Here is a 144,179-nt window from a genome sequence, read left to right as displayed (position 1 = left end):
ATTTCTGTGACATAACCAAACTGTCACTTAATACCTTCTAAATATAAATCCAGTCTTAAATGCAATATACATCCTTCGAATACATTTCAATATAAAAAACAAGAATTATGATCATACATGTATATATTCATCTGTTTTGATGGAAACTTATTGTATAACGAACCGTAGAACTATAATATTAAAATCCTGGTGGTTCCTGGACTTAAAAGAACGAAAAATGATCACATGACATTACATATGGTACAGAAAAAAAATCCTCACGGATCACGATAAATACCGCTTAATCCCGGCGTTTTTAATTACAGAAAATTTTATATCATTGTCTAAAAGAAAAGGCGATATAAAATATGTATTCAAATTTAAAAATAGTTCATATCATTTCCACTTAATATATTAATCACAACAATTCAAATGTATTGAGTATCTCTACGATAGATATTCAAAAATGATAAATAATGTATAAATAGGGATATATCAATGTACCACCAAGAGTGACAAACTCATAGTTTGAACACAGACATTTTACAGCCCATATTGTACTTTCAATTTTTCTAATAATCGGTATTATCGGTTTTTGACACATTAACTAAAGATTCTGAAGGATAGATTCGATATACTCGTTATATCTTTTAAATGGTTTAAGATAACGAATTTGCTTCGGCGGCAATCGTTGAATAAATCTTTCCTCTAAATAATGACATAATTTTAGAAAATGTAAGTTTATTATTTCACTCACCCTTTGAACCGTTTATAATACCACCCTTAATTCCTATTGGTCAATAGTAAAAGTCTAATTTTAGTCAAAATTTAGGGTCATTTTCGTTGATATATTGCGCAAAATGCGCAAAACGGAAAAAAAATAATCGTTGTTGCTTCGGCGATGTTTCAAACGACTCAACTTTGTAAAAGTGAAATAAATATTTTTATTATTTCGCTTACGCTTCATGCCTTTTATACAATCACTATTTCTTTTAAAATTGAGGCTCGGACCGGCTCGGAAATTTCCGAAGTTTCCCAAATGCAATATGAAACATGACATGCGTTCTATAATTTAAAACCCAAAAGTTCATTCATTGTATACTGAAGTATGCAAACTATGTCCTATCCTATTTATTTTATGTGCGCACTACGTGTGGGAAGCATATAGACGTATGTGCCTTAAATGTCACGCAACCCAAACCATGACTTATTTCATTTTGCAAAGTTTCATTGAGTATTATTTTTATTTTTTCATCCAGCCAAAATCTTTCTAAAGCAAATTTATGTAGTTTTCATCAAATTTGAGACATACATGGTCTTATTATATTTTAATTACAAGACATTTAGCGGAGATTCCATTATGTTTTTAAAAATTTGATGATATTTGTTCACTAATGGAGAAGAATTCTGTATTCATTTATAAATACGAAATACTAAAGAAACTGAGCTTTTGCGATAGAATAAAGTCCTAAAACTGTATGGAAAATTTTACTAAAATGACAAAGTATCAAACTTCCGCGTATCCTAGTAAGATTGCAGTACAAAGGAAAACTAACGAAACTATTAACTATTCCTTCTATGAAATGAATCTCCAGAAGGTCGAAAATAAACACTTAATCAGTTATTACTCACATGCCGGTTCATAACGAGTAATGGATTCTGTGAAAACTGAAATCCACGAGAAGACCTTTTGGAAGCATAGACCATAACCGAGCAAATAATAGCAGACTCAGTTTGAGCGAGTCTGTTCATAAGAGGTGCACTCCTTACGCTCCCTAGCCCCGACGTAAGAAGAATCTTCGTGTTGCTCCTGCACTACGTTCGCCTCTCGAATAAGCAATCTTTTATTCCTCGGTATGTCTGGAAAATTTCTTATATGTATTTCGACTCATACAAAGAAACGAATTCGGGCTGTGCATCTCATATAATGCACCATTTTATAATTCTTAGAAGATTCTTAAAAGACATTTTGTGTTACCTATGCATTTACCTTTCACTTATTAATCTGCATATGTTGGTTCCTTCCCGAACCCTTTCTTCACCCGCTCGACACTTTGGAACGCAGATGCAGTCTGAAAGAGATTATATTCGTAATCGTCATATATCTACTTAGAAGTGATTTTTATTAGGTGTTTTTTTTTAAATTTCAAATTAGTCCGACTGGGTTTTAAGTTTGGCTGATTCCGTTTTAAGTAGGTCGGATTTGTTTCAAGTTAGGCAAACTGAGTTTTAAGTTAGGGAGTCTGGTTTAAATAAAGGCCTGTCTTGTTTGGAAATTAAGCCGACTGGTTACAAGTTAAGCTGACTGGGTTTAAAGTTAGACCAACTGGGTTTCAGGTTAAAGCTAACTGTTTTTTAATTTGACCGACATGGTTTTAAGTTTGGTCGACATGTTTCTAAATTAGCCCGATTTAGTTAAAAGTAAGGCCGACTTGGTTTTAAGTTAGGACAAATGAGTTTTGAGTTTGACCGATAGACCGACGAAACATTTTGTCAATTACGAATGAACACGCCATACTTTTAAAAAGTATTTCGGGGGAGAATGGCAATGGTACCTCGAGTAAGTAGGATGACCAAAATGGGATTCCAAGCATATACAACGAAGTGAACGCCGCAGCTGTCTTATGTCGGGACATTTGATGTTATCATGTCATAGCGTGATGTTAACTTGTCAAAACAGTGTCTTATTATATTTAAAAGCTATGTTATTACGTCAAGATATGGTGTTAACTTGTCAAAACAGTGTCTTATTATGTTAAAACGCTATGTTATCTTGTTAAAGTGTCGTGTGATTTTGTCTACTGAGCTTGCTATTATGTTAAATTGCTATGTTATCTTGTCAAACTGTGGTGTTAACTTGTCAAAACAGTGTCTTATTATGTTAAAACGCTATGTTATCTTGTTAAAGTGTCGTGTGATTTTGTCTACTGAGCTTGCTATTATGTTAAATTGCTATGTTATCTTGTCAAACTGTGGTGTTAACTTGTCAAAACAGTGTCTTGTTATGTTAAAACGCTATGTTATCTTGTTATAGTGTCGTGTTATCTTGTCTATTGAGCGTGCTGTTATGTTTAAAAGCTATGTTATTATGTTAAAGTGTGGTGTTAACTTGTCGAAACAGTGTTTTATTATGTCAAAAACCTATGTTAATATGTCAAAGTGTGGTGTTAACTTGTCGAAACAGTGTCTTATTATGTCAAAAAGGTATGTTATTATGTCAAAGTGTGGTGTTAACTTGTCGAAACAGTGTCTTATTATGTTAAATAGCTATGTTATCTTGTCAAAGTGTGGTGTTAACTTGTCGAAACAGTGCCTTATTATGTCAAAAAGCTATGTTATGATGTCGAAGTGCGGTGTTAACTTGTCGAAACAGTGTCTTATTATGTCAAAACGCTATGTTATTAATATGTTGAAGTGTGGTGTTAACTTGTCGAAACAGTGTCTTATTATGTTAAAAAGCTATGTTATCATGTCAAAGTATGATCTTGTTTGCAGAGTGTATTACTACTACTACTAGTATGTTACAAAGCCATGATATCTTGTTAAAGTATCGTGTGATTTTGTCTACCGAGCGTGCTTTTATGTAAAAAAGCTATGCTTTCTTGTCAAAGTGTTTTGTTAACTTATCAAAACAGTGTCTTATTATGTTAAAATGTTATGTTATCATGTCAAAGTGCGATGTTATCATGTCAAAATGTAGTGTTAACTTGTCGAAATGGTGTCTTATTATGTTAAGTGCTATGTTATTATGTCAAAGTACCATGTGATCTTGTCTACAGAGCGTGTTATTATGTTAAAACGTTACGTTATCATGTCAAAGTACCGTGTAATCTTGTCTACCGAGCGTGCTATTATGTTAAAAAGCTATGTTATCTTGTCCAAGTGTGGTGTTAACTTGTCAAAACAGTGTTTTATTATGTTAATACGTTATATTATTATGTCAAAGTGTGATGTTAACTTGTCCAGATAGTGTCTTATAATGTTAACTAGACATGTTATCTTGTGTTGTGTTAACTTGTAAAAACAGTGTCTTATTATGTTAAATGCTATGTTATTATGTCAAAATACCATGTGATCTTGTCTGATCAGCGTGCTATTATGTTAAAAAGCTATGTTATCTTGTCAAAGTGTTGTGTTAACTTGTCAAGACTGTGTCTTATTATGTTAATATGCTATGTTATCATGTCGAAGAGTGATGTTAACTTGTCCAAATAGTATCTTATCATGTTAACTAGTCATGTTATCTTGTCAAAGTGTTGTGTTAACTTGTCAAAACTGTGTCTTATTATGTTAATAAGCTATGTTATCATGTCAAAGAGTGATGTTAACTTGTCCAAATAGTATCTTATTATGTTAACTAGTCATGTTATTATGTCAAAATATGGTGTTAACTTGTCAAAACAGTGTCGTATTATGTCACAAAGCTATGTTATCTTCTTAAAGTATCATTTAATCTTGTCTAGCTTTTTTAACATAATAATACGCTCTATAGACAAGATGGCACTGTACTTGGACATATTAACATAGCTGTTTGACATAATAAGACACTATTTGGACAAGTTAACACCACACTTTGACATAATAACATAGCTTTTTGACATAATAAGACACTGTTTCGACAAGTTAACACCACACTTTGACATATTAACATAGCTTTTTGACATAATAAGACACTGTTTTGACAAGTTAACACAATACTTTGACATGATTACATAGTTTTTTAACATAATAAGACACTGTTTTGACAAGTTAAGACCACACTTTGACATGATATCATGAAATGTCCCGACATAGACAGCTGCGGCGTTCCATAACGAAGGGTAATACATTTGAAGTCAATGACATCCGATATGGCACCGAAGAGGAAGAATTTCTCAGGCCTTACATATTCTGTTTGCTTATGTCTATTATTGTACTCTCATGAATGAAAACGAAATAATCTCTTGAAATCGATGAATACGAAATAAGCGAAAGATATAACAGACATACGCAGACACAAGTCTTAGAGAAAACATAATTTTGAGTTCAAACACCACGAACACTATGCTTAAAAAGCGTTCAAAGTCTATAATGGCTATTTCCGTTGTTCTGACACCCACGCACAAACAAAAGTACAGTTAGTTCCCTAACAAGCCCCTGTTTAAACCTACGTTATACAAAATGCACTTTTATTTATACAGCAATTGTTTCATTCAATACCTACATATTTGTCTATTCGGTAAACCTGTTTTGACACTTAATATGTTGTGTAAAATAAATTATGTTATTTGTGTAAAATAACAAACTTAATGCTTACAACTCTGAACGTAATTAATACTAAACAATGTTTTTCCTAATGGTACACAAAGTGTTTACGTACTTGGCATCAACTCCTCTGTTGAACTGCATTTTATCTTTAGATGGTACTTTGCGTCCACACAGAACCCAATGTGAAAAAGATGACACCATGGGTATTGCAGTAATTTTTCTGCGAATTGCATCTCCATAAAGCTGGTATTTGATTTGTGGAATTCCTAACGACAGTTATGGATTCATCTTTCACACAGGGAGTAAAGGCGTTTCTTTTGTTTTCCTGGAAGTAGCCAACTGGACATTCTATTCTATACACATCAGCATACTCGGATACGGCTGAATCAAGAACCGCTATATTTCTGTATCCTAGAAATATAAAACAAATGTATCATAAACTGTGTCATTGTGAAAATAATAAACTTTAGGCACTTATTTGATTTAGTTATTTACTATAAAAAGGAACTTCGATAACAGCGTACTGAACCTAGTATTACGAGAAGATGGGGCCTGGAAAGACCTCCCGATGCATATTTCGCCTCACAAGTTACTTTACAGTAAGATTAAGCTATAAATAAAGTTCCTAAGATATAAAAAATAAATATTCCAAAAACTTGCAAACGGTTTCTATGTTATGTAATGAAAACTTACGTTTACTCTAAGGGTAAGTTTGTCCACACAAATGTATTGAATTTCCATTGGGGATATTTAAACAAAAATAGTTTTCTAATGAGCACACATCACTATAGCATCCTTCATAATAAGTCTCGTGCATATTCTCGTTGCTATGACATTTTTTCAACTCTCTATACGAACACTCCTGTGGCTGTTTCAGCACTTTAAATGTACGTTTTTCACTTATTACCAGATTATTTGGTAATTCTGATTTCATGTACACTTGTCGTTGTTCTACATTTTCTAAACCAGCAACATGGACTGGTAAAAATTATCAATGTCATACACATGAACCATCCCGAAATATGTATAAAAATCACAACGACCCGATCGGATTCCATCTGAAAAGATTTAACTTAAATATTAGTCAATGTATATCGGCAACCAGTTAAAACATGTATCAAATTATGTTGGAAAATCTATCTGAGTCAGACTTAATTTAAGTTTCACCAGTATACTTTTACAATTCACGTATAAACGAAATATAAAAATCATTAAAATATGTTTTATCATTCATTATATTATCTAATTATAACTGATTATCCTTTAAAATATTAAAATACGACGCCACGGATTGAAAATAATACAATCCAAGGAGGGGTTTGGCTTAAAGAAATGCGGTGTGAACCGGTTTGTCAGCAATGTTGGAAAACTACAAGGCACACCCTGCAACTATAAATAGACATCATAATAAATATATGTGTAATAACATACGTTAAACTAAACAAGGACAAGACTGTGATAAAAACAAAAGGAGAAGAACGGCTAACTTTTAATGCAGTCCTGTTGTATATGAAATAATCTAATCTTAAACTAAAACTCTCTTATATGTATGTGTATTTGTACATTGAACAAAAACGTAGTATTAGATAAACAACTATAAAAGATGTTTAAGTGTCCATGTGGTATCTTTACATTTCAGTTTAATCACCGATTCGCAAACATGACTGATTGTACCAAAAGTATAAAATAATTATTAACATTGTTGATGAAGTTAATTGTTCTTTTGATCAAAGATAGAACACACAGATAACACGGCGATGTTATGTTTGATAACACTGATTAACAGAACCTCTTTTTATTATCTTAGTTGATAATAGAAACTGTTGAAACGATTACAATGGTAAAAAAACAAAAATATCATTATTTTTTTTAAACTATTATCAAGATTTATACTTACCATACATTCGCTATATTTAAATCACAACGATTCATTTAAAGGAGTGTCACATTTATTTACGCCTTAAATATATCATTGTTGACGTGTTAAATACTTCAAATAGGAAATGGGCACACCTAAAAGGATATCAGATAAAAAAGTGACACTTTATAAATATATTGTTCTGTTACTTAGTAAGCGCAGATTTTGATTAAAATTTATATCATGCTTTATTTCCTGACTAGCCTATAATTCATTACCATGATTACAAATCAATAATGTAAATAATTGTTTACATAATTATTAAGAAGGACGTATGCTAGAATTTGGGGCGAAAATTTTCCAAATTACAGAATTTCCTCAAACTTTGGATATTTAAGGACAATCATCTAAGAAACAAAAATATGCAATAAAAATCATACGTCACCGATATCAAAAAAAGAGTTATCTGTCCTTGAAAACGGCATTTCCCCCAAAAATGACGTTTTCAAGGGCAGATAACTCCTTTTCAATACACCAGGTGCCCCTCCGTGCATTATTTCATCACGAGCGGACACCTGGGTAGAACCACCGACCTGCCGTAAGCCAGCTGGATGGCTTCCTCACATGAAGAATTAAACGCCCCGAATAAGGCTAGAACCCACATCGATGAGGGGCAAGTGATTTGAAGTCAGCGACCTTAACCACTCGGCCACGGAGGCCCCATTAAACTAATTAAGAAATATATATGCAATAATTATACATTTGTATCGCTATTTAGGTTCGGACACCGAGAACGGAATATTCAGTGCCGGGTCAATACTTCCGGACAATATATAACTGTATGTGTATAATTCAAACAATAAGGTAACTTGAAGGCTAGTAAAATTGTCCGACTAGATGAATCTCAAATAGTTCTTACATTTATGTAATCTTATTTAAAGGTGGCGTGTCTTCATCATTTCATACAAATTTTGCAATTCTGTTCGCTAAAATCTTCAAAGGTTGGCGTGTTTATTTTTTATTTAAAAAGTATCTAAACTTACACATTTTGGAATGGTCTCTTGAATCTCTAAACAGGTAATACAAATCTAACAGCCATTATCCCTAAAAGGTTTAAGGTATATAACCCCAAAACATAATCTATTCTCCACATATACGAAGTCTTGATAAAAGTATGCGCTTAATAAACATTAATAATAGCTACCGTAACGGAGGAACTGTAAAAATATATATTTAATGGGATATAAAAAATATGGTAATGCCTATATTAAACAATGAGTACCATTTCGCTTTGGGAACTTTAAAACTCTCTACAACAAGGCAGTCTGAAAGACAGCTAAATCCCCCGCCACTGTTATGGATAGTGAAAGGGTAAACCTTTGATTTTAGCTGTGACCTTGACCTTGAACTGACATGGCTGACTAATAAATTCTGCACAACGTCTTGATGAGGTGATCATTTGACTCAAGTTTCATGAAAATCCTTTAAGGGGTTTAGGAGATACAGAGCTGAGACCTTTGACCTTTAGTTGTGATTTTGACCTTGAGTTGACATGGCTGACTCATGAGTTCTTGATGAGGTGATCATTTGACCCAAGTTTGATGAAAATCCTTCAAGTGGTTTAGGAGATACAGAGTGGACACAAAATGGAAGGCTCAAACCTTCGACCCTTAGTTGTGACCTTGACCTTGAGCTGGCATGGTTGACTCATAATTTCTGCACATCGTTTTGATGAGGTAATCATTTTACCCAAGTTTTGTAAAATTCCTTCAAGGGGTTTAGGAGATATTACGCGGACACGAAATGGAAGGCTCAAGCCTTTGACCTTCAGTTGTGACCTTGACCTTGAGCCGACATGGCTGACTCATACGTTCTGCACATCGCCTTGATGAGGTGATCGTTTGACCCAAGTTTGATGAAAATCCTTTAAGGGGTTTAGGAGATATAAAGCGGACACAAAATGGAAGGCTCAAACATGTGGCCTTGAGTTGTGACTTTGACCTTGAGCCGACAAGGCTGACCCTTGGGTTCTGCACATTGTCTTGATGAGGTGATCATTTGACCCAAGTTTCATGAAAATCCTTCAAGGAGTTTAGAAGATATAGAGCGGACACAAAATGGAAGGCTCAAAACCTTTGACCCTAAGTTGTGACCTTGACCTTGAGCCGGCATGCCTGACTCATGGGTTCTGCACATCGCCTTGATGAGTTGATCATTTGACCAAAGTTTTTTTAAAATTCCTTCAAGGGGTTTATGAGATATAGAGCGGACACAAAATGGCAGGCTCAAACCTTTGACCTTGAGTTGTGATCTTGACCTTGAACCGACAAGGCTGACTCATGGGTTCTGCACATCGTCTTGATGAGGTGATCATTTGACTTAAGTTTCATGAAAATCCTTCAAGGGGTTTAGGAGATATGGACCGGACACGATTTTGTTACGGACGGAAGGACGCATGGACACATGGACGCAGACCATTCCTATAATCCCTCCGCCACGGCGGGGGATTAATTAACCATATTTCTACATGTAGAACTTAAAATGTAGAGTGGCTATTGAATGAAAGGCTAAAATGATCAAACAGAAATAACTGTTAATGCCACTAACACTTCTGATACTGGCAACAAATCATCACTAATTTACAATGTGCTAATCACTTGTATTAACTTTATCATTAATTCTTTTCTTTTTGTAATTTTCTGTATAATAGTTTATTACAAATAGAAAGGATTTCGTAGTTAAAACGATCAAAACCTTATTCAATTAGTGCAATTAACACATATTTATAGAAGTTGACGATGGTATTAAAGGAAGAGATAAAAATAATTAGAAGTTATTATCTACCTTAATCGCCGATACATTTCCGACTCACTTCATTTCACTTCATTCCAATACCGTCCCGTTTAATATGATCGCTATCTTGAAGTGTTAAATTACAAGTAAGTTGGGTTTTTTGTGCATTGTTAGACACTTAAGGTAGTTTGTCGACCTTCTTGTCTTTCTATATAATGTATGTCAGTTAGGTTCTTTTAATTGCCAACAGGATCACCCGACATTTTTGGTTATTAATAGATAAGTCTTTTGCGTTTGATTTAACACTTAAATTGAAAGAGTGGGCTTAAATAATTTCCCGCCCACCCTTGTCCCAATTCTGTTTCTTGGTTCTTTTGCGGTTTTCTGTGTATTTCAGGTACCTGCCGATCAGCGATCTCCGAATCCTCGTCGCAACTTCCGTCCACTGAAGAATTACAATGGGTGGCCGTTAAGTACCTCCACCAGTACAAGAATCTTTGTATAGTGATATATATAGTGATGAAACAGTTAACTTTGTCATTTCGGGTATCTGTTACCAGTGCCCATTCAACAAAAGCTGCTAGTTACCGGAAGGAAACTAAAATATCGCGTCTCTGTTACCAGGGCCAAATGAGTTGTTGAGTGCAGTGTTTTTCGGTTGTTGAATATCATAAGGAAGTTGCGGCCAGACTCCGCCAAAACAAATATAATAATATGTGTTTCATAAATAAGATTATATATATGTATAAAGCAGATTTGTCAAGTTCTTTATTTTTAGTACACATTTGTTATCATAGCTTCTGGCCTCTGTAATGATGATTTTTTCCTTTCGATTTGCAAAATTTTACAATATTGTTTTCAATGTTTGATCTGGCCTATAATGATGGCATCAGATGTATTAATACAAACGAAAAAAAAGAAGTTTTACTAGTAAAAGTTATCAGCAAAGAAATCAAAGTCAAAATCAAAGAGCAATTTATGTCGGGCATGACCATTACGCGGAAAATTCCTTTCTTTTTCAGAAAGATCAAAAGCACCAGAAAGAAAGTTCTGTTTATTGTTTGTTAATAGTCTTATTTTCATTTCATTTTAGATACTGATTTATTATATTGTATGCATTGTTAATTGCCACATTTGTTTCATATGACGGGGATCGAGGGGCATAGAGGTATAGGCCTTTTATATCTACCGAAATTCCGGATACTGCCTAGTAAAGTTAATTTAAGCTAAATTTTAAATCCACTGTATTGTATTACTTTTATTGGTATGTATATAAATAAGTTTTATACTGCTAATTCTGTATAAGCATTTGATAAGGATTGTGTTGCATTTGACAAGGGTTGTTGCATTCAATGTATCGTGTTGTAAATATATCTTTGTTTTTATGTATTAAGTTTGTAATTCACCTTGAAACACTTTAAAGTCACAAGGTTCTGTCATTTTAAAGTAGGCATAGCTATGTCCACTCCTCTTTTTGTAATCCACACCAAACTTATTACAACAAAACTTATTGTACAGAACGTAAGTCTAGTACAAAAATCCGTAAAATGATTTGACGAGCTGCATATAGAGGTTCAACCCCCCTTCCCCCACCCCCCGGTAAATGGTACCATCATATACTGTATAAGAAAGAGAAACTATACACTACGCTACCCATTGAGCCACACCAACAAGTGCGTTTAATAAACAAGCCTTGGAAATATAAATGTTGATATGTAAAACCTTTTACAAAATTTTAAGAACTGTCACCTGTTGTTTTCGCATGATAAACAGTTATCAAACAAGAGCTGTCACTAATGGTGACAAATGCCCCCGCAGCGCCTTGACCTTTGACCTGGTGACCTTGACCTTTGACCCGATGACCTTAAAGTCAATAGGAGTCGTGTACTCATTAAGTACTATCAGCATGTGAAGTTTGAAGGTCCTGGGTGCAGTGGTTCGCGAGTAAAGTACCTTCATGCAAAAAGTTAATGTTGTGACGAAAGAACGAACGAACTAATGAACGAACGGACGGACAGTTGAAAACTAATAGCCTCCCTTCGGGGGCATACAATTTAAAACAATGCCGCGAAATCTCTGAAATTCAGTGTCTTAAGATTGTTTTTGAATGTGTCAAGTGACTTACTTTCGCATAGTTCTAACGGCAGTTCATTCCAAAGTTTTAGACCAACAGTACAAAAACTTCTATCATTGAATGTTTTACACTTGTTGTATGGAACAACATAACGACATTCACAATTTTCAGACGATCTCAAACCTTGTCTACTAGAAATATACTCTGTAAGGTGCTCTGCCATTGTGGCAGTTATACATGAAAGAAAGAATTTTGAGCTCAATTCTTGCTTTCACCGGCAACCAATGTAAGTGATACAATGCTTGTTTAGAACTGTCAAATTTCCTCTTGTTAAGGACAAGTTTTGCGCAATACGTTGCATCTTACGCACCTCGCAGTTAGCTACACTATACAGTATGGCATTGCAATAATCCAGATATGATATAATTAGAGACAAAACTAAAATTTCAGTGGCTGCTTTTGTTAAGTATTTTCGGATGTTCTAAATTCGTAGGTAATTCAATATGGTTGTACGACATTTGCGATTTACAGTTCAAGGTTTCGCCAAGAAATGCACCGAGATATCTAAGTGTGCTTTCACGTTTGACATCATCACCATCCATGTTAATGGAATTTGTAAAACATTCGTTCATTTGAGGCTGCTACCAAACTTAATAAATTCAGTTTTTGAAGTGTTAATTTTCAGTTTGTTTTTATTCACCCAGTCATTGATTATAACTGCGCACCTTTTTAGGTCTCCGATTGCTTGTAATTCTACGGAAACAGGTGTAGGACGAAAGCTTTATTTGCTATATGATCATCAGCAAAATCGTAGACTGATATGGATTTTGAAATTATCTCCCCTTCCATTGAGAATAAGAAAAACACTTATTAGATAACAATTATAAATTTAATGCCATAATTCAATGATCACACGTTGTATAAGGAAATATAATAGAACAAAACTTATGATCAGCACTGATATTCTTATGAATATCCACTTAACCGCCAAATCTTATTTCCGGACACATTATGAAAAACATACATAATCAACATAATTTTGCATAAACAATATTTCTCAGCACATAACTTACTCAACAAATTATTAATACAGCACTTACTAATTAAACAAATTGCAAAAAGACATTACAATGTAAGTTATGAATTATTCAACTTCACATCAGGATAAAAACGTAAATTTTAAAAACAAAACTGCAAATTTGACGGTGGGTGGGTGGGAAACATTTAATTGAAAAAACGTGTGATCGTGTCAAATTCACTTACAACAGTGACAAATACTATAAAAAACAAACAGAGGCCGGGTCTCAACAAAACAACTTTATTGTACCAATCAGTATACGCCAATGAAAAAGGATTTTACAAAGAATGAAAAATACCCAAATGTTCCGAATTACCCACAATATCAGTAAGGCAAATTTATGTTCGATAATTAAATATTTTAATTTATGAAAGTAAACCAATTATCTCCCCTTCCATTGAGAATAAGAAAAACACTTATAAGATAATAATAATAAATTCAATGCCATAATTCAATGATCACACGTTGTATAAGGAAATATAATAGAACAAAACTTATGATCAGCATTGATATTCTTATGAATATCCACTTAACCGCCAAATTACAGCCAAATAAAGCAAAAAGACAAGCAAATGAAAATGAAGCATAAATAAGCTATAAAAGGCGAATGCCTAAAACGAAGCAGAATGAGGACAACATGCAAAAAACATTAATTAAAAATGAAATATGAAACAAGCATTCGGAAGGCAACATAAAAGGCAAACAATTAAATGTCTTTCTAAACAAAGAATATGTGACTTGACTACTCAATGCAGCAAAGGATATGACATTTTCACTATGCCGCTATTATATTGTTCATAAATAAAACCACTAAGTAGCATAAAAGCTAAACGTCAAATGTTTTTAGACACATGTCTCTGCACTGAATCAAATCATGCAGCATGAAGCATATAATAAGTATAAATCAATCAAAAATTAAATAATGGCGATGCAAAACTAGGTAACTAACATTCGCCTACCTTGCCTTATCTGACAAAATGAATCGAGAATAATGTACGGTGTATGAATGACTGAAATGACAAAAATGATAAAGATGATTACAGCTATTTTCAGAACATAGTGCTATTCAATATACAGAACTATGACTAGAAGTCATTAACATGACAAAGTGGAAATGACTCTATGAAAGAAATGACCCAATCTAGCTAAACCGTCCAAATTTAGATGCAAGCCCCCGTCTAATCTGGCAAAAAATGGTGTTTGATTTCCCAACAATGTAAAAAAGGTCTAAAAGACTTAATAAATTTGAAATTCTAATCTTTGGCTAATTTTGTGTCCAACATTTAATTACATTCCTTGATATTTTTCTCCGTGAGCTTAATATCTACTGGTCTCGGAAGGATTGAAGAGACAATAATGTGAATTTCCTGTGAGATTTTACGAATTTTAGCCAAAAGATTGGTGTAATCAGCTAACATGTCACTAACTGAGCAATTACGAGCTATATTGTTAGTCCCAACATGTAAAATAATGCAGTTGAAGCCCTTTAATGATAAAAACCCTTTCTCTAACAAATAATGAATTTTGCCGCCAATTGTTGCTCCAGGAAAGGATTTGACTGTGACACCCTGTTGGTGGAATACGTTTGATGATTGAATCACCAACAATTACCACTTTGCGACAGTCCGGAAGAAACATAATAAATAATGTAATGAACTAATGTACGCTAAAAACTACAATTTAAACACGTTTAAACATACAACTTACTATCATTAAAACGATAAATTTAGTTTTGTGGATGAGACACCGCTTTTCAATAGTACTATAATTATGTAACAATACACAGTTAACATAATCAATGTTCTTGTATTCTGCACCTGCACCAACTTGCTATCCACAAGTAAATTTCAACTTCCTCACATGACTTAGAGGTGACATACCAAAGAATACTGACTCAATGTGTTTCGTCAAATTGTCATGGAAAACATATATCTATTTAATAATTGCACTCACAACCCAGGGAGCGTAAGTCTGTGCCTCTCTAAAAGACTAAAACTGAAGAAATATGTAAAATTATATACATACAATTCAAAATTTCTATTGAATAAATGTCAACGTTCACTACAATATCACTTATAAATTGTGATCACCATGAAATAATTTCCAGTCATTCATTGTTTCTGAACATCACGAGATCAATCACTCATTGTTTATGTTAATTCTGGATTAAATTAAAACACACCTTAACACATAATTATGTTTAACTGTCGTAATATCAAATTCTGTCTCCATTATAATCCACTTGTTCTAAACTGACGATTCATGTATGTATGGTATTAATACAAGACTGAAATGCTAATATGAGGTTCTATGACACGAAATCAGTTACTAAAGTTCCTGTCCAGAAGGTCTGCTCGTCCAGCTGTAAACAGGTAATCTTCTCTTTTTCAGATAGAATATACTGACTCATGACATATTCACTCGTATTTTTACTGCTTTATAATGTTAAAATTAACAAGTTATTTATTTATTTTAAAGACCTGATATTTAATTTAAATGCAATGAGATTCTATTATGATATCAAATACAAAGTTACTCCTATTGTTGCTGCCTTACCTTATATTGACAAGTTATAATTAAATAGACCTTGATACTGAATTACATCCAAATGTGAAGCTTTATGACATGGAATCAGTGACAAAGGTACCTGTCCAGAAGGTCTGATCATCCCGCTGTAAACAGATAATCTTCTCCTTTTAAGATAGAAGATTCTGATCCATGACATAATAACTCACATCTGTTACAGATTTTCGTGCTCATAACCCTCACTCTGTATTTTATCAGAAATGTATTTTGATATTCGTAACTTATCTGTGAGTGAAAAATAAAGATATTTCTTATAAGCATCTGATTTCCAGTTGCCTAGTAATTGAATGATGTCGGCTTGAAGATTCTGCTGAAAGGTTAAAGTAGCCATACCTCTCCTAAAAGAGTGTGTTGAAAAATGAGAAGGGTCCAGACCTATCATTTCAATAACTGAACGAAGTTTCTTTAAGTATGTATTATAAAAAACTGGATTACCAGAATTCAAAATAAATAACGGGCATGACATTGATCTAGGAATATATCCAATCGTTTTATGATAAGCTTTCACTGGATATAAAGGAGAACCATTTATACATGTCAAAGGTACCACAAGCAATCTTTCACCTTTTTGAATTGTTTTTGTCCACCTCATAGTAATTAAAAGACCAGTGGATCAGTGGAGGTAACTCTAACATCCTTACTTAATAAGAATTTAGGATTAAGTAATTCCTTTTTGGTAGTAGGAACTAAATTTGATTTTCTTGCCAATAGAATAAAGGCAAACAAAAATAGATACCAAAACGTGTTATCATCCGGTGAAGATAAATCAAGTACTCTATATCTTTTTAATAATAGATTTGTAGTCATTGGATGTGCTTTTCTAACCATATGAAGTCTTGTTTTAGACATGCCTTTTAAAGAAAGATTTAATAAAAATTATTGACGTGTTCAATTTTTGCACCCAAGAGTAAAGGCATGATTTTAACTCCACTAATATAGTTTTTAATACTAGATTCTACATATTTAAATGACCTACTAAAAATTGTGCATAAAACTGCAAAGTCTCTGTATCTGCTGGTAATGCACAGAATTTAAAATAAGTGTAAAATAATAAAAATAACTCCCATTGAGTATTTAAATTTCTCCTGGATCCTTCTGCATAAGCCATTCTGTTAGATTTTGTAAGATCATCTTTTAAAGTCCTAATTTGTGACTCTGTAAGAAAACAAACAAATTACCAATTATTTTCGAACTCAAAATCATTATCAACAACAGTACATTCTGAAATATTTTCATCCTTTACTAACGCAAAAAATTGTTTTTGATAACTGTCATTCTTATGCCACCTGAAAAGACAATCAGCTATGTGGTTTTCACTTGTAAGGATATGTTGGGCACGTATCTCAAATTCATTAATTGCAGCTATAAAACATACTTCTCTGAGACTGGACTGTAAAAAGGAATATCTTGCTTTACCAGTATTCAGTGCAATGCAAACAGACAAATTGTCACATAACATAATAATACGACGGTGTTTGAAATTTCTTCCCCATAAATGCAAACATGCCACTAAAGATAATATTTCTAATGCCCCTATATGTATTTTTTTTTATCTAGAATATAAACAGGAAACTGTACATGGAAGTAATTACCTTCCCAGTATCCACCACAACTCTCTAAGCATGAATCTGAGGAAAATATTTGATCTGGTTCAGACCATTCGCCCAATGACATTAATGAAACCCCATTGTACAAAGGGAGAAACTCATTCCACCACAGCAAATCCTTTTTAATTTCAGAAGGAATGTGAGATTGCTGTAAGGCGTCTCTCTCATATAACTCCCTTAACCAGTTTAACTCTAATGAAATTTAATTTCACTAATAAGTGTTGTACCTCTTTCAAAGATGCTGTTTTCTTATTTAACCAAATTGTAATCAATTCCTTAATTTCCTCTAACCTTTCAGGTGTAATTTCCATTGTCATTTTAACAGTGTTAGACAGAACTCCTAAAAATGGCATAATTTGACAGGGGGGACAACTTTTACTCACGGACTCTTGTAATCCAGCTCTTGACAAAACTTGACCTAATGTAAGATATGCAAACTGTGCATTTGCTATTTTTTCAGCTCCTGCTAAATCATCTAAATAATTTAAAACAGATATATCTAAACATAAAAGAATAAATGCTATAGCATTAGTGACCCTCTGACATATCTGAACTGCACTTCTTAGTCCCATTGACAGCACCACATCACAAAATATGTTTTTTTCCAAATGTAAGCCACCAGATTATAATTTGAAGGACAAATATTTATTTGTCTGTAAGCTCTTGATAAATCTATTTTTTAAATAAACAAACAATATTGACCTTTAGCAAGAATGAGTTGAACAAAATCATCAACTTTAGGAAATATTAATGAAACATTCTCACCTAAATACAAATCTTTCTCTATAAAACTGTTTACAGCACATTGTGTAGCACTGCTAAGATCTAAAATAACTCTTCTATCATTTATTTCTTTCTTTGGTACAGTATTCAAGGGTGAAATTAACAAATTAATGCTAAAAGGATTGGTTTTAAATGGTCCAATAATTGCATTTTCATTCATTTCTTTCACTAAGTACTTGTCAATATGTGAAGAAAATTCTTCAGCACCCTTATAATTTTTATATTGCCATAGAGGTTTGGGCAAAGGTAAGTTATTTTCAACTGCTGGAAACTAATGGGAAAACCAATTTCTATGAAATCACATACCAACATGTCTTTGTAATCAAAATTATTTAACATAAGTCTTAAATAATTAGTTTCTATTTTATCATTAACTCTGAAACGGCAACCATTGTAATTATATTTGCCTGATTGCTTGACTAACACATGCATTACTACTTTATCTCCTACTTCCCTGAAATTCAATTTATTATTGACCATCATACAAATGTTACATTTAATTGAATGATTACTGAAAACCTTTTTGTTCAAATTAACTGATTGATCTGAAATACTTGAACTAGAATTTAATTCTTCATTTTCTGACTTTCTTGTTGTATAACAAAAGCTTGGTAGAAGAAACAATCTTCAATTTTATTCTCATAAACAATATCTGGGTTCGAATCCCAACGTCATGCAGTCATATAAACACAGGCGGAAGAACTTTCTGGATGTTGCAATTTTTTGTGATCTGTCTGCCAACAAGTGGCACAAATGTGTTGTGCAAATCTCATTTGACCTTTCACAACCACAATATGACCTGTCTTATGGGCACATTTATTTTTCTGATAAGGAGAACAAAACCAAACATGACTTTCATCTTTATTTTCATCTCCTTTTGTATTATATCCATATGGTCCCTTACCTTTAACCTTTGAATTCTTAGATATACTAACTTTATTTAGAATGGCAATTTCAAGATAGTGAAAGTCATCTGACCAGTTTTTCTCCCCTAGCTCTGTTTCTCTTAACACTACTGCATAATATGATTTGAGATAGAAAAATTATAAGCAGAACTTAGATACATGAATCTTTTTTAATAGATTTAGCCTATCTTTTTGTTCTTTGGACTTAATCTGCCTATCCGAAATGATATCTAATTCTCCAGCAACAAATAAATTTAAATTTAATTCTTGAAGTTTGATATTCTGACTTACAAACTCATATCTAAGTTGGGAGTGAGGGTATTTTTGAGCATGTTTAACTTTGTCTGAACTTCCAGCCTTTATTCTAGATTTTTTCTTTGACTTTGATTTTTTTGACTTTTTAGCATTTTTCCTTGACTTTTTCTTGGAACTATCATCATGATCTGTCTCTTCACTACTGTTACTTCTACTTACATCCTCCACTACTGAACTACTAGACGTATCTGTAAACGAACTTGAACTGTCCGAACTAGATACATCTAGATCTGGATCCGAAAGACCCGATTGTGACATTTGTTTGTTTACTTTCTTTTTCAATTTTTTATCATTTCTTAATGAGTTAATCGTAAATTTATCATCAGCTTTTGACGATTTACTAGCCAAAGTTACTTTTGGAGTCGGAAGACTGTAACTGGGAAACGTATCAGAATGAATCTGCCTACCTTTCAAATATTTGATTTCTGCCTGTTTTTGCTTCAGTTCTTTTTTAAGGTCTTCTTTCTGTTTTAGTTTGGTGAGCCGTTTTTTTTCTCCACTTCTGCTTCTCGTAATTGTTGTTTAATTGTTTTCATTTCCTCGTCATCACTCTCACTATCGTTTAGACAGCACCTGTCTTCACCTGATGCCCCGTCAGGGGTAGTAATCGCAACTTCGTCTACCGTACTTTCCGCACCGTTCGCTATCATGCCAGCTCATTCAGACGAAATTGTCTCTTTACACTCTTCTTCAGTTTTCAAGTCTTGTTCTATGCCCTCATGCATTTTCCTATAATCCTTTCTCTCCTTTCGCTTCTGTTCCCTCTCGGCCATTTTAACAGAAAACATTACTGACCTGTCCATAAATCTAAATCTACACAAATATCATGGAATTACAACGTTCTACCACTTCCAAAAATATCAAGAAAACAAGGTTTGTAAACTTTCACAAATCTCCTTCTAACAGAAATAAAAGTCTCCAATTTCCTAGCCTGACTTGCCAGCAGGCAAATTTTATCTATAATTAACTCAAAATTCTATACATTTTGTGTAAATGTTCTTTCAATTATATAACAAAAACTGAAAAGTTGTCCGGGTCCTGTTATTTCCCGCTCAAACTACTACAAAAAATTTAATTGAAAAAACGTGTGATCGTGTCAAATTCACTTACGACAGTGACAAATACTATAAAAAAACAAACAGAGGCCGGGCCTCAACAAAACAACTTTATTGGACCAATCAGTATAAATATAACAAACCTCTGACCCCACTGAAAAAGGATTTTACAAAGAAGGAAAAATACCCAAATGTTCCGAATTACCCACAATATCAGTAAGGCATATTTTACTAAAATAAACCAATGACATTAAAAAGATTTCCAGCATAAGTGAGATACAGCCACGGACCAAGGCAACTGCCCTGGGACATAATGCATTCAAGATGGCAGTCTGATGAATATACATTGTTGATATTAATCTTACAAGTATGAGGCCTTAAATAGGAGTCTACCCATTGAAGAGCTGTGTCACACACGCCATATTGTGCTTTTAGGACATCTAGAAAAACGTCGTGGTTGACAGTGTTAAATGCCGCACTTAAGTCAGTCGGAATAAGAGCCGTGACTTCCTTTCACTACATACCACTTAGAAGATCATTGACCAACTGAAGGAGAGCGATGTCATAGGAATGGAATTTCCTGTATGCAGACTGATTCTTAGGCAAAAGACTGTTTTGATTTACATGTTTGTTTAATCTGTAAAAAACAACTTTCTCAACAAGTTTTGATAGAAATGATAAATTACTCACAGGATGATAATTGGAAAGCCCTAGTTCAAGACCGTTGTTTTTACAAGCGAAGGTCTAACAACTGCTTGCTTGTATTTTACAGGGAAAACACCTTGTTGTAATGTTTGTTTGTTTGATTTGTTTGATTTGGGTTTAACGCCGTTTTTTAACAGTATTTCAGTCATGTAACGGCGGGCAGTTAACCTAACCAGTGTTCCTGGATTCTGTACCAGTACAAACCTGTTCTCCGCAAGTAACTGCCAACTTCCCCACATGAATCAGAGGTGGAGGACTAATGATATCAGGCACAATGTCGTTTATCAAATAGTCACGGAGAACATACGCCCCGCCCGAGTATCGAACCCGCGACCCCGACATCCGTAGACCAACGCTTTTACCCATTGAGCTAAGCGGGCGGGCTATTGTTGTAATGAGAGATTCACCAATTTAGTTATACTAGACGGAAGTTCATTTACATGTGATTTCAGAATACGTGTTGGTAAAATACCTAACTCTGAAGATTTCACTTCAGCTTGATTTAATTCAGTAAATATGTTTAAATTTTGTATATCTTTTACTTGGGGTTCAAAGTTTTGGTATTCACTTAGGGACTGACGTATTTTTGAGATTTTTGTCATGAAAAGTCAACAAATATTTCGGCGAATAGATTATTAGTCTCTCCTTGAGGCAGAGGGTTTTCAGATTTGGTACCAGTTAGCTAAGATACCAATCCATACAGAGTCTTAGCGTTCTCTGTCTTTTCACCGAGTGTGTTTCTCTTTTGACGTTTGATTTCAAGATTTATCTATAACGGAATTTTAGCGACTTCAATTCTGCGAAGTTTAATGTTATAGACTGTATTACAGAAACATCCAGTGCAGCAATTCATAATAATTCTGTAAGGAGTCTCATCCTAATAAAGCCTTTGACAATTGACCCTGGTGCCGAATGATAAAATAAGTAGTCTACGAATTTTTCTTTGGGGCTTGTGGGCATTGTTTGTGGCTACAGGCTACATCATATGCGTTCACATTACATCGAGATATTTTTATGTATAGGTTTTCAGGGGAATGCCGAGACAAATCCTTTCGGACACTGCGCAGAGAATATACGAAATTCAGGCAAATTCAGTTCATTTGATGAAAGCTTCATACGGAATTTGTCTAACGTGTTCTCTTAAAAAATAGATAGTGAAAACATGCATGAGATGGCAATAAATATAATCATCCGAAAATCGTTTTTTCAATATTAAGGCCGCCGCAGGGAAATAGTGCAGCCGCTTTAAATTGGCCGGGCTGTGACTGCTCAATATCTGTCTGATATTTTCAAAGCAAGCAGCAACCTTACAGGCATGTTTGAGTGCTCTGCGAAGCTCTCAATGGTCTACAGTCTCCACTTTCTTTTGGGCACCATGTTCAAGAACAATCGTGCGTTTTGCTCAACAAAATCGTAACGGGAGCGGTGGTCTAGTGGGTAAGGTTTAGGTCGCTCAAGCCAGAGGTCGTGGGCAGGAGTCTCACTTGGCTAACGACCATGACTTCTAATGTGACAACAGTACTGTTTCTTTTCCGGAAGCGGACTCGAGAGTGGTTTCAATAAGCTTGAAGCTTTCATCACAATCGAGCTGAAACAAATTAGTATGAACTAAACTAACAAAATCGTACAGGCTGCGAAGCCCGTGAATCTGTACTAAAATCACACTACCGCCTTTTGTCTCCACAAGAAGACTGCATGGAAAGAGGGATACGGGCAGTCTAATTACGGGCTCAGCAGACCAATTGCAGGTCAGTTGCAAACTAGGCGAAATAAGCATACCTGTAGATTGTGTTTGTTCATTATTTGTTGGTTATTTTGAACTGTAAATAAAATCAAATATTTCAGAAACTTGATGGGTCAGAGCAATTATTTAGCTAATAAGTTTCATAATGGTCATGCATTTAATCGTTATATTCGTGGGTTTATGTAAACTGAATTGGCACACTAGCGACTTTACATGTTTAGTTTTCATATCATATATTTTGCTCTTCTTTGAAATTATCAGCACATTTATGATATATATCTGTTGTGTTTATTACAAACGACCCCTTTGTATGACATTTATATACCTGACTTTCGGTAAAACATTTTGGCTGTTGCCTGATAAAAAGTTAAATTTTTCTCTCAGTCCATGCTCAATTATGTATTTTCAATTAGGAAATGTGTGATGGATCCCGGTCACAGCTGAAATCACAACAACCTCAGTTGAGATAACAAAATTGATTCTCACCTAAAACAAATAAAACAGGATAAATTTGATGTTTATCAAGGATAAAATGGAAATTGTTTTCGATATGTGACTTTTCTTTGCTTTAATAATAGCTTATTTTTACTGACCTAGTTTTTCGATATCATGTATGATGTTTCTATTCTATGGTGATCCGGTATGTTCTATCACAATACTGACAAACAGGATCTTTTATAATTCTTGGTGATACATGTGAGTTCTTGAACCTTGCATGTTACTTTGAATAAGAACTTGTCTGAGGACAGGATAAGAATGAAAAACATTCCTTTATTTCTAAAAAAAAAAAAAAAAAAAAAAAAAAAAAAAATACAAGTTTTGAAGATTAAACATTTAAATATATATGTTTAGCACTGTGAATTTAAAAAATCATATTCTTTGGACATATTAAGTACGGTGTACTTTTCAATGGAAATTCAAATATAATAATTGAATTTACATTACTCTTAAATAAGGTTTGAAGTCAAAACCTTGATGTGAGCTTTGGCGTAACGACTACATTAATACTCCCGAATATGACGACTCAAGTGTATGAACATAATTTGTGATTGAAATATGACGGACGGGCAGACGTCCGCTAATACGTCCGTTACACCAAAACTTGCGTACAAAAAGACGTAGGAATAAGAAAATAATGATTACTCATTGCTTTCAAATAGTTAACATGCTGTCGGTTCCTTTTAATGTCTAGCGATCGATTTAATGAATTTGTACACTCACTCTTACATAAAAGGTAAACTTTTCACTACATGTACACCAGATTTTTCGATTAGCATATCAATACACCATCTATGTATCTGCTAAACCATAAATGTTGTATTTGATTTCAAGTTAATATTAAGTCAATGTCGGCTTAACTGTAAGTTATTTATAAATATTATTTCGTCCATTATCATTTTGCAAAGAAAGCGGAAAATGCGTTCATATATGTCAAAAAGTAAGCCGAAAAGAGAGTTGGTGTTAGTAAGATCATTACCCAACTTCCCGCTTGAACACGTAAAATTTCACACTGTTCAAACAAATTGACTAAATTCAGTCACATTGGAACTGCAATTAACATCTACAATCCATCCTCTGGTCTACCTAAAGATGTTTAGTCAAGTCGTAGTTTGCTTTCGTGGGGTTCAGTAGAGCACTGCCACAGTTATACCTATGACTGTCAAGCACCATTTATATGGCTTGCTACAGGCTAAGTTTTGCAAGAAGCCGACCGATATAAACTGAGTTCTCGGCAGGCAAAAGCATCAGTTCTAAGAGCGTTATCGAAGCGTGGATATCAAACGCTGATCATCATCTGAAGTGTGACTATTGGTCCTTGAGAGTGGAAAAGGAAACGGATACTTCCACTTATATGTTTCTGAGAGTAACGACTTACTGCACACCTTTTATGTCCCTAGAATACTTTAAAAATCTACTGAAACTGAAACTGAATATTTCGATTAAGCGCCTATTTTTATACAATGATATATATCAATGGCGTTGTACATAATAATAATAATAATAGTTTTTATGACAATATTAATAATGACAGTAATAATAATAACACCCTTGTTCTTACAGAAAGTCATGACCGCACCCCTCCCCTTGAGGTAATTTTACCCTTATTGCAAATATGAGTGCTTAAAGCATCTGGTACACCGAGACGAGCTGAATATAGATGTTCAACACCCCCCCCCCCTCCCCCCCGTTAATAGTGCTATCATATTCTATTTAAATAAGAAATACTATACATTTCCCTACCCTAAAAGCCTTACCAACATGTAGGTTTATAAAACAAACCTTGGTGGAAATAAAAATGCTGAATATAATGTAAAAACTTTTACAGAAATTTAAAAGCTATCACCTGCTACTTTCGCATTATAAACAGTTATCAAACAAAAATTAAAACAATGCTACGAAATCTCTGAAATACAATGTCTTAAGATTCTTTTATAATGTGTCAAGTGATTTACTTTTACGTAGTTCTAACGTCAGATCAGCTACGATAAATTTAGTCGATAGCAAGCTCTTGAAAATAATCGAACCAGATCTAGTCGTGCGACTATGCAAGACCATCTTCTACGAATGCTTGCGACTTCAAGCCATCTCGGGTTCTAATTTGTTGTTATGTTGTCTTATCTCTCTGCGTGACTGGGTCTTTTCACACTTACTTATTACGGTACAGTTGAAATATCTTTCGGCGTGAAAAGAAACGAGCATGTAAAATGTTGTCGTCTACCTATCTACCAGGTTTCATTTACGCATTGTATATTACTCCTAATGGTTTAGTCAAACAGCATCTAATCGTTGAATCTGAATTCGTCTAACATGAAAATTAAACAGAATATAAAACATATATTTACCGGATAAGGGTCCACATTTTAAGACTGAGTGCCTTTAAAACCTCATTTATCTTAAAATTTATGCATTTGCAATTAAATTTCAACGTTTCAAATGAATAGGTTTAACGAATTTTTCTTATATGGTTCAGCCTTATTTCTTCATAATTTGCATTCTTTTCTGAAGGGGATCGGGGCAACTTCTGCGGGTTATTCTAAGTACCCAGTAAAAACAGGACAGTTCTGTTCACCATGACATGTACAAGATGTTGTTCCTTTAACAAATATTTCTGTGGTTCCACGGTATATACTGCTAAACCTAAAAGAAGTCACAGGACTGAATGATGGACAAAGGGACGAGAAAAATGTTACCCCTCTTCATATGAGATGGACATGCAAATTTTACATATTATTAGTTCGGGTACCACTTTATTGCAACAGATTTTGTGATATGAATATGTTATAAACCTGTAAATTCTTTTCATGTTATCACATTTAGTAAAAAATTGTAAATGTAATAATACAGCAGTTTATTTTCAACAAAAATTGTTATATAGCTGTGAAGGAATTAAATGATACTCTTCTCTGACAAATTCTGAATTTTTAATCATATTTTTTTTTCATCTAAATATCATCGCAAGACTTTCACCCTGTAAAGTACAACTAACGTTACAAATAAAATAAAAAAGGTTTGAAAATGTAAAATGTATTGCAGTAAAACTATGTAGCATAATGCGTTTAATTTGCAAAACAAACGAAATACAATTAAATATAGCAAGAAGTAAACGTAAACAGGAAGTTGATAAACCGAAAACAATTATAAACATTTGTGAATATATAATATATTAGATGCATTATATATTTTGTTTTTCACATATGACAAACAGTTTCGTTTTCGTCATGCATGGTTGCTCGAATGAAACAATGATTTGTAACACAAAGCTTTGCAAACAGGTTTAGTGAAAACAAAACAAAACAAATGAATAGAATACATACAAAAACAAATGTTCTTTCAGCATCATTAAATTAGTGTTTTTTGATTAGTGATAGTTGACTGCACCATCAACTGCCAGTTGTCCATAAACTATATCTGTCGTTGGCATACCTTTCATTTGAGCTGAAATTAGTAAATGCAAAATGTTTTTACAAAATTCATAGAAATGTTATAGTCATTATCTTATATTTAAAAGAAAATTGAAATAGAACTATATTTATACACAGGGAAGGATATTGCCAGTATTTTTCATTATGTCTTCTGTGATCCTAAATTTTCAGGATGGATATGATAGACTGAATATATACAATAATGACGGCGTATTTTTGTGCTAAATAGGAACATAAGCGTAGTGTACATCACTCAGGTCGGATATCCACAAACATATATAAACAGGCGAATTTTACACTGAAACATGTAAGTGGAAGGTTCGCTGTTTTCAATATGCCTCTGTTAGGAGTAATTGCATTGTTAAGTCTGTTTTTAAACTATGAGATCACTAAAACTTTCGAAGAGCAAACAACAACCTGTACAAATTAAACATGTCTTAGCCAAACCCTGCATTAAGAAGACATTGGCCTTAAGTAGTCACTCAACTTACTTCCCTATTTCCCTATTTGGCTTTCTGTTCTAATTTAAGCTTGTCTTAACACAAATTTTCCCTAAGCGGGTTGATGGTGTTGCAGCTTTGGCTTGTTTATCGACACAGTTTTGGCAGAGGGTAAAATTCAAGAACAAAGTTCAATCAAAAAACTTTGTTCACTTTAATGTGAAGTGTTGTTTTGCTTTCAATTTTGATGATACAGTTTGCTTGTAAAATGTATTGATTTGACGTTATTTTATAGAAATTATCCATAATAGATATTGCTATGGAAAAGCAGGGAGGCAGCTCTTTTCATTGAAGAATGTGTTTGAACTAACTGGAATGAAAATAGTTTTCAACTTCAAACAATATTTCTACGCAAAATACAAATTATTAAAAAACAGTCGGAAAACCAGCTTGCTAGTCAATAATGCAAAACTATTTGCCTTCGTCTTTGATTGCTGACCCACCAATTGCTCAGTAAGTGTTTAAAGTATACCTTTTTTTATCTGTGCTCTAGACTTCAAGCAGTAACATAATACTGCTACTAACATTGCGACAAGGGTTATTGAACCTATTATGATGCCAATTATCATGCCAACTCGTAAACTGAAATAGAAACATGATACTAAAATTCAATACCATCAAATTTCAGTATCATAACCGGAAGAAAATAACTTCAATTTTTCATTATAAAGAAAGTATTTGTATTAGGGTAATTCTGCACGTCCTGATGAAAACAAATCTACCATGTAGAAATCTAAAAATATATTAAAAATAACTTAGACAACTCGGCTCAATAATGTATAGTGTCACGTGCTGAATGTTGTACCGGACTTGATTGAAACTTTGGACGTAAAACACGATTACATTGTGAGAACCTTCAGAAGTATAACAATTTTGTAACTTTTTTTCACAGAAAGAAATTGTTCTTCAGTCATTATGTAGATTTTAATACATTTTTTCATGACCGTGATGAAACATACATATATGGTCTATAATAAGGTGAAATACAATGTACAGGTAAAGAGCTTGGTATTGAAATACATGTTTACGATAAAAGAGATCAACGCTCAAGAAGCTGATTTGAAGACGTAATTTGGAATAATATAACGTGTCAAAAATTTAAAGATCATATTATATTCTCTCGAAAGACAGGATAGTCGCTGTAAAAATCTTCACTCGCAAGTTGCCTTTTATCAATGAAATGATCTTCCCTCCGTACATTGGACCCAGGCTTTTTTCTATTTTATCCGGATATTAATTTTACGCCATTTCCAAACATCATCAAACCTACATATCTACCGTAATTAAGATATTTCACCTTGTGCATATCAGATGTTTTCGCGAGTAATGTAGCCATGAATAACGCTGTACTGATCTGGTGATCGTGTGTTTAAAGAAATACCTATCATGATAATGAACACATGTTAAGGCTGCATGCCATTTTCCATGGCTACTTTCCAATTGATAATTTTACCTGTTGTATTATATTATCTACTTGTTCAGCGTTAACAAGGATGGTGCTGTGTACACGTTACTGTTGTTCGTGTCAACAAACATGTAAGGTTTGAAAATAATAACAATATTTTTTGACGATTAACAATGTTTGATACTGTGACAGGAAAGGCCGTACCGGCGACAGTAACCATCAGAACAAATCAACACCCTTTACAATATTTACAAATTTATTTACATCAGATGATTATTAACAATGCATAGATGATATGAAAAAAAAAAACTGATTATAAGAAAACAAAAAAAAAATCAAAGTTCAGTATCTCCGGATACAAAAGATCTTACAGTTCCATTCTAAAGTGACGTGTCACAGTTCTTTAATTTAATTGCGAACTTTAAGTAGCACAAACAATATCAAAACGTATCTTGAAATAAAGTCCCTTTAAACCGTGAATACGTTGATTCCGTATTGGCTCCCTATGGTGGTAGGTGATTGCATCCCTGAGCTGACTTCAGAGGATAACAAAAATCATCGTCTTTGCGGTTTACGGCACAACCATGGGACGTAAGCTCTGCGCTGGGAATATCACATCCAGGCGAGTGAAGACAAGTGAACCTCGGGCATTGTACTTCCGGGTTATGACATCACCAGGAAAATCGTCTGGCGGAAGAAGCTAAAATATATAACATATGGTAAGCACCATAGCAAAACAAATAAGTCAGGGCATATAACTGCTCCTTTGGGTACACCATACCTCCGTAGGCTCCCATAAATAATACGTGCTACTTATACAAAACATATGTGCTACTAAGTTCAGACGTCACATGATTAAAATGCGTCACTAATTACTTCCATTATTACAAAAATTACTTACTTAAAAGACTAAAGTTAAAGTATGAAAAAGATATGAAAAGTATATGATGAAACATTACAGATACGGACATATGATAAACTGCAGCTATTATTTACAACTACAAATTAACAAAATTCAATATAAATCAAACGTTATATCATAGTATCATAGTTGGCATCCATATAATATCTAATGCCATACAACAAAACGGACATTGTATGTATATGCTATAGACTGGCACAATATTTCAAATTACAATAATATATTACATACATGGTACTAGACTTGCCATATAGATTTAGACATTACAGTGCAATACAATATCGGCGTTCCATAACAACGAAATGTTTGACATATGTTTTGAAACGGTGCTTTACAATTATCATGTTACAAATTTCAGTACAAGTCTTACATTTTATATAAACGAAACATTTTAGATTCCTCTTTCCAAATAATTTACAAAAGTCTGAAAAATTTAATAAATTATCCTGACATACCGAAACTAGCTAAAATCACATGCGTAAAAGTAAATGTTACAGAATTCTGTAGAATGCACAAAAATTTACCAAATAAAAATCGTAATGCAAAAATCATACAAAAATCTAACAAATAAATTTCTTACCTCGATCGAGCATAAATTTCTAGCAAGAGAATAATTCAGACATAGATTCGTCTATAATGTCGGAAGGTGGTGTGCGCAAGGCATATCTAGTCCAGTCTATTTAAAGGGTAATGTCCCGCCAAATACTAAATTTCATGGGATTCACGGCCTATGCGTAAACTCTTGACTATTTATATTTCCACGGGATTCACGATATAGCCGGGGAATCTAACTACTTTGGCGCGGATTGAAATTGACAATTTGAGGCCCATTATAGTGGTTTTGGGGATACAAAAATAAATTACTGAAGTTTATAAAATATCAACTTTCTTGTTACTGAACCGAATTTAATGAAATTTACATGGAAATTTAAGTTATGAAATACAGAAAAACATGAGAGGTATTTTATGCGTGAAATCTGACATTTACCTCAATAACTCAAAAATTTACAAAAAGATGATGCAATACCTGCATTTACATTACAGATAAAATAAGGCCCGTATGTCCATTTGTGACAGATACACAGAATGAAATGCAGCGTTCCATATATAATATCTATAAAACAGAACAATTTCAGTGGAAACGGTGCCTCTTGGTTACTACAAATGTATTGAACCCTATATGTTTGTTAGTATAATTGGAATAAACTGACAGTGAAGATTAACCATATCTGATTCCCTATATATGCATAATATATAGAAGAGGTTTGTTTGTTTCAATATAGGAAAATGTAAGATATTTTGTTCAGAAGTGAAAGATAATTTTGTATAGCGAAAATACAACATTTCCTTTTATTTCAAGTTTTGACTAGTTTGGCCCATTGTATAGTTTTTTACAAGTAAAAATATATTTGATATTTTCCCTGTGAAATAAATGATATTCTAACATGTCAATAATTTACTAATAAACGTAACAAATACATGACTGTTACATAATTCGCCGATCCAAAGTTTGGTTCTACATTAATTTGTATTCATCAAACATGTGTTAAGCGGGCTGATAAATCAAAAATCAAAAAAAGAAAAAAAAATATAGGATTTATTTCAGATGTAGAGATAGACCCTAAAATTTTCAATGATAGTTATACATTAAAGAAAGTCTGGAAAAATTTTTCCAAGTCCTTGACATAACGAAAAATGATTTCACAAATGTGAAGTTTATAATAGGTTTGTTAATATCAATAACAGACTTTTTAATTTTTAGTTTAAAGTTGTGATCCACAAAGAATGACAACTCTTGCCTTGAGCTTGTACTTATAAGCAGAGAAATCTTTTAATTTACTTCCTTTGCAATTACACAACTGAGTGGAAAACGAAAACTGTTTTAGACACAATATTAAACTTTTTTACACAGCACAAACATTTAGGATTAAATCATTTGTGTTTGATTTACCCTTCAGAACATGGTTCCTATGATTCTGTCAACTTACATAAAATTATGGTAAAAAAATAACTTTTAACAAGCCAATAATAAAATGAAATGCCAGTAAGTGATTAATAGTGCAGATAATACAGTTTTGCTAATATCAAAATGTCACATTAGAAGCACTTTTGTTATACAGAACACCTGGTAGGATTAGTAAAGGTGCAATTATATTGAACTCTATTTCCTATGCCTATCAGATGTCACTTACAGGTAAGCCAATTAAGAAATGAACGAGATATAAGAAAAAATACATAATACAGAATAACGTTCTCTGTTATCTAAGTAATACTATTTGTAAATTGATATTGACGGTCTTGCTATTTTATGCAAGGCAATCGAAGAAAATGAGGGTCAGAGAGTCGTATCAGTGTCAAACTAGAAAACGAATAATAGTAAAACAGCAATTTTTGAACATTTACAAAAGATGATAGGTCAGGGTAGATTTCTCGGTACACAACACCACAAACACAGCCTCAGAGCATCGGCCCACTACGAATCGAAGCTGTAACTGAAAAAATTACAGATGGGTTGCTTCTAAAATCCAACAAGTACATTTTGATTTTATGTAAAGTATAACGAATGGAGAGTGAGGGGAAGGGTGTAGAAAAAGGGGAATTGGTTGAAGGGGAAAATGAAACAAGGATGAATTTTCAAAAGCGTATGCAACTTTCCATAATCGCAGTTATCCTACAACGTTAACCACAGCAACGCAGTTAGAATTGGAGATTAACACAACCTCAGAGCATCGGCCCACCACAACGAATCGAAGCTGTAACTGAAAAATATTTACAGATGGGTTGCTTCTAAAATCCAACAAGTACATTTTGATTTCATGTAAAATATAAAGAATGGAGAGTGAGGGGAAGGGTGTAAAAAAATGGGAATGGGTTGAAGGGGAAAATGAAACAAGGATGACTTTTCAAAAGCGAATGCAACTTTCTATAATCGCAGTTATCCTACAACGTTTACCACAGCAACGCAGTTAGAATTGGAGATTAAATATTGACCAATGTCTTGATAAGTAGAACTGTAATGCAAATAAGGTAAAATAAACTTTTAAAAAAGTCTTAAAAACATAATTCAAAAATCATATCAGACATATGTTTTGCATTCCGTCTTAAATGCTACATTTAAACAACTAAATATGATTGTTAAATTGCTTTAAAATTTTCTAGTTTAAAATTCTAGGTATTATCTCTGCAAAATAACGTCTTCTCTCAATCTATCATAAAGACGAATGCGTTTAGATGCAAAATATATTACTAGACAGGGCCGTAGCTGGAAGATTTAGACCGTTACGCCAGATATGAGTGCATAGCTACGAACCAGGTAGAGATGTTGCGAGTTTGGGTGTAGGTGAGGAAGGTTTTTTTTAATCTCTTAGTGCACTGGATTTTGGGGCTTCCCCTAGTAAACGTTCAAAATCTTCGACATAACATGTGTTTACATACTTATTATATTTTGTTAGTTACATTTTACCAAATTTTTACAAAGATAATCATTTACATTCATACATTATCACGCCGCACATGCTTAGTGGTAGGATTGTCTAAAATTGCAACTGGATTGCCCAAGATGTTTTGATGAATACAACAATATGTCATGAAGACTCCAATGTATCTTCAACCTGTATATTGTGCGTTTAAATAGTTTGTTCGCTCTGACAAGTTACTTGACCCGTACAAGTGTTCATTGATAATTTTATCAAAGACCTTAAAATGTTCAATATAGATTTCGCCGATTCTTCCTAGACTAACTTTGATACAACGATAAATAACAAAGTGAATTTTCGTTCAGTGTTTAATTTAATGCATGACTACTTAATCAGCCAAAACTATTTTTTGAAAAATGTAAATACCCACACGTTGCAAATATTTCCAATTTATTTTCTCACGCGGAACGAAACTTTTTCCTGTTGTAATTTACGAAAACAAAATTGCCGCCAAAGGCAAATTAACACTGCGTAAATTGCTAAATGGTATTTCGGTGAGCAGATTTGGATAAAGGTAGATATTCTTAATGTTTATCCTCAAAGTATCTCCAGTATCACGCGAAGAATGTTATATTTAGCGCAACATTTTTTAAATCGAGACATCGGCCGATTGTTTAGTTCTCCTGCTGCTCTTCTGATTTACCAACAAAACTAATGTCATTAGAAACTTTAACATCAGAGTGGGACATTTGTTTTGTTTTTATGCAAACAAATTCTTCGACATCGAGCTTGAAATACATAGTCTTACACTGGTATTTTTCGTAGAAGAAAAGTGCTAGGTCATTGCTGTAGGAACTTGCATGCACATTACATTGCTAGGTATAATGAGGCACCGACACAAATTTAGGTCATAAGGGGATTTTCTAGCTTTGATGTCAGAGGAAGAGCGCAGGTGCCCTGGGTATTTTATTTCATTGCTGGTGGCCATCTAGGTAGAAAAACCGACCTTAAGTAAGCCAGCTGGATGGCTTCTTCATATAATATGCACAATATCATTTTAGCTCTCCTAAGCAATGATCAGGTGAGTTCATGTGATCGCTCGGTGTCCAGCGTCCGTCATGTTTCTTGATAATATCTAGGTCGATTTCAAATATGGGACATTTTTCGTCGACAACTAGGTCACTGGGTCAAATCAAAGAAAAACCTTGTGTATACGATAGAGCCTGTAGTTTTCAATTGAGCTTCAAGAAATTAGGTCAGAATGATTGTCTTGATACTATTTAGGTCGAGTTTGAATACGGTATAATTTTGGGTCAAAGCCTAGGTCACCAGGTGAAATCAAAGAAAAGCATTTTGTATGTATTATTCAACTGATCTTCGTACAATCTAGTTCGAATGATTGCCTTAATAAAATCTAGGTAGAGTTAGGATATTGGTCATTTAGGTAAAAATCTAAGGCATTATGTCAAATAAAAGAAAAACATTGTGTATGCCATACGTGCATTTTTCAATAGATCTTCATAAAACTCAGTCAGAATGATTGGCTTTATAAAGTAGGTCGCTATGTCAAATCAAAGAAAAAACCTTGTGTATACAATAGAGGCTGCATTTTTCAATAGATCTTTATAAATATTATTTATGCAATTAGTAAGAATAATTTCCTAGATGAAATCGACAGCAATGTATATTGAGTTGGAAAATAGGTCATCTGGAGCCAAACACTGGGTCACTAGGTCAAATCAAAAATAAACATTGTGTATGCGATAGACGAGATCTTTATAGGATTTAGTCAGAATGTTTGTAGGTTGAGTTCGAATATAAGTTCTCTGGAGTCTAAAAGTTGGTCACTAGGTCAAGTCTAGGAAAAACTTGTGTAAGCGATAAAGGCTGTATTTTTCAATTGATCTTCATACAATTTGGTTTGATTGCCTTGATGAAATCTAAGTCAAGTCTGATTATGGGACATCTGGGGTTAAAAAGAGACCACATTTTTTGTCAAATCCTAATGAAAATTGGCCAGAACATTTGTTTCCATTAAATTACTAGGTGAAATATGTTTACACTGTTACGGTTTGTTTCTCAGGTAAGTGACCTAGGGCTATCTTGGACCTCCTGTTTGACTGTGTCGCAGCTTGGTGTTTGTGGCTGAATGATTCTCCTGAAGTGGAGCTCTAAATCTAAAACATCTAATTAGTATAAATGTATATTTATCACTGGCTTTATGTTTTGTATAAATGATATATATTTATACTTTGTTTGCAATAAACATACATTCTACCTGATTATAAACCGTTTGCTTAGTAGTGTTAATTGTATTTTTTTGTCATAGGATGTATGTGCCGCCAGAACGGGAATCGAACCCAGGGCCTAGAAATAATGTTCCAATGCTCGTCCGTCTACATATTTCCTCCCAATTTTCGTATTCAAGTACTATGCCTTGACATTTACAATGTACATATCAAACATATTAGCCATACTTTTCAAATGTAAATTTTATATCTAAGTGTATCTTTGATATATGGTTTGAGCTCGTATCCGATTGTATCTTTGCATGTTTGAAACCCGCATAAGGTGTCTATTTTCAAAAAAAATAAGCCATCAAGCTAGCTTTGTGAACAATTCATGATTTGTTTTCTAGGTACTATTTCATTGCTAATGTAAGGTCCGAAGGTGACATTCGGAATCCTCCTCCTAACAATAAACACTGTTTAAATCTGGATAGTTATTTTAAGACACAAGATCACCAACTTCAAAAATACTACTTGAATGTTTACATTTAATTGATCATCCTATGCTAAACCTTTTCTGAATGGCATTAATTTAGTTCATTGTCAGAATGTTGATTTTAAGTTTGCAACTTGCACAATTTCTTCTATAGAAATCTTTAACGATGGGATGCCCACTATACACGTGCGTAATCAAGACAATACGATGCGGTTGTGAAACCATTGCAAGTACAGTTAAAAATATAAATATTTGAAATAATCAATATAGTATTACTGACACTAGTTGTTATGTCCGTACGCACTGATCACTTTTGCGCTATAAGTTACAACAGATTTGAATTCGAAAATGAAAATTGATGATCGATAGATCTACAAACTGCAAATATGATAACAGTAAGACCAGCTTTTACCTTCGCTTCATGTTCGCAAGCAGTATATGGTTTAGAAAGAGCAAAAATTTAAATAGATATATCTATCGAGCCCTTCCCTGGCTGCCTAGTGTGTTCCTTTTTCTGTTCGTTTTATCCTCGTTGTCATTTTTTCTACTAGTGCGGCCTCCCATTTTTTACAGGCCAATTTCTGTGTCTCTTTCAGAAATGGTGAAATATATTTACCCTAAAGAGTTACAACTTAACAAGGCTAATACTTCAGATTTAGAAGCGTCATTTCTGGATCTAAATTTAAAAATTGTGTATAATAATCTAGAAACGAAAATATATGATAAAAGGGACGATTTTAATTTTGGAATTGTCAACTTTCCCCATCTTGATGGAGATGTCCCTCGAGCAACATCATGCGGTGTCTATATTTCACAGCTTATTCGTTTTGCAAGAGCTCTTCATATTACCAAGAAATTGTTACAACAGGGTTACCGTTATCATAAGCTACGGAAAGCTTTTAGTAAATTTTACTATAGATCGTCTGAACTATTAGAAAAATACAATACGCCCCTTAAAACACTTTTAAAACTTTGACTTACACACCCGGAATACTATAAATTCGGAAACATGCCCCTATTTTCAACAGGTTGTTTGTGTTGTTTTTTCTGTCTTGTATTGTGTGTTGCGTATGTTTTCTTGTTTGTTGTAAGCGTTTTTCCTCCGCCCTACTCCCCCTTTTGCCCTCTCCTTTCCCTTGCATTTACGCTACTTTTTGCATCCCATCCACTTTACTTTTTAGTAAGTTTTCGTGGCTCCTCTTTATTTTGGCAGCCGAATCCCAAGACAGTACTTGATTGTTTTTTTCCTACTTGTGTGGGTGCGTTTGTAAGCTTGTGAGTCTATAACGGTGCCCTACTGTTTTCTTATATGTTGCTTGTTCGTTTTTCTATGTAATTCAGTTGATCGTCGTTGCTTGTTTGTCTTTGGTACATGAGTGTCTGCGCTATTGTGGTTTACGTTTAAGTGCGACTGTTTTTAAAGAACATGGCATTCCCTTGTATATTTGTCCTTGTTCAACTTTCCCATTCGGATTCCTCCCCCACCCCGACCCCATTTCGCCCCTTACCATTTCCTTCCCCTTTATCAATATTTAGCTTATATTAGTATGTACTTGTTGGATGTTTGAAGCAACCCGTCTGAAATATTTTTCCATTTCAGCTTCTTTTTGTTGTGGGTCTACTATGTAAATGCGTGGCTATAGGGCTGTGTTTTTGGTGCTCTGTGCTTCCGAGAAATCTACCCTTACCTATTATATTTTGATTTGTTTGCTGTGCTCATGCTTCCAGGAAATTTGCACTTACCTTGTATGTTTTTCTATATTCACGAGTATTGAAAAACATTTATCAGTCTAATCATGTCAAAACGAAATTCTAATCTCATACAAATGATGAACTTTAAATAGGTATATCTTTTAGGCTTTATATCTTTATTCCATGTGTTAGCATTTTACGCTGAAATTGAATTAATCGTGTATGCCAATGTACTTCCCTTAAAAATTATTTCTAAGTGATATAGAAGTGTTCTTACCTACAAACAATACAGTCAAACACAACTCGCTCGAGTGAAATTACCATAGCTCGGAACTCGATCACTCGAGCATACCACTTGGTCCCTGTGTATAAATTTACTCTTTGCTGCTTCTAGAAAACTCGAGCAGTTGAAATTGTTCCAACCTTCGGTGGTCAAAATGTATTTGTTAATAAAACTTTTCACACACCGTAGGAATTGCGTGGTCTATTCCACGACAACCCTAAATGTTTGTTTGTCAGTATCTTTAATCTGATGATGAGATGAATTATTCATAAGAAGTTGAAAAAAGTTCTTTTGATCAAATACCGATCAAATACTGATGACATAAAACTTCTTGTCTGTGGGATCGAGAAGAATGTTATGAGATCTTATTATTTTAATAAGAAGGTGCTTGCATGCAAATAAAGGAAATAATATCCTTTTCATAAAATTGAGACAATAATTTTGATATGCACTTGTTGATAAAAATACAAAAAGTCCTTGTTGTCCTTCACATGTGCCATTTACAAAATTCGCATTGAAACTTCTATCATAGATAACGATTGTAATATGGTCTTCTTTTTTTCTGAAAATGTCACAAGTATTTTATTTTTTCGTATTATTGTTAACTCTGCAAATGGTCGTCGGTAAAACAATTTTCTTCTTATATTGGTCAATGTTCGGGTCGTTCGAAACAATTGATAGCTCCAGCATTTTGCTCATGCCCTGGCGACCTCGAGCGAGCGGTGTTTTACTATAATTACAGATGTATCAGTTCAATTCCAAGACAAATTCACAATATCAAGGGCTTCTATCTACAGTCTAGATGATACCCATCGAATGTTTGCCTGTTTTGTGTGGTTTTGTTTTCCTGTGCGTTATCATGTTTAACGGTATAACATATTATAGTTACAATTTTTACGGACACTGATTTGTTGCTTAAAACCGTCTCTCTTTCATTTTCTGTATTTAATAAAATAACCTGGTTTTGTGGAATAATTTTAGTACCGGTTATGCCTCACAAAGCCGATACTTGTTCAAAGATAGTAGTGCAAATACATGCTACCGCCCATGCCCACTAGCACCGCGTTGAGCAGAACTGAACATTTACGCATGCTAAAAGTAAAAAGAGGAACAATTCAGAGTATCCGTCAATGTGATCATACAGCGGTGCACATGGAAACTTAAATGATACAGTTGCGTGTCACAAAAAGCGGCTTGTGGTTCCCAGTTCAAAAATGGGTTTGCGCTGAATGAGAAAACAATAGGCAAAACTAAACAAACTTAGAAACTGCCAAAAGACAAACAGCAGACATCATATCCAATGGGTGATTATACAATAAACAAAACTTTGAAAGCTGGAGTTTCGGAGCCACCAAGGCCGAAGTAATCGTGTTGAGAAACGTCATTAACGTCTTGCTGAATGAGCTGATAACATCAAAATGTAACAGTACTAATTGAATGTACGGGGAGATATTGGTAGCCACGATGAAGCTGCAGGTCAGATTTTGTTATTGAAACGCAGCTTTTGGTTGGTTGAAGAAAAGTGTTGGGAGGACCGTAGGAGTCTGACACGTAAGCTGATTAGATAAAGAGGTTATGTTTACAATCACAGAATCCGTGTCAAAATCAAGCAATGCATTGTTGACTGAATGCTTCACTCTTATTTCTCTCTTTGAAATAGCATTTTGCCTCTAGATGCTATTCAACTAAGGGGGTTGTTTGTCTGGAAAAAAATGTAAGAAAATTGATCGGATAGGCCTATATAGAATTGTTATATTTATGTGTCTTAAATGCTGTCTTACTGAAAAAAAAATGATGTCGTCGGAGGTCCAATATTCGTCCCTGCCCTTGCATTCATTCCCATTTTGTTTTAACTCCCGTCTCGCGAGATTTTGATGATGCGCGCACATAAAATTGTTGATTTCATTAAAACTAAACATTTTTCACTAATTCCAAATAGTATGTTATAAAAATGTCCCTGGAAACAAAGAAATAATTGATTTCAGACATTTTTTTTCCAAGTGGAAACCTGAAATAGATAATATACTTTTTTTAATTTCAGCCTTGACGGTCAAAAATAGTGAACAAAATATTGTATTCAATTTTTTTCTATAAGTTTTAAGTAAAAACATGTTAAAATCATGAATGTCCCAATGTTTTTCACGAGGAGCATGTTTTAAGCTAGAGAAATTCTCAAACTGTCTATTTTTACATAAAAATTTTATGAAGTTCCTAACTGGTGGTTATTTTTAAATGCGATTTTTGGCTCATAATAAGCAGTTCAATTAAATGAAAAATAAAACAACAATTAGAATGAAAAAATTCGGTAGATTCAATGTAAAATGAAATAGTTTTTAGTGTAATGTACTCATAGCAAACATAATTATAACTTAAGTTTGTCCTGGGCATCCAGGTCTCAGAAAAATAAAATTACTTGTAAATCACAAAATTCTCTCATTTTCCTACGGGGTACAGCAATTTGCGATGCGTTGAGTTTGTTTTAACTACTAACTTTTTTTTATTTTACAAACAGAACTAAAACATCTAAACCTCGGGTCTCGAGAGCGATTAATCAAAGTTGTAAGAGCTTATTTTGCATAGAGCATTAAAAGTTAGTTTTAACTTAATTTTAATAATACACGATGAACATCACGCCTGACAAAATTGCAGAGGCTTGTTTAACCTCTTTTTTCGAGTAAAAAATACACACCCCATTTAAAAACTGCTATCAGTTTTTTATTAAGTTTTAAAATCTTTATGTAAAGATGATGCTTAATAATGTGCCGAAAAACCGCAATAAAATAAACAACCGGGTTACGGAACAACATACGGAGTTAACTTATTTATTGAACGCCCCTCGTAAAAATTAGGATTATGCAACCCTTTTTCCCCTTTTAAAGGTTTTTTTTTTTTTTTCATTTTCTAGAAACTATGGATCAAAATACTTCGATACTGTATTTCTATTTGCATAACGGGGACCTATTATTGGCGAATATTGGATCGCTTGTTCTTGTTTTTGGGCTGTTGTTACAGCGTTTGTTATTATATGTTGCCTTTAGAAGTCTCATGGACAGCCGGACAGGTTTCAACCTGCAAGTGTAACAGCAACAAGTAAGCATTTCCCTTTTATTTTTTTTTCTAGGGAATAATAAACAATTCAACTTAACATGTAGTCTTAAATGGAAGAGCACAGATCTGTGGATCGCTGAGTTGTGAGTTCGATCCCCGTGCGGGCGCATGTTCTTTGAACTATTTGATAAAGCCAATTGTGTCTCTGATTCATGTTGGCAGTAACTTGCGACTTGTTGTGAATAGAGAATTTAAAGTAAAATGTAATGCTGTTGAAAAAAGGCGTTACATGTAAAGAGGCCCCAAAATAGCTTTATTCTTTTTTAAATTTTTACCTATATTAATTCTGTAAAAAATCGGCTTGTATTTCACAATTAAATATGAACAGACAAAAATTGCGTATTGTACCTTTTAAATTCCGTATTGTACCTTCCGTATTGTATGCTGCCGGCTATTTTCCATTAATATGCATGACCTGACACATTTCTATAAAAGGCGCACATAAAAACTTCACAAGTTCCTTTTAAAATTCGATAAACTTTGAAGATTTCGTTCAAGAACAAAACAAGAATCAAAATGGAAAAAGGTATATAAAAAAGGGTTATTATAACAGTAGCTAGATCTGGGACTTTATTCGGCTCCGTGGATTTTGCAAGGTCGGATCACACTCCAAACGCTTTGCCGGCCTCGTGGATCCGATCTGGCAAATCCATCGAGCCGAATACAGCATCCCATCAAGTACTGTTAATAACCCATTTATTTCCATGATGGTAAATTAACATGCTTCCCATGAAGAACATGAAAATGAAAAATACTAGTTACAAACTGACAGTACAAATATAAACCCAGTCAAGTGTTTAATGTTTAAACAGGATTGATATAATGTAGCCAAATGTACATAAATCAATGTATTTAAGTAAAGTATCATTAACATTTTGTTTCTACGTGTAAGGAAGCTATTCCCTCTATATTCCTAAAACTATGCTGAAAAGATTTGACTGAAAAGTTGCAGATGAAGTTTTGAAAACACATTTATTCAGGAAGGGCGTAAAAAGTGTTTTTTTCCCGGGTAACCCGACCTATCCTAAATTTTTGGCCCGACCCTAAATGTTTTTATGGCCTTGGAGAATATTTTTTCAACATTTTACAAAATGTTGCAAAACTGCACTTTTTATGCTTTAAATATGGCCAGTGATGTTAGAAATCAACTTATTGATGCTCTAAAGCAACCCCCTTATTTGTATTCATTTTTGGGCACAAAAATAAATTCTGAAAAGTATTTCCTTTAAAAAAAGAAAATGCAAAAAAAAAAAATCCGACCTACTACCCTAATTTTTCTTAGCATGTTACCCGGAAAAAAGGCCTTACCTGTATTGTTTTGATTTTAGAATGATTTTTAAGAAGTTTTTGTGGGTGAAAAAGTAGGTCACTAGATCGTGTGGGTTTTTAAAACCCAAAACAAATTAAAGCTTGATATATAAATTTTCATCATGCGCATGCATGCATGTTTTTTAAACAAATGTTGAAAACAAGCGGAGAAATGTGGATTAATTTTTACGGTTACTTTGTATTATGGTGTTTTTGCATATTATATTTGATGACGAATACGAACATATTTTTTGTTTTACCAAATACTTATACCCGTATTTCTATACATCCTTAAAGTAATTATCATTCTTACCCAGAAACAACAGATTAGAGAAAAATGCAGCTGAGGATAGTTATATCACTTTTTTATATTATTTCATGCCAATTTTTTTATAGGTATCTTTCATACACATATACACGTTCAAAATAACATAGAGTACGCAGCCAAAAATGCAAACGACAAATTCACCCCAAAGAAAAGATAATTTTTCTGTTAACAAAACACTAATGTACCAAAATATAGATTTAAAAAGAAACATATCAGTCATATAACCATTTAAAGGGTTTAAGAGATCCAAGGAAAAAGACATTTTCTACGCAGTTACATCAAAGAAATTTGTACAGGTCAGTTTGCGAAATGTTTAACAAAAATTTCGGAAATGGCCAGCGCGACAGCTTCCCTAATCTTAAAAGGGAATTTAAATTTAAAACAGAATTATGAACACGACACAAATTGCTGATCCAGGAACACGACACGAAATTACTGATCCTGATAAAACATTGAAGGTAGATATCATGTTTCAGTTCATGGCATGTAGACAGTACCATCACAAGCTTTGGACCAAACTGGATTCATCAATGTTGGTGCATACCCCCTGCAAATACAGACAGCAAATCTGGTGCCTGGAGCGCGGAAATAGCAAGAGCCTCCGCCGGATTACACCACCACAAACAATATCTAAAACTATTGATACATACGTCGAAACAGTAATGGCATGCTTATGTTAATGTTATTTGCTTTATTACCTTCCGTACTTTGAAGATTGCGTATTGCACTAAAAAGGCGTATCAAAACATAAATCATACCGGACTGAGGCTCGAAGAAATGAAATATCAGTATTATTAAATGAGTCATTGTGTACTGAAATACTACGGTGTCTCATACAACTACTTTTTAAAGTCTTAATCTGTCATTGATTATGTTATATAATTATATAGTGAGTGGGGAGTGAGTGGAGTTGGTTTACTGCGAACTCTACCCAAAATGGTCATATATCGCCGTTATAATTATGTAGTTGTGCATGTGTGTATTGCATTCTACAATACATTTGTATCTCGCTTGAAATACAGCAGTATTTTGTTATTTGGCGAATCTTGCTTAATTGCATATACCACTGAGAGTTACCTAAAGAGAAGATACAGTTTGTGTAATTCTGTAAGTAGATTAAATAAATGTCTTTATTTGTTCAAAACCATTCTTGTATTATGTATCCAGGTAGCTTTTTACTACGAAAGGATTTGCCTTGGCCTAAATTGTTCACGAAATAAAATCATTTATGTAGCAGATGTAATTCATTTGGCTTGTATTATAGCTTAAAATATTAAAATTTATTCTGCTTTCTTTCAGAACCTTAGAACTGTCAACATAAAGTACGTTCAACATGTTCTAGAACGGAGATAATTGTAATCAATGTGATGCCTTGATCCAAACAGGTATCAACAATGACTGTATACACCGACAAAAGCGCGAAGTATAATAAAAGAGCCGTGCAATGAGAAAACAAATATAGTTGATCAGGATCAACATCAGGATCCATGCTGTTCGCTAACAGTTCTCTAATTGCAACAGGCTTTGAAAGCGAACAGCATGGATCCTGCCAGACTGCGTGGATGCGCAAGCTCGTTTGGATCCATGCTGGTCGCAAACCCACTATGTTGGTTTTCTCGTGGTGCGGCTCAACGATGTTTATTTTGGAGCGGTTTGACACGTGAATGGAAGTTCCTATATAAAATTGTATTCAAACTTGAAAGACATTTATTTGGGAAAATATGAGAATGTATACTTAACATTATAAAAAAATATTTCCCCTTTTATATTTAGAACTCCTCGAAAAAACCCATATTTTTGTTTACATCATAAGTAATAATCATTATTTTATGATTAAAAGGCAATTTTTTTAAGAAAGAAAAAACAACCCATTATTGAATAGTGCGATATCCAGAAATGGTATTCCCCCCTGTATTTGTTAACATAAAAGTACGCAGTAAACTTTATTTTTATTGTATTTCATGCAACGCTTATACATCGTCTTAAACACTAAATTTACACCTTTATATTGACGAGATCCTCGTCATTATCCAATACATTGCTTACGGGTATAATTATCTAAAAATAGAAAAACAGTATACGGGTCGTCTGACAGTGTGGTACAAAGAAAACAAAATGGAGGACAACATATTATTTATCATGCCTTGGTTTTATTAGTTTTTTACAGGTAAAAAAATTTAACTTTTTTGTCTATCATAAAAGTAGTATTTCAATTAAACCTGAAATTTATATATATATATAATTGAAGAATTTTCGTTTCATATAAAAGTACTGTTGAAAATGTTTTAAGTTTTTAGAATATTATGGTATGAAATATTTTATACTCTTTTGATTCGCCTTCTGAAATGTGATCAAACCAGAACAGAATAGAACAGAACAGACATTTTATGGGGTAATAATGTCTAGATAACCCAACTAACTCTTCATCGTTACAGACAAAAGTCAACCTGAAGGTAAATCATCTAAAGCACAACTTAATATTAAAAATTCTAGGCTATCTCTTCTGCGCGTTTGTTGCATTGTAATACCCCAAATCGCGCAATCTCGCTGAATTTAATTCATCCTGCCACGCAACCAACAATTTGTTTAACTTATACAGCTTTGAGTAAATTATCAATGTTTCAAATAACAATAATGTTTAACAAGAAAATCGTTAATTACACGCGCACTTAAATTTTCCCTTTTAAAAAGGCTCTTGGGGGGCTACACTGGTTTTCAAAGTTGATCGATTTTTAGATTTAACAACGTGAAGTTATTCAAATACAATGTGAGTCAATTTATAAAATTTTTAAGTGTTTTTTATGTAAAAATCCCTAGTTAAACATTTTGATATTCCTTTTGCTGTTCAGTTTATATATACAGGTATGAAAAACAAACGATAATAGGTAAGGGTTGATTTCTTCGAAAGCACATAGCACTAAAAACACAGCCCCAGAGCCACGCATTTGCATAGTAGGCCCCACAACAAAAGAAGCTGTAATGGAAAAATATTTCAGATGGGTTGCCTCAAACACCAACAAGTACATTTTAAATTTTATCCAAAAATATTGATGGAGGGGAAGGAAAGGGTAAGGGGCGAAATGGGTCGGGGGTGGGGGTAAGGAATCCGAAGGGAAAGTTGTACAAGGACGAATATACGAGGGCATGCCATGTTCATGCGTAAACCACATAGCGAGACATTTAGTACCAAGATAAACACACAACTGCGATCAATTGAATAACATAAAAAAAGTAAACAACCCATAAAAAAACAGTAGGGCACCGTTATAGACTCACAAGCATCAACGCACCCACACAATGGGAAAAAACAATCAAGTACCGTCTTAGGATTCGGCTGCCCCAAACATATATTTAAGTAAAAAGAAAAATGTCATTTAGTTAACCGTGTTTTGCAGTGTTATTTTATTTCTTTGATAACGATTGTTTAGCTTAATACGTGTTTTCGTAAAATATAATATTGTTACAATGACAGCCTACAGCATATTTTGCCTTTTCTATACTCAATCCATTATACTACCTATTAAAATTCAAAAGCGTTTGTTGCTTAGATAAAAGATTACTTAATCTACGTGCACTGTGTCATACAGCAGATAGTTAGCTTATCGAAACTAAAGATATTTTTTTTAAACATCTGAAGGTTAAAAAGTATTTAAAGGAAAACATTAGCCGACATTTGTAAATAAACCTTTAATTTTCTGTAATTTTTACCTCCTAAATCGCTAGCCGATGTAATAGGTAAATCCAACGGTAAAACAAATCAGTAAAAGATACATACAACGGACTTTTATGAATAAAATTTGTAAAAAGACCCTTTGGAAGCAAAGAAGGAACCAAAAAGAATAAAAACAGACTCGGTTTGATTGAGTCTGAGAGGTAATGAAATGTGAAAACACCTCTCACGCCCCCCTAGGACCGGCCCTTTAAACGAAACTACATGAACTAGGCCTATGAGCAATAAATCAGTTGGAGGAGGAAAGAAAAGCTAGGTCCCGGGGACCCATTTCTCAATTTTAGTGTTTTACAGTACTAGATCTGCAATCATATATCGATCTTGATTAAACAAAAGTGTTTACGCTTCTTGTAAAGCGGACATAACTATATGTGTATCTAAGTTTGCATATAGCCTCCATCGGCTGCCAGTATGGGCGAGTCCTCTAGAAAATGTTAGTGACACTTGTGAACAAAAATGGAAGACATCCCCATTCCTGAAGAATCCCTGGCCCTTCCGGCTTCCATTTTTATAAAACACATCTACAAGGGATTCTTATATGAATGAAAGTTAGTAATTTTAGTTACAGTAGTTGTATTATGCTCGTGATCACGAATTTCGTAGTCTCACTTTCAACGTGATAAAAATGAAGAAAGTTTCGTAATATAAACTTTTTTGTTTTTGACAACTTATAACGCTTACTTTTTGTACCATAGGGGTATTTGCCGGGGAGTATTGCACTGAATATACCACAAACACTGACCTTTCACCGTTATCCCAAGACTGTCTGGTGTGAGGAAGGTTGTTGTGGCGAGGCAAGGACTGGGGCCGGCACTGTTGTATCAGTGGGTAAGTAAATATAGGACTGATTTACAAAAAAATAAAAAATAAAAATAAAATAAATAAAAAATAAGGAAAAAAAACATACACACACAAGCCTTTAAGTTTGATGTTAGAGGGTTCCAAATATTTTTAAGATGGTTATTGAAAATTGAATGGACTTTTCTCTTTCCCAACCCCCTTCTCAACGCACTCCATTCATTATTTTTTTAGTATTTAATGATTTTATGAATTTCAGTACCTAAGCACTTACATTTTTAAATATTCTGAAGGGGTTGTAAGTAAAACTCCAGTCAAAATCGCCGTTTATAGAAAGCAAAATAACTTTGTAGATTATTATAGATTTAATTGTGTAGAAAACATTCTAAGAACCAGTTTGCTTGTGTGTTGGATGGCAAATATTGTTTAGATAAGAATGGATATAAAAATAATACAATATTTATTGACCCGCGGGTCCCTAAATCAACTCGCCAGGCTCGCCGATTTCCGAAAATCAACGAAGACGGTGCCACAAAGATGAAAAAATTTAATACGTCGGAAAAAAAAATGATTTATTGGGCCCTGATAGGATTTTTTGTCAAGACGGATAAATGAAAATTACAAATGTTTTGCTTCTCCCTGTATTTCTGCAAAATGCAAAAATTTTTTGTTATCAAATTAAGACTGCGATTCAATGAAAGCTCTTGTTGGGGCTACACTGGCTTCAAAGTTGATCGATTTTTAGATTTAACACGTGAAGTTATTCAAATACAATGTTGATCAATTTATGAATTTAAGTTTTATGTAAAATCCCTAGTTATTACTCTGGATATTCCTTTTGCTGTTCAGTTATATATACAACAGGTATGAATATCAAACGATAAATATGGTAAGGGTTGATTTCTCGAAAGCCACATAGCACTAAAAACACAGCTCAAGCCACGCATTTCATAGTAGGCTCCAACAAAAGGAACGAATGGAAAAAAATTTCAGATGGTTGCCTCAACACCAACAAGTACTATTTTTTATGCTAAAATTTAGGAGGGGAAGGAAAAAGTAAGGGGCGAAAAGGGCGGGGGGGGGGGTAAGAACCAAGGGGAAGTTTTTACAAGGGGCAAAATAAAGGGCCCATGTTCATCGTAAACCACAAAGCGCAGACACTTAGTCCAAGATAAACACCAACCGATCAAATTTAATAAAAAAAAAGTAAACAAAACATAAAAAAAAAGTAGGGCACCGTTATAGACTCACAAGCATACAAACGCACCCCACAAATAGGAAAAACAACAAGTCCGCTTAGGGTTTTGGGTGCCAACATTATTTAAATAAAAAAAAAAAATGTCATTTGTTAACCGTGTTTTGCAGGTTATTTTATACAAAAATCAGCACGATAACACCACAGTCAAAACAATTGGCAAAATCACGTCTGCACACTTTATATTAACCGCTACAAAACACATTAAATGTGCAATATAAAATTGGACTATTATATTTCAAGTTACAGGTTAAAGATGATAAAAACATACATTTCTGGTTAAATCATCAGTGATCTAGGCCACTTTTGAACCCTTAAGAGTAGCGCTGATTTTATATGATGTGTTAGGTTTTTCCAGAGTCTAATGGTTCTAAATAGATTTCATGTGTTAATGGGCGAGAGGAGGGGCTATTTACTAGCTTCAAGGTTATAAAAAAATCTTGACTAGAATTAAATCCCTGGATTCACAATTGTGCTTGGGCGGAAGCCATATTGGAAGGAATTAAGAAAATTTTATCATCCAGTTGATCCCTAATATTTGATACCAAAACTGCTCCATTAGTTGGAAGCAAGGGAAAGTAAAAAGGATAGGTCTGTGATTGCAGGCTAAGCTTTGTAGGTCCTTTTTTGTGTACAGGGGCAACGTAGCCGTCCTCCAATCTTGTGGAACACTCCCAGTCCAAGTGAAGACATGTAGATTTTAGTCCGATTTTATAGAGGACAGTATTTAAGCTGTGGGCGAACATTGATGTTGTTAGCTGTTTTTTTAAAACTACCATGCTGTTCTTTTTTTGACACATTCCTTCTGATGATTCTAAGTGAACTATTTGCCTTTGATGTGATGTTATCAATATGTTTTGGACCAACTGAGATTTTCACTTAGTGTGACGCCCCAGGTATTCAACTGTTTTTACTGGTTTTTACTGCTATGTTATGAAGTGTATAATTGTAAATGATTTTTTTTCTTTTCGAGGAATCCTAAATACCTCACACTTATCCGAATTAACGCCATACATAATTACATATTACTCTAATGCGGGTATGATAGTGAATACGGATCAAACCGATAAATGATAATGTCAGAAAAATAATACAGAAGATACAGACTAGATAGATAGACCGAAATACAGACAGACACTGTCTGAATATTGTTAATAATTATTTTCCAGTCTTGTCACCGAAATGAAGGAAAAAGTAACGTATTACGTGATATTCAAACCATGATGTAAACTTCTATAGATGACATTTTTATTATTCATACTTATTGATTGCTTAAAATACTTGCAGAGAGTCATTATCTATCACCTACCTTATAATGTTGTAAAAAACAACAAACCTTTAAAATTTTGTAATTTCGTTTGTGAAAATGCCTTTTTGTGCTTCATTATTTGAACAAAGAACCCTTGAACAGTAAGAGAATGACTCAAGCATAGAAACACTTTCAAAATAATTGATTAAAATAATGAATTAACCAGTCTAGCTATGTTGTTACCAAACGTGATACAAATTTAAGTTTTCTGTTAATATCGAAATTATGGGATATATACAGTTTTGAATTTTTAAACATATGAATTTTGTGTAAACCAATGAAATCATCATTGAGAACAATAAATAACTCTGGCTAAAAGATCAAAACTTATAACTTTTCCTTAATTTCGTAGAATTCCTTTAATGGAATTTATGCATTTTTTTTACTTTATTTTCATGCACAACTATACTTTTTAAGTTTACGCTTATAAAATATATGTCAGTGTAAGCCATGAGAAAATTGTGCACGTGTATTTAGGTCGTATTTTGTCTGCGGGGGTCAGTTGTTTGTCAGGTAAAAGGGTTTTAAATTGATATTTTTTTCTTTTTTGTCCATTTTTTTATTTTGGGCATCAGTTCATGTTGAAATCAGAATTGTTCCCCTTAGATTTTCTTTGGTAGATACCATCTGTAAGTATATAAAGGGTACTTTAGTCAACACGGAAATAAGAAAAAAGCTCTTTTTACATGAAGTATCTTTCACCCCCGAGCAACAATTTTTTTACGTTCAAACAAATACCCTCCTATATATAATGCATATAATGCATACATAATAAAACATCCTATAAAAATGATTATTCTATTCTGACGATCCATGCTATTTATAACAATTTGCATGAAAATTTTGAAAAAGTTGTTGTAAACGGGAGGAACGATGACGACGGGCTCTGTTATAGTATAAGATGCTTATTTTCGGAACGCCACATTTCATTCCGTGTATCAAAATATTTTTATTTTGTCAACAAAATAGTAGTTTTATCATCAAAATTTATGTTAATACACACAGTAGTAATGTGCACAAACCACCGCACTGTTAATGCTGACCAAGTTAGAGAAAGCAAACAGAAAGTAAAAATAATAGTACGAAAGTATCCGTTGATTCTGTTGCGCATCGTTAATCTGTGAGTATTTCATTATAGTAACAGGTTATTTTCTTTTGGTAATGAACATCGGATCATTTCAGGCCTTGCTATCATTTTTTCCATAGACTTCTATTATAAGAGATGACAATATCACATACCACAAAATTAAGAAATGAATATGAATTTACCCTCGAGAGACCACTTTTCGTGCCCCTAAACGTTCAATACAAAAGAATAATTTATAAGAAGACAAGGTGATAAAAGTAAACCACTTACTTGATCAATAAATCTTTCTCTTTTTATCCAAAATGAATTTTATCCTAAACACATGACAAATCACAACACAATTGAAAAAATGCTATGTCACTGACATATTACATCCGCCATTTTTATGCTTCATATTACGCCACTTCGCGCGTGCCTCAAAGTCAGGCCGAATTATTCACATTAGGTTTAACGTCCAAGAATAAATAATAACAAGAACCTTAAAACACAGTTTTCTAAAAGTTGCGACAGTTGAACAGTATTTCTTTCACTTTTAACAGTTTTACTCCTCAGACTTACAGCGGGGACAGAAAAACTTGTCACCTAGCCTGATAGCTCTACTTGTGAGCAGTAAATGCGATGTACCCAGTGTTTGCAGGGCATGTTATTTCTGGTGTGATCACACTGAGCCCATTTTGTAAACAACACTGTATCACTTTTAGAAATGGCAGCTGGTGTGAAAAGGTAGCAAACACAACACACGTCATTATCGTCATCATCATCATCATCATCATCAGTGTCTATTCATATGTCTCAATCTCAGAGACAAGATTGATGTGGGATGGCCAAGGTTGTTGATCTAGTCCTGGCTGAGAACTGATTTATCATCATGGTACAACTAAGCAGGCAGTAAATACTCCTTTGGTACTGCAGCAAGATTGAATGGATAAATACCTGAACGTTTAAAATATGAGTGCATGTTTACTACAGATAAAGCTTTGATATAAACACGACAAGCCAGTTCATAAATATTGTAACGGGATATTGTTGTGTCTGTCGCATCAGCTTGTGGCACTCATCATTGTACATTACTTCGAATGGCCTATAATAAAAACATACAATGGTTTCAGAATATGACTTTTTTGGGCTGGTAGAATGAAAAAAAGAAAACAATTCCTCTTTCCAAAGCCTATTCACAAATACCAACAGATATGTTACTTGTGTCCATCAACAATTAAAATAACTTTCTGACCGTCTCGTCCAGGTATATATTTAAAAAAAAAATGAGATGACAGATATTCTCTGAAAACTGCTTGGTTAGACTAGCCTGTATCACTTACAACACCAGCTGATTTTCCCTGTAGTAGGTCAGAATTCTTCCGCTTGACAGGAAAACAAAAACAAAGAAAGGAGACAATGAAACCCCACTAGCGCTACCACAGCCTAGAATGATGACCGTTTTTCCCTTACCAGATGTTACAGATTGCATACAATAAGCAGAACTTCCAACAACATATGGTGGTGTATGATTTGTTGTAACACCTTTCTCATCAAAATTGAAGATGAGATGTGGTTTGTCAGTGAGTCCATGTAATTCAAGAATGCTTTAAGTTCTCAAAATATGACATGACTGCTGTATCTCTTGCATACTCCAAACCCCTAGGTTTAAGAACCTTAAGTTCAGGCCAACGTTTCAAAAAGCCTCTCATCCGTTTCAGTGTTCAGGGTTGATCTTTGGCCCTCTTGCCCAGTTGAAAAGCAAAATCTGAAGCAAGGTCAACAGATTCCTGGCGCGTATAGCCAAAGCCATAACTTGCCATGCTCTTGAAATGTTCTGCAAGCTTTGCCTCCTAAAACATGGTTAATAGTGGGGCTTTATCACTGGCAACAGAGTCTGGACCAAACTTGCCGAGAACTCTATCTCTGCGGGTTGAAACTGGTACATTGCATGTTCTAGATGTCCTCTTTACTAGCATTCTATTTTAACACATAGCTTGTATTCAGCAGTCAAAGCAGTTGCAGAATAATTTCTGTAGTTCGGCCTTATTTGTTGAGTCTAGCCTACAAAAAACAAAAGTTTCTGACTTTTATACTAAGGACTCAAAGGACATAGACCAATTATGTTTTGGTTTGGCCTTAGGACATGCTCTAATTAATCATGTTACTTTCATTCATAAAAATGTGAACAAAGCAGACGTACAGAAAAAAAATGTCTGAAATCAATTATTTCTTTGTTTCCAGGGAAATTTTTATAACATACTATTTGGAATTAGTGAAAAATGTTTAGTTTTAATGAAATCAACAATTTTATGTGCGCGCATCATCGAAATCTCGAGTTAAAACAAAATGGGAATGAATGCAAGGGCAGGGACGAATATTGGACCTCCGACGATATCATTATTTTCAGTAAGACAGCATTTAAGACACATAAATATAACAATTCTATATAGGCCTATCCGATCAATTTCTTACATTTTTTTCCAGACAAACCACCCCCTTAGTTGAATAGCATCTAGAGGCAAATGCTATTTCAAAAAGAGAAATAAAGTGAAGCATTCAGTCAACAATGCATTGCTTGATTTTGACAGGGTTTCTTGATTGTAAACATAACCTCTTTTATCAATCACTTACGTGTCAAAACCCCAAACGGCCCCCCCCCAAACACTTTCTTCAACCAACCAAAGCGGCGTTTCAATAACAAAATCGACCTCACTTCTTTTCGGGCTACCAATACTCCCCGACATTCAATTAGTACTGTTACTTTTTATGTTATCACTCTTTCACAAGACTTTAAAATACGTTTCTCAACAATTACTTCGGCCTTGTGGCCCCCCGAAACCCCACTTTCAAAGTTTTGTTTATTGTATAATCACCCTTTGGAATGATGTCTGCTTTTTGTTTTTTGGGCATTTTTCTAATTTTGTTTAGTTCTGCCTATTTTTTTTCTCATTCACGTAAACCCTTTTTTGAACTGGGAACCAAAAGGGGCCGCTTTTTGTGCACCGCTGTATGATCACATTGAGGGATACTCTAAATTTTTCCCTCTTTTTACTTTTAGCATGGGGGGAAATTTTTCATTCTACCAAAGGGGGGGGGGGGGGGGGGGGCTAGGGGGGCAGGGGGCGGTAGCAGTATTTGCACACTATCTTTGAACAATTTTCGGCTTTGTGAGGCAAAACCTACAAAATTCCCAAAACCCAGGTTATTTTTTTAAAAATACAGAATTAAATAAATTTTGGGCGTAAAAATGCAAAACTGGAATAAAATATAAACCCAAAAAATTCCCTATTTAAATTACATTTGATAGTTTAGTTTTCTTTTTGACATGAATTAACTGATAAGTTTTTTCAAAACCGTAAATAGAAAAACATACTTTGAGCAAGCTCTTCAAAACAAAAAGCGTGAAATATAGAAAAACCGTATGTGTTCTCGAGGGACATCTCCATCAGAGGGAAAATTGAAAATTTAAAAAATTAAAATCGTTATTCTTTTTAGTATTTTTTTTTTTATATCCGTTCATTTTTAATTTTCTTTTCCCTTTAAATGCATCGAAGGCAAGGAAATAGATTCATAAATTTGCACCTTAAATAATCCACCAGGGGTTTTGTATAAAAAAGTGCTTCTAATGTGACATTTTGATATTAGCAAAACTGTATTATCTGCACTATTAATACTTCTGGCATTTCATTTTTTATTTCTTTTAAATTATTTTTTTACCAAATTTTAGTAAATTTTACAGAATCAAGGGAAACCTGTTCTGAAGGGGGAAAACAAACACAAAAAAATTAAACCAAATGTTTTTTGCTGTGTAAAAAAGTTTAATATGTGTCAAAAAAAGTTTCGTTTTTCCCCTCAGTCGTTAATTTCAAAGGAAGAAATTAAAAGATTTTTCTGCTTATAAGTACAAGCTCAAACAAGAGTTTCATTCTTTTTGGGTCACAACTTTTAAAATAAAAATTAAAATTTTTTTTTTATTATATTTAAAAAACCCCCATAAAAACTTCACATTTTTGAAATATTTTCTTATTCAAGGGCTTGGAAAAAAAAAACCCGACTTTTTTTAATGTTAACTATCATTAAAAATTTTGGGGCCGGAAAAGGCATCAGCCTTTCATGTGTTCATTATCATATAGGTATTTTTTTAAAAAACCCCATCACCAATCTAAAAGCGTTATTCATGGCTACATTACTCGCGAAAACATCTGATATGCACAAGGTGAAATATCTTAATTACGGTAGATATGTGCAGGTTTGATGATGTTTGGAAATGGCGTAAAATTAATATCCGGATAAAATAGAAAAAAGCCTGGGTCCAATGTACGGAAAGAAGATCATTTCATTGATATTACCGACTATCCTGTCTTTCGAGAGAATATAATATGATCTTAAATTTTTGACACGTTATATTATTCCAAATTACGTCTTCAAATCAGCTTCTTGAGCGTTGATCTCTTTTATCGTAAACATGTATTTCAATACCAAGCTCTTTACCTGTACATTGTATTTCACCATATTATAGACCATATAATTATGTATGTTTCATCACGGTCATGAAAAAATGTATTAAATTCTACATAATGACTGAAGAACAATTTCTTTCTGTGAAAAAAAGTTACAAAATTGTTATACTTCTGAAGGTTCTCACAATGTAATCGTGTGTTAGGTCCAAAGTTTCAATCAAGTCCGGTACAACATTCAGCACGTGACACTATACTTTATTGAGCCGAGTTGTCTAAGTTTTATTTTATATATATTTTAGATTTCTACATGGTAGATTTGTTTTCATCAGGACGTGCAGAATTACCCTAATACAAATACTTTCTTTATGATGAAAATTGAAGTTATTTTCTTCCGGTTATGATACTGAAATTTGATGGTATTGAATTTTATCATGTTTTCTATTTCAGTTTACGAGTTGGCATGAATAATTGGCATCATAATAGGTTCAATAACCCTTGTCGCAATGTTAGTAGCAGTATTATGTTACTGCTTGAAGTCTAGAGCACAGATAAAAAAAGGTATACTTTAAACACTTACTGAGCAATTGGTGGGTCAGCAATCAAAGACGAAGGCAAATAGTTTGCATTATTGACTAGCAAGCTGGTTTTCCGACTGTTTTTTAATAATTTGTATTTTGCGTAGAAATATGTTTGAAGTTGAAAACTATTTCATTCCAGTTAGTTCAAACCATTCTTCAATGAAAAGAGCTGCCTCCCTGCTTTTCCATAGCAATATCTATTATGGATAATTTCTATAAAATAACGTCAAATCAATACATTTTACAAGCAAACTGTATCAAACAGTCTCCGGATTTAGTTTGCAAATCCGGAATTTTCGCAAACTCAGCTACCTTTTGCCTTTGATTTTTCCCCTTGATTTTTTGACTTAAAAAAAAGTTCTAATCCCATAGGAAATAATTGGTCGTTTTCTTTTTTTATACGTTAAAGAATAATTCAGGGGGGTTTTTCCCAAAGGGGGGGGCCCTCCCATGGGAGTTTTTTTTTTCCCCCCAGGGGTTTTTTTTGCTAACCCATGGGAGGTCCCAGGGTTGTTTTTTTCTCCCATTTTTACCAATTTACGGGAAAAAAAAAAACCGGGGGTTTTTTCAAAAATTTTTCAAATCAAAATTTTTTAACTCAAATTAAAATTTATCCCAAAAAAAAACTGTTGTGACATTTTTCGCGTTGAACAACGATTTTTGGAAAAAAAAACTCCCTTTTTTCGTTTGGTGGGGAAACCCCCCCCACTGGCGATTTCGAAAATTTTTTGAAATTGCTTTTAAATTTTTTTTTTTCATTTTTTGAATTTAAAATTAATTTTAAAATTTAAAACCTCAAATTTAACAAAAAGATGTTTTTACTGTGCAAAAAAAAAATTCGAAAACCCCCCGGGTGAAAACCTCCCATTGTTTTAAATGGGGCAAAAATCCCGTGGGGGGTTAGAAAAAAAATAAAAAAAAAATATTGTGACTTTTGCCCGAAAAAAACACCCAGTTTTTTTTTTTAATACAAACATTCCATCTAAAGTAAAATCGGGGTTTTTCTACTCGCGAAAATATTATACATTGAAAAAATTACAAGGGCCACAGAAAAAAAATTAAACACAACCCCTTTTTTGCGATTATGACCGTACATTGCACCCAAAACATTCTAAATAAGAGGGGTTCAAAAAAACTTACTGAACCCTAAAACGATATATTTGACATGACAAAAAATGAAACCGGGCGGGACTTTTTAACCCAAAAATATTAAAAAAAGCAGGAATTAGGGGAAAACTCTCCTTTTAAATTGAATTCACAAAGAAAAACATATCCAAATCCAACCCGATCTGCCCCTTTTCATAATGCTAGGTAAAAGATTTAATTATTAAAGTACTTTCCTTTCTTATTTAAAATGCCAAATAAAACTCCATCAAATTACTAGTATTCTTCTATAATTGTTAAAAATACGATGCGAAAAAATCAAAAATTTTTAAATATAATGACATTTTTAAACAAAAAAAAACTCGAATTTCAAAACAAAATGACCACCCCAACCCAACCCAACCTTAACATCCCCGACCTTCTAAAAAATTCTCCTCCGAAATTTTGGGCCCCATCAAAAACCATTATAAAAATTAAATTGGGCAGAAAGGACGATATAATGAAAAGACCTAAAAAATGCCCCACCCTTTTTTGATAAGAATTTAAAAAAATTTAATACTGTAACAAAAAACTTTTTAAAAACTTACGAGATCATAACTGTTTTAATATTTAGGAAAAAAAAACTTAAATAAAGTCAGAATGCATTTACTAAAATAAAAAATTTTACGAGAATTTTTTCAGTTTCTTGAAGAAAAACGGAAAAACGCCCCTTATCTTCTTAAAAAAACCGTCAAAAAAAGATACAAAATGGGTGGGGGGGGGGTATAAAAAATTTTTTAATACACGATTTTGTGTAAAGTGAAATTAAAAGAAACACATTAAATGTTTAAAACCCAAAGAATCAACTGAAATTTGGGCCCTTTAAATTTTCCCAAGTTGTTTTAGTTTTTAAAAAGCGGCTTTTTTTCAAAGAAAAAATTTTTTGGTTTTCCTAAAATGTTTTAAAAAGGCCATAAAGACAACCTCTGAGCAACGCAACTACAAAAAATTAAAATTTTGTTTATGTAAAAAAAATTTAAGTTTCTGCTTTGACGCAAATCGGTACGCTCGGTAGCTCAGTGGTATTTGGGGGCAAAATTTTAAAAAGGCATTTTTCCCTGTAAATTACGGAAAACATACACTTTGATGATTAAAAACACTAGACTTTCGTACCATTTTTGTTTTTTAATATCGAGTTTAAATTTTCCCAAACCCTTTTTTATCTATGCTATTTTCTTTTTTCTTTTCTTTTTTCCCCGTTACATTTTTTATAAAATGTTTTTTGTACAAATGATGCAAAAAAGCCTAAAATCTGTTTTGTACTTAACGAAAACCTTTCGAAAAATTTTTTTTCTTTAATTTGGGTAGAATAAATCCCAAAATTTTACTAGCCCGTTTAAAATTTTTTTTTCTTGGGAATGAATTTTCCCAAAAATAACGGGGGAGATTCCCCCCACGCCCTTTCACATAAAAAAAATTGGGTGCGGTTTAGGCTGCGCTCTGTTAGGGGAATACTTTTTTGAAATTTACTTTCATCAACCCGAAAATGGAGGTGAAAAAATTTAGGGGTGAAATGGCCGTTTTTCTTTTCCCTAAAATAACAGTACAAATTTTAAATATCGGGGAAAAATATGATTTTTTAGGGTTTGGCACAGGGGGTAAACAGAATAAAAATATCATATGGCAGCGTACGTGTTTGACATTGAAAATTGTCAACCCCGGGGGCAGAATGTTACCCGGGAAAAATTTAAAGTTTATTGTTTTAAAAACAAATACGTGGCTTTAAAAATAATTTTTTCGGGCGGACGTTTTAATTTTAAACGCGCACAACTTGTATTAAAATAGCTGCCCCCACAAACCCAAATAAAAAATTTTATAGCCGCGCCATGAGAAACCCAACATAGTGGTTTTTGCGCCCAGTATGGATCCAGATAGCTTGCGCATCCAACGCCCTGTCCCAGAGTCTATCCCGTTGGGTTTTCCCAAACCCTATAGCAAAAAAAAAACCCGTAAGCGAAAAACCTGGATCCTGACCAGACTGCGAGTATGCGCAGGCGGGTTCTGGTTTCCATGCTTTTTCGCAAAGCCACAAAGGGTTTTTTTCCCTCATGACGCGGCTCATATATCCTCGCACATGTAAAAATGTATCACTCGCCAGGGTTCACCCCCCTAAAAAACGACTGTATCCCCCCCCGTTCCTCTTGCGAGTGATAAAAACAATAAAATGCCCCGGGAAAAGGTACGAATCGTCTTAAAATTTTCATTTTTGGCTTTACACTCTTGTGTTTTAATTTTTAAAACCGGGAAAGGGCTAACAAAAAATATGTGTTATGATGCTATAATAGAGCAACGACGGTAATTTTTTAAAAAATGTTGACTGATCACACTCTTTGCATAAAAATTCTCTCGCCCTTCAAAAAATTAAAATAAATACACCCCAAAATTGTTTTTGTAACCCAAATTTATCCATTTTGTTTTCTGTAAAAAAGTATTCATACTCCATAAATGTTGTAAATAAAATTTTTTGGGTTTCTGTTGCTTTTTTAATAAATTAATTTTTTTCCTAGCCCGGTAAAAAAACATTTATTTATCCCGGGCCCCTTCCCCAATTTTGAAAAATTTGATCTGAATTCGTTTTTTGGGCGAATGATACTGTTTTACCATCTTGCGATTAAAAAAGGCGTTTATGCCCCTTGAAATCTAAAAAAAAAAAAAAATATGCATATAAAATTGTTTTTTTTAAAACAGTCGTCATATTTATACTGCCTTTAAAATTCACCCCCCCCCCCCATGCGATGTTTAAAATATTTCCATTGGGGTGGTTGGATTCAGTGTCTGTGATTTCGCTATCCTATTTAAATTTAAAATTTAAATTAAAAAATTGAATGTTTCAGCATCTTTTTAAAATAAAGTGTTCAGATTTGGGGTTTTAAACACTCATATACTATCAAAAAAAACAATTAAAACTGAATGAAATACACAAGGCCCCTCCCAAAGTCTTGCAAGAAATTTAAACGTCGATTCCCAAAGGGAAAACGCACAAAAGGTTTTAAAGTTTTTCCTTACATTTCAAAATATCATGAGATGAGACAGGAGAGGACTATGGTTGACCCCCCTCCGGGCCGGGGCCGTCTGCCAAAAAAATGGGTTTCCCCTGATTTAAAAAAAACAAAAAAAACATTTCCCCCGCAAGTATCCGCGTGAACGTATTTAAATTTGAAAAGGAAACGAATAAATTTTTCGGAAAAAATCATTTTAATCCCCTTTTTAGTAAATTTAAAGGTTTAAATTCAAAGGGGAATCAGTCAACAAGATTTAAAAAAACGGGACAAAATAGGGCCCAAGGCCTAATGGTTTAAAACCCCTTTTTACAAAAATAAACTTTGATTAAAAAATGTTAAACGTTACAAATCCCGCCGCCCTGTTTTTTCTGACTGTCAAAATTTTCCCCCCTATTTCGAGGTTTTGAAATATTTGCCTTTGAAGTATAACCACACACGCCAGGAAATGTCCTTTCGGATTTGGTCCCTTTTCATTTGCTTTTTACAGTTTAAAAAGTTTAAATTTAACAATCAAGGGCCCATAAAAGGGGCCCTGACAAAAAATTGTAACAATAACAAGTCCAAATAAAAAAATCAATTTGGTTTTAAAAAACTGACCAAAACGTTTTTAGAATTTAAATGTGATGTGGAGGGTGGGGAACTAACTATTTTTTCTAAAGGAGACTCATTTTATTTTACAAAAACAGTTAGTTTTTTAAAAAAGGGATTCTTATTGTAATTGTTCATAAGGTCAGACAATTTGAGAGTATCTGGATATTTTAAATAATATTCATCTATATATTAAAAATTAGATGAAAAAATTATTTTTGATAGAAAAAAATATATTAAAATTTTTTTTATCAACTTTGAAAAATATATTTGTAATAAAAAAGGGAAAAACCCTCCTAAATATGTTACAATTAACAAATGACAAGTACTTTGTTTTTCCTGCCTTGTTTTTCAAATTTTTACCCTTTTTTTATTGGCAACATGATTCATGCATCTGAAATTTACAAATTTAAAAGCTAAGGTCAAAAGGGGGAAAAGCTTGAAAATTTTTCAAAAACAAATTTGTGTTTATAAAATTTTAAAAATTTAAAAATTTGGGTTGGGTTATTTAAATGAAAAGTTCCAGTTTTTTTATAAACGGGTCTTAATTTTAAGGTTAACGCATTTTTTGAAGGAGTTCAAAGCGAATCCCTTTTGATCTAAAGACTAAATTTTGATATTCCCAAAAGAATCAGAAAATTTCTTTAAAAAAACATAACCAGTTTAAAATTTTTTGTTTTTTCCTCTGAGAAAAAGTGAGAGAATTCTTTTCAAAAAAATTACAAATTTTATTTTCCTTGGAGCTTATTAACCTTTCTCCAAAAAAATCCCTGAAATTTTTTAAAACGGGAAACCCTTTGCTTTGGGGTGCTTGGGTCACAAATAAAAACCTCGTTCTCAACCCAAATTGCCATGAATGAAAAATTTAAAACCTGTAAAGAGAAGAAACCAGCAATTTCTAAAATATTAAACCAAACCCCAAATTTAAAAAACTGAAGCATTACGTATCCCCCCTTTTTTTTCAAAAAAAATGACAACTTTTTGCCCCCATGAGGGGCAATACCTGACATAGCATTAAAGACGACTGGGGCTCATTAGGGTCTCTGCTAAAGGGTTTCTGTGTCATCACATACAATAAAATAAAACTTGGGAAAAAGAAAACCCTTTAAAACGTTAAACCTTAACCTATGACAGCATTAACAGAAAATAAATGAAGACCATGAAATTTACTAGACCAAAAAAGGGTATTTAAACATTCCCGAAAAAAAAAAAAAAAATAGGAAAAAAAATTTTCACCTTGTCTTAACCCCCTGTATAAAAAAAAATTCAGATGGAGTATTGTTTTATTTTTAAAACAAGACTTCGCTTTATCAAAACTGTTGAGAATAATTTTTAAAAAAATTTTCCAAAATATTAATTGTAACTTAGAATCTTTCGCCGCCGAAACAAAACGATTGAAATGCGTTAGGGGAAAATTTTTGGTTTAAACCAAAAAAGACAGTAGAGTTTTTTTTTAATTTACAAAATCATTCTATTAACAATTTTAAAAAAAACTAATGAAACCCCAGGGCTATAAAAGTTTTTTTAAACCAGCCTGTTTTTTCAGACCCTAAAAGTTTATTGACCCCCAAAAGTGTTTAACCTTTGTTTTTTTAAATTTGAACAACTTTCCAAAACAGCTTAATATAGTTATGGCCCCCGTAATGTCAGGGGTTTTTAAAGCTGGGCCCTTTTTCTTGTACAAAGGGAAAAAAACATCATTACTCCCGATAAAACGGGAAAAAAACCCGACAACGACAACGACGGCCAGGGGAAAACACAAAACTCTTCCCAAGAACCCCTTTCTCAGGTGAGGTAATAACCCTCATTTTTTTCCTCTAATGGGGACTTCCCGCTTGTAAAAAGGGGACTTATTTTATTCTTTAAATGTATTTTTTAGTAAAATAAGACAAGGTTCATGTTAAATGCATTTGGGGTTTTTGGCAAATACAAAGACACACCTAAAAAAAAGCTGGAAAAACGTGTGACGCTGTTTAAGAAAGCGATCCACAAAGGGGTTATAATTTAATCTGGCGCCGCTTCTCCCAATTTATGTTCCCTTTCTCCCCCATGTTTTTTAATTGCAGTTTCGATTATATATTATTTTTGGGTTTTAAATTCTAGAAAAAAGTCCCTTTTTAAAAGACAAACGTCCCCAAATTTTCGGTCCCCCTGATGGTGAACATTTGTGCCAAGTTATTTTTAAAAACCCTTAAAAATTTTAAAAAAAGTTAAGCACTGACCCGAAACACAGACCTGTTTTCCCCCTTTAAGTGTAACTTTAAAAAAAAAAAGGAAAGTAATAAGATGGGCATTAATTAAAAATATGGCCATGTTTTTATGAAAACTTGAGAGAGGAAGGGGCCAAAAGGCATTGAAGTTAAATTTCACACCAAATTTTAGGGACACAAAATACAAACAGATCGAACAGAAAAGACCGCATGGTGACGCTTTTAAACCCCCCTTCAAACATTGTTTTTTGGGTTTTTAAATATGGGAAAAATAAATACAGAGGGGGGGAAACCCGACATTTTTTAAAAAAGTCCTCACAAACGGCATACGTTTTTCTAAACCCAACTCGCAAAGCAAATTGTACAGAATTAACAAACATTTCATACAGTCGGAAAAAAGCACTGAATCTTCTTTTCCTTTTTCGGTTTTTAAAAAAAAATTCAGAATTTTTTCAATGAATTTTTTTTCATTTTTCCAAAATAGTATTGTTTTTTTTATCCATGAAACAGTGGGGAAATTTCATATAGGTTTATTCTTTTTCCCCGGGAAGAAAAAAAGAAATTGTGACCCGACAATTTTTAAATTTTCTGGACCAAAAACAGTGATCCAAAAACGAGTTTTTTTTCTATAATTTCCCACTTCATTTCAAACTACAAAAATTTATACAAAACAAGTCATGTTCAGGTTTTTAATAAAAAGAAAATATAAATACCCTTTTAAAACTAAACAGTTTTTCTTTAAAAAAGCTGTTTTTTTTAACTTTAGCTGTCAGTTTATTGTTTTGATCACTTTGCAAAAGAAGAGGGGAAAAAACAGTCCCTTTATAGGTGTGATGTTGGAAAGTACCTTTTTTTTGACTTACTATTGTGGGAAGCAAAAAACCAATTTTTTACCTGCGAACATATTTTCTTTATAAAGCGCAATTCAAACTTTTTAAACAAAACACCAGGGAAATTTGAGGCATGTGAGCAAGAAAAAAATAAAAAAATAAAAAAAGGAAAAAAAAACCCTCAAAGGGCCCCAATTTTGTGGGTACCCCTAGGGGAGTACTACCTCGCAGGGTATTGGGGTTTTCCCTTTAATGTGTATTATGCATCGGGCCCGAGCATAAACAACACATAGTTTTTTTTTTTTATGCAACCTTTTAAGTTAACCTCCACAAAAAACCCTTAAAAAAAATTAACTTAATTGTTTTTTACTGTAGCTGCCTTCTCAATCTGTGTAAAGTTTAATTTACCCCTTTTTAGTATGGAAAATTTGGGTTTAGTCAAGTGCAAAAACGGTCGTTTTGGGTTTTTTATTATAAAAATTGGGCCCTTTTTTTTTCATACAAACAAATTTTTCAAACCCCCCGCTGAAAAGTAATATTCGTATCTTTTTTGACAAGCTCATAGCTATGATATCTTTTTTGGGATTTTTTGACATGTATTTAAAAACCTATGTTTTAATACCTCTGTAAAAAACTCTTTAAAGAAACAACTTTTTCAAAATTTTCATGCAAATTGTTATAAATAGCATGGATCGTCAGAATAGAATAATCATTTTTATAGGATGTTTTATTATGTATGCATTATATGCATTATATATAGGAGATATTTGTTTGAACGTAAGAAAATATGTTGCTCGGGAGTGAAAGATACTTCATGTAAAAAGGAGCTTTTTTCTTATTTCCTGTGTTGACTAAAGTACCCTTTATATACTTACAGATGGTACCTACCAAAGAAAATCTAAGGGGAACAATTCTGATTTCAACATGAACTGATGCCAACATAAAAAAATGGACAAAAATGAAAGAAATATCAATAAGACCCTTTTACCCTGACAAACAACTGACCACGCAGACAAAATACGACCTAAATACACGTGCACACTTTTCTCATGGCTTGCACTGACATATATTTTATAAGCGTAAACAATAAAAGTATATTAGTGCATGAAAATAAAGTAAAATAATGCATAAATTCCATTAAAGGAATTCTACGAAATTAAGGAACGTTATAAAGTTTTGATCTTTTAGCCAGAGTTATTTATTGTTCTCAATGATGATACATTGGTTTACACAAAATTCATATGTTTAAATTCAAACTGTATATATCCCATAATGCGATATTAACAGAAAACTTAAATTTGTATCACGTTTGTGTAACAACATAGCTAGACTGGTTATATTCATTATTTCAATCAATTATTTTGAAAGTGTTTCTAATGCTTGAGTCATTCTCTTACTGTTCAAGGGTACTTTGTTCAAATAATGAAGCACAAAAAGGCATTGTCATCAAACGAAATTACAACATTTAAAGGTTGTTGTTGTATTTACAACATTATAAGGTAGGTGATAGATAATGACTCCCTGCAATGTATTTTAAGCAATCAATAAGTATGAATAATAAAAATGTCATCTATAGAAGTTTACATCATGGTTTGAATATCACGTAATACGCTTACTTTTTCCTTCATTTTCGGTTGACAAGACTGGAACTAATTATTAACAATATTCAGACAGTGTCTGTCTGTATTTCGGTCTATCTATCTACGTCTGTATCTTCTGTATTATTATCTGACATTATCATTTATGCGGTAGAACCGTATTCACTATCCATACAGCATTAGAGTATATATGTAACTTATGTATGGCGTTTAATCCGGATAAGTGTGAGGTATTTAGGATTCCTCGAAAGAAAAAAAAATCATTTACAATTATACGCTCATAACATAGCAGTAAAAACCAGTAACACAGTTGAATACCTGGGCGTCACACTAAGTGAAAATCTCAGTTGGTCAAAACATATTGATAACATCACATCAAAGGCAAATAGTTCACTTAGAATCATCAGAAGGAATGTGTCAAAAAAAGAACAACATGGTAGTTAAAGAAACAGCTAACAACATCAATGTTCGCCCACAGCTTAAATACTGCTCTATAAAATCGGACTAAAATCTACATGTCTTCACTTGGTACTGGCAGTGTTCCACAAGATTGGAGGACGGCTACCGTTGCCCCTGTACACAAAAAAGGACCTACAAAGCTTAGCCTGCAATCACAGACCTATCCTCTTACTTCCATTGCTTCCAACTAATGGAGCATGTTTTGGTATCAAATATTAGGGATCATCTGGATGATAAAATTTACTTAATTCCTTCCAATATGGCTTCCGCCCAAAGCACAATTGTGAATCTCAGGTATTTAATTCTAGTCAAGATTTTTTGATAACCTTGAAGCTAGTAAATAGCCCCTCCTCTCGCACCCATTAACACATGAACTCATATTTAGAACCATTAGACTCTGGAAAAACCTAACACATCATGTAAAATTCAGCGCTACTCTTAACGGGTTCAAAAGTGGCCTAGATCACTGATGATCTAACCAGAAATGTGTGTTTTTATCATCTTTTAACCTGTAACTTGAAATATAATAGTCCAATTTTAATATTGCACATTTATATGTGTTTTCAGTAGCGGCTTAATCATCAAAGTGTCGTCCAGACAGTAGCATTTCTGTCATATTCAGCTTTTGACTGTGGTGATTATCGTGCTGATTGTTCGTATAAAATAACACTGCAAAACACGGTTAACTAAATGACATTTTTCTTTTTACTTAAATATATGTTTGGCAGCCGAATCCTAAGACGGTACTTGATTGTTTTTCCTACTTGTGTGGGTGCGTTTGTATGCTTGTGAGTCTATAACGGTGCCCTACTGTTTTTTTATGTGTTGTTTACTTTTTTATGTTATTCAATTGATCGCAGTTGTGTGTTTATCTTTGGTACATAAGTGTCTGCGCTATTGTGGTTTACGCATGAACATGGCATGCCCTTGTATATTCGTCCTTGTACAACTTTCCCCTTCGGATTCCTTACCCCCACCCCCGACCCCATTTCGCCCCTTACCATTTCCTTCCCCTCCATCAATATTTAGCATAAATTAATATGTACTTGTTGGATGTTTGAGGCAACCCATCTGAAATATTTTTCCATTACAGCTTCCTTTTGTTGTGAGCCTACTATGCAAATGCGTGGCTCTGAGGCTGTGTTTTTAGTGCTATGTGCTTTCGAGAAATCAACCCTTACCTATTATCGTTTGATATTCATACCTGTATATATAAACTGAACAGCAAAAGGAACTATCCAGATGTATAACTAGGGATTTTTACATAAAACACTTAAATTCATAAATTGACTCACATTGTATTTGAATAACTTCACGTGTTAAATCTAAAAATCGATCAACTTTGAAGCCAGTGTAGCCCCACAAGAGCCTTTCATTGAATCGCAGTCTTAATTTGATAACATAAAATTTGCATTTTTGCAGAAATAACAGGGAGAAGCAAAACATTTGTAAATTTCTACATTTATCCGTCTTGACACAAAATCCTATCACGGCCAATCAATCATTGTTTTTTCCGACGTATTAAATTTTTTCATCATGTGGCACCGTCTTCGTTGATTTTCGGAAATCGGCGAAGCCTGGCGAGTTGATTAGGGACCCGCGGGTCAATAAATATTGTATTATTTTATATCCATTCTTATCTCAACAATAATTTGCCATCCAACACACAAGCGAACTGGTTCATTAGAATGTTTTCTACACAATTAAATCTATAATAATCTACAAAGTTATTTTGCTTTCTATAAACGGCGATTTTGAACTGGAGTTTTACTTAACACCTTCAGAATACTTAAAATGTAAGTGCTTAGGTACTGAAATTCATAAATCATTAAATACTAAAAAAAATGAATGGAGTGCGTTGAGAAGGGGGTTGAAAAGAGAAAAGTCCATTCAATTTTCAATAACCATCTTAAAAATATCTTTGGAACCCTCTAACATCAAACTTAAAGGCTTGTTTGTGTATGTTTCTTTTCCTTTATTTTTTATTTATTTTATTTTTATTTTTTTATTTTTTTTGTAAATCAGCTCCTATATTTACTTACCCACTGATACAACAGTGCCGGTCCCAGTCCTTGCCATCGCCACAACAACCTTCCTCACACCAGACAGTCTTGGGATAACGGTGCAAGTCAGTGTTGTTAGTGGTATATTCAGTGCAATACTCCCCGGCAAATACACCTATGGTACAGAAAGTAAGCGTTATAAGTTGTCAAAACACAAAGTTTATATTACGAAACTTTCTTCATTTTTATCACGTTTAATGATGAGACTACGAAATTCGTGGTCACGAGCATAATACAACTACTGTAACTAAAATTACTAACTTTCATTCATATAAGAAATCCCTTGTAGATGTGTTTTATAAAAATGGAAGCCGGAAGGGCCAGGGATTCTTCAGGAATGGGGATGTCTTCCATTTTTGTTCACAAGTGTCACTAACATTTTTTGAAGGACTTGCCCATACTGGCAGCCGATGGAGACTATATGCAAACTTAGATACACATATAGTTATGTCCGCTTTACAAGAAGCGTAAACACTTTTGTTTAATCAAGATCGATATATGGTTGCAGATCTAGTACTGTAAAACACCATACTATGAGACAATGGGTCCCCAGACCTAGCTTTTCTATTCTTCCTCCAACTGATTTATTGCTTCATAGGCCTAGTTCATGTAGTTTCGCTTAAGCCGGTCCTAGGGGGGCGTGAGAGGTGTTGCACATTTCATTACCTCTCAGACTCAATCAAACCGAGTCTGCTATTATTCTTTTTGGTTCCATTCTTTGCTTCCAAAGGGTCTTTTTACAAATTTTATTCATAAAAGTCCGTTGTATGTTTCTTTTACTGATTTGTTTTACCGTTGGTTTTACATATTACATGGGCTAGCGATTTAGGATGTAAAAATTACAGAAAATTAAAGGTTTATTTACAAATGTCGGCTAATGTTTTCCTTTAAATACTTTTTGAACCTTCAGATGTTTAAACAAAAATATCTTTAGTTTCGATAAGCTAACTATCTGCTGTATGACACAGTGCACGTAGATTAAGTAATCTTTTATCTAATGCAACAAACGCTTTTGAATTATAATAGGTAGTATAATGGATTGAGTATAGAATGGCAACATATGCTGTAGGCTGTCATTGTAACAATATTATAATTATACGAAACACGTATAAGCTAAACAAATCGTTATCAAAGAAATAAAATAACACTGCAAAACACGGTTAACTAAATGACATTTTTCTTTTTACTTAAATATATGTTTGGCAGCCGAATCCTAAGACGGTACTTGATTGTTTTTCCTACTTGTGTGGGTGCGTTTGTATGCTTGTGAGTCTATAACGGTGCCCTACTGTTTTCTTATGTGTTGTTTACTTTTTATGTTATTCAATTGATCGCAGTTGTGTCTGCACTATTGTGGTTTATGCATGAACATGGCATGCCCTTGTATATTCGTCCTTGTACAACTTTCCCCTTCGGGTTCCTTACCCCCACCCCCGACCCCATTTCGCCCCTTACCATTTCCTTCCCCTCCATCAATATTTAGCATAAATTAATATGTACTTGTTGGATGTTTGAGGCAACCCATCTGAAATATTGTTCCATTACAGCTTCCTTTTGTTGTGAGCCTACTATGCAAATGCGTGGCTCTGGGGCTGTGTTTTTAGTGCTCTGTGCTTTCGAGAAATCTACCCTTACCTATTATCGTTTGATATTCATACCTGTATATATAAACTGAACAGCAAAAGGAACTATCCAAATGTATAACTAGGGATTTTTACATAAAACACTTAAATTCATAAATTGACTCACATTGTATTTGAAGAACTTCACGTGTTAAATCTAAAAATCGATCAACTTTGAAGCCAGTGTAGCCCCACAAGAGCCTTTTTAAAGGAAATTCAAGTGCGCGTGTAATTAACGATTTTCTTTGTTAAACATTATTGTCATTTGAAACTTTGATAATTGACTCAAAGCTGTATAAAGTTAAACAAATATTGTTGGTTGCGTGGCAGGACTGAATTAAATTCAGCGAGATTGCGCGATTGGGATATTACAATGCAACAAACGCGCAGAAGAGATAGCCTAGAATATTAATATTAAGTTGTGCTTGAGATGATTTACCTTCAGGTTGACTTTTGTCTGTAACGATGAAGAGTTAGTGCTTTATCTAGACATTATTACACATAAAATGTCTGTTCTGTTCTATTCTGTTCTGGTTTGATCACATTTCAGAAGGCGAATCAAAAGAGTATAAAATATTTCATACCTATAATATTCTAAACTTACACAATGCAACAGTACTATATATGAAACGAAACATTCTTCAATTATATATATATATAATTGCAGGTTTAATTGAAATACTACTTTTATGATAGACAAAAAAAGTTAAATGTTTTACCTGTAAAACTAATACACAAGGCACTGATAAATAATATGTTGTCCTCCATTTTGTTTTCTTTGTACCACACTGTCAGACGACCCGTATACTGTTTTTCTATTTTTAGATAATTATACCCGTAAACAATGTATTGGATAATGACGAGGATCTCGTCAATATAAAAGGTGTATATAGTGTGAAGACGATGTATAAGTACAAGTACAAATAAAAATAAAGTTTACTGCGTACTTTTATGTTAACAAATACAGGGGGGAATACCATTCTCTGGATATCGCACTATTCAATAATGGGTTGTTTTTTCTTTCTTAAAAAATTGCCATTTAATCAGAAAATAATGATTATTTACTTATGATGTAAACAAACTATGTTTGATCGAGGAGTCTAAATATAAAAGAGGAAATATTTTGTAAAATGTTAAGTATACATTCTCATATTTTCCCAAATAAATGTCTTTCAAGTTTGAATACAATTTTATATAGGAACTTCCATTCACGTGTCAAACAGCTCACAAAATAAACATCGTTTGAGCCGCACCACGAGAAAACCAACATAGTGGGTTTGCGACCAGCATGGATCAAGACGAGCTTGCGCATCCGCGCAGTCTGGTCAGGATCCATGCTGTTCGCTTTCAAAGCCTGTTGCAATTAGAGAACCTGTTAGCGAACAGCATGGATCCTGATGTTGATCCTGATCAACTATATTTGTTTTCTCATTGCACGGCTCATTTATTATACTTCGCGCTTTTGTCGGTGTATACAGTCATTGTTGATACCTGTTTGGATCAAGGCATCACATTGATTACAATTACCTCCGTTCTAGAACATGTTGAACGTACTTTATGTTGACAGTTCTAAGTTTCGGAAAAAAAGCAGAATTTTTTTTAATATTTTAAGCTACAATACAAACCAAATGAATTACATTTGCTACATAAATGATTTTATTTCGTGAACAATTTAGGCCAAGGCAAATCCTTTTCGTAGTAAAAAAGCTACCTTGATACATAATACAAGAATGGTTTGAAACAAATAAAGACATTTATTTAATCTACTTACAGAATTACACAAACTGTATCTTCTCTTTAGGTAACTCTCAGTGGTATATGCAATTAAGCAAGATTCGCCAAATAACAAAATACTGCTGTATTTCAAGCGAGATACAAATGTATTGTAGAATGCAATACACACATGCACAACTACATAATTATAACGGCGATATATGACCATTTTGGGTAGATTCGCAGTAAAACCCAACTCACTCACTCACTCACTCACTCACTCACTCACTACATAATTATATAACATAATCAATGACAGATTAAGACTTTAAAAAAGTAGTTGTATGAGAAACCGTAGTATTTCAGTACACAATGACTCATTTAATAATACTGATATTTCATTTCTTTGAGCCTCAGTCCGGTATGATTTATGTTTTGATACGCCTTTTTAAGTGCAATACACAATGATCTTCAAAGTACGGAAGGTAATAAAGCAAATAACATTAAAATAAGCATGCCATTACTTTTTCGACGTATGTATCAATAGTTTTAGATATTGTTTGTGGTGGTGTAATCCGGCGGAGGCTCTTGCCATTTCCGCGCTCCAGGCACCATATTTGCTGTCTGTATTTGCAGGGGGTATGCACCAACATTGATGAATCCAGTTTGTCCAAAGCTTGTGATGGTACTGTCTACATGCCATGAACTGAAACATGATATCAACCTTTCAACTGTTTTATCAGGATCAGTAATTTCGTGTCGTGTTCCTGGATCAGCAATTTCGTGTCGTGTTCATAATTCTGTTTTAAATTTAAATTCCCCTTTTTAAGATTAGGGAAGCTGTCGCGCTGGCCATTTCCGAAATTTTTTGTTAAACATTTCGCAAACTGACCTGTACAAATTTCTTTTGATGTAACTGCGTAGAAAATGTCTTTTTCCTTGGATCTCCTAAATCTTTTTAATGTTTATATGACTGATATGTTTCTTTTTTAATCTATATGTTGTACATTCATGTGTTTTGTTAACAGAAAAATTATCTTTTCATTGTGTTGAATTTGTCTGTTTGCATTTTTGGCTGCGTACTCTATGTTATTTTGAACGTGTATATGTGTATGAAAGATACCTATATAAAATCGGCATGATAATAATAATATAAAAAGTGATATAACTATCCTCAGCCTGCATTTTTCTCTAATCTGTTGTTTCTGGTAAGAATGATAATTACTTTAAGGATGTATAGAAATACGGGTATAAGCGTATTTGGTAAAACAAAAAATATGTTCGTATTCGTCATCAAATAATAATATGCATAACACCATAAATACAAAGTAAACCGTAAAAATTAATCCACATTTCTCCGCTTGTTTTCAACATTTGTATTAAAACATGCATGCATGCGCATGATGAAAAGTTATATATCAAGCATAATTTGTTTTGGGTTTTAAAAACCCAACACGATCTAGTGACCTACTTTTTTCACCCACAAAAACTTCTTGAAAATCATTCTAAAAATCTAACAATACAGGTAAGGCCTTTTTTCCGGTAACATGCTAAGAAAAATTAGGGTAGATAGGTCGGATTTTTTTTTTTTGCATTTTCTTTTATTAAGGAATACTTTTCAGAAATTATTTTTGTGTCCAAAAATGAATACAAATAAGGGGGTATTGCCTTTAGAGCATCAATAAGTTGATTTCTAACATCACTGGCCATATTTAAAGCATAAAAAGTGCAGTTTTGCAACATTTTGTAAAAATGTTGAAAACAAATATTCTCCAAGGCCATAAAAACATTTAGGGTCGGGCCAAAATTTAGGATAGGTCGGGATACCGGAAACAAACACTTTTTTACGCCCTTCCTGAATAACTGTGTTTTCAAAACTTCATCTGCAAACTTATTCAGTCAATATCTTTTCAGCATAGTTTTAGGAATATAGAGGAATAGCTACCTTACACTGTAGAAACAAAATGTTAATGATACTTTACTCAAATACATTGATTTATGTACATATTGCTACATTATATCAATAACATGTTTAAACATTAAACACATTGACTTGGTCTTATATTTGTCACTGTCAGTTTGTAACTAGATACTTGTCATTTCTCATGTTCTTCATGCAAAGCATGTATAATTACCATCATGGAAATACAATAGGGTTATTTTAACAGAAGCTTGATCTGGGATGCTGTATTCGGCTCGATTGGATTTTGCCAGATCGGATCTCACGAGGCGCGCAAGCGTCGAGTGTGATCCGACCTTGCAAAATCCACGAGAGCTGAATACAAAGTCCCAGATCTAGCTACTGTTATAATAACCCTTTTATTATATACCTTTACCATTTTGATTCTTGTTTTGTTCTTGAACGAAATCTTCAATGTTTATCGATATTAAATGGAACTTAGTGAAGTTTTTATGTGCGCTATTTATAGAAATGTGTCAGATCATGCATATTAATGAAAATAGTCCGGCAGCATACAATACGGAAGGTACAATACGGAATTTAAAAGGTACAATACGCAATTTTTGTCTGTTCATATTTAATTGTGAAATACAAGCCGATTTTTTACAGAATTAATATAGGTATATAATAAAAAAGAATACAGCTATTTTGTGGTGCCTCTTTACATGTAACGCCTTTTTTTCAACAGCATTACATTTTACTTTACAATTCTTCTATCACAACAAGTCGCAAGTTACTGCCAACATGAATCAGAGACACAATTGGCTTTATCAAATAGTTACAAAGAACATGCGCCCCGCACGGGGATCGAACTCACAACTCAGCGATCCACAGATCTGTGCTCTCCCATTAAGCTACATGTTAAGTTGAATTGTTTATTATTCATAGAAAACAAGAATATTAGGGAAATTGCTTACTTGTTGCTGTTACACTTGCAGGTTGAAAACCTGTCCTGGCTGTCCATGAGACTTCTTACGGCAACAAATAATAACAAACGCTGTAACAACAGCAAAGACAAGAACAAGCGATCCAATATTGCGCCAATAATAGGTCCATCGTTACTGCAAAATAGAAATACAGTATCGAAGTATTTCGATCCATAGTTTCTAGAAAATGAAAAAGAAAAAAAAAACCTGTTAACGGGGAAAAAGGAGTTGCATAATCTTAATTTTTACGAGGGTCGTTTAATAAATAATGTTACTCCGTATGTAGTTCCGTAACCGGTTGTTTATTTTTACTGCGGTTTTCGGCACATTATTAAGCATCATCTTTACATAAAGATTTTAAAACTTAGATAAAAACTGATAGCAGTATTAAATGGAGTGTGTATTTTTTACTCGAAAAATGAGGTTAAACAAGCCTCTGCAATTTTGTCAGGCGTGATGTTCATCGTTGTATTATTAAAATTAAGTTAAAACTAACTTTTTAATGCTCTATTGCAAAATAAGCTCTTACAACTTTGATTAATCGCTCTCGAGACTCGAGGTTAGATGTTTTAGTTCTGTTGTAAAATAAAAAAAAACGTAGTAGTTAAAACAAACTCAACCGCATCGCAAATTGCTGTACCTCGTAGGAAAATGAGAGAATTTTGTGATTTACAAGTAATTTTATTTTTCTGAGACCCTGGATGCCCAGGACAAACTTAAGTTATAATTATGTTTGCTATGAGTACATTACACTCAAACCATTTCATTTTACATTGAATCTACCGAATTTTATCATTCTAATGTTGTTTTATTTTTCAATTAACTGCTCTATTATGAGCCGAAAATCGCATTTAAAAATAACCACCAGTTATGGAACTTCATAAAATTAGTTATGTAAAAATAGACAGTTTGAGAATTTCTCTAGCTTAAAACATGCTCCTCGTGAAGACATTGGGACATTCATGATGTTTAACATGTTTTTACTTTAAACTTATAGAAAATATTGAATACAAGTATTTTTGTTCACTATTTTTGACCGTCAAGGCTGAAATTAAAAAAAGTAATATTATCTATTTCAGGGTTATCCACTTGACTCAATTTTAAAATCAAATACAATTGTTGGGTTTAACAAATCACTAGAATAGGTCATATGGCAAATTTCTACCTTTGACGGTACAGGAAGACTAGATGGGCCATTCCATGTATTACTTCATCACGAGCGGGCACCTGGGTAGACCCACCCACCTCCGTAAGCTAGCTGGATGGCTTCCTAACATGAAGAAGTCAACACCCCAAGTGAGAATCAAACATACATCGGTGAATGGCTATTGATTTGAAGTCTTTGACTTTAACCACTCGGCCAAGGAGGCCCAAACAATAAAACATGAGTATTAATTAATATATAAGTAGAGAGAATTTATACAAACTAATCACAACTACAATAAACCAGAGAAGTCAGGGAAAAACGCCTTGCAGTACAATCTCGTGCGCACGACATCTCATCTCGTGCGCACGTCATCTTATATTGAGCGCTCGACATCTTTTCTCGTGCGCTCGGCATCTTATCTCGTGCGCACGACATCTTATCTCGAGCTCTCGACATCTTATCTCGAGCTCTCGATATCTTATTTCGAGCGCTCGATATCTTATCTCGTGCGCACGACATCTCACCTCATGCAAACGATGCCTTATCATGTGCGCACGACATCTTATCTCTAGCGCTCAACATCTTATCTCGAGCGATCGACATCTTATCTCGTGCGCACGACATCTTATCTCGTGTGCAAGACATCTTATCTCGAGCGCTCGACATCTTATATGCGATCGACATCTTATCTCATGCCCAAAACATCTTATCTCGAGCGCACGACATCTTATCTAGAGCGCTCGACATCTTATCTCGAACGCTCGACATATTTTCTCGTGCGCTCGGCATCTTTCCTCGTGTGCATGACATCTTACTCCGAGCTCTCGATATCTTATTTCGAGCATCTCGTGCGCACGACATCTTACCTCAGGCAAACGATGTCTTATCACGTGCGCACGACATATTATCTCGAGCGCTCAACATCTTATCTTGAGCGATCGATATCTTACCTCGTGCTACGACATCTTATCTCGAGCGCATGACAGACATCTTATCTCTTGCGCACGACATCTTATCTCGTGTGCAATACATTTTATCTCGAGCGCTCGACATCTAATCTCGAGCGATCGACATGCTTATCTCATGCGCACAACATCTTGTCTCGAGCGCACGACATCTTACTCAAGCGCTCGATATCTTATCTCGAACGCTCGACATCTTATCTCGAACGCTCGACATCTTATCTCGAGCGGTCGTCATATTATCTCGTGAGCACGACATCTTATCTCGAGCGCACGACATCTTATCTATATATATTAAGGCCGTTTGAATGAATTCAGATCATCAGTAAAAACATACGACTGCTACAGTTTTTGCTTTTGTTTCGATTATACTTATAACCGTTTCACGTGTTCGCAGGGTTGTAATTTAAATACACAAACTGATAAAAAAGGCAGAAAAAATTCAGTGATGACGCAAAGGAATATATTTAAGTCCTTGACAAAGAAGGTTTAGTATGTAGGCTTCGCCCATATATCAAAGAATTTCCCCGTTTCCCCTTAATTCATGCATGCATTTTTATAACTTTTCTGACAATGCGCGAATTTACACTATCAGTCGAACTGCGATTTGTTGCTATTCTAACATGCAGTAAGCATCATTGATTATGTTCGTTTAATTTTGAAGATGACCAATTATGTGCACTGCTCTCCCAAATGATGTTGACAAACTTGTACTTGTGGGAAGTTTAAATAACATCTGAATAGGTGGGACCCTAATTATCTACTAGTCGCTATCTTTTACTGATGACCTAAATACACACAAAGGGCCATAATATTTTAAGATATGATGTCATGCGCTTGAGATACTAGTAAGATGTCGTGCGCTCAAGATAAGATGTCGTGCGTTCGAGATAAGATGTTGTACGCACGAGGTAATATGTCGAGCGCTCGAGATAAGATGTCGTACGCACGAGATAATATGTCGAGGGCTAGAGATAAGATGTCGTGCGCTCGAGATAAGATGTCATGCACACAAGGTAAGATGTCGAGCGATCGAGATAAGATGTCGTGCGCGCGAGAGAAGATGTCATTTATACTTTTATGACATTTCGTCAAATATTGTACACATATTCATTGGACATTGATAATATTGAGCAATAGGTAGACCGCATGTTACTACAGGATTAGCGGTTATAATAATACACGTAAAGAAACATCATGCACCCTCAGTTTTCTAACAGAAACTCCTTTCTTACAGGACCCCTTGTGGGAATTTATTTATTTATTTTGTTTGGTTTAACGTCGCACCGACACAATTATAGGTAATATGGCGACATTCTAGTTTTGATGGTGGAGGAAGATCCCAGGTGCCCCGCCGTGCATTATTATATCACGAGCGGGCACCTGGGTAGACCCACACACCTCCGTAAGCTAGCTGGATGGTTTCCTAACATGAAGAAGTCAACACCCCAAGTGAGAATCAAACATACATCGGTGAATGGCTATTGATTTGAAGTCTTTGACTTTAACCACTCGGCCAAGGAGGCCCAAACAATAAAACATGAGTATTAATTAATATATAAGTAGAGAGAATTTATACAAACTAATCACAACTACAATAAACCAGAGAAGTCAGGGAAAAACGCCTTGCAGTACAATCTCGTGCGCACGACATCTCATCTCGTGCGCACGTCATCTTATATTGAGCGCTCGACATCTTTTCTCGTGCGCTCGGCATCTTATCTCGTGCGCACGACATCTTATCTCGAGCTCTCGACATCTTATCTCGAGCTCTCGATAACTTATTTCGAGCGCTCGATATCTTATCTCGTGCGCACGACATCTCACCTCATGCAAACGATGCCTTATCATGTGCGCACGACATCTTATCTCTAGCGCTCAACATCTTATCTCGAGCGATCGACATCTTATCTCGTGCGCACGACATCTTATCTCGTGTGCAAGACATCTTATCTCGAGCGCTCGACATCTTATATGCGATCGACATCTTATCTCATGCCCAAAACATCTTATCTCGAGCGCACGACATCTTATCTAGAGCGCTCGACATCTTATCTCGAACGCTCGACATATTTTCTCGTGCGCTCGGCATCTTTCCTCGTGTGCATGACATCTTACCTCGAGCTCTCGATATCTTATTTCGAGCATCTCGTGCGCACGACATCTTACCTCAGGCAAACGATGTCTTATCACGTGCGCACGACATATTATCTCGAGCGCTCAACATCTTATCTTGAGCGATCGATATCTTACCTCGTGCTACGACATCTTATCTCGAGCGCATGACAGACATCTTATCTCTTGCGCACGACATCTTATCTCGTGTGCAATACATTTTATCTCGAGCGCTCGACATCTAATCTCGAGCGATCGACATGCTTATCTCATGCGCACAACATCTTGTCTCGAGCGCACGACATCTTACTCAAGCGCTCGATATCTTATCTCGAACGCTCGACATCTTATCTCGAACGCTCGACATCTTATCTCGAGCGGTCGTCATATTATCTCGTGAGCACGACATCTTATCTCGAGCGCACGACATCTTATCTATATATATTAAGGCCGTTTGAATGAATTCAGATCATCAGTAAAAACATACGACTGCTACAGTTTTTGCTTTTGTTTCGATTATACTTATAACCGTTTCACGTGTTCGCAGGGTTGTAATTTAAATACACAAACTGATAAAAAAGGCAGAAAAAATTCAGTGATGACGCAAAGGAATATATTTAAGTCCTTGACAAAGAAGGTTTAGTATGTAGGCTTCGCCCATATATCAAAGAATTTCCCCGTTTCCCCTTAATTCATGCATGCATTTTTATAACTTTTCTGACAATGCGCGAATTTACACTATCAGTCGAACTGCGATTTGTTGCTATTCTAACATGCAGTAAGCATCATTGATTATGTTCGTTTAATTTTGAAGATGACCAATTATGTGCACTGCTCTCCCAAATGATGTTGACAAACTTGTACTTGTGGGAAGTTTAAATAACATCTGAATAGGTGGGGCCCTAATTATCTACTAGTCGCTATCTTTTACTGATGACCTAAATACACACAAAGGGCCATAATATTTTAAGATATGATGTCATGCGCTTGAGATACTAGTAAGATGTCGTGCGCTCAAGATAAGATGTCGTGCGTTCGAGATAAGATGTTGTACGCACGAGGTAATATGTCGAGCGCTCGAGATAAGATGTCGTACGCACGAGATAATATGTCGAGGGCTAGAGATAAGATGTCGTGCGCTCGAGATAAGATGTCATGCACACAAGGTAAGATGTCGAGCGATCGAGATAAGATGTCGTGCGCGCGAGAGAAGATGTCATTTATACTTTTATGACATTTCGTCAAATATTGTACACATATTCATTGGACATTGATAATATTGAGCAATAGGTAGACCGCATGTTACTACAGGATTAGCGGTTATATTAATACACGTAAAGAAACATCATGCACCCTCAGTTTTCTAACAGAAACTCCTTTCTTACAGGACCCCTTGTGGGAATTTATTTATTTATTTTGTTTGGTTTAACGTCGCACCGACACAATTATAGGTAATATGGCGACATTCTAGTTTTGATGGTGGAGGAAGATCCCAGGTGCCCCGCCGTGCATTATTATATCACGAGCGGGCACCTGGGTAGAACCACCGACCTTCCGTAAGCCAGCTGGATGGCTTCAATACATGAAGAATTCAATACCCCGAGTGAGGCTCCAACCCACATCGATAAGGGGCAAGTGACTTGAAGTCAGCGACCTTAACCACTCGGCCACGGAGCCCCCCCCCCCCCACCCACACACACACACAAACACACCACACTCACCTGTAGGAAAGGACATTTTTGATGTAAACAGCAGGTTAAATTAGTTTATACTAATTTGTTTTAGCTCGATTGTGTTGTGATGAAAGCTTCAAGCTTATTGTAACCACTCTCGAGTCCGCTTCCTGGAAAAACCAGTACTGGGCGACCGACACTTTATCCAATAGACACTCCCCTTCAAAGATAAATAATTTGACATTATGAAATCTGCAATTTAAATGATTTAATTTCTTACACTTACGCACAGTCGTCATTATAATTACTATTTAGATAATTTTTGACGATATTGGCATGTTTGGTGAATTGACCTGTCCAATTTACCGTGTTCAGATAAACGTTTATCAATGAATTGTTTCTTGCCTGCAGTATCTATCCCTCCTGGTAGAAACTTGTTTAAGAAAAAATTGTACAGTCGGGATTGGTCTTTAATGAGGCATATATGTTTGAGAAGAAAGGAAAGTTTGATGCTGCCGTTACATCATTTCTTGCGTACTTATTATTTTATAGCAAGGACCGATTTTAGTGCGTGATGGCAGGAAAAGAAATTGGTATTTACTGTATCTTGTTAAATTAAGAAATGAAACACTAAAAGATACATGCAGAAGCACACCCAGATCTTTAGAAAATGCTCGAGATCCGGGATATCTTTTCATAAAACTTTGCATGGCGGGGATAACTTTTATTTAATCTGTTCTGTGACTTTGGAACATGGTGGGGTAAAAGTTAGGTAAGGTGCACCATAAACTGGTTTAAGCCCCCCAGTGGTGGTTTTGCCACTGACCGTTCCAAGGCAGTGCCCCACTGTGTTTCTTTGTTTGTTTTGTCATTGTGTGTTCCCTTTGTGTGTGTGTGCTGGTCGTGTGCGCGTCCATGTGCTTGGTTTACGTTTGGGGGGGCTTCGTTTTTAAAACGTGGCTCTCCCTGTTGGATATTCATCCTTGTTTTTAGAATGTATCGTGTACTCGAGTCTCTTCCTTTACTACCTGTGTGTACGAACTAGCTGAAGTAGTTTATAGGAGTATTGAGATGAATGTGATCGGGAAATCTACGAATCTTGCAATAATAAGTTAGCTGGATATTGATATGTCGTTCGTTTCGCATTTTAAGTTTTAAGGTTTTGTTCCGGAAGGCATATTTTCACTCACTGTCATTGAAACATGTTTTCTTGTGACATGAATGATCTTTTTCATTATCATTTAAATAATTTGATTGATGTTCGGGTCAAGGTATGGAACTGCATTATAAAAAGAAAAAGAAAAAGCTAAAGCGGTTTTGTAGCTCTATGGACAGAACACCAGAACAATGTCAGGGGCATACAGTTCGTATCTTGGTCACTTGTGGCACTAATGACAAACGGCTGCCCAGGTTTTTACGTGCCCCTATAAAATGTGTACCTCGCCTATAAATCGGGAATCGATCTACATTAAACTCATTCGAATTAAACTTAAAAATGCATTGTTTGCAAAGAATGTTCAAGTCATTTCGTTCTTGAAAGTGTGTAACATATTTATGAAAGATACTTTTTGTATTACGACGAAAATTGCCTCCTTTTTAGTCGCTACGTTGTAATTTTCCCTCCCGATGGGCTCATTTTCCCAGAACTTACAAAGACAAATATTGGTGATCAGAACTACTACCGTCTCTTCCGAGTTTTGTTATTGACGTACAGGTCATCAGTCGTAAGACTTGGGAGGCATATAGTGTTTGAATTGTGTATCCGTCATTCCGTCCGTGTGTCCTAATTTTACTAACCTCTATAGTTCCCATCAAATTTAAATTCAACATGGCATAAATCAACAACATAAAGTGGAGATTAGCATAGTGTGGGGACTTTTAAGTTCAGCCGTTCGTTTTTCTTGAGTTATAGTCCATCTTTAGACATACCAAATATTACAATTACATTATGTCCCTTTTCGAAATGTATAATCATGATTTTTTTCTTGATTTGTCTAATAATGCCTTACCTTGTTTTTTTCCATATGCCTCTGTCAAAGATATTAAAATCTCTTCTGAATATACAGTCCATATTTGAAAGCTATTTTGTTACTTGCACTCTTGTGATTTGATCCATGCCGACAAAACCCATCTGGAAACCCCAATGCCAAATAACTCTCGTGCTTTTAGTGACAACTTAAGATTTTGCATTGATTATATATTGATCAATTCAAAGGATAAAAACAAATACATATATATGTGCTCTCTTTTCCTCATTGCATACTCCTCCATTCAAAGGAAGTTATTTTATGGATGAAACAGTACCGAGACCTAAACTAGAACTTGCTTGCTATTCATCTTTGTAACTTCATGACGTCATTTTCGTTTACGGACATTAAAATCACTCGCTTGCTTTAATAAGAAAGACTGCTGGAAAAAAAGAGTTTCGTTTTGCTATATTTTTTCCATAATCTTTAAAATACGGTAAACTAATCTACCACAGGTTGTAGATACAGATGGCAGAATCCGGCTCTCGGGTAATCACCTTTTTGAAAGTCTCGTTAAAGCCATTGACATTCTTGTCTACATCTAAAAGCATTAACATATTGTAATATACTTGCACGATAAAAAACCCGAAAATTTGTACAATTATATTCTATTCAAATAAATCAAACACCAAAAGTGTTACGTGTCTGAAATGTGAAACTCACGTTAGCGATCTAGAGTCAACATTACCCTCATGTTTTAACGTACAAAGCGATGTTCAGAAGCAGATATTTTTTCATATCAATTAAGAAATGAAATGATTGTTTCGGTGTTCATGCGAAATGAATGACAAGAGTAGGATCGGTAAATCCATGAATCGCGCTAGCGATTCATGTTTAATTTGCCGATCCTATTCTCTGAACAACTCGTCTTGTGATTTGTGATTGGGGAATGAAAATTACCCATGCTGAGATTATTCGCTAGTTTCTTAAATTCAGAGTCCAGATACTCGTGTACTTTTTAAGAGATGTTACTTTTAGAAGTAAAGAACACGACGAACTTAAGTGCTTGAATACTGGGACCGCTTCCGTGTAAGAATATTGCCAGATATGGGTGGTGGAATATCTACTCTCTATTTTGGATTTAGTCATATAATTATATCTGCTTGAAAATGATTTTAAACCTACAGACTCAGGCATCAAAATGTAATCACACTAATGAATTCTGTTTTCTGTATCATTTAACATCTTGAACTCAAGTGGACTCCAGTTTCTTTAACCGTAAGCATACTTTACCATTTATGCTGTTGAAGGAAGCTGTCTTATTCAACTTACAATATGACTGATATCATGTACAATTAAAATATATTTACTATAAAATGATAACATCTGTAGACGATGAGTTCTAAATGCAACGACCACCATTCTAAGAAAACATAGCATTGCTCAGATCATCACGTAAATTTTTGTTTTTGCTTTGCCTACATGTGGCCGTATACGGTAAGTGGCAAGTGGATTACCGGATATATAGGGTTGTTCATGCCGTTTGTCTCGAACGAATATTAATTACGTAGAATCTCTCTGTAAGAAGTAAATTAATGAAATAGTACCTTCTACATATCTAAAAATGAACTAGCAATTTTTAATATGTATAATACCTATAGTCAAAGTTGTTATGGGCTACGTGAAATATTTCAGTTCAAGACCATGGTCGTAGATAGGGTATGATATGTTAACAGTATTACTTTTAATGGTATTTTATGTTTGGACTGGTGCAGTTTTAATATTATGAAGTAAAGTATTTAAAGAAGAAGAACTCATCGGATAATTTTAAAGTGAATACCTTGTTTATTTCATTGATTCGTCTCCCTTTGTATTACAGTTACTGAAGTAAATTATGCTTCAGAACAACTGGACTCAATTGTTTTACTTCAATTCTTGCCAATTTTGAGCAGTAAAGTATGCGTATTTGTATACAAAATCAAATGCAGCCCAAAATAGAATCAATGTTTCATTAATGTCCTACTCACTGATTTCTAATATTTCATATATGTAGCACCTTAAATTTTATTAAAGACAAATAACTTAGCCTACATCAATAAACTTTTTGAAGTAGCTCGTTCTTAAGAACACATAGTTCATTGGAAAATGTTTATATCACACTGAGAAACGAAACAATAAACATACAAATTTCTAGTTATACGAGATATCCGTTGTGAAGTAGGAATATCAGTATCTTAGTTCTCATTTATTTATATTGTTTCGTAAACGAGCTTGAATGTGAATTCCAAATTACACGAAAGTGAATGCTGATGACGACTCAATGTCTTATCCTGTGAATTCGTATCGTAGAAGCAAAAATCAACAAGCACAATGTCTTTTATACAACTGAACAATTTTCGGAATGGAACAGTAGAAAAGTTCTCAAATGTTTCATTGGTGTGTGAAAAGAATTGCCTATTAACTTGTGTAGATATCTTGAAGTATAGACAAATACAATTTAGAAATTATAGCTGTATTCATCCAACCAAGGGGTGAATTTTAATAACTGGCAAACTTTTCGGTAATTAAATGCACCGTTGGCTAGTCTCAATGACAGCTAAATTCAATTATTTCTTATAAAACAACGTCTCTTCAGCAGTTATACGCAACAATTATTATTAAGTCCATAACATATTTTCCTTGATACTCTACGCAAAGCTGTTTATGGATCATATCACTGCTGTGTTTTTTCATATGTTTGATCTATTGTGTGTATTCCACTGTCAGGCTGAGACATTTCGAGTTCCAGGACCTATAAAGGTAGAAATGATACATATAGATAATTTTCTTTACTAACAACAACATTCAAGTGCAAACTGAAACACACGTACATGTATCGCTTTTTCACGGTAGCAAGATTTTAGCATAGCACCATGCGGTAGATGTGGCGGCATCGGGTTCGTGGCTTTTACGACTGAACAATAATCGAATATAAATGTAATGTTTGTCAAACAACTTTAACTTTAAAAGATGTGAGGCATAATGTAGTACACTGAAACAAGCCATACGGATTATTAGAATTAGTCTTGGTTCTGAAAACCTGGCCTGTTATCATTAAAACACGAATGCAAAGATTGTACAATACAATAAATGACGTAGAAACTCCATCAAGTCAAAGCATAACTGCGACAATGGTTGAACATACCTTCAGCTTCTGCATTTGGGGTGGTAATGGGGAAGGTTTGTTTGCAGATACGTTCTCTAAACAAGCTTCTACATCTATGGGTTTAGATACATTCTGTATTTCTAAATTCCGTTTTCCTTGGTGTTCTTGATTAAAGTTGAGGGTAGCGGTATTCGTATGTACATGATATGTTGTCTTCTTAATTTTGGTACTACTGATTTTGTTTACTTGACCTGATTCTGTAATGATATATTTGATAAAAAACGATAAAGCAAAAATAAAACGTTTGCATTACACTTCACCTACTCAAACTGTTGTAAGCGAACATACTTATATACAAAAAAACCCTGTTTCATTGCAAGATAGAAATATTCATTACCGAATGAGCACTAGACGCATTGTTTTTTATGACTCGCATATACGGTGTTCGTTAATACTGCATCGTTGGCTATAACACTTAAAGACCTGTTCGCAAAGCCTGTTTTCTCAAGACACTCATGCAAACTAACTTAAGGAAAACAACGATAGACATATAAAATTCCACCTCAACACATACGTCTTCGAGAAGTGTAGGATATTCTACTCACCTTTAGTATATTGTAGGAAGGTGAATTACCTTTTAAAGACTCAAAACTTGGTGAAATGTCCATTTTTGTAGTTCCCCGTTCATCATTATTTCCATCTGCTGTGCCTTCATATGTGGTTCTTCCATCATCTGCAATTGCAATTCAAAGTAATGATAATCTAATATCACAAACTGACAAATGACCAACTGCTATCCTCTGATTTGCCCCATGCACTTGTATTATTCCCATCTGATATATGAAATAAACTATTTAGCAATAATAGTAAACAAACCTATGGCTAAATCAGCCTAGTCATAGTCCTGATACATAATTTATGATAACTAGCAACTAATAGTACTGTTACCGGACACGCAATTGCAATTCAAAGGAATGCTGATTTAATAATACATACGGAAAAATGTACATTTCTTATTCTCTGGTTTTACAAACAATTGTAACACATATAACAAATATACTGAATGATCAAGAAACAAAGGAAACTTTGTATATTGAGCATATAAATTCCCGCACAAAAATGATTTTTAACATGATGTGTGTCCAAATGATACAGGCATAATTGTTAAAAGTCCTAAAACAGGCATAATTTTGAAGAAATGCTTAACAGGACTATGGAACATGTTCAATGCATATCAGCTTACAACAATTGACGAGTGTGTAAAGTTTAAATTCATTCCCATATGTGGGTACTGAAAAACTAGTTAACATTAAAAAAAAAACACTTTACAAAAACTGCTTAAAAGAGACACAGTCTTACGTGGAACTCTGTTATACATGTGTATTCCCCTGCCGAAGCAACTGTTTTGAGAAACAGAGGTCCAATAAATAAAAATGTTTCAAAAGCATTGAACAGTATGCATGTTAAATAGAAATAAGTGGAAACTCCGCAGGTCGCTCAACACGACAAAAACAAAAATGTTGCAGGCTCGGTTTGACTGAGCCTGTTCATGGGTGGCAATGGAAATGCATGCTACCGTACATACCCTCTAGCCCCGGGTTGAGCAGAAGTCTTACACATGCTAAAAGTACAAAAAATTTTTAGAGACATCCGCAGATATGTTCATACGGCGGTGCAAAAGTCTTCTACTCAATGGCATATGTCGTAATACTTTTTAGTTATGCTCTAGAAATAAGTGTTATGCCTTAATGAAATAGAGAGAAGAAATAAAAAAGAAAAGGAAAGCAAGATAGAATTATCGTTCTATTTTGCTGCAATCTACAACATATCAATTTTTTTATTATGTGAAATTCTAACAAAATCCACTGAATAGTTTTCAAGTAGGACAACAGACAAATGATATAAGCAACAAAAAAAAAAGAAAAGAAAAACACGAGAGCGATTACAGCCTTAAACCTGTCAACTGAACATGACCCGTTTGAGCTTTAATAAATGTATGAAACACTGAATCGTGAATGATAAGAACTCTGTTTTGAATAAACTACTCTGGTCTTGCAAAGTGAAAGAAACAACAAAGTGTAACTCAGGTGCACGAATTCACATGCTGGAAAATATGCCTACATGATTTCATGACTCTAGGTGAATGTTTGATAAAAAACATGCTACACAAGCACTTTATTTGTATTTTTCAATAGGTCAAGGACCATAACTTAAATATGGCGTAGTGAAACCCAAATATAATACCAGGAGCTCAGACACGAAATTGCGGACAGGCGGACGGACGAACGGACAACGCCAAATCTATACTGGGCGTCATTGAAAAGTTACCACTTAATATATACCTCTTTACTTTTTATACAATATCGACGTCACTTTTTCATGACCTTGGTCATACCAATGGCCTGATGGCGTTGATCGTGCCTTAAACGCGGCATTCTTAGCAAGGGTATTCTGTTTTTTTTTAACGTTTTTCTTTTAGTCTGTCGACTAACTTTCAAGTGCGATGAATGATTTGCGATAGAATTTTCGTACATGTCGACATTGCTGGAAAAAGTCATTTTGCATGTGTAGCCCGTGCCTCAAATGTAGTTAATCGAATTGGACGAATCTTTACACCAGTGACGTTTCAGCTGCGTCAAAAATGTAGTCGTGTTATGCTTTTAACACAGTCAAATACGCTTTTTGAAATATAAGGGTCATTAGGGTGGTAATTTTTCAGTGACGCTGAGTATATAGCCCTTTAAACATATTAAGTATGAAGGTTGTGGGTCAAATGGTCCTCTGCCTTGCAACTGGAAAATGTTTTCAATGTTCGGGCCCCTGTGAACTTCACTTTTGATCGACGCCAGAAACAATAGCTCTCAGCCACTTTTCCAGATATTGATCGGACAAAAAAGTGTGACGGTTGGTTGGGTGGATTAATGGGTGGCCCCTGAGACCTTCACCATTGATGAATTGAATGTTTCAAAATCTTTAAGGGTCATCTTCACTGCATGTCCAATCACCCAATTAAGTTTTAATACTCTCGGTCAAATGGTTTCATTGGAAGTATTTTTTTGTCCATTTTCAGGCCCCTGTGACCTCTACTTTCGACTGATTTATCCTAAACATAATAGTAGTCATCTACTCCGTTAGCCCTTTCAACCTATGAGTTTGATGGTTCTGGGACAAATGGTTTTAAAGTAATTGATTTCCATGACCTTGACCTTTGATCAAGTGACCCAATTCAATAGGGGTCATATACTCTGTATATCCAATCATCCTATGAAGTTTATATATTTTTGGTTAAGTGGTTCTCAAGATATTGATCGGAAATTGCTTTCCATGTTCAGGTCTCTGTGACCTTGACATTGACAATATGGCTGCAAAAACAATAGAAATCATCATATCTGTTGGAAAGTTCTATTTGAAATCGTTCTCAAGTTATTGATCAGAAATTATGGACGGACAGTTAGGTGGTTTGGGGCATAATCACACGAATCACATGAATATCGAAGCAAACTGTTTTGAAATACAATATATAGAAATAATAGAAAAAAATATTGGACATAGATTACCTTTATTTCTGTAAGACTTAAATTGTAAAAACGAAAATGTTGAGGACACGAAGTCTTTTAGCTTTCCGACTGCTCCCTTTTTCCTGCTTTTAGAATCATGTTCTTTTCTCTTTGGCTTTGGGCTTTTTTTCTCCGACTTCATTTCTTCAGCGTGTTCTTGCAACGATTCCTCTGGTTTTTCTAAAAGATATTTTTTTAAATCATCTGTTTATTTATTCAGAAAAGAGAGATTTCAGAAAAGAATGGATCATTTAACTTTAAATTCATAGATGTTAAAGCAAAACCCAACATTTTATGTTTCTTTTTCCCGACTGATATTTACAACAAAACTATCAGATCGTATCCGTATTTTTCAGCGATATTGTAGATTCTTAGTTCACCAAATATGGCATAAATGCAATTTTCTTTATTTTTTTTCTGAAACTGTTAGGCTTTAAACTGTCTTCAGTCTGTTTATATTTCGTATTGGCGATATCACCTGTGAAATTATGAAGTAACTGTATGCTAAGTGTTTCTTAAATAGAACAGAAGACACGCTTAACGGGGGTAGGGGTGCATAACAGTCCCGTGAGACAGGTAGTAGACATTTACGAATTAAGTCTACGTGGACTGTGAACACCTAAGACGATCGATTTTTCAAGGGGACCGTCTCAACATGATAATTTTAATTTATGTGTGGTAGGAAAACATTCCAATAATGATGGTAAGGTCTGGCTTATTATGTTACCGCACAGGATAAGATTAGGATTTGTCTGTCCGTCTGTCTGTTCGCCAGAGAGGTGTTTTGTTATGCATATCGCAAAAAGTATTTGATCTAGCGTCATAACACTTTCCCGAAAGGTTCTTCAATATTATAAGTTGCGCATCTGCGACAAAGTTGAAAAGATGAGCTTATCTGTTCGCAATGCATCCGTATTCCATCGTCGTCGTCGTCCGAAATGAAAATAAATCTTAACTGGGTTAGCTTGGATCAAAATGTAGGTCAGCAGGTAAAACATTGTGAAAACTGTAGAAAACGTAATATCTTGCGTCTCCATTCCTTTGTTGTTATTATACGCCCGAAGGAACGTATTTTGGTGTTCGTCTGACCGTCTGTCCGTCTGTGTGTCCGTCTTAGGGGTCAAAGGTCATATAACTTTGTTTCGAGTGCGATGTGTAACTCTTAAACTGCTTGAAGGATTTTAAAAAAACTTGGCACAAATGTTCACCACACTGAGACGACGTGCAGAGCACATAGCTCGCTTCAAGGTAAAGGTCACACTTAGAGGTTAAAGGTCACATGACTTTGTTTTGTGTTTATGCTGCTTTGCATTGCGGTGTTCTTGTTTTTATTTGGCAGATTCCGCAGATTCTTTTTTTTTTGTTCACTTACAATATTTTTTATTGAATTACTTCCCTTTTATGTTACTAGAAATAGGTTATTTTGTAACTTTTTTATTATTAGCCGTAGGTAAAAACCGAGACCACTTTTCTTTGGTACAACATGGATGTTACCTGCAAAGTTAAGGTGTATTTTGACACATCTGTACCTGTTAATAATTTTAGTGGACTAAGAGTTTTTCGGGGAATTTCTTCCCTTTGTTGTCATTTTCCTTAGGACTTCAACAGTAAAGTTCTTTAAATTTTGCTCCCATCCTCTGATATTTGACTTTGGGGGCCTCCGTGGCCGAGTGGTTAAGGTTGCTGACTTCAAATCACTTGCCCCTCATCGATGTGGGTTCGAGCCTTACTCGGGGCGTTGAATTCTTCATGTGAGGAAGCCATCCAGCTGGCTTACGGAAGGTCGGTGGGTCTACCCAGGTGCCCGCTCGTGATGAAATAATGCACGGAGGGGCACCTGGGGTCTTCCTCCACCATTAAAGCTGGAAAGTCGCCATATGACCTATCATGTGTCGGTGCGACGTTAAATCAAAAAAAAAAAATTATCAAAAACTTTTACCAAAAATTCTAAGTTAAAAAGGGACATAACTCTGTCAAAATTCAAATCACAGTTATGAGGATTGTTTTTCCTGGTGTAGACTTCGATAGTAAATAACTATTTTAAGTTTAAAGTCAATAGCTTTGATAGTAACAGAGACATTTGAATTTATCAAAAACTTTAACCAAAAATTCTAATTTAAAAGGGGGCATTATTCTGTCAAAATTCAATCAGAGTTATAGGGATTGTTTCTCCCGGTGTAGACTTTGATAGTAAATAAATATTTTAAGTTTCAGGTCAATAGCTTTGGTAGTAACAGATATATTTGACTTTATCAAGAACTTTAACCATAAATTCTAAGTTAATGGCATAATTCTATCAAAATTCAATCAGAGTTATGGGGATTATTTTTCCTGGTGTAGATTTTGATAGTAAATAACTATTATAAGTTTCAAGTCAATAGCTTTGATATTAACAGAGATATTTGACTTTATCAAAAACTATAACCAAAAATGCTAAATTAGAAAGGGGCATAATTCTGTAAAAATTCAATCAGAGTTATGGGGATTGTTCTTCCTTCTGTAGACTTTGATAGTAAATAAGTATTTTAAGTTTCAAGTCAATAGCTTTGACAGTAACAGAGATATTTGACTTTATCAAAAATTTTAACCAACGGAGACGCCGACGCCGACGCCGACGCCGACGCCGGAGCGATGCAATAGCTCTACTTTTTCTTCGAAAAGTCGAGCTAAAAACAGGCACATCCAAATTTTATATCATCTACCGCATAGTGATGATATAATAACTCAAACCCTATTGCCGTTATAAACTCTTTTTCATATCGCGCATAATATAATTAAACTATGTTGAGACTGTCCCCTTGAAAAATCTATCGCCTTAGGTGTCCACAGTCCACGTAGACTTAATCCGTAAATGTCTAGTACCAAGAGCTCCATCTGAACGCTTTCAATTGTTGTTTCACTATACACGTACGCTACAATGTGTTTGTTCGACATAAATGTGCATTATGAATTAAATAACCAATACAAATGATGGCTATTATGATTTATCATTTCAAGTTTTATTATATGAATGTGAATATTACACGTTCTGTTTTGTTTGTTTTTACTTAGAACATGTGTCGTGTCGTCTAGACCGCGACGTTCATTCAAGATTTTTCTTTAACGTTAACGAAATGATGAAATATGTATATTGTCTCTGCGATAAGAAAAATATAGAGACAATGTGACTGGTGCACGATGGAAGATAAATTACCACTTGTTCAATATGCATAGTACCCATTAACCGAAATGTATGTTTTAGGTGAGAAATGTGCCTTTGAAATGGGTTAGTACAATTTCCACTTCATGACAATGGTTCTTACAATGGTTAGCATACTCAGGGATAAGGTACAATATGTACAGTGGCATTTTCTCTCTAATATGGTGTCAGTGTAATGCAACCCAGCATGCATTAGAGAAGACTAGGTTTAATTGAGTTTGCTCACGAGAGGTAATTGAAAGTGCAATACATTTCACAGACCCAAAAGGACAGGACAATTTAACAACATATAATTCAAGTACTGAATTCATGTACGGGGCAACTCACTTAGTACTCTTAATGCGAAAAAAGGAGATAATTCAATAGTTATCTAGGAGGGTAAAATGTTGCACTCGGTACTATAGGAAATTAAAGAACCTTTAAATCCCAGTTTATAGCTGAATATGCATTGTATAAAACTGAGTGTTTATTTAGGAGCCAGTTTATAATTTAGCTAAATTTTTTAAATCACAAACCTAATTCTTTTAAGTTTTGTTGATAGGAGAGGAATGGTGTGTCTACAAGACGTTGTGTTTTTATAGTAGGTAAACATTAGTATATGTATACGAGTTAATATGAAAACTGTTGTCAAACAGAAGAGGCGTGCTTATATTAGAGACCAACGAACCAAGAGACATTCGTGAATGGCACGGCAAGGCTGCTATTTAGTCCGTCTTTTAGACGGTTTTGTCGGGGCCCTGATAGTAATTCTCGTAAATTCAGACTGCTAATTGGAGGAGCTTTAGTGGTATTTGAAATAGAGAAACTAGTAATGAGAGAAATGTGTGCTGTATTTTCATCAATTGTACAGTGAAACTTGCTCGAGAAACCACCTTTTCAGTCTTCTTAGTAAGGAAAATAGAAAAGGAGGAAAACCACAGGTTACTCAACACGACATGAAAATGTTGCAGGCTTGGTTCGATTTAGCTTCATGAACGGTGGTGGAAATGCAAGATACCGTTATTGGACTTTACCCCAAAGCTGAAAGAACAAAATACTAGTATGCTGAATTAAGAGTAAGTTTTCGTGAAAAGATCACTTTTTGCCATCCTCTAAGGTGGTCTGTAAATTCAAATTGTACTATATTTGGAAAAATTGCGTATGCAGAATTGCGGCATAATATCTTTGCGACACATCCGACGTAATTCTGAAGTATGAGATACAAATGTAAATTTCAAAATAATTTAAAACATATCCGAAAGACGATGGCAATACATTTCCATTTAGCTAACAAATATTGCATGCATGTTGAAACAAAGTTGTTGTAGTAAAGTTAGATGTATACATTCAGTGTTTTGTTTATCTTGCCATACTTGCCTTGAATGTTTCCTAGTTGTTTCTGTCCCTGCACCTTTGCATCTATTGAACTTGATATGTTATCTTAAATAGAATAAAGCGTCCCAAAATAACGGTATCATTTTTTCTTTAATAGGTGATTATATCACGGGTAACATAATGTTAAAATGCACATTTTCTAATAAACAAAATATCTGAAATCTTAATATTAAATAGGCGATTATATATCAAAATCAATGACACAGATCAAAAAGGAATACCAACGTTCTAAGGACACAGCACTCTGAATGTAAAATACAAAAACAATCTGGGTAAAAAGCTAATACAGGAACACGAAATAACATAGCGTTGTGACGGCCAGTGGCGAGAATAATGGACAAGCCGTAGCAAGCGTCTTTTGCCTTGCTATACTATCTCAGAGTCTGTAATTTTCATTGTATTGGGCTATTTGATGTGCAAAACGTGTCTGCCATATATGTTTTGCAATTGCTATGAAAAAAAGATGAATAGAATAGAAGTTAATGCTAATGTGTAAAAGCAGAGGTGTTTATATATATTAACCCTTTGTGATAAAAGACCTCTGATACCCGGTAGTTACTTGCAAAATTTAAGACTTGTGGTATCACTTTCAATACCTACTGACAAAAGGATAGACATACTTCTTTCTGTTTTTTCGTGGTCTTTAAATAAACATATTTACCTTTACTTCTTTCATACACCGCCTTTGTAAACTGGTCCATTACAACTGATGCAGTCAGACTCACGTTTGCATCAACAATTTTTGATAACGTTTCCGATATTTTTGTTAGGTGACTTTTGGCTTCCTCTCCCTCGAAGAAAGTCCACATATTTGTTAAGCCTTTCAGTGATTTACTTTCAAATGGAAGCACAATTTTTAATTCTTCCGCTGAAGAAGAAATTGTACTAAGGTAAATATTATGCAAGCTGACAACAAATCAGGAGTATTTCTGTTTACTTGTATGTTGAGTTCTTGAGGAATGTCGGTATATAAACACGTTAGACTTTAAATTACACGATTAACGTGTTTTAATGTACATAAAGACATAAAACATTCTCAATTTTACTATTTGGTATATGACTTGGTCTTATATAAAACAAGACACAGAAATTATTATTTCAATACACAATTTACCATATAGATTTTAATTAAAGGGAATGGCAATGCTGTTCTCATGTTCTAGAATTTCTTTAATCATTTAAACCAGTGAAAGAATTTTCAAAATAAGCTTAACAAGAGATCACAGAGTGATCTTGGCGCCCACCAAGTGCCATTTTTGAGTGTTCCAAATTTCAAGACTTACTGACTAGCTCAAGGTCAAATTTCATTTCCGTACACAACACTGTGCATGTGGTCCAAATTCGAAAGCTGTAGCTCGAGAAATGTGAAAGTAGGTCACTAGATCAATCTTAAGGTCAAAGTTTAACTCGGTACACAAAACTATGCAAGTGGTCCGAATTTGAAGGCTTAGCTTGAGAAATGTGTAAGTAGGTCACTAGGTCAAAATCAAGGGTCAAATTTCACTTCAGAACACAAATCTATGCATGTGGTCCAAATCTGAAGCCTGTACCTTCAAAAATGTGAAAGTAGGTCACTAGGTCAATGTCAAGGCCAAAGTTTGTTTCGGTACACAATCCTATGCAAGTGGTCTAAATTTGAGGCCTGTAGCTACAGAAATGTGAAAGTAGGTCACTAGGTCAATCTTAAGGTCAAAGTTCATTTCGGTACACAAAACTATGCATGTGGTCCAAATTTGAAGGCTGTAGCTTGAGAAATGTGAAAGTAGGTCACTAGGTCAAAATCAAGGTCAAGTTTTATTTCAGAATACAGAACTATGCATGTGGTCCAAATTTGAAGCTTGTACCTTCAAAAATGTGAAAGTAGGTCACTAGGTCAATGTAAAGGTCAAAGTTTGTTTCGGTACATAAAACCATGCATGTGGTCCAAATTTGAAGGCTGTAGCTTGAGAAATGAGAAAGTAGGTCACTGGGTCAAAATCAAGGTCAAATTTAATTTCGGAACACAAAACTATGCATGTGGTCCAAATTTGAAGACTGTACCTTCAAAAATGTGAAAGTAGGTCACTAGGTCAAAATCAATGTCAAATTTCATTTTGAAACACGGAACTATGCATATGGTCCAAATTTGATACCTGTACCTTCAAAAATGTGAAAGTAGGTCACTAGGTCAAAATCAAGGTCAAAGTTTTTTCAAGTGCACAAAACTATGCACATGGTCCAAATTTGAAGGCTGTAGCTACAGAAATGTGAAAGTAGGTCACTAGGTCAAAATCAAGGTCAACTCAGGTCAAGGTTCATCTTGCCACTCAAAAATATACATGTGGTCCAAATTTGAATGTTGTAGTTATTGACAAGAAGATTTTAAAAGCTTTTCCCTATATAAGTCTATATGAACCATGTGACCCACGGGGCGGGGCCATATTTGACCCTAGGGGGATAATCTGAACAAACTTGGTAGAGAACCACTAGATGATGCTACATTACAAGTATCAAAGCCCAAGGCTTTGTGGTTTGGACAAGAAGATTTTCAAAGTTTTTCCCTATATAAGTCTATGTAAACCATATGACCCCCAGGGTGGGGCCATATTTGACCCTAGGGGTATAATTTGAACGATCTTAGTTGAAGACCACTAGATGATGTCACATACAAAATATCAAAGCCCTAGGCCCTGTGGTTTTGGACAAGAGGTTTTTCAAAGTTTTTCCCTATATAAGTCTATATAAACCATGTGACCCCCAGGGCGGGGCCATATTTGACCCCAGAGAAATAATATGAATCATCTTGGTAGAGGACCACTAGATAATGCTTCATACCAAATATCAAAGCCCTAGGCTCTGTGGTTTTGGACAAGAACGTTTTCAAAGTTTTTCCCTATATAAATCTATTTAAATTATAGAAATAAACAAAGGACCATAACTCACTCATAAATTGTTGAACCAGTCTGATTTTCAGGGGGACACAACTAGGGTACCAATACATCATTCTGACAAAGTTTGGTCAAAATCCCCCCAGTAGTTTCTGAGGAGATGCGATAACGAGAAATTGTTAACGGACGGACGGACGGACGGACGGACGGAATGACGGACGGACGGACCACGGACGCAGAGTGATTTTAATAGCCCACCATCTGATGATGGTGGGCTAAAAATGAGAAAGTTATAAGCATTTAAATATTTTATCCAAATGGCGGCCATTTTGTTTCCATGGCAACAAAAACAAACATGGCAGATTAAATAACATTTTAGATACGTATTTGAATTATATTTATTTATTTCTTCAAAATAATCTTCTACTTTTCCCAGCTATAATGCGAGAAATTACCATGTCTTACATCTTACACAAAAAAAAATATATGAAATTAATCTATTTAAATGGTTATTTGTTAAATAAAAAAATCAGCAGTGTGTAAATGACGTCATTAACACTTATAATGGCTACCGCCATAATCAGTCATTATCTTAAATTTCAGACTGCCATATCTTTTTCAAAAGTTGCCCTATTTTAAAAATCTTTCAGCGTTATGAAAGGCTTTAGATAAGCTTTCACATAAAATAACATATTATCATGGTTTCCTTGCCCTTAAATATCATTATTGAAAGACAAATGATTTTCGAATCTGCTGTTTCACAACAAATACTTTTACCTAGACAATTGAACAAGCATTCTGGCCTGATCTTAAACTTACATAATGTTTTCATAACATTTTGTAAACTGTCAGGTGCTATGGTCCACGAAAGGCCGCAAGAAAAACCGAGCATTTTGCTGAGACTGCATGATATATCTGAAAGACGTTGTTTGCATTCATCACTATCCATATACATGTAGCTAAATGCTTCAACATTCCTTTCATTGAAGAGCACTTTATTGGTATTCGGATGCAACCTAAATCTGCAATTCCAGGTACTATGTCGGGAATATTTCTCATATCTGTAAACCAGGAAAGTAAATCGTCTACTAACTCGAGACAAAGGTCACCATGCCATTGAATCCTTTGTTCTAGCATTTTTTCGATTTCTTCTTTAGAAAAGTCATCCCGATTCTGAATCATGTCAATGAATTTAAACAAAAGACGCATGACATACTTTTCTTTTTGTCTTTCGTCGCACTCCGCTTCTATGATAGTCTGTAATGCTGTTAAGTAATAAAAAGCTTTAATAAACAGATTTCGTTTTCTTACAATTAAAGACAGCAGTAAAATCTAAGATAAATTACCGTTTAAATGATTAAGGATTATAAGTAAAGAAATATAACTGAGGTACAAGACGTGAGCTATAAATAAATTGCATTTATATTTATGCTTTAAAAAAAGTTTTATGAAGTAACTTTTAGTATTTTTCAAATTACCGTTCTTAGTACTTAGCGATAACTCAATTATCTGCATCTTCATTATTTTTTCAACCATACGTGAAGTTTTTGCCTCTCTTGCTGTCATATATGAAAAATAAGAAAGAAAAACCCCATACAATAAATGTATTCGATATATCCAGTTATGAATGAAAAGTACAATTTTTCTGAAAAAGAATATGTTTTGATTTATCAAGGATTAGACACATATTAAATACACAAAAAGATTAAGGAACATGCCTTTGTTGCTGTAGTGTAGGAACATTGGCTTATAAAATTATTTCTGTGCATTATTTCATATACAGGTATGTATTTCATAAATGGGCATTCTGAACATTTGTTAGATGTACATTCTACTATTTGTATATCTGTATCGATACAGAATGACAACCCATTGAGATGATTTGCAATGAACAACAAACATTACTTATAATTGAATACTTCATTTTATAAAATCCAGCAATTTTCATTTTATTATTAGATAAAATTGCAAACAGAAGATTGTTAAAGTCTTCTTGCAAGTTCTATTTAACAGTTTTTACTTAGAGGAATGCATTCGTCTTTCCGGCTGTAAAATACATATATCTAATATTGAACAAACGTTGACGGTTTTAAGAACATTATCATGGAACATCTGCCAGTAACTAAAATATCATTTTAAAAATTTATAAACAGTGAAGTCATCAATTTATCGATCGATATAAACTGCGATAAATGTAATATATTTTATATAGGACATAGAAGAGGTCATAAAATCAATCATTGAGGTACACCCATCTTTTGAGACTGTGGACGTCTTATTTTCGAGTCCGGTTTTTAGCAACACCAGTACACACCAGTACTGGTGTCATAACGACAAAGAGTCATGTAAGCTTGAAGCTTTCATCATAATCGAGCTGATATAAGTAAATAAAATGTCTTATTTTGTCAATTTGGGTTATATTTTATAGGTATGATGCAAATAATTTCTCTGAAGTAAATAACGTTTTATTTATGTTACCCGTGACAACAATCAAAATCTCATTAGAAGCATGTATGGATAAAATGTAAAAAAAGACTGGATATAGATTAATAATTGGGCTTTATTAAGCCATAATAGGAGATGTATATGAAACAGAGTGAAATAAAAGTCGAGTTATACATTTTTTGCTATAAATATCCAAGCTCATTATATGTACATAGTTAACTTGCGGCCAGACAGTAACAGTCTGCGTGCCGAGTTTATATTTGTCGTCTGGCACAAAAATAATTTTATGTTACATAAAATACATTTATGTTATAACACATCATTATCGAGATTAGCTGTTTTCAAAGATCAAGAATAAAGACTCTTATTATTTACCGCTGCTTATATATTTCAACAATGTTTCAATAAATACAGTAGAGTTAAAGTAATGTGGCATTACTGGTTTTGACAAACCTGATTTTATGAAAACTAATTGTCTTGTTAAAGCATATTTGCGACTATAAAACTATATAGAAAAAGTTGAACATGCCTCTCTTCAGAAAGGGGATACGCAATCTCATGCTTATTTCTTCCAACGATTTGCTTTCATGTTATTCTTATAATGAGTTTTAACTGTAACATTAGTTCCGTGTTTTCATCGAAAATAGCTGAATAAGATACTTGAACTGTAGTACGAAATGCTTTTTGTTACATTTCCTCAAAGTCTTAATTTGAAAGAAATACGGTTTAATTTGAGAATTATTAAGACCTTTGCTTAATATAAAGACGCTAGTAACCATATGTGTATAATTATAAAAGCATAATATCAGGTATCAACTAAATAAAGACATTCGGCATTAACAAACCCTGGCAGAATTGGACCCATATAAATAAAACATTCCAGATATACTTGAATTCTCCTACATTCTTCATTGTGTACCTTTCATATCGGCCATATCGTTCTTCGTCGCTCCTGTGGTTATATCAATGTCTTGCAGTTGTGTTTGTAACTCTCCATGTCTAACTGCATGATTTCCGTCCATATTATCCAGGCATGCTGTAATATTACATGGACATTTATCAAAGAAAGTGATACTGTATTCAAAGACAAATAAACCTCTCCCTTTCTACGTTTTGAAAATATAAAGCGAAACATTGTTATAAAATGGGGGTACTTATTATCAGATAATGGGGACGGAGATGTGTAGAGGTTATTACATAGTCATCACGCAGGTTATTCAATTCTCTAATTTATATCTATGCAATAATACTGGACAAGCAGAACTGTATGTTTACTTACTTACTTTCAATAAAGCCCACTTAACCTGCGATTCCTATCCGTAAGTGGTGATAATTTGCTTTCTATTAGTTTTAATTATAGAACTTACTAATTATATTTGTCCCTAGAATAACTCTAAAACATCGATTTTATTTTTCTGAATTTCTAAAACTTAACAGAAGATATTGAAAAAAGAGTAATCTATAGGAAACATATATCTATATTGAGTGATTGATATGGTTATTGTTGTAGTTTTGCGCCAGGTGTAGGCTGAAATTATTTCTGCTCTGAATAACTGGATTATTTTGTAAAATCTAGTGATTCTAGAGATTGGATTTTGGGCTCAATTTTTAATAAATCAGTGACGAACATACTGCAGAACTAATTTTATGGAATTATATTTGAATTAATGAATAACTTTCATGTAAAGCAATTGCAAATTGACAAAATTTGGGATAACGTCAGTTTTGGTGAACAACATCTCACTCAAAGTTATGACTAATCCATATAAGGTAGACAGTACAGTAGAGACCAATTATTGGATTATATGATTTGCACCTAGAAGGTATACAATACCGAATGAAGAAACATTAGCTATGCTGAAAAAGTATATTCTTTCGAAATACAGAGATAAACAACCTGGTCGCCCGAGGATAAAGTCTAAAGCTGATGTTCACGTGACAAATTTGACCCAAATTAAACTACATCATACCCTCATATAAAATGCACACAGAAACAAAAAAAAAAAAAAAAAAACATTAAAAGGTTGACCTGAATTAAACTGGATCATTCATTCTAAGTAAATGCTCACAGAAAGAAACAACTGAAATTTTTACTGTGAAAATAAGGTATGTGCGGGAAAGTCTGCTGTCCTTCTCCAGCACATATTGGAGTAGAGTATAGACATCTGTGTAATCACTGAAATTTGGCGACAGTTGTATGTTGATGACGTTTTCAGGAGAGAATTGTCTCAGTATGTTTACTGCTTTGATGATGTCCAAACAACCGACCGTAAAGGTGGAGGACTTGCCCTTTTATACAGAAACAATCCCAAAGTGTCAATTTCCCAGCAAAAACCATTCAAGTGACATATTACAAGTAGAACTAGGATAATTAAACAACCTTGTAGTGAACTTGTCCAATGTCAATGATTTTGTGTCTGAATTTACAAAAATCACACCAGACACTGGTCAGAAACACGCCCCTCTAAAGAAAGCACTATTCTCTGTAAACCGACAGTTCCTTGGAACTCAGGATACCTAAAACAGTACAAACGATCAATAGAGAAAAGTTAACCTTATATAGTGCTGAACGTCTAGTGCCAAGGATGAGTACTGCCAGAACAAGATAAATGAAGCAGAAGGAAACATCAAAAAGCTGTATCCTGTTACATCATAATATACTGGGTAGGTCAAATGAAAATTCGCTCCCATTATACACAAGTGCAGTATCTTTGGCAAATGACTTACAACGATACTTTGCCGATAAGATAATCAAGTTGAGAAATGATCTTGACTATAAACCAACTGAAACACCGTGCAATGGTAATTCTTCCTACTCGAATCCACCCGTGATTATGAATACTTTTACTGCGTTCAAACCATATTCCGAAAATGATATTTTGAAAATTGCATATGCTTCAAAATCCACAACATGTGAACTCAGTGTGATTCCAACTAAAAATTAAAGGAGTATTTTTTACAACTTGCTCCCGTTGTTACAGAAATTGTAAATCTATCACTGCTGTCTGGTGTGCTCCAAGAGAAGAGGAAAATTTTTTATGTAGAAGAAAGGTCTCCCACTGGAACTGCAAAAATATCGCCCGGTGTCAAATTTAACACTCATCTTCAAACTTCTTCAAGAAGCTGTACTAAACCAAATCAATAAACGTATTAAAGTTAACAATCTCCTCCAAGCTTACCAATTTGCCTTAAGAAAATATCACGGGGTTGAAACAGCAATAATTAAAATGTATATAATAATCTTTTGGAAACCATAGATAAAAATAAAGTAACAATCGTGATCATGATCGACTTGAAGCTAGATAGAATCTTATCTCACGAATAGAACAATGAAAGTCTTAGTCAAACAGACAGCACCTGACACGAATCAATTGAGGTTAGGTGTCATGCAGAGTTCTAGTGCCGGAGCAGTGATCTTACCCTGTACATATCGGCTCTCATCCGAGTGGTGCAGAAATATCAAGCAAATCTATTGAATACGCGGATGACCACAGGATTGCGTTAAAGATTCAAGCGGGAAATTCTCAAAATGAGACACCTGTTCTACAACAACTTGACAGCTGTCTCAATGAAATCATAAAATGGATGACAACCTTCAAACTAGAAATGAATCAGTCTTAAACTGAAATTATTATGTATGAAACCAGACAACAGCGAAATTGATCATCACAAGTGTAAACTTTGGTTGGCGTGGCGTAAAATGCGTCGATCATGTTAAAGACCAGTGTGTAACCATGACCAATACACTCAACGTTGACCATCACATCTAGAAAGAGTGTCAGATAGCTCATGTGCAGTTACAAAACCTTAGAGCTATACGGAAACGTTTCATACAAAAGTCAACTGAATCATTAGTGCATGATTGGTTCATTCCCACATTGACTTCTGCAACAGTTTATTTACTGAAATTCTAGCTTACCAAATCAACAAACTACAGTGAGTCCAAACTCATGCCACTAGAGTAGTCATGAATGCTTCCTGTCTACAGCCAAGTGCTGAACTTCTGATAGAATTACACAGACTTACAGTTAAGGCCAGAGTCATTTTCAAAGTCCTAGAAAAAGTATTCCATGTCATCAATGGTACAGCTACGGTATATCTGAAGGAAATATTTGTACAGACCTACTCGACAACAGTACAGGCTAAGCTCACAAAGTTACTAACTTAAACATTCCTAGACGGTGAAAAAACAGACATATCTATGACCATTGTTGGTCCCAAATGCTGGAACGAATCTACCTAGCTATCTGAAGGACATTCAGTCTGAAGCCGGCTTTAGATCAAAACTGAAAACACATTTGTTTAGTCTGTTTCATGAACAATGAGTGTACTCTGTTAAGATACAAAATATCAGTAGTGGTATAAAATAGTATTTAGATATGTCTAAATCTAAGTTTTAGAATCCTATTCATATATTGAATATTTATGTTTAAAATCTGTGTTATGTAACTGTAAAGCGCAATAGAATATTGTATCATTTTTGCACTATATAAATGCCTTGTATTTGTTTTTGATTTTGAATGATCTATAAATCATTCTTGTCAAATCTAGATATTAATATATTTCATTTCAGTGTACGCCGTCAACTATTATGATGTCAAGCATTTTACTTCATTGCTGAGTGCAAGTTTGCTCGTTTGGACTTAAATCGAAAATGTTTTGGACTTTACCTCAAAATAATCGTAACTCCTTGACCGACTTTACATCAATAAAACTATCAGTATAGATTTAGTAATAATGTAACCTTTACATACAACATTTAAATGCTAACATAATTTCACCGTTTTCCATGATATCTTTAGAAATTTTGTTTCGTTTATTTGGCATTTATTTTATTTTCAAAGCTTAAAAAGGGTTTATTATCAGTTTTTACACATTGTAGAGAATGCTACGGTGATTAGTTAACACACTGTTTACGAGGCTTTAACTGTGGGGCATTTTAAATCCAACTGAGTTGCAGAATTTAAATAGTTCTAACAAGATATACATTTCTGCCTATTATGCTTTGTACCTGAGGTTTGTTTCATTTAAATTTCTCGTATTGTTTAAAAATTACGACCGAGATACAAAATGAGATATAAAAACCTTATTTTCAGAAGGTAAAACATGAAGAATATATAACAATACATACAACTTCTTTCCAGTATGGCCTTCTATTCAGAAGTTAAAACAAGAATGTGTCTTTAGGACACATAGTGTGCCCCCACTGGTACATTTATTATAAATAAGGGGCAACAATTCAGATGTTTGCAGTGTTAAGGAGGTAATATAGCCTAAACAAACATTTTATGAAAAGGATTTATTATTCTAGGCCATATACTTTTTGAGCTATGAGCATCTAAAACAAAAATCTACTATTGTGGCTATTTCAAGGGCCGTAACTCTGTAATAAGCACTAAAATTATCAAAACGAATGTCAAGTGTGCAAGGCCATATCATGATAAAGACTCAAGCAAGGTTTCATGAATTTACATCACATTCTTTTAAAGCTAGGCAAATTATAAATTTTTGACTATTTCAGGGTCATAACTTAGGGGTTGAACCAGCCAAAAAATAAGAGGTGCGCATTTCATATCATGATAAAGACTCATGCAAGTTTTCATTCATTTATATCATATGCTTTTTGAGCTAGGTGCGTCACAAGGTGAAAATGTGTCTTTTTTTAACTACCTCAGGGGCAATAACTCTGGAAACAGGGGGCGGAGGCAGACAACAAATAGGAGATGCACAAGTTCATATCATGATAATGACTCATGCAAGGTATCATCCATTTATATCATTATGCTTTTTGAGCTAGGTGTGTCACAAGGTGAAAATCTGCCTTTTTAACTATTTCAGGGGCCATAACATTTTGTGATTTCTTTAGATTAAAGTAGTAATGATATGTTTACTTAAAATTCCTGAAAAAACTATATCTTGAACTTTGCAATATTTCAATATCTAATAAGGTATGTAAGTGAATGATTTGGTATAAAATTACAGTTCATACATTTGTTAACTAAAGTCTTAGTTATCTTTTGGATATTTATAATTTGATCATAAATAAAAAGGTAATTTTTAAAATTTAGTGACTTTGCTAATAAAAAAAAGAAAAAAGAAAGAAACAGGCACATTTATTTCTAGAAATCTGTATTAATTTCTACTGGATTATATTATGTATATTCAAAATATGTTTATGTTTATCATAAGACATACATACATTTTAATATGTAACATCATTCTGACAACTTTCTTATGAAGGAGAATAATAAAATAAAACTTGCTGGAAGAGAGGATTGATCTTTCTTCTATATATTTTCTTAGATTCCCCATTCTACAAAAGTTCCGGAGGTAAATCTCGGAGGAACACTTTATTTATGTCATAGCACATCTTGGACGAAAACATCAGCTGTTTTCAAAGAACAAGAATAAGGACCCTTAATATTTACCACTGCAAACATGTTTCAACAATGTATCATAAATATTATAGTAGAGTTAAATCTACAAATGTATATGGCATAAGTGGTTTTGACAAACCTGATTTTATGTAAACTATTTGTCTTTTTTAGAACATATTTACGACTAAAAAGCTATATAACAGGAGTATGCTCTAAAAATGGTAGGTAAAATTGAAATGGGTCAATTGCCCAGGTTCTGCTTATTCCCGATTTAATAAAACGGAATTCAGTCGATTCTGTCAATTATTTGTGAAGTAAGTTAATGTGAAATTTCTTGAAACATCTTTGAATCATTGTATCATGTCTATTTTTCATCAAGTGATTATTTTAGCGTATCTCATTAATGACACTTACTGGGTAATCTATCATTTCGGTAATTTAGTTATTTCTTATAACGTAGATAGATGAAGTCACTGATAAACAGACTATTTTCTGGTAATCCTTGTAATAGTGATGATAAGCTGGCTAAGTCCAAAGTTTAAAATAATTGGATTTCAAAGTGTATGAAAACTATATGTCTCGTTGCCTACGACATTTACCTTGAAAGTAAGGACAGTCCAGTCTCATCATTCTAAATGCTTGTGCAAACTTCAATTGGAACCCTTGATCGATTTAAATAAATTATTCAGACACTAGGTGCTTTGTATAAAAATGCATTGACACTGACCATAGACGTATTGAAGAGACTTATCTCGACAAGTATCTTCTAAACACTCAATAGTTTGTGTCATTACAATATCTCCTATTGTCGATACATATTAACATTTGTTTTCATTAGAATCCCTTAAATTGTTACAGAAGTTGTAAATAACAACATAGTGTTTCGGACAAACGAACGAACTAATTCGTAGCAAAATTTGTACATGCTTCCCTTCGGAAATGGGCTATGCAAGCTACTGCTTATTTCTTCAACGATTCGTTTTCGTATTAATTCTTATAATCAGTTTTAATCGTAGCATTAATTCCGAGTTTTCATCGAAAATAGCAGAATAACATACTTGAACTGTAGTATGACGCGTTATGCTAATTTTTGCTACATTTTCTCAAAATCTTAATTTCAAAGAAGTAATGTTTAGTTTTTGAATTATTAAGACCTTTACTTAATATAAAGACATAGTAACATTATCTGTGTAAAAACATAATACCAGACATTAACTAAATAATGGCATTCCATGTAACATACTCTGGCGGAATTGGACCCACATACATGAAATAATTTCAGACAAACTGAAATTCTCCTACATTGTTCATTGTGTACCTTTCATGTCAGCGATATCGTTCTTCGTCGCTCCTGTGGTTATATCAATTTCTTGCAGTTGTGTTTGTATCGCTCCATGTCTGACTGCGTTTCTTCCGTCCATATTATCAAGGCATGCTGTAATGTTAAATGTGAATTTAACAGAAAAAGTGGTGCCATATTCAAAGATGAAATATCTTGAAACCTCACCATTTCTACGTTATGAAAAGATAAAGCGAAACATTATTATAAAATGGGGATAGTTATTATCAGATAATGGGGACGGGGCTCTGTAGAGGATATTACATAATCTTCACATTAGTTAGTTATTCAATTCTCTTTTTTGTATCAAACTAATTTACATCTATGCAATGATAGTGAACAAACAGAACTTTATGTTTAAGGTTCATACTATCAAATCATTTTAGAACTAGGGATAAAACTAAAATCTCAGATGGATGACAGTATGTAAAGATAAATGAAAATATGATTTCGTTCAAACATTTTTGCTTACTTACTTTCAATACCGCTTAACAAGCGATTTATGTCCGTTAGTACTGATAATTTGCTTTAATTAGTTCCAACTATAGAATTTACTTATTACATTTATCCGTATAATAACTCCAAAACATCGATTAATTTTTTCGGAATTTTCAAACATTAACAGGAGATATTGAGAGAAAGTATAATTGAAAGTCGTGTGATAATTGCGAATAATTTTGTACGATGGTGAGAATATATAGATAGATCAACGCGTTATATGTGATACATATGTTGGTTATTACCACTGGCACCAGACCAGAAAGAAAATGCCTCTGTACATGTTATTCCCTACCCCTAGGTATACTATAAGAACCATGGTCATGAACGGGAAAATATACTAACCCATTTTAATCGCAAATTTCACACCTAAAACACGCAGTTCGGTAAATGTGTACTATGGATATTGAACAAGTGGTAATTTATCTTCCATTGTGTACCGGTCACATTTCTTTAATATTTCTTATCTTAGAGAAACAACGCGTAGTTTATAGTTTTTTTCAACGTTACACAAAATACTTGCCTGATCTTCCCTGTTGAAGTTCCGGTCTAGATTACAAAACCATTCTGATTGGCTTATGTGAACATGTATGTCAGTCGTCTTTTAACTACACGTGTACACTAAAATGTGTATATGCAGCATAAATGTGCAAAATGAATTAAATAAACAGAACAGATGTATACCAATGTATGACTTCAAATTCAAAATCATATCTAAGATGAATATCATTCAACATTTCGTGTTTTATTGTAAAACTGTGAATATTTTTCATTCTGTTTATGTTTGTTTACATTTCGCCTAACATGTGAACACTGCTGTGACCTCTAGACCTTATGTTCATTTGGGAAGTTCACGCAAGTTCTTTCTGTAACGTTGACGAAAGCATAAATTATGTGGAGTATCTCGGCAATATGGAATATTGAGACAATGTGACTACTGTACGAGGGAAGATAAATTATCGCTTGTTCAATGTACTAGATATACATTCACCGAACTGCGCGTTTTAGGTGAGAAATGTACGATTGAAATGGGTTAGTGCACTTTCCAGTTCATGACCATGGTTCTTATAGAATACCTAGGGGTAGGGTATAACATATAAAGTTGCATTTTCTTTCTGTTCTGGTGCCAATGGTTATTACAGATACCACAGTGTTTAGTATATACTCTGTATTTGATCAGTATTATATTTTCAAGAAAGTACGAAAGTCAATGCTTGGCATAAAATATGCTTCATATCATGATAATTTTATGTCATCTGTTTATTTCGAAAAGTGTGGCTTTTGAACTAAATCATGTTCATTTACAAAAATGCAAACTTGTTTATGTTATATTAAATTTTGTTACATCCAGCAATTTTCATTTAATTAGATAAAATTGCAACCAAAAGATTGTTAAAGACTTCTTGCAAGTTCAATTTAAGAGTTTTTAACTTAGAAAAATGCATTTCTGTTTTCCGGGTGTAAATTGCATATATTTAATTTTGCACAAACGTTGACGTTTTTAACAACATTGTGGCATTCCTGCCAGTAACTAAGTTATCATTTTTAAAAAAGTCTTCAGCGTATATATCGATATAAACAGTATCTGCGATAAATGCGATTTGTTTTATAAAAAGCAGACATTGAAAAGGTCATAAAAGCAAGCATTCATGTACACCCATCTTTTGAGACTGCGGATGTCTTTTTTGCGAGACCGGTTCCTAGTAAAGCCGGTACTGTTGTCATAACGAGAGTGAGTTATATTAGCTGGAAGCTTTCTTCATAATCGAGCTGAAATAAGTAAGTATAAATAAAATGTCTTTTTTTGTTCATTTGGGTTATACTTTATAGGTATGATGTAAATACATTTAAGGTAATAACGATTTAGTTATGTGAAAATACATCATGATCGAAAACTTCAGCTGTTTTTAAAGATCAAGAATAAGGACCCAATTATTTACAACTGCCAACATATTTCAACAATGTATCAATAAATAAAGTAGAGTTAAAGCAATATGGCATAAGAGGTTTTGACAAACCTGGTTTTATGTAAACTATTTGTCTTTTTAAAACATATTTGCGAGTATAAAGCTATATATATAGCAGGAGTATGCTATAGAAATGGTGGGTAACATTTAGTTGGGTCAATTGCCCAGGTCCTGCTTATTCCCGATTAAATAAATCGGAATAGAGTCGATTCTATCAAATATTTGTGAAATAAGATGATGTGAAATTTCTTGAAGCATCTTTAAATTATTGCATCAGGTCTATTTTTCATCAAATGATTATTTTTAGCGTATCTCATAAATGACACTTGTGTTATCTATTACTTCGGTAATTTATTTATTTCTTATGACATAAATGATATCAGTTATAGACAGACTATTTTCTAGTAATCCTTGTAATACTGATATTAAGTTGGCTAAGTCCAAAGTTTGAAATAAATGTATCCTATGTTTTCTTATTGGATTTCAAAGTGTATGAAAACTATATGCTTCGTTGCCTACCTTGACAGTCCAGTATCATCATTCTTAATGTTTGTGCAAAGTTCAAATGAAACCCTTGGTCGTTTCAAAGAAATGTTTCAGACATGAAGTGGATTTTATTAAAATGAATTAATATTATATTGTCTTTAACACTGACCTTAGACGTATTGGTGAGACTATCTTGACAAGTATCTTCAGACATTCAATAGCTTATATCATTGTAATATCTCGTAATATTGATAAATATTTTACATTTATTTTCATTGGAATCCCTTAAATTGTTATAAAAGTTATCAATAAAAACATAGATCTAGTGTTTCGGACAGACGAACGAACTAATAGATAGCAAAATTTTATATACCTCTCTTAAGATATGGGTTATAAAATCTCTGACTTAATTATTTCAAAGATTCGTTTTCATATTACATCTTATAATAAGTTCTAATCGTAATATTAGTTCTGATTTTTCATCGAAAATAGCTGAATAAGATAATTGAACTATAGTATGGCGCGTTTTCATTCCTCAAAATCTTAATTTGAAGGAAGTACAGTTTAATTTGTAAATTAATTAGACCTTTACTAAATATTAGAAATTATTTTCTTCTGCAAATAATTTACTTTACTTTGCAAGAAAAAACTGTCAACACCGTTGCTATGCAGTTACGTCACGATCACTTGGCAACTGGTGATCTTCGGATATTATCGTCCGTTACGCATGGATTCTAGCCAGCATGATATCATTAAGCCGGGTATCAGTTCTACCAACGATATATAAGCACCAAAAGTCCGTGCAAATTTCTCTTTCTCGATTCACCACCGAAGATAAACTACACTGCTAAAAGCTCAATTTCCCATCCCACCCACCCAAAGTTGTTTACAAATCGTTGTTTTGCTACGATTTTTCATTTAGACATCATATTAATACATATATAATGTTTCTTTCTTTGCTCTGCTCTGCTGTGTTTTAATGTATTTTTCAGAGTCTTCTTGCTAATATGCGGAAATGGCAACATTGCTTACCAGAAAAGGGGTATCAAGTGAACGATCTGTCACTCATGAAGTTGTAGACATTCAGACATTCTCATTACTGATAGAAACTAAGTAATAAGTGTATAATACTACATGATAAACGTCTATATTGCTTTGAACATTAGTGAACTTTATACTGCGTTTGTTGCATCAGTTGAATTGTTATTAGAAAGGACATTCAGGACAGTATTTGTGGGAAGTTGTTTGCTATAACTTATACAGTCTGTAGACATGTATATCTATCGGATGTGAACACTTTTTGTTATTGCATTCTTTGTAATGAACGTTTGCATAAGGATTGTATAACTGATGTGTAATAATTGTTCAGAATAGTCTTTGAGAAACTGAATATAAACGATGATTGTCAATTCTTCTCAATAAATTACTCTATAGTCATATAACACTGTGACTTATCGTAAAAATTCTGTCGGTCGAGGGTTGAACACGCGAGCCAGCAAAATTCACTGCTTATACACAAAATTATTTTATTAATTGATATTGTATGGTATCTGTCTGTCAAATTTTCTCCTAAATCGATGTTGGGGCCTTGACCTCATTCCCGTCGGTTTAGGGGCCTATTCGACTGACGTATTTAAAGTAATAAAACACAGCGTATTTTGAATCGCGGTTAGATAAATTTTGATTGTAAGCCTGCAATTCTGTTTGCGTTTCTAGGTTTTGCCCATGTGATCTGGCCATCCTAGCTTGCTTAGTTTACTGTTGCGCTTGCCATATTTGCCTAGTTTGCGTAGTTTATTGTTGCACTTGCCAAGTTTTTGACTTGATTGGTTTCAAGTAAATGTGCGTCTTTGCCCGTGGATTCCAATGATAGCTTGCCTTATTCGCAATAGGTTTTGCCATTTGCTTATTTTACTATTCATGTCAGACAGTTGCTTCGGCACTCCCTGTCATAATATTGCCGGCTTGGACAGTTGCTTCGGCACTGACTGTCATAATATTGCAGTCTCGTTACTCGTTTTTATGGACAAAAATTTGCTTCGACCCACACTTCCTTTTTTTTCTCATTCAGGCTCGCCGGTTCTTCTCGACCGACTGTATTTGGACAGTTGCTCCGGCACTCCCTGTCCACACATTAAGTGGCATTAAACCTCCAAACTTACCATAATAATGTTATTATCTACATTACTTGCTACCCCTTGTGATAAAAGTCATATGATGTAATGTTTTACATGATTCTTATTGAATAATAATGATAAATCGTTAAGTATTTGGTTTTATTTACTTCTCGAATGATAAAATAAAAAGACGCTAGTAACCTTATGTGTGTAATTATAAAATCATAATAACGGGTATTAACTAAATAAAGGCATTTCGCACAACACACTGTGGCGGAATTAGACCTATATGCATAAAATAATTCCAGATATAATGACATTCTCCTAAATCTTTCATTGTATACCTTTCATGCCGGCCATAGCGTTCTTCGTGGCTCCTGTGGTTATATCAATTTCTTGAAGTTGTGTTTGTAACTCTCCATGTCTGACTGCATGATTTCCGTCCATATTATTCAGGCATGCTGCAATATTAAATTTGCATTTAAAAGAGACAAAGATACAATATTCATGATTGAAAAACCTTTCTACCTCATGAAAATATAAAGCGAAACTTTGTTATAAAATGAGGGCAGTAATTGTCGGATCATAGGGGCGGGGATATGTAGAGATTTTTACATAGTCATAACACTATAGTTATTATTCAATTATCTTTTTCGTACCAAACTAATTAAAATCTTTGCAGTAATACTGAAAAAAAAACGAAAAAAAAAACAAACTGTATATGAAGTTTCCTATATCGAATCTTTATAGAAATAATGATTAATGATGCACCACAAAATAACTGTATTCTTTGGTATTTCCATGATGGTAATTATACATGCTTTGCATGAAGAAAATGAGAAATAACAATCATCTAGCTAAAAATTGACAGTGACATATAAAATGCCTAGACAATGTGTTTAATGTCTTTGATGTATTGAAGGTGGTCAATCACATTTAAACAACATTTAATGACATTTTTTACTTTTTGTATATTCTGGTAGAAAATTATTTAAGGTACAAAAAGACCGATTACATAGAGTTAGATTCCTATTTGAAATGTATATTTTATTATTTTTATAAAATTTTGTAATTACTCCCCTTTAATATGAAAGTATATAAAAAGCTGGGTATTTCTTTTTATTTCGATACAATGTCTAGTTTTACATTTGCATTTGATAGACATATCAACTATTGAACAATCTGAACCAAAATGCAAGTTTAAAAGCTGTGTGTAGCTTCTGAATTCATTTATTTCCAATCTATCTTGGTTGCGCAACCAAGATAGGCAAAGGGAGGTAATAATAATTCTTCAAACTTGCGTTTCTAATGAATTCCATCTAAATACATAATTTTTAATGCAAATATTTTACAAATATATTACAATATGTCTAATATTTATACATTTCCTTAGGCAAAGTATGTTTATCAAATTTATACTTATGATAAAATAACTATATCTTGGTTGGGCAACCAGGATAGGAAAATGAAATTTTAAAAATACCTCCAGTGAAAATCTGATTTGTATTAAGTGTTAAGTGAACATAAATGAGTGTAAATTATCAGATGCTAAAGTTTCGAACAAATCCGTTACATGGCCAAAATCTGATTATCCACCTTTAAGGTTAGTTTAGACCACACTTTGTTTCTACAGTGAAAGATAGTTGTTATTTTATGTTTATAAAATTATATTGATAAGATATAGACTTGATAAATTTTCAGATGAAGTTGTGAAAATACATTATTTCAAGGAGGACCTAAATTGTCCACCTATCATCCTTTAGAAAAACCGTATTATACCAGTATTATCAGAATAATTTGCATATAGTTCATGTGGGAGGAAAAAGAAGGTCACTAGGTCGTGGTTGATCTTTAAACCAACCTCTCAGATGGAGGACAGTTTGTAAAAAAAATTGGGAATATGTTTTTGTTCAAACTGTTTAGCTTACTTACTTTCAATATCGTTTAATCTGCGATTCACATCAGTTAGTACTGATAATTTTCTTTCTAATGCATATAGAAAACTTGTTTTGAATGCATGTAGCTCTTTGATGTGTGTTAATGACGACTTAATATCGATATTCCCTGACTTTGTTTTCCTTATGATGTCTTTGATTTCTGTAACTGTATCTGCACTGATACCTGAAGCTAGTTGCAGAAGAGCTGGCTCTAGCAAACGTCGATTTGTGTCATATTCAGTTGCGCTGAAGCTCATGCTCGTGGGATGCCCTTGAATGTGATTTCTTTGTGCTTTCAAGGTTTTGATAGAAGTTGTGTCTGCAAGCGAAAAACCTGGTGTTCCCAGGAACAATCTTTTCAATACGACCATAAGTATGGACATATCCCAGGTTTGTACATCTGCATTTACTGTAGATGTAGACGGAAACAAACTCTTTTTCTGTTCTTCGACAAGATTTTTAAAACACGCTCTGTTTGTTCCAAGTAACTGTTCGAGAGTCTGACTTCGATTTGCTGCTTCTCTAATTACAATGCCTCTTAATACAAGCAATCCACCCTCACCTAGTAACAGTATATGTCTCATATATCTCTCATCATCTAAAGTTGCCATTGTCTATAAAGAAATGAAAATAATTTTTAAACGATTTTTGTTGCCCTGCGGTGTGAATGTTTGAAAACTCAGCATGATACGACATATTGTTAATTGCTTTTTTACGGTAACGTTAAAATTCACTCATTTGTTCAAATTTTCTGGCATATACTCATTAGAATCTTTTATTAGGAATTTCTGGTGGAGCACAATGCTAGACACTTCTTAAATTTCTGTTTCTACAAAATAAAAACCCAGAAGAAGTTATGAGACCGTTGCGAATCTATTCGTTTCGTGTGCAAAACGGACCGAGAAGGCAAAGTAGGTAAAGAAAATTGTATCAGTTCTTTTTTCCGATCAGACAGATACAGAGTTTTGTCTTCATTTCATTTAGAATGTAACAAAATACGACAGCCCAACTTACTATCTCCGTACATGTGTATATTTATGATCTCTGTCTCTGTATTTTCATGATGTCCAGATGTAGGAAGGCAAACGACAAAAAAAATGCATTTCATAATTATTTGTTGTTAACTTAGTCGAAACGTTCGCTTTTACTAACTCTTTACAATAGTATATATAAAATACAATGCAGAAAAGAATGCTTCTTGAAGTCAGAATGACTCTGTATTGAGAAAAATACTGAAACTAACATTTCTTTTTTTTTCAAATTTAGTTTATGGTATTTCTATCCCATTCTCTCCGGTCATCATGAACATACGGAAACGCACAAAACAGAAGTATCTACTTGCAGAGAAGGGATGACTGTCTTTATGGAACATTTACTTAAGATACAACATAAAGACAAATCCGACTTCGATTGAGAACAAACTCTCCAAAATTGCTCGAAGCGATGTTTCCGCGTTCTTATCGTTTGAACATTACTCGAATAGTTTACCCGCAGTGATTACGGCCACATTTCATTTTAAAAAACAGCATTTTTTAAAAATCCTTATTAAAGAAGAAGTCAGTTATTGGTATCTGTAGAAACGGTGGAACAGTTTAGATATGGACACACGTTATACTCAAAAACTTTCAGTGTAGAAAATGACCAAACGGCCAGACGGTTCGTCTTATTTTTTATTTGGTGAAAGATTTCTTCAAATACATCATGCGAGAGTCAGAAACAATTGAAGCTATTTAAGTGCGGACTTGCATTACAATCAATTACGGGATAATTTCACATGTAACTGCAGATTTCGGTTTGAAAACGCAGACCAGTACTTTTTTAAGGATCCTTTGTACTCGGACCAGAGGTGTATCATATTTACAAACACTCCAGCATATCATCCTAAAAAATTAATCTTTTGAATCAACCATTAAGTGGCGGAGACAATAAAAGGCTCTTTCAACATGTTCACTGTTTTATCAACCCGACAAGGAGGTTCAAAAATGATTAATATGTTTGTAGATTAAATTTTATTTAAAAAAAAGGTGTATATTCGGTGTGTGCGATGGCCTTAAGGGCAGGAAATATCAACGCGGGGTCTTCTTTTCCTTTTTTTCCAAAAACAAAAACAATTTCTTCTTCATTGTATATTTCTATTTTTATTACCTTTTCCTCTTATTCATTTTGGAACTTCACTATTAAATCAAATATTCATTATTTTCATGTAAATGCGTGAAAATACAAAGAAAATAATGTTCATCTTGTTACTAGCAGTATGACAACTGGGAGGGGCCAGCCCGCTAAGTTGTTAAAACTTGTGGGCAATCCCTTTTGCTTTTATATATAATCTGTATACCCATGCATTTATGAAATTCTTAAATTTAGTTCGACGTTTGTATGCATGTCTTGTAAATTTGTATTACCATGAGAAGAAAGCATTTTTTTTTTTGGTTTTGAGACTAAAGCGGGGACAGATGTCAGTATTGAAATAAATCACTAATTTACGATATGGAATCATAAGAACTTTACTCCGCTGACTTGAAATTATATCTGCATTTATTTACCTGTCCTTTCAGAAGTAGAGACAACCAAGACCACGGGACAACCTAGACCGCTAGACAACAACCTAGAATACGAGAAAACCCAGACCACCGAACAACCAAGACCAGATGATTTCAACTATATATGCTCAACCGTGGTAATACAAAAAAAAGTTGAAGCTCATGTATAAACAACTTATATTTTATCTAAATTTTAGAATAAATAGTTATCCGTATCTATCAAAACATCTTATATGTATTTCTATTACCTGAAATCAAACCGGTAACACCGAGAGATACTCCCCGAATTTACTGTAGCATAAAGGGCTTTTCAGTCGTGGATGTTGTGTTAAGGAGAATGTACCTGTCAGGTGGGAACATAATCAAAGGAAAAACGTACTTATTTGAAAACGAATTCATTTATTGCAGAATAAAGCAGCAGACTTGATACTTCAAGAAAAAAATTGAAAAGAAGTTGTGAGTAAATGTAATATATAAATCTCAGAAAGAAGCATGACAGAATTCTTGTCAGATTTTGATTTTGATTAGGGTTATCAAATGAATTTAAAGCAATGTAGACACTAATACTTTCGGAAAGCTTATTTCTTCTGACGAATTGGACTAAATAATTAATCAAACAAAGTGCCGAAAAACGTCTCAAAAATAAGAAATACGCAATCATATGTAGCAATCTGCTAATATGGGTAAATGTTGGATAGTTGTCCTCGAAAATAATTCACTAAAACTCTGAACCAAAAATGCTTTCAAGTTGCAAGAAAAACGCACTGGCATCCACAATCTTAATATTTTCTAGGGGGAGACCCCGCGAACCCCCAACAAGAAGAGGGGACAAATCCCTCTTTCATTTCATCCCTCTCGGCGTTCCATTGCCGGGCCACTTTTCGAAGGCGGAGACGGTCCTGTCTTCGAGAAAGAAATGCTTTGTGGCAGTGTGCCGTTAAATTTATATAAACGAATGGCAGGTTTCTGTTGTAAATTCGAAGTGTATGAGCCGAACAATAAATTTCTGTTTTCTTTCTCATGCTAATCATGACCAGGATCCTTTACAAACAACCTGAAATCTGCTACAACGGTGGAACACGAAGATTACAGTATGTCTGGGCAGACGAGTATCTTCCTTTATACAGATACACAGCTGGATAGTGAAAATCTGGCAAACATACACAATTAAATTGGCTAATCTATTTGATAACAAGATGTATGTATAATTGCAACGAAGATTCCTTTATAAGCAATCATTGTTTAATCTGTTTGGAGTACAGTTAACACTCTGGCTATAGCGAACTTATCAGGACATTATATCTTAGGTTTGTCCTGGGCATCCAGGATTTTAGAAAAAATAGAATAACTTGTAAAAACACAAATTCTATCATTTTTCTACGAGGTACTGCAACTTGTGATGAGTTTGAGTTTGTTTTTAACTTATTGTGTGTGTTTTACAACACAACTCAAACATCTAAGTTCAAGGTTGATTCCATCGGGAATAAGTCTTGAGAGCGATTAATCAAAGCTGTTAGAACTTTTCACAATCGGGAATTAAGAAATTAGTATCAACTTAAAATACAAGAATTTTTGCAACGATGCTCATCACGCCTGACAAAATTGCAGAGGCAATTAACTACAGTTTAACTACAGTTCTAGATGTTGAATAGTAGAATTAAGGAATTGCATATTACAACTTCAAAATTTTGAACAAAAAATTGTCCTGTATACCTGAGTACACCTCACTGGAATGATGTCCTTTGAATCTATCGATTTTTATCATTCTTATGCCATTTTCTTACTAATACTACTAAACTTCATACGGAGTAACTATATTTATTGAACGCCCCTCGTATAGCCCGGGATTGTTATAAACATATATTATAATAACGAACATGTTCCTTATCTTGGATTTAAAATGCATTGAAATACTTTATAACAATTTAAGAACAGTTTTGAAATTTATTTCATTATCCTTGTATTTGCTTGCTTGTTTTGTAATACTCCTGACCACATGAAATATTACATGCATACGCAGAATAAAGCAAGAGAGAATCATACGCTATCTATGTTAAAGGTTTAAAGAAAATTTCTAAAGTAAAATTATAATACAATGTCATTAATTGATAAATATTAGTTGTGAAATCGACAACAAACATTTTCAAACCTTAAGGTTCATTCTATCGGAAAAAGAGTGGGTCTAAATAATTTAGATTTGCGGGTCTGTTACTGAACAAAGGTATTAAAAATTATATACCAATGGATTTGACTTGGAACGAGGTATACGACCAGATAGTCAAACTACGACTACGACTCTTTCATACGATGACGAATTAGAAAACAAAATTGGTTATGTTTTTTTTCAAAATCAAGGGCTGCTTCAAACTACGTGCGGAGTCCATTTAAAATGTATTAATATAATAGAATTGTTTTGTTATTGTTTTGCTGTTGAATAAACATAATAAAAACATCAAATTTATTTTGATTTTCGTTCACTATTGAGCAGTCAGCTGCAAGTTTCAATTTTCTCAAATTATGTGACAAACAAAATCCATTGTATCCTTTGTGTCTATTGTTAACCGAGCCGTCTGGTGATGGTTATATTTGCCAATATATTTGTTTGGTACTTGAAAAAGGCGCGATTAACAAAAATTATCATACCGTTACAATGCATAGATGAGAATGTTTGCAAAATATAGATTCAAGCATTTTTCATGTCTGTTTGGCATGGCTGTATTTATAAAATGACTGTTTTTCTTTCGTTTTTATTTAACACTCAACATTATGTGATGATGACGATGTCACATTAGTATTCGTCAATTTTTATTTTCAATCCGCAAGCCGATATAACTGTCAAAATAACAACAAAATACGTACCTGTCTATTTTAAATTAATGAAACAACCGGTGAATACAGAACCGCAGAAATAAATCCAATCAACGTGAGAAGGAAGACACCGCAGAAACAATGTACGCAGAAATTTAATACCCCCTCATTTTTGAAAAAATCGCAGAATATTAAGCCCGCAGAAATAAGTACTTATACGGTACTAGACAGACAACACATGTATCTAGTTCCTGTCACCCTTTAAATTACCCTAATTGGTTTTAAAAGGCTGACGATTTACGTTTAAAAATATACTTTAGAATGCTTCAAACGGTTGTTTTCATCGTACTTTGTTGACATGACGGACTACTTGTTTTTGTTACTATAAATATGAATTTTGCACGGAGAAACGTGTCCGATTCCCGCCAAATAAAATAAAGGGTAGTTCTTCATGCCGTTTACCTTAAGGGAGAGTTCTTTATCCCGATTATCATTCTCGACAGATGTTATAAATCCAATAACACTATTCTAATAGTATAGTCGAAAGGTGTTTCTAGAATAGCTAACAGTTTTTGGAGGCAAAATATTCTACAACCTAAAATGAAATCTAAATCATGTGCTTCATTGAACTATCTCACATTTTATCAAACGGTCTATTTGATTTAATAAAATCGTTATCGTTCCAAAATTTCTTACTTCCAAGACCATTACGTCTTTTGAATAATTTAACTACCAGACTCATGGGCGGATCCAGCGGGCTGGGGGGTATCAGGGGGTCCTATGATTTTCAAAGTTAATGGTGAAAACTTTTAAAGCTGCACTCTCAAGGTTGAACAAACAGTAAAAAAATCGTATTATAACGTACTGCGTACATCAGGAACCATTTATTACAAGTCCTTTTACAACATACAGGAAAACCCTTGGAAAAGATTCCTACCTTTTGAAACATGAATTTTTTTTAGATCAAACGGCGAACATCCACATCGATAATGGCAATACGTGATTTATATTATACTTTAATAACCCTTTAGAAGCCGGCAAGTCTTGGGCAGGGCGCTTTAACTTAGCCAATGCCAATAGTGAATTTTTCATCATTGTTCATCCGTACCCCCACTATGCTAGTTTTCATACCATGGGAAAATTTGTAAAATAATATTGGATTTCTAATTTTCGAAGTGACGGTTACTTTTTTGATGGGATTCAGGTGCTTGTTTTTCTTACTCTAAAACGTTCGAAATTCGCTCTCCGTTGACCCAGAGAAACAAAGATTTTCCGGGGGAGGTCCCGTACCCTCACCAGCAGGAGGGGAACAGCATCCCGGACCTACCACCATCTGGACCCCTCCTGCAAAAATATCCTGGATCCGCCCCTGAGACTAGACATTGTCAACCTTCAGTCTGTACGTAGAAAGGATAATTACTGTATAAAATACATATCACAGCCACTTAAACTATTTAAGCCTGATGGAGCTCTATTATATCAAATAAATGTTATTATGCCAATTTAACGGCCGGCCTTCATTTAGGGGTTTTAGCATGCCTGCATCTTAAGCATGACAACAGACCAACTTTATGATCTCCGCTGACGTCATTGATAAGCTTAAATGTAGTAAAACTTTGCTAGATCCCTCGTCAGAGTTATATAAAGGAGTGCCTGTCTGAACATTTTGCGCACAGTTTAGTACACCTTACAATTCCAAGTTTTCAACGAGTCAGTTGGATAGCTTCTTCACAGGAAATGTATTCTACATTGTAAATAGCGTTTCGAATACATGAGGTTAGGTTAAGCTTTCGGGCACAAGGCAGCGACCTAAAAGGCTTTATTCATACCTAAGGGCAGGTCCGGATCCAGAAATATCTATATTCGATGATTGAAACGAAGGTGCGACAAGCGAGACAATATAATTACCAAAATAGTTGGGTGCAACTTTGGTGAGTATAGGACACTCCGCGGCTAAAACATATGCATTACTTTGGACGACATTTCAAGGTATTCGGGTTTATCTCAGATTTTTTTGAAAAACATGTAGAACCAATATCATTAATTGTTTAGCTGTTCCTTTGCATACGGTACATATTCACCCAGTGCTTTAATAAACAAGAACTGTCAAGAAGTCACGAAATCGCAACATCTATGAAAATATACCTACAATTGAAACTGAAAGTACTTTTGCCTGGTTGCTTAGCTGTGTTCCTCTTTGTGACCTTGTAATACTTCGCATTTCTGTACAAGACTGATGACAGACACACGGATATAGGATTTCCTTTTACGCTAGGTCTTAGAAACAAAATAACCTTTTTATATCAAATAATTAAGTAGAACATATTCATAAATAAAAAGTGTTATTATACATTATCTTCTGTGAATTTGCTATTTACGATAAAAGAAGGGTGAAAGGGACAACAAGTTAAATAACTCATAATGACTGTTTTATTTTGTAGTATAACAAATTCATGCATGCCCACACACAAAAAATTTTATATTATCAATACACTATTATGCATAGAAAGCTGTGCTACAAAAGGAACAAAACTCCAACACAATGTTACTTCCCCTTATCGGTTTGACAATATTCCTTCACGGAGGTTGCCAAGGGAACTAGAATGGTGTCGACAGAAAATGTTTAATTCAATAATGTTGCATACCGACGGCTCAATAATGTTGTTTGAGCAGCAATACATTCATAACAAGAGGGTCATGATGACTCTGTATAGCTCGCCTGAGTAATATGACCTACATGTTTCAAATGTCAATCTGATACTAAAATATTAAGAAAGTAGGTCAGTAGGTTATATTTATGGTCACTGAAAGTCAGTTTTAAGATCGATGTGCAAAACTGTAAATGTCATCAAAATTGCAAGACTGTATCTTAAAAAACAAAAAAGGAGGTCGCACTCATGATCACTGAAATTCAGTGTAAAGATCAGTCTGCAAACTGTCATCCAAATTTTAAGGTTGTGTCTTAAAAACAAGAGCTCCGCCAAGCGGGGCAATATACGCCCGACCGGTTACATGAGAGATTTGGAGCATAATTTAAAGAACTTGACTGTTGAAGCCCAAAGAACAGGAACAATAAAAGGAAGAAATTCCAAACAAAAATTCTATGTCCACAAAATATCCTTATCAGGTACTGGTATGTCAAAATACACATAAAATAGGAGGTACCGTCCATGTTGTACCACAGAAAAGTGGTCTCGGATTTTCCCTACGGCCAAAAATAAAAAAAAGTTTCAAAAGAATCTATTTATAGCAACATAAAAGGGAAGTAATTCAAAAAAATATTGTAAGTGAACAAAAAAGGAATCTGCCAATTAAAAACAAAACCTCTACAATGCAGAGCAATATACAAAGTAAAGTCATATATGACCTTTGATCCCTAAGTGTAACCTTGACCTTGAAGCAAGTCATCCAAAACATGTGCTCTGTACGTCGTATCGGTGTGATAAACATTTGTCCAAAGTGTCTTTGAAATCCTTCAAGCAGTTCAAGAGTTACAGAGCGGACGCGAAACAAAATGATATGACCTTTGACCCCTAAGTGTGACCTTGACCTTGGAGCGAGACATCCAAAACATGAGCTCTTCACATCATCTCAGTGTTTGAAAGCGGACATGAAATTGCTAGCGGACAGACGGACACCGGGGGTAGGTCAGCAGGTCACATTCCACCTGACCAAGATTCGAACTTGACCTAAAGTTCATCAAGGTTAACATTATGACCAAGCTTCATGAAGACAAAGTCATACATATGGCCTCTAGAGTGTTAACAAGCTTTTCCTTTGATATGACCTGGTGACCCAGGTTTTGACCCAAGATGACCCAATATCAAACTCCTCCAAGATTTATTGAGGGTAACATTCTGGCAAGCTTCATTAAGATTGGGCCAGAATTGTAACCTCTAGAGTGTTAACAGTCAAATCGTTGATGACGACACAGGGCGATCACAAGAGCCCACCTTGAGCACTTCATGCTCAGGCGAACTGAAGAGTTACAGACACGAAGTTTAGTTTTTGATTACTTAATTGTAACCTTGACTATTATTTGAATCTAGCATGTGTCACATCGAATTATAACATTTAATAACCGTGCCAAGTAATTTGAAAATCCATTCAATCATGGAAAAGTTACTGATAATGAGAAATCTCACTTTCCAGACCACAAAAAAGCAATAACACATTTACATTGAAACATCATGAAAAGTTTTTTATAAAACAGGTAGAAAAGACTTATACTTTTTCAACAGGACTAGATTATTAAATTACAATATTTTTTTGTAGAACTGTGCTCAGAGAATTGAAAATAAAATGTGCCAGTAGATGATTAATCAAAATGCACTTGTCTAAACTTCCATGTACATAATGTCATTAACAACTGTGAGGTTTCAAAGTATTTTGTTAATAAATAAAGCAGGTTCTTCAAGCATGGCGAATATTTCTTTTTCCCTAATTCTTGATATTTCTTCTCTGATTTCCCCAATTTTTGTCTGGAAATATGCTAACACATTTTGTATTTTCCATGTAGCCACGTTACAATTTTTATGTAGAATTATGCTCAGAAAATTGAAAAAAATCCAATGTTGTTGCAGTATTGACTGGACACATATTTTCCAGAGGAGTAAACTTTTCTTAATTTCCATATGCATTATGCAGTTAGTAATTGTGAGATTTCAATGTATTTTGCAAATAAATCTAAGACTGGTTCTTCGTGCATGACGCATATTTTTCTTTCTCCCTAATACTTGGTATTTCTATTTCTCTGAATCATAAAATTTGTGTCTGGAAATATGATTGTACATTCTGTATGATCGATCAAATACTTCAGCTTTTGTTGACCAATGCTGCAAACACGTGTGGCCCTTTGGATGAGCATCTGAAATTTAAGTCATTTTTACTCTAGTATAAATCTTACATGATTCATTTGTTCATGAAAACCTCAAATTTTAGGATACAGAATGTAAAATGTTATATCTTAAAACTATAACAAAATATCAGTCTGACAGATATTATCAAGAAAATGTCATGACTTTATTAAGAAGTGGTAAAACAGTACCAACACAAGTAATAAAGTCTAAAACTTATGAATTTTAACAGATGATATATATTTGTATATATGTCTTCATACATCTTCATTTTCAGCTAACGCTATATGCACAAGATCACTTTATGTCGATAATGTATACATACTAAATTTCTTTTGAATTGTTTGACACTGTATAAGTAGGCCTACATAATGTACAAGTGTATTTGTGATATTTTAAAGTAAAGGACATAACCCAAAATGAAGTAACCTGAAATTCAGAAATGTAAGTCTGGCAATATGTGCATGCCTACTTCATGTTGATAATTTCGTATCAACTAACATTTCCATTGTTACACAGTATGAAAACTGTAGGAGGAGAGGAGTACAATAAAAACAAAAATATTTTTTTGTATTTTAAAAGAGGGCATAACACCCCAAAAACAGATATAGGCCCTGGCGTTTATGGTAAAGATGTATAACAAGTTTCAAAAGTATTGGATAGAAAGTGAGGGAGGAGCTGAGTACATGAAGGACAAAAGAAATTGTTATATAATCTGCAGAAGGAGTTCTTTAAAGCCAAGGTATCAATGTAGCTGTGATATAATAATTTAAAAATAAACAAGAGCTGTCACAGGAGACAGCGCGCTCGACTATTTCGAAGCTGGAGAGTAAAACAAGGCACATTTGACCAAGCTGGAGCTGTCACTGGTGTGTTTAATGACTCCAACGTGGATGAAATATTGGATAATAGCTTGTGTCAAAAGTACATGTAATAAGTTATAAGAGAGATAAGGATCAAGTGTATCAAAACATTAAATATTAAGTATATTTCTTAGCAAAAAGGGGGCATAATTCATGCAGTATTGGTGCAAGAGTGATGCATCTTGTGTGTGTCATGTTGAATCAAATCCATTTTGTAAATTACTTGAGATAAAGTGAAAATGCATCAAAATTAACCTTTAATTCTAAGTAAAAGTGACATAATTCATGAAACATTGGTGGTAGAGTTATGGACCTTGTGTCATATGATGTGGGTGATAAAGAGGAACAACTATTTTAGTTTGAATCTAATCCATTCAATAAAAACTGAGTTAGAATGAAAGTGCATCAAAACTTTAACCTGAAATTATAAGTAAAAAGGGGGGATAGTTCATGAAATAATGATGCAAGAGTTATAGCCCTTGTGTCATATGATGTTAGTGATGATGTTGAACAAGATTTTAAGTTTGAATCAAATCCATTTAGTAATAACTGAGATAGAGTGAAAGTGCACCAAAACTTTAAACTGAAATTCTAAATAAAAAGGAGGGATAATTCATGAAATACTGGTGCAAGAGTTATGGCTCTTGTGCCATATGATGTGAGTCATGATGTTGAACAACTATTTTAAGTCTGAATCAAATCCATTTAGTAATAATTGAGATAAAGTGAAAGTGCACCAAAACATTAACCTGAAATTCATTCTAAGTAAAAAAGGGGGGTAATTCATGAAATATTGGTGCCAGAGTTATGCACCTTGTGTAATATGATGTGGTTGATGATGCTGAACAATTTTTTTAAGTTTTAATCAAATCCATTCAGTAATATCAGAGATAGAGTGAAAGTGCACAAAAACTTTAACCTGAAATTCTAAGTAAAAAGGGGGGATAATTCATAAAATATTGGTGCTAGAGTTATTACCCTTGTGCAATATGATGTGGGTGATGATGAGGAACAACTACTTTACGTTTGAAGTAAATCCATCAAGTAATAACAGAGATAAAGAGAAAGTGCATCAAAACTTTAACCAAAGTGCGGACGCGCAAGGACGCCGACGCCGACGCCAGGTCGAGTAGGATAGCTCTCCATACTTCGTATAATCGAGCTAAAAATGACACATTAACTGAACAAATAATAAAATTTGATAGTCCTGAAAATATGTGCATGTCCACTTCATGCTGATGTTGTGTACTAAGTTTCATTTGAACTGATAATTGGTATATCCATAAAAGAATTTAATAAAAGCAGCACTAAACTATTCTGTACCTTTTTTATGTCTACTGTTCATGGTCTAGCCAAAACTCTAAGACTGCATTGAGGGTTTTTATTCACCATATCATACTGTAACTGATATAAAAGTCCAACATGCACATTTACATATATATAAATTTCACAATTAACTGTGTTTTCTCTTTAAAATTCAATTGCTGACACTGTATAATTATTAAAACAATTTTGAGAATCAGATATACATAGATCTAAAATCAATTATTATAGTTTGTTTAATAAATGCTAGATGTCACATTTATTTTCAAAACACTGACACCTGCCTGTATAAAAATGGTGAGTAAATACGGCAGTCTTCTTTGTAATTATAGCATTCATTGTCCCATTATTTCTTTTGATCAATTTACATCTTCATCTCAAATAAGTGCAGTCCTTAAAAAAGTAAGAGTATTAGGAAATTAAAATTATATGGAATCTTTACAAGTGTGCATTTATATACTAAGTATTGTAAAACCACTATGTAGCTTCACTTCTTCAATTAATTTTATTTTGTAGATCTATAGCACAGCTGATGTACCAATGTAGCTGAACAATTCATGCATGTAATGAAAAATAATTATACTATTTCTTTAATAATTAAATCTGATGTAATATATGTTATTGTCAAACAACTTGTATAGATGTGTTGATATTTTAGTGCATGACCATGCTTCATTCAGACCCTTGACCTTGTCAGCTATGCAGAGGTATCCTTTCTTCAAATTCTTGACATATAAAAATATTGATATTGACATTTACCTTTCTGTACTATTGGTCGCCGTATCATCTGATCATGCATTCTTGTGAAATAAGAAATTAAATGTGCGCCGAGCACAGGTCCAGTAGTAGGGGGTGGGGGGGGGGGGGGCTACTTCCATGGTGCAGGTTTTCATTCATCTGAAACAAACACAAGACGAATAAAATACACGGTAGGGAATAACGTTACTTAACGGCTTTTTTATTCATAACCGGGTGATTCAGGCTCACGTCCAATCAAACGTTTTATGCACAGGGTTTTGGACCGTCTTCTTTCTAAGTTTCAAATTATGTCAATTTGAATGCCAAAAGAACATCAACGGTTTATTTTTGCAATGATCGATTTACTATCTATGAAACAACACGTTAATTCTGCATCTTATTATAAACTCTGGTGACAATGATACACACATGCATATACTACAGTATGTTCTCCAACCAGAACATAGATGTACGTTTAAATGGTTTTGACTGGGAAAATCGTTTCAAGGTCTTGAAATACAGACGACTGATTATCAACTTTATTTTGAACCCATTGCAAAATAATTAATTTACTTCTATATATATATATATATATAAACTTGCGCTTACCTTCGTTCCTAATAATATTAGTAATAGAGCAACTCCACCTGTCAAAATATGTAAACAAATGGGAGGCCTTTTGACAGAACAGTCATGTAAACATCCGAAGAAAATAGTCCAAATTTATTCCAGTTACTTCCATATGCGATACTATTGTCAATTTATAATCATATGCATAATGTATCGCATGTAGATTTAAGCATAAATTGAATGTTTGTGAATCATGTCCTTTAGCTGTTTTTACGTTAAGCGCCGAAAATTATGTAATCCGTAAGGCCATGTGCTCGGGCCTGATCGCAATTCTACGCACAAACACATTTTAGTGTGAAAAAAAATATGCTGAAATTTACATTTTATTCTGTCATTTACATTGTGACCGCAACCGTTTCTAAAAATAAAATTGACACATCTGACATTTTTGTGTATTGCTCTTGTAAATAATATTGGGGTTTTGTTATAAATGCACATGTTTATCTCAAATTAATAAAGAAATGATGATGTCTGTATGAAAAAAAAAAGAGAAAATGAATATTATCTTATAATAAATGATCAACTCTTACAGGCCTTTTTATCAAATTTATTTAAAAATTGATTGCTCGCAGGACGTAGATGTTTCATCTAGGTAAGTTTTGGTCACAATTTTAGACAGGAAACTGCTTGCATGTAGCAGCTGTCGATTCTGAAAATAACATGACTCCCTAAAAATATTTTTTTCTGTTTTCTGTCCGGACTTTCAGGTACAAGCTGGCATTTATTTTTTAAGGTATATACTTTAAAAGAAAGCTTAATCATTTTCAATGGGCGTTTCATTCATCAAAATGTGTAAATCTTCAGAAAAAAATCGCAAAATGGTTGTAAAGACAAGCACTAAAATATCGATATTTTGGCTAAAGAATGTACCTTAAAGCTTTTGCGCAGACCACTGTAGACATAAATTGAATAGACATTTTGTGTATGATTGCTTCCGCAGTGCATAATGAGAGTGTTAAATTGACTTAAGATCAATTACTAATCTTTTGTTATTTCTGAAACCTGATACACAGGTATGTCATTATTTTGAATACAATGCTTTAGGCAATATTTCTTTTTTTCTTTTTAAAAATCATATGTACAAATATCAACTATTTAAATAGTTTTGAGAAACAATTTTAATGGAAGGTGTTTGGGTCTTTGTATGACCGTTTTGAAAGAAGCGAGACGTCTTATTGAATGATAGTGAATATCCATTCGTAAACATTTTCTGATTCCGGAGTATAATAGCTATAGCTTTTAAATTTACATTTTGACTTGAGGAGAACAGCTATTGGTTTTGGAGTAAACAGATAAAATGTGAATGTCATAGCAACCAGGAGACTGACAGAAATTTCAAACTCTTAAGTAATAACAACTAAGGCAATTAAATTTTACCAAATGACAAAGTACCACCATAGAACGGTTTCCGTTGCATGTAGGGTCCGTTACTTAAAGATTACCGCCACAGAGATCTGATTTCAATTATGGCACTATTGTTCGGTTAGAATGTATATAGGCTACAGCTTTTTAACTTTACATGATAACTTAACACCATTTTTGTATATCTGTTGATTTAGGGTTCAAAGATCAATGTCACAGTGACCTACATATATTTTGCACCACTAGAGAAAAATCACTATTGTTTCGTGGTGAGTGGCTCCAAAGTCATGATCAAGGAGACCTAACCTAATTTCTACATTTTTTTCGTTTACATATCTTAAGGCTGAAACTGTTATAACCTTCAGTTTTTAAACATTACGTATCGACTGAATATCGCTAATGGTAAAGCACCAGTAAATATGTATACGATTACGGTACCGTAATGCTAGCCTCCGATTCTAGGATTACGGAAGTTCCGTATTCCTAGACACACCTATGAGAATAGGCTAGAATTACGGAAATATTTAAGAGGCATCAAATATATTTTAGGACATGAATAAATGATGTTGTAAAATTACTTTTTCACTTAAAATAGCGAAAACGAAATAAGAAAACGTATACGGGTGTTGATTTCGCCCGATTCTATATGCGAGGAAATCTAAAGTGACTGGCAAAATCAAATCATAAACTTTTAAGGAATGAATATTTTAAAAAATATTGTTTAACTATTTTTAAGAATATATATAATTCTTCATTTGTCTGCCAAATTTTAGAAAAATATATATATTTATTTAGTGTGGTTTTGGAAAGAAAAACTTGAAATGGCTGATCGATAACACGAAATAATAGGGCAGGCATGAAAAAAACACGATATTTTAAGTGAAATAAGTAAGTTTACAATAACATTTATGCATGTCCTGACTCCTGACATACATTTGATGCCTCTTAAGTACTTCTGTAATCCTAGCCTATCCTCATAGGTGTGTCTAGGAATACGGAACTTCCGTGATCCTAGAATCGGAGGCTAGGATTACGTTACCGTAATCGTAGCCACTGCAATGTATATTTTGTTCCACTTTTGGTTCAGCTTTTTAAACGAGAAGACATAACGCAATTTCTTGTATATCTAAATTCAAATTCTTAAGTGTCCAAACAAAGCAATTTTTAAAACTTGATCCGTTCTGCCCTATCGAATTTCGTCGGTATGCATAGCTATTGTTATCAATGATTTGGTTTTGTTGAGTTTAACGTCGCTCCGCTATGTTATTTAGTGTCGAATAAATTAAATACGTAGTATAAGTAGTATAAATAGAAGAGGTGGAAACTCTACATAACCTGTGTACGAAAATAACATCTAAATGTATATTAGAAAACTGTAAAATTAATAGTCATTACCTTAAATCTCTAATTCTGCAGGGTAATCCATAAAAAGTAAAAAAGCAATTTGAGAAATAACTATTCCTTTTAATGAGACTGCGCATGCGCTGATTTTTCACTGGCGGACCTTGAGAGTAACACTACTACATGAATAATAGTCTTGTAATATTTCCTAACTTAATTTATAATAGATATAGTTAACACTTTGAAAAGTAATTTAATCTTTGACTTAATCCTTTAGTATGTCAATGATTTAGTTTGAATCTTCGTGGCTGTGCATATACACTTTTGCGTTAAGAATATAGATAAGTATAATTAATAATCTCACTAGCTCCCCTACGGGGCTACAATTTGACATAAACAAATCCTGATCTACAATTTTATACAAAAGGTAAATTGGGACATTACATGTAGTATATCTTTTAAATGTATCATAGAGCAAGTTTTTGTGAAAACAGATCATAGAGATTAATATTCCGAAATATTGCAATTTTGAAACTTAGGAAATAAAGCAAATTGTTGATTACATAAAAATTCTCAGAAACCAATAGAGGTACTGCATTGAACTTCAAAACAGGTTGTAAGGCAAGTTCATCTCCGAGGTTCTATTTTTCTGACTTTAACAAAATCACTCCCTTTGTTTACTTTGAAAATGTCCTTAGTATGCTACTTTCTTTAATAAAAACGATGAATCTTCACACAAGGTGAAATTATAATGCAATAATACAGATCTCAAATCAAGTTCCATGTGAACTCTGCGTGTGATAATAAGTTGACAGAATCACTCCCTCTTTTAGACTTTCAATGTGGGTTTTAGCAAATTGATTGTTTACTTTAAATTGCACTGAAACCAAAATGACATTAAAGTGCTATTAGCTTAAATAAAAACATATGCATCTTCTAGCATAATACAATAATACGTACACACATCGGGTCAAGTTCTGATGAAATCTATGTTTTATATTTTCAAAAATGTTCCCTGTTTGGACTTTCAGACGGGCAATATTGTTTTCCTTAGCTCTGAACCAATGGAGGTATTTAATGGAAATTTTGTATAATATATTGGCTCATGAGATTTCTGATTTTATAGAAAATGTTTCTTTTGGTTATTGTATTAAAGTTTTACCAGTTTTGGTATTCAAAAGAATGACACTAAATTTAAATGTTCAGTGATATTGTAAAAGAGAAACTGAAAGGCACAAAACCCATAACTCTGCCCTGAACAATAAAGTCATTACCATTTTTTGCAATCAACGAAGATAATTTACTTTGACTTGTCGTGTTGAGCGACCTGTGAAGTTTCCACTTTTCTCTATTTTAACATCACACTAGGTATTCGGCTACATACTCGTGTGAGCGATACCGTCCTCGTGTGATTTATATACATGTAGGTGTACTGGATATTCACACCTAAAACGTGTATTTGTCCCGTATTTTACTGAAGATTGTAAAAGTTTAAGTATTGTATGTGTAAGATCACACCTTAACTATATCCATGTCAAATTTCTATATCATATGATATGAATAATTGTGAAAAAATACGTTTTTTTTTTCTCGAAAATGAAGATGTCTTTAGGTGATGCTATCTATTTTCATTAATAATGGAATTATTTAGGATTAAATTAGGACCTTTTTGTTAAGAAAATGAAAAACAGGCATTCTGTGTGTTAGCCAATGCTTTCGTTTTACAAAAATTAGAAGCACAGTAAAATTAGAGCGTTTTTTGGAAGACATTGTGTAGAAAAAGGGATATCTCTGACGATGTACCATGATACCATCCTGGTTGTTTCTGCCAATCGAGCGGACACCGTCCTCGTTATTGAAATGAACATTACATTGACGCAGATCCCTTTTCTGAAATTTAGCGATAATATTCAATGATCAACCAAGATAAAGATAAAACTTGGGTCTTCTATACCCTTCAGCTACTGGAAGCAGCCTATCCGAAGAAAACTTCTTTTCGCATAATTTTCTTCAAATTAGCAACAACGATTCATCCACATAGACCCATTCTTGTGTGTATTTACCAGCTGAATGCCACTTCAGAAGCAGCAAAGTCTGTCTGTTGTCTTGTCTTGTTTAAAATATTCACCCACCAAGAAGATATGAATTCGGCTGTTCCACTATTATTTTATTGAAGCGGTGTCTACAGATAGAAGTATTGCCTAAAGACACGGTGACACTCCCTTACTGGAGATTTAAATTTGCCTTCCCTTTTATTAATGTCTGATACTCGAATTCTGGCAAGGATTGGGGGGCACATGTCCACTTGTTCCCGCCCCCATTCCTTCGCCCCTATAAATCGAAGAGACCCAGGACCGTAGGCCCAGTAGAAATTAAAATTGAGACTGACAGTAACAACAATGTTTGAATGTTACCCCCTTTAGTAGGTTTGCAGATTTGTCGCATAAATTCAAGCCTCAAGAATTTTGCTAATTCTCAAAATGTTGAAAATCAGACCTAATATGGTGGGAAATGAAAAAAAGTGAAAAAGACGAAAAACTTTGGTGAAACTATATACTTTTGACAGTTTGGAGGCCCCATTGATAAAAATCCTGGATCCATCCTATGCTTGTTCTATGTAACTATTTGTATATTGTTTCAAAGTTATTACAGCTCGTCTGATACTTAAACTTTATTAAAACAGCATCTTACCTGTTTTTGGCGTCTGTTGTCACGTTGTGAATTGATTTATTGCAAATAGTGATTATTAATCTGAAGTCGGGAAGTAAGTTGAAGTATGAACAAACCAATCTGTGTATATTGTATGCACTTTTAAATCAGTCGCATAATTAGCGCTACCTTAATGGAGGTCGCGCCTATAGAGGCGAATATTACACGATACAATATAAAGCAAATTGATGAAGCCGAAGTACTATATGAATACATGCGCTGATCACGAGAGGGGTTCGAACTCCCTTTCGGGAAGAAAAGGAAGGTCTTACCAAATGCACTGGTGCACAGTGCGTCCACAAGTTTTGTCGTTTTCAGAAAAAGACTTAAGTAGAAAAAGAAGAACTTCAAGAAAACGAGAGAATAGTATGATGGGTATTAGGGAAGGCCTAATATTGGTGTAATACTGCCAACAGGGTCCACTCTCACTTCTTTACATCTTAAAAGTTAACATTCTTATCATATAGATCTACTAAAGGCCGGGCTTCACATGATATACTCCATCATCTAGTTCTTATAAACTACCACGCTCCTCACAGCGGTACCCTCCGTTGCGTTCATTTAGTGTACCGTAAGGGGAAATAATAGCTGCGGGGAGTTTTATAAATGTTCATTGACATAACGAGGATATTTAACCTTCTGTTTCACTGAACAGGGTTCTCTCCGTAGCTAACTGGTTAAAGTCAGTGAATTCTAGAGGCGAATATTACACGATACAATATAAAGCAAATCAAATCACTTACCCCTTACCGATGTAGGTACAAACCTCACAGGGTGAATATTTCTTTCATATGAGGAAGCCATCAAGCTAGCATACGGAAGATTAATGGTTCTGCCAAGGCATCTCGGGTCTTCTTCTACCATAAAAAGCTGCAAAGTAGTCACCACATGACATATATATTTTTTTTACTTAATCTGTTTACTTATGCACTTCATAAAAAGATTATATGCATAATATTAGTTAATTAGACAAATTATTTTTTAGATAAAAAACAAAAATTGACTAACATTTATAATGGTTAAATTTTACATACTGTCTTCCGTTGTCTAGCGATTTAATTTAGACATTTTTGCGTAGGATAATATTTCACTTAAAATATAAAGAGACAAAATCTGCATCTCGAAGATAAAAAGGCCTTTAGTTCGAAACAAAAACGTTTACTTTCTATGTGATTGTAAGTATTTTATGTAAAACAAAAAACAAGTTTCGGGCGAAAGAGAGTGGGAAATGAAAAACATGGGTTGGTCTGGACACGTAGAGGGGGCATCTTGTATATGATACAAAAGAAATATAATGTCAACAGTAAAAGCTTACAAGTATATTCTTTCATATATATTCTACATCGTTTATAGTGTTTTGGAAGTTATTTAACCTTCTGTTTCACTGAAAAATCTTCAATGTATTACTCTTGAAAAAGATTTTTATATTTTCCCCATAGAGTTTCAAATTTAGTTATTTCAAAATTTTTGAAAGCAATATATCTTTCCGTTTTGTAGTAAGAGATCATTTTTCTTTTAAATACATCGATTGATGGCATCTGACCTTGTATTTTGTTATAATATAAGAAGTGTTTGGCCTTCAACAGAATGTTAATAGGTACTGTCTGGAGAATTGAAGAATAATGCGTTGTGTATTTGCTCTCTTTATTAGCGGAAGTGATACAAATCAAAACAATGACGTAACGTACGTCGACGCGCCGGTAATTCGTCTGCTGCAGGAACGCGCCATAACGAACGCCTAGACTTTCCAACATTCTCCGGGCCGCAAAAAGTTTATATTGTTTAATTGTGTGAAATGGCCTTGATATAACGTTATGGTTCATCGTGTGAAATTAATTCTAATGGATACAACTTCACAATAGGTCTTGAAGTCACATGTCCGTTCTTGGTACGCAACATCACTGCTCGTGTCAGGCCATCATTTCCGGTGATTAGGTCTGTGATAATTCCAAGCTTCCATTGGTTTCTCGGAGCGTCATCCTGAATTAGTACGACATCACCAACTTTGATCGTCTGTTTGTTGTTACCTGTCTTCTGATGATGTTCTCGCAAACTGGTAAGGTACTCGTGGCGCCATCTATCCCGGAAGTGGCGAATTAGATTCACTTGTACTTTGGCGCGCTTCGTGATTCCTGTATAGTAACCTAAATTAATGTCGGTTTCAACATTTTCCGCAATCTCTTGGTATGGAAGGGAACTAACTCTCCTACCGTAAAGTAGATGGGCTGGCGTCAGGGGTTGTAGGTCGGTACAATCAGATGAGACATATGTGAGTGGTCTGTCATTCATAATGGTTTCTATTTCTATAACCAACGTTTGTAGTGTCTCGAAGGTGACAAATGAACGACCTAGAACTTTCTTTTGGTGGTTTTAGTAAGTCCAATTAGCCGTTCCCACCAACCACCAAACCATGGAGCTCGTTTAGGTATGAATCTCCACTCAGTTCCTCCGTTGTTGAGGGTTTCACGAACAGTTCTGGATTGCGTCAGCTCTCTTATATTGCGTGCCACAGCGTTGAACGTCGTGGCGTTGTCTGAAATCATGATGCGTGGGAGTGACTTTCGGCTGGTGAATCGTCTAAATGCCGCCATGAAGGATTCCTCTGATAGATCATGTACTAATTCAAGGTGGACAGCCCTAGTAGAAGCACATGTGAAAAGACAAACATAAGCTTTCGACTTACTTCCGTCGTACTTTCTTACATACAATGCCCCAGTGAAATCAACTCCTGTGACAGTGAATGGCGGTGTGTCTTCTACTCTATTCTTTGGTAGCGGTGGTGGGTCAGATGCTGTATACTGTTTCCCGGTAACCTTGCGGCATGTAACACACTTCCGGTTGACGCAATGCACAGCCTGGCGGATCGCTGGTATCCAGAATTTCTGACGTAAGTGGGTGATGGTAGCACTAATCGCAGCATGTAGTTGACTCTCATGTGCATCTTGAATGAGTAGCCGTGTGAAGGGGTGTTTAGCCGGAAGTAGATAGGGAAATTTGGTCAACATATCGAGTGGTGCATTATGGATTCTCCCGCCACTTCGAATAATTCCTGTGTCATCTTTGAATAGTCGTAGCTGTCTGACTAAAGGTAATCGAGTCCCTTTGGAGTCCATATTATCTATTTCATTATGGAATGTTACACTCTGACAGCTTCTGATCCACATTATTTCCGCGTGCTGTAATTCGTGAACGGTGAGTAGTTCAAGGTTGGCTGAGCATCTTGGTGATCTGCACTTGTCAATGAATCGCATAACGTATGCTGTGACTCGTAGCAACTTCCTGTAGTTACTGAATCTGTTGACATCCATTATGTTATGAATTCCATTTAATCCCACGATGGTGTTTTCTGATGAAGAGCATGTTTGTATGTTACAGCTGTTGTTATTGTATTGCAGTTCTGCTGTTGTCGTTAACACGGTATTGTCGGTTTTCTCCCACTTTGGCCATCTGTAATGGTCATGTAACCATGAAGGACCTTTCATCCAAAGTATACTTTTTAAATACTCTAAAGATGTTACGCCACGTGTAAGCAGGTCAGCGGGATTGTCATTTGTTGGACAATATTTCCACTTCCGGTTGTCTGTCAGTTCGTGTATCTCACATACTCTGTTTTGGACAAATCTCTTTAGCTGTTTTGAGGTATCTAACCAATGTAAGACGATTTGACTGTCCGACCATAAATGTACAGACTCGGTAGTAATTGACTGTAAGATGTGATTTGCGAGACGCGCATCAATGACTGCTGCCATCAGTTCTAGCTTGGGTAATGTAAGTTCCTTAAGAGGTGCGACTCGGGTCTTTGACATAACAAATGCAGACTGGTTTCCTCTACATAGGTAGGCTACTGCTCCATAGGCTCGTAGACTGGCATCAGCAAACACGTGCAGTGTAGTGTGGACGTCAACATTGTGTATGTCGTCTGCTGTGTCAGATATGTCGTTTGGCGAGAAGTAATAACGCTGAAACTTGTAACTTGAAACTGTATTAAAGTCATTTGATAACTCATTCCATCTCTGTTGCAGATCTTCCGGAAGTGGCACATCCCAGTCATATTTCTGTTGCCAGATGTCTTGAAGTAAAATCTTCGCGCGTATTGTGACTGGACTCAAAATCCCAAGTGGGTCGTACACTTTTGCCGTCCGTTGTAAAATTTCTCGTTTCGTGATGAAGTCACTTTTAGGAAAAATAGTACGTTGAAGAAATAATTCATCAGCGTCAGCGTCCCATCGCAGGCCCAGAATCTTTGTCGGCCTATCTGTATCAAGTACTTTCTGTGTAGAGGCAAGTTCACGTAGACGACTACTATTAGAGTTCCAGGACCGGAGGTTGAAATCAGCAGACGACATCAGATCACGTGTCACACGGAAGTAGGAAAGAACATCTGCTTCTGTGGCGAAACTGGAAATAATGTTGTCAACATACAAATCTCTTCGTAATACGGCACTAACCCAGATGGAAGCGTTGGCATCGAGATGTTTCAATAAAGTTGCATTTAAAATGAATGGGGAACATGTCGCACCAAACAACACAGTCCTGAATCTGTAAGTGATCAGTTGACTATTAGGGTCTGTTGTGTCACTCAGCCATAAAAAACGTGTCATATCCCTATCACTTTCATCCAGCTGCACGTGTAAGAACGCCTTTTCAATATCTGTGCAAACCGCAAATTTGTTTAGTCGAAATCTGATCAAAATTCCTGTTAGGTCATTTAACTCCGGTGGTGTACTTTCGAGACAATCATTCAAACTTGGAGAATCACGTGACTCGCGGCAACTACAATCAAACACAATCCGGATAGGAGTCGTTGAGGATTCTTTTTTAACAGCATGATGCGGTATGTAGTGTACTTGGCTGGATGACTGGTTCTCGTTAATCCTTTCAATGAAGCCTCTTTGCTCTTGGTCAGCAATAATTTCTCCATATTTCTGTAAAAGTTTTGGCGTTTCACGAAGACGTCTGATGTTGTTTTGTGTACGTCTCAATGTTATGTTGTAATTATCAGGGAGAAGTTTATGATCCTCTTTCCATGGTAATTTAGCTATGTATCGTCCATCTTTGAAATCAATGTTGTTCTTCTGGTAAGTTTTAAGTCTATCTGAAGTAGCATCTGTTTCTTCCTGTACACTTACACCCAAAGATTCAAGCTTCCAGAACCTCTCTAAGTTGTAAAGATCTGGCGGAGCGGTGATGACATTCATGATGTACTGTGTTGATGACTCACTACTGGTGACCGGAAGTGGACCGGACAGGAGGTATCCTATCTTAGATTTCACAGCTGTCGGTCCGCAACCTCTGACAACTTCGTTTTCTACGATGTCCCAGTACTTGTCGGCTCCAATCAAAAGCGAAATATCAAATGTAGCATCATCTGTTACCGGGTGAGCCAACTTCAAATCTCGTAAATATGGAAGTGAGGACACAGAACGCTGCAGATTCTGTAATGGGACAGCTATTGTAGGAACCACCAGGACGTTGATTGGTATCTTGTCATTGCATTCTGTGAGCAGGTACACTGTCGCTGTTTCAATATGCTTGACCTTCTGTGTGGAGGAACCAAAGGCAGCTATATGTATTACTTCACTTCCGGTACGCTGAAGCTCGAGTCTGTCTGCAAGTTCTTCCGTAATGAATGACCTCTGTGCACCCTCGTCAAACAAGATATTTGCATCGGCGATGCATCTCCTAGAACTAACTTTCGTAATGGCGGTCTTCAGAAGGACATTAGTTTTGTTATGAGTGGTTAAATGAAACGCAGCTGACTGTTCTGTTGAACTGGTAATAGACTGACCGGAAGTAGCAGGTTCGAAGGGGGCTATTGTAGGATCAAGGTTGCAATTTTCACTCGGACTCTTATTACAGATGCTTGAATGATGCTTCCTTCGGCAATGGCGACAACGGAAGTTTGAACGACAGGAGGACACCTGGTGATTTCCTAAGCAATTAAAACATAAGTGTTTTCTTTTAACAATGTCTATTCTTTCGGCAAAAGAACTTACTTTGGTACAGAAAGTGGCACTGTGATGCTCACCACAAAATGGACAGGATGTGCGTGAATTTTTTCGATCATGCTGTTTCCGGTTTCTCTGGATACCGCCTGTCTTGGACTTAGTACCTGTATGGAACATAGCAGTCGAATCATAAAATTCTTTAGTGTTAATAGGCTGGCCAGCTTCAATGATGGTGATCTCTTTCTTCAGTGCTGCTCTTAAGGTCGGTAGCTGCCAGTGGCTATCACCATGGTCGCGCGTAATGTTGCGTCTAACTTCCGCCGGAAGTTTTTCTTTGATGACTGGAACTAGTAGACTGCCATAAGACTCCTGGCATTGACCGAGTGATTCTAGACCTCTGATGTACGATTCTAGTTTGTCAGTAAATGTTCTCATACTAGATAAATTGTTAGTCGGTCGGGGTAAATCCATCAAAGCTTGCATATAAGCATCTACTATCATGTGAGTTTGTCCGAAGCGTTCTTGTAGCAGGTCTACAGCCTTAAGATAGTTGCCATGCGTAAGTGGAAATCCCTCAATTACTTGTGCAGTACCCTCATGGAGTAGTGATCTTAAGTAGCTAAATTTCTGAACTTGAGAAAGTGACGAGTTGAGATGCACGCTAGACTCAAATGAATCCCAAAAAGTCTGCCAGTCTAATATGTTACCACTGAATGTAGGGAAATTTAACTTGGGTAGGTTATGAAACTGAATTTCTGTACCTGTACTTGTGCTCCGGCTACTCTCATTTCTGTTGAGATCATCAATACGGTGAATTTCCGGCGTCGGCGGTGGCGGCGTGGTACTCTGTTTCATGAGAGCCTGAAAGTTCCGTATTTTAATTTGAAGATTAAGCATGTAGTCTTCAGTTTCTAGCATCTCGCTCTCAATATCTTCCCCGTCTGTTTGTGTTAAAATCTTTTCATTTATCGCTTCTAACGTTTTATACTTTCCCTCTATCGCCTGAAGTATTGTTTCAAACTCGATTGCATTTTCTGTATTTTCTCCGGCGGTCTCGAGTTTCTGCATATAGTGTGCAATAACAGCTTCCTGTGCATCTCTCGTCTGTCTAAGTTTATGCATATTCATTTCGGTTTGTGTCACGGCACCAACAATGTCTGTAGAATTGAAGAATAATGCGTTGTGTATTTGCTCTCTTTATTAGCGGAAGTGATACTAATCAATACAATGACGTAACGTACGTCGACGCGCCGGTAAGTCGTCTGCTGCAGGAACGCGCCATAACGAACGCCTAGACTTTCCAACACTATTCAAAATATTTGCAGAGAATTAATTATACCATTAAATTTGATAAAAGAAACATCAAACTATTTGTAAACCATTACAAAACACAAAATAAAAGTGTTCATATCATTTTTTCTACGGTGCCTCAAGTAAACAGATTTAATGAGACAGAATTCTAACTCCAACATTGAAAAATTAACATAGAATCCTGCGGGTCTGTTTTGAATTTTGCTCACTTCATTCAAAAATAACCTTAGTGCAAAAATAAATCCTACCTACCTTTCTTCCACAAAATGTAATCTAAAGAGTGAAGGCAAAATAGAGAGCTTTTACCACAAGTAACTCAGTATTTTTAAAGATGTCTAACTCTACCCCTTCTGTTTCTAAATTCACTTTGAACAGCAAGAAATCGCTTATCAAATGATTTTTTTCCATATTTGTACAATAAATCAATAATAAGTCTTGAAAGAAGTAAAAACTAACTAGTAAAAGGGGAAAAAAAGGGAAAATATTTTTGGTCCCAATGGGGTTTGAACCTACGCCCCCCTGAAAATTCCAGTCAAAGTAGGTATATAGTAGGAACTGAATACTCTTCAAAACGGAGGTACTCTTATTATGGGTCTAATACCTTAATAATTGTCACTGAGTAATAGCGATACACCCCATTAAATCCATTTCCAAGTTTGAAATGAACATTACACCATATAGTAAGGCTTTCCAGAATAAAAAAGGAAATTCCATTTGTCCTTTTTTTGGGGTGATATTGAAAAATAATTATAAAGATATATAACACATACAGAAGAGCTAAGATAGGGTAACATCCCCCCACGTCCCTTTTAACAAAATCAATTTTCAATTTTTCAAATACAGTAGAGCCATAGATAGGGTAACATCCCCCCACGTCCCTTTTAACAAAATCAATTTTCAATTTTTCAAATACAGTAGAGCCATAGATAGGGTAACATCCCTCCACGTCCCTTTTAACAAAATCAATTTTCAATTTTTCAAATACAGTAGAGCTATAGATAGGGTAACATCCCCCCACGTCCCTTTTAACAAAATCAATTTTCAATTTTTCAAATACAGTAGAGCCATAGATAGGGTAACATCCCCCCACGTCCCTTTTAACAAAATCACTTTTCATTTTTCACATACAATAGAGCCATAGATAGGGTAACATCCCCCCACGTCCTTTTTTAAAAAAATCACTTTTCATTCTTCTTTAAATAATAAACTTTGTCGTGACAGGCATAACAAACTAACAACTCGAGTTTTAAATGACACATACGCTAAAGCCATAACATAGGTATATAGTTCGTCATAATGACATAAGCCGTCATGGTTCTTTAATAAAACTGGTTCCTAACCATTTGAAGTTACAGGTTCATATCTATGTTATTAAGCAGTCAATAGTTGATAGAAATAAGAGCATGGTGCAAAGAACGTTCCTGTGGTCTCCTGCTTGTAGCTTAAATAACGGTATATGAATTTAAACAAGAGGACCATGATGGTCCTGAATCGCTCACCTCTTCCCACATAACCCAGTTTTGAGTATGACGTCTTTTTTTCTATTATTTGACATAGTGACCTAGTTTTTAAGCTCATGTGACCCAGTTTTGAACTTGACCTAGATATTATCAAGATAAAAATTCTGACCAATTTTCATGAAGATCCATTGAAAAATATGGTCTCTAGAGAGGTCACAAGGTTTTTCTATTATTTGACCTATTGACCTAGTTTTCGAAGGTACGTGACCCTGTTTTGAACTTGACCTAAATATCATCAAGGTGAACATTCTCACTAATTTTCATGAAGATCTCATGAAAAATACGGCCTCTAGAGAGGTCACAAGGTTTTTCTATTTTTATACCTACTGGCCTAGTTTTTAACCCCACGTGACCCAGTTTCGAAACTTACCTAGATATCATCAAGGTGAACATTCAGATCAATTTTCATGAAGATCCATTGAAAAATATGGCCTCTAGAGAGGTCAAAAGATTTTTCTAATTTTTGACCTACTGACCTAGTTTTTGACCGCAGTTGACCCAGTTTCAAACCTGACCTAGATATCATCAAGATGAACATTCAGACCAACTTTCATACAGATCCCATGAAAATTATGGCCTCTAGAGAGGTCACAAGGTTTTTTTATTATTTGACCTACTGACCTAGTTTTTTAAGGCACGTGACCCAGTTTCAAACTTGACCTAGATATCATCAAGTTGAACATTCTTACCAATTTTCATGAAGATACATTCAAGGGTATGGCCTCTAGAGAGGTCACAAGGTTTTTCTATTTCAAGACCTACTGACCTAGTTTTTGATCGCAGTTGACCCAGTTTCAAACTTGATCTATATATCATCAAGATAAACATTCAGACCAACTTTCATACAGATCCCATGAAAAATATGGCCTCTAGAGAGGTCACAACTTTTTTCATTATTTGACCTACTGACCTACTTTTTGAAGGCACATGACCCACTTTCGAACATGACCTAGATATCATCAAGATGAACATTCTGACCAATTTTTATGGAGATCCATTCACAAGTATGGCCTCTAGAGAGGTCACAAGGTTTTTCTATTTTTAGATCTATTGACCTAGTTTTTGACCGCACATGACCCTGTTTCGAACTTGACCTAGATATCATCAAGATGAACATTCAGACCAACTTTCATACAGATCCCATGAAAAATATGGCCTCTAGAGAGGTCACAAGGTTTTTCTATTATTTGACCTATTGACCTAGTTTTTGAAGGCACGTGACCCACTTTCGACCTTGATTTAGATATCATCAAGATGAACACTCTTCATACAGATCCCATGAAAAATATGGCCTCTAGAGAGTTCACAAGGTTTTTCTATTATTTGACCTACTGACCTAGTTTATTATGGCACGTGACCCACTTTCGAACTTGACCTAGATATCATCAAGGTGAACATTCTGACCAATTTTCATGAAGATCTCATGAAATATATGGCCTCTAGAGAGGTCACAATGTTTTTATATTTTTAGACCTACTGACCTAGTTTTTGATCGCACGTGACCCAGTTTCGAACTTGACCTAGATATCATCAAGATGAACATTCTGACCAACTTTCATACAGATCCCATGAAAAATACGGCCTTTAGAGAGGTCACAAGGTTTTTCTATTATTTGACCTACTGACCTAGTTTTTGATGGCACGTGACCCAGTTTTGAACTTGACCTAGATATCATCAAGGTGAACGTTCTGACCAATTTTCATGAAGATCTTGTGAAATATATGGCCTCTAGAGTGGTCACAAGGTTTTTCTATTTTTAGACCTACTGACCTAGTTTTTGATGGCACGTGACCCTGTTTCGAACTTGATCTAGATATCATCAAGGTGAACATTCTGACTAATTTTCATGAAGATCTTGTGAAATATATGGCCTCTAGAGAGGTCACAAGGTTTTTCTATTTTTAGACCTTCTGACCTAGTTTTTAACGGCACATAACCCAGTTTCGAACTTGACCTAGATATCATCAAGGTGAATATTCTGACTAACTTTCATAAAGATCCCATGAAAAATGTGACCTCTAGAGTGGTCACAAGCAAAAGTTTACGGACTGACGGACGGACGGATGACGGACGCTGCGCGATCACAAAAGCTCACCTTGTCACTTTGTGACAGGTGAGCTAAAAAGTAAGCCTTATTAGGGATATGGAGAAAACCAGAAAATTTGTTAATCTAATGTTGCAAACATAGAAAATCCCAATCAGTGTACCAATTTAAATATTCAAATTATTATTAAAATCGTATTCTTGACAGGGATAAATAGTCCCGAAACAGATTAGACCAGTAGTTCAGGAAACCAATTTTATCATTTAATGTACATATTACGGTCAGCAATAACAAGCATTCTGGTGTACAAATAATGATATTTGTTAACAATTGAACAAGAGTAGAGCTCTAAATGCCTAAATGTTTAAGGGTGGCAATCATGTGAATTTTCATGATAAGTTCTGTAAGGTTTTTGATATCAATTTGTCTTTTATGCTATGAGTCCATATTTTTGTTTTTGTTTTTATGATTATGGTTTTACTATTTAAACATGAGCTGTTTCACCATCAATGGTAACTATATAAATAGATCTGACTGAAGAGCTTTGATTAACAGATATTAGTGAATCATTGCTCTACTTAAATTTTAACTGTTTGCATGAGAAAGAACCAGCAACACAAAATTACAACAGAAATGGAGCGCAAGAAATATCATTTAAGGCCAAATTTGAGCGTTAGACAATTTATATCTTGTCATTACGTCAGTCTGTACATCCATAAATATCATTGTAATAACAAAAAAAAAAAAAAGAGTATAATGGTACGTACAGGTTCAATTAAATGGGCAGCAAAACTAACAATAAATGGTAGATATCAGTAAGTTATGAAGATAAGTCGTCAAGGATTTTCTAAGACAACTTAAATTCGGCTTGTAGTTGTAGAAGTCATTAGAATTTTGGGGGAATAAATTCTTCAAATTTATGTGGCGGAAAATTCTATGACTGGGAGAGCAGGCAGGCGTGTGTTCTTGTAGGATAAGTCAGATTTAATGTTACAATATTCTGATGGTTTTAGGTTGTTGTTATAGTGATGTATTCCGCTAGGTTGGTTGACAGAATATCGAACCATTGGTTGCGTGTCTGTTGTTAAAGTGATACTAACCGCTAGCTCTGTTAACACTTTAGTGTGTTAACCGCTAGGTCAGTTAAATTGTGTTAACCGCTAGGTCGGTTAAAGTGTGTTAACCGCTAGGTCGGTTTAAAGTGTGTTAACCGCTAAGTCGGTTAAAGTGTGATGACCGCTATGTCAATTTAAAGTCTGTTAACTGCTAGGTCGTCTGTTAACAGCTAGGTCAGTTTTCAGCGTGTTACCGCTATGTCGGTTAACAGAAAGGTCCGTTTACAGTGTGAACTAGGTTTTGCCCATT

At 34.4% G+C, this 144,179-nt stretch overlaps 3 protein-coding genes and 2 long non-coding RNA genes across 8 annotated transcripts; all 5 read right to left on the bottom strand.

Annotated features, from left to right (window-relative positions):
* Positions 1 to 1,028: 1,028 nt before the first annotated feature.
* On the bottom strand, positions 1,029 to 10,276 carry LOC128558248 (uncharacterized). 3 transcript variants are annotated; one of them, XR_008371563.1, is made up of 5 exons: positions 9,929 to 10,276; positions 7,124 to 7,239; positions 5,920 to 6,284; positions 5,339 to 5,637; positions 1,036 to 2,051 (listed from the first exon to the last, which is right to left on the bottom strand). It is a non-coding gene; the product is annotated as an uncharacterized LOC128558248 (long non-coding RNA). The 3 variants fall into 3 exon arrangements; XR_008371562.1 differs by lacking the exons at positions 7,124 to 7,239; positions 9,929 to 10,276 and having other exon boundaries at positions 1,029 to 1,839; positions 1,970 to 2,051; positions 5,920 to 7,117; XR_008371561.1 differs by lacking the exons at positions 7,124 to 7,239; positions 9,929 to 10,276 and having other exon boundaries at positions 1,029 to 2,051; positions 5,920 to 7,117.
* A 15,785-nt stretch (positions 10,277 to 26,061) lies between these two features.
* On the bottom strand, positions 26,062 to 69,894 carry LOC128558240 (uncharacterized). The gene is made up of 4 exons (XM_053547128.1): positions 69,769 to 69,894; positions 67,407 to 67,542; positions 27,625 to 27,734; positions 26,062 to 26,665 (listed from the first exon to the last, which is right to left on the bottom strand). The coding sequence occupies exons 1-4, from the start codon at positions 69,815 to 69,817 to the stop codon at positions 26,589 to 26,591; spliced, it is 372 nt and encodes a 123-aa protein (XP_053403103.1). The 5' UTR covers positions 69,818 to 69,894; the 3' UTR covers positions 26,062 to 26,588.
* An 889-nt stretch (positions 69,895 to 70,783) lies between these two features.
* On the bottom strand, positions 70,784 to 75,181 carry LOC128555206 (uncharacterized). The gene is made up of 2 exons (XR_008369871.1): positions 73,640 to 75,181; positions 70,784 to 71,468 (listed from the first exon to the last, which is right to left on the bottom strand). It is a non-coding gene; the product is annotated as an uncharacterized LOC128555206 (long non-coding RNA).
* An 8,153-nt stretch (positions 75,182 to 83,334) lies between these two features.
* LOC128558223 (uncharacterized) lies at positions 83,335 to 129,418 on the bottom strand. 2 transcript variants are annotated; one of them, XM_053547101.1, is made up of 8 exons: positions 129,336 to 129,418; positions 112,816 to 113,434; positions 111,228 to 111,344; positions 105,795 to 105,911; positions 99,019 to 99,135; positions 97,133 to 97,213; positions 96,474 to 96,919; positions 93,517 to 93,655 (listed from the first exon to the last, which is right to left on the bottom strand). In XM_053547101.1, the coding sequence occupies exons 2-7, from the start codon at positions 113,429 to 113,431 to the stop codon at positions 96,510 to 96,512; spliced, it is 1,458 nt and encodes a 485-aa protein (XP_053403076.1). In that variant the 5' UTR covers positions 113,432 to 113,434; positions 129,336 to 129,418; the 3' UTR covers positions 93,517 to 93,655; positions 96,474 to 96,509. The 2 variants fall into 2 exon arrangements, with proteins under 2 accessions (XP_053403081.1, XP_053403076.1); XM_053547106.1 differs by lacking the exons at positions 97,133 to 97,213; positions 99,019 to 99,135; positions 105,795 to 105,911; ... (1 more) ...; positions 112,816 to 113,434; positions 129,336 to 129,418 and adding exons at positions 83,335 to 84,303; positions 84,697 to 84,914; positions 85,292 to 85,390; positions 88,215 to 88,394; positions 92,770 to 92,832 and having other exon boundaries at positions 93,449 to 93,655; positions 96,474 to 96,730.
* A 4,920-nt stretch (positions 129,419 to 134,338) lies between these two features.
* Positions 134,339 to 139,066, bottom strand: LOC123530280 (uncharacterized). The gene has a single exon (XM_045311050.2). The coding sequence runs from the start codon at positions 139,064 to 139,066 to the stop codon at positions 134,339 to 134,341; it is 4,728 nt and encodes a 1,575-aa protein (XP_045166985.2).
* Between the last annotated feature and the right edge of the window lie 5,113 nt (positions 139,067 to 144,179).

This window comes from Mercenaria mercenaria, chromosome 1 (assembly GCF_021730395.1).
Source record: "Mercenaria mercenaria strain notata chromosome 1, MADL_Memer_1, whole genome shotgun sequence".
Lineage (NCBI taxonomy): Eukaryota > Metazoa > Mollusca > Bivalvia > Venerida > Veneridae > Mercenaria > Mercenaria mercenaria.
Note: the sequence above shows the minus strand (reverse complement) of the source record. Positions and strands in the feature narration are given on the sequence as shown.

Bases quoted from the DNA above. Each gene is read 5' to 3' on its own strand.
- LOC128558240 (XM_053547128.1), bottom strand. From the start codon at position 69,817: ATGGAGGACAACATATTATTTATCAGTGCCTTGTGTATTAGTTTTACA. The intron at 67,543-69,768 runs GTAAAACATTTA...TCTGTACCATAG, and splicing joins CTTGTGTATTAGTTTTACAG to GTGTATTTGCCGGGGAGTAT. The intron at 27,735-67,406 runs GTAAGTAAATAT...TTTCTATTTCAG, and splicing joins CGGCACTGTTGTATCAGTGG to TTTACGAGTTGGCATGATAA.
- LOC123530280 (XM_045311050.2), bottom strand. From the start codon at position 139,066: ATGAATATGCATAAACTTAGACAGACGAGAGATGCACAGGAAGCTGTT.
- LOC128558223 (XM_053547101.1), bottom strand. From the start codon at position 113,431: ATGGCAACTTTAGATGATGAGAGATATATGAGACATATACTGTTACTA. The intron at 111,345-112,815 runs GTAAGTAAGCTA...TTAATATTGCAG, and splicing joins CAGATTAAACGATATTGAAA to CATGCCTGAATAATATGGAC. The intron at 99,136-105,794 runs GTACACAATGAA...GTAATATTACAG, and splicing joins CGATATCGCTGACATGAAAG to CATGCCTGGATAATATGGAC.